This window comes from Diabrotica virgifera, chromosome 7 (genome assembly GCF_917563875.1).
Source record: "Diabrotica virgifera virgifera chromosome 7, PGI_DIABVI_V3a".
NCBI lineage: Eukaryota > Metazoa > Arthropoda > Insecta > Coleoptera > Chrysomelidae > Diabrotica > Diabrotica virgifera.
In genome coordinates this window covers 156,454,983-156,599,161 of record NC_065449.1, presented here as the reverse complement: position 1 = coordinate 156,599,161, position 144,179 = coordinate 156,454,983, and positions in this window count along the sequence as shown.

Below are 144,179 nucleotides of genomic sequence, written 5' to 3'. Positions count from 1 at the left end.
CCAGAAGGGAAAACGAAAATAGAGACAACGGAAGAGGAAATTATGAACAAAGAAATAGGCAATGGAATGAGGACAGAAATCGAGAATACCAGAATAGAAACACCACACGCTCAAATCAAGAAAACAGAAATAATGGTAGACAAAATGAACAGGGATATCGAGAAAACCGAAACAGATCCGACAGACCAAGAGAAATTAGAAGAGAAGTAAATAATACCCAGACAGATGAATATGACGGAGAGAGACATTATGACGAAAATATAAACTACGATGAGCAACCGGCGTTTTTTCACGACGGCGCTCACTAAAAACCAAAAATCAAACAGGAATCTTTTGTAACCCCAAGGAGTTTATTAAATTGGCAAGAAACAACGAAAAGAAAAATGGAATTAATTTAAAATTTGTGGATGGATTTATCAACGAGAAACCAATTAAAATTATGATAGACACTGGATCTGAAATAACATTGGTCAACAGAAAACTAATAGAAGAAGTTAACTTAACAAATTTAATTTATAAAATACCTAGGGTAAATTTAGTGGGCGCAAACAAACGGACATTGGCAACTATAAATGAAGGCATACGAGTAATGGTACGACTGGGCAAGAATATGTATGCACTACAATGTGTAATAATGCCAAACATGTCACATGACATGATAGTAGGAGTTGACGAATTGGCAGAAAAACATGTAGTGATAGATTTTAAAAATAATACGATGAATCTAACAGAAGAAAAAGAAGAAGAACAGAACAAGGAACAGGAGAAACAAAATACGGACGAATCAGGTAAAGAACAAACAGTGGAAATGAATCTGGCAACGAAGCAAGGACAAAGAAGAAAAGGGAGAAAAAGTCAGAAAAAGACAAAAGAAAATGAAACCTGTGGCTCCTCAAAAGAAGAGTTGAGCCCAGAAGAAGAAAAATTGAGAGTATCAAAAGCAAAAGAAAACTGGGATTCCTCAAAAGAAGAGATGAGCTCAGGAGAAGAAGAAATAAAGCTAACAAATGAAAGCGAAAAAGATATGATCGAAACAGTGACATTTGAAGAGGAGGCATATGAAAACGAGGATGCAGAATACACGGTAAAAGTATGTGAAAAATCTGAGGAAAAAGACAGAAGATTGATATGGGAAAAAGGGAAAGACAACATAATAGCCGACACTCTAACACAGGATGAGGACACTGAAAATAAGGAAACAATTACTCTACAGGTGGGACTAATTAGAGTAATACAAGAAGAAGGGGTATAAGACGTAGATTAAAGTAAGGAAATATACAGGGAGTTGGTTTTGCCCTCGAGAAAATTTATTTAAAAATGCAGATAAATTTTATCGAATACAAGGCGGGGATTTGTTATATTTCTATTTGATATGAAAATTAAAATTAGATAATTATAAACAGAATTCAATTTAATATAAAATATTTTCAATTTTCTCAACCACGGGCATATAAATTTAGAACAACCTGTATACAACAAATTGTTATATTTAATTTTAAGAAGTGATTAAACGATACTCGGAACAATGCGCTTAAAATAAAACTAAAGTGAAATCGATAATAGGTCATTATCGTTGTTCGCGGAAGGTTCAATCATTAGCCGATGCTAAAGAAGACTTAGTGAAAGTAGATAATAGATCATTAAATTTTGTAATTAGTAGAAAGTAATTTTAGAATGGGAATTAACTATTTTTTTTTGGAAATCCATTAAGCATATTTAGAAAGTTTAAAAATTGGTTTTGAGGAATACTGCGAATGAGAGTTGGTGGTGGAATTTTGATTTGTGAATCTGGAAGGGATATTTAGAAAGTAGGGAAATGAATGAAAATAGAGAGCAGAATGTTTTGAGCGGACGAGAAGTGAAGTCGAGTAGTAGACGGTAGTGTACGGAGAGGGAGAAAGCCGATGTAGTTCCGTGAGTGTGGAGTATCTATCGTAGAACGAGAGGTAGGCCAAGTTGAGAGTAAAAGAACCTCCTTGAGCCAAGAGTTCCCGGTAGCTGATTGCAGTTTCGAAAAAGGTAGAACACAGCATCACGACAGAAGCAGGAAACGAGAGCTATACGAGCTAGTTTCGGAGGAGAACATTACTGGAAGCCAGGACGAGGTTTTGATTGCAGCCAAGGATAGCAGGAAACGGGTCTTGTGTGAAGACATTCTCAGTGCACCAGAAAAAGGTCAGTCTCATTTGTTTGGACATGAATGTATGGGTTTTTCGTAGTAAATACCACATTTAAAATTGAAAAAACCTAATCAATAATATCAGAAAAGCTTCATCAAACTTAAATAGAATTGTTGCTGATAAATCATAATAGTTAAATGTTAATAAAAACTTTCAATTGGAAATCAAAAGAAAATAAGATTCCCATGTATAAATGTTATGTTTAAGAATAATAAGATATAGCAAATATTAAGCAGTGATTGCCATTTAAATAAAATAAACAATATTTTGATTACAATTGTAACCCATATGTGTTATTATTTTACTCTTTTCTTTCCTATCCCGATTAGGAACCATTAAGAAATACTTAGAAGCCACGTATGTAAGTAATTAATTTTATAAAAAAGCCCTGAGATTGAAAACATATTGATATGTGATCTGGTAAATTAATTAGATTATTATTAAAGCATTGATTAAATTAAATGACATATAAAATTATTATCTCATATCAATAATCAAGATCACAACAGTATATATTTCAAAAAAAATATTATTTTGTTTGGGTGGGATTTTTTCTAGATATCTTTTATATTTTTATGGTTCTCAAAATGATAATAGAAAATGTCATAGAATATGTGAAAGTATTCTCTTATTTTTTAATTAGGTGCATCAAAACTATGAAAAATTTCCCACAAAACTCGTTGGATACATTTTTTTCCATAATCAAATCTTAACCCTGTAAACGACGCGACGTTGAAAAATGTGAAGAGTGTAAAAATTCCGTGCTTATAAGCATAGACGAAAATATGACACATGCTTAGAAGTATGTGTATGTATAAGGCTGCATTTATCTGTGTGACATTTTGTGCTCTATACAAAGTTGTATTTGAAAGAACATGGTCTCTGACTTTCTGTTGGCCTCGTGTGTTAGAAATTAAAATTTATATTAACTATGGAGTGTTTTTTTGTGTCTATTTTTGACTGTGAATAGTATAAATTTTCAGCCAACAAAAAGTGAAAAATTCAAAGGAAAATTTTTGAGTAATTGTCGAACATTTTAAAAAGTTTGTAAAATAATTGGCCATCATTATTGAATGAGGTTCATTTGCCAGATAATTGTGAAAATTCTGTTAGATATCATTATTCGTGCTATAAAGCTTTTTAAGTTAAAAAGGACTTGATTGAAGAAGGGTACCTAAATATATTATTTATTAAAATTGTATATCGTAACTTTTTTCAAATTTCTACAAACGAAATATATATTTGAATATGTCACATGCCTAGAAATAATTTTCTGCCAAAATAAATCGATTAGTTTAAATTTGAAGATAGATTGTACTTTATTATGAATTATTGTCAAAAGTTAGAGTTTTTAGTCTGTATAGCTTGGACTATACAGAGAGAGTCTGTAAAGTGGAATAAATTCAATATCTCAAATACTCATTGTTTTTTTTTGGAAAATGCTCAGACCCGTCGATTAGTATTTCAAATTGTCCTTTTTGACATTCAATAAAAATGTATACAGGGTGTCCCAATTTAGAGATATGACGTCATCGTCGATTTTCTTGAATGGCAACACTGTCATTTTGATAGCTAATTTGATAGGGTTTGTAAAGTTATACATAACTGCAAAATATCAAATTTTTATTCTCTACCATTTACAAGATAAGAGAAAATAACAAAGTTATATCTGTAATTTGGAATATATTCAATAATTAAAATACTAACTGTTTTTTTGAAAAATGCTCAGACCCGTCGATTAGTATATCAAATTGTCATTTTTGACATATAATAATAATGTATACAGGGTGTCCCAATTTAGAGATATGACGTCATCGTTGATTTTCTTAAATGGCAACACTATCATTTTGATAGCTATTTTGATAGCATGTGTAAAGTTATACACATCGGAAAAATTTCAAATTTTTATTCCCTACCATTTACAAGATAATAAAAAATAACAAAGTTATGAAGAACAAAAAGTAATCAAATAATAATTGAATTTATTTATTTCAATTAAGAAAATGCTCATAACGTTGCCCATTGACAATTTGACAATAATTGAGGGCAACATTATGAGTTTTTGCTTAATTTATTGAAATAATTAAATTCAATTATTAGTTGATTACTTCTTTTTCATAACTTTGTTATTTTTTATTATCATCTAAACGGTAGAGAATACAAATTTGAAATTTTGCAGTTGTGTATAACTTTACACACCCTATCAAAATAGCTATCAAAATGACAGTGTTGCCATTTAAGAAAATCAACGATGACGCCATATCTCTAAATTGGGACACCCTGTATACATTATTATCATATGTCAAAAATGACAATTTGATATACTAATCGACGGGTCTGAGAATTTTCCAAAAAAACAGTTAGTATTTTAATTATTGAATATATTCCAAATTACAGATATAACTTTGTTATTTTCTATTATCTTGTAAATGGTAGAGAATAAAAATTTGATATTTTGCAGTTATGTATAACTTTACAAACCCTTTCAAATTAGCTATCAAAGTGACAGTGTTGCCATTTAAGAAAATCGACGATGACGTCATATCTCTAAATTGGGACACCCTGTATACATTTTTATTGAATGTCAAAAAGGACAATTTGAAATAATAATCGACGGGTCTGAGCATTTTCCAAAAAAACAATTAGTATTTGAGATATTGAATTTATTCCACTTTACAGACTCTCTCTGTATAATATATTAAGTATGGAGAACGGTAAGGGTTTTATACCGATCGAAGACAATAGTTTGGAGGAGCAGCGGAGCGACGACTCCAATTATTGTCTGAGATCGGTTACCCTTAACGTTCGACAGGCTTATAACGTTTTTTGCACGATTGATACCATTATAAATTATAAAATTAAACATTTTCGTCATATTGAATAGTTTCATTCATTTTATCAAGATAGATACTTTGGTTGTTAGGTAGTAACTAGGGTGCATAACAACAATGGAGAATTGAGTTTTTATTTAGTTGTCAATAATTTTAAGTACAATTTTGATTATTATAAATTAAAATATGAGCGAAAGTGAATTTGAAGAAATTGAACGGGCTTGGGAAGAAGGGTGTTCCGCAATTATTCTCGAAAAATCCAAAATCCGTTATCAAAATACTTACCAAAGTTTTAAAAAATGGTGCGAAGGCAAGAATTTAAGAATCGAAGAAAAGACTCTATTGGCATATTTCTCGAAGCCTCTGGGCAGATTATTCAATGATTAAATCCGCCGTTTTTCTTTATGATGGCATTGATATTTCCAAGTTTTCAACTTTGATCGCGTATTTGAAGAGAAAAAATGTTGGCTATAGGCCTAAGAAAGCGAGCATTTTTAAACGGGAGCAATTTGAAAAATTTCTGATAGAAGCACCGGATGAAGAATTTCTAGTTCATAAGGTAATATAAGCTAGTTTAGGTAAAAGAAATACTCTAATGAAGATTTTTTCATAATTTGTAGGTCGCAATGGTATTGGGAATATCTGGTGCCTGTAGAAGAGAAGAATTATATAATATTACTATGAATGACATCCAACAAACAGATGGTTTAATTATTGTAAAAGTACCCAATACAAAAACGAACATCCAGCGTACTTTTACAGTCATTAATAAACCAGACGATAAAATTCCATATTTAGAAATTCTGCAAAAGTATATAAAACTTCGTCCATTACAAGTAAAATCAAATCATTTTTTCTTAAGATACGCCAAAGGAAAATGTTGTGCTCAAGTAATAGGGAAAGGGACAATCGGGGGCTGGCCTTCTCAAATTGCCAAATTCTTAAATTTGCCTAATCCCGAGAACTATATTGGCCATTCGTTCAGGAGGACATCAGCAACGCTTTTGGCTAATACAGGTGTTGATGTCCTCGGATTAAAGCGTCATGGAGGTTGGCGTTCATCGACAGTGGCAGAAAGCTTTGTAGAAGATTCTCTTCAAAATAAAATAGATTTTGCCGAAAAAGTACTGTGCAATACTAGTAATACTACTAATGTATGCGATTCTGCAGGAGTTTCTGTTAGAAGTGAAACCACAGCCCAAACAAGTGGGATTTCATTAAATAATTTAACAAATTGTACCATAAGTTTCAATATTAATAAATAATTCGTTAGTTTTCTTTATTCTTTCAAAAAATAAATTAAAATTAAGAGATTTTTTAACTCGACGGTAAGTGAATTACTTACCGTCGTGTTGGAGTACTTACTGTCGAGTTGGATTACTTACTGTCGAGTTGCTAGTAAATGTCACCTACTGACGTAAAATCTGTCACGGTAATCAGTCAAAAATGATCAATCGTGCAAAAATAAACTTAAATGGCATTGTATTACAGTGAGGTACCTAAATGATTTTCAGATAAATCGAAAGATATCGATTGTCATCGATTGTAGGTACTTTTAACATAATAATCACCCGTTATTCAAATTTCAAAAATTATTTTTTTAAATTGTCCGACTACGAAATCTACCATTTATTTTTTTCGTACAACAGTCATTCTTTGTAAGGAATACTTTACTTAAGTAAGTGGCGTTTTTGTCGGAAAGCTATTTATCACCAGCATTTTTGTCTATATCTTACATGTTTAGAACGTCGGACTACGAAAACTTCCCATTAATTTTGTCGGACAGAACTTCCAATTGATTTTTAAACCTTTCATTAAACTCTCATGCAAAAATTAGACTGCTATTTATCACCAACATAATTTCTGTCATGTGACATGTTCTACGTTTCGGACTCGTTAAATTGGCCAACATTTTTGGGCTATTAAATAAACTTAAAAACAACTAGCTATTTTTCACAATCATAAACTTGTCAGGACGACAGGTTTATCATGTTCCAAAATTAAAGCTTCCCCTGTTCCAGTGTTCCCATAAATCGAAGTTTATCCGATTTGACACTGTTAAGCTATGAACAAATTTCTAGCTTGTTATTAATAAACTTTTCTTTGGTACGCGGGATCCAGGACTATATGCTTTAATGATATTTCGAACATGCAAAACTATTAAAAATATTTTTAATTCTGTACAACAGTGCGAACACGGGGTCCTGTCGACTAGTGATGTTGATTATAGTTACTTTCGAGAATTCGTTACCAATCGTTACTTTTGTATTCATCATTTGTATTCATCATCATTTACAGTATTCGTTACTTTGATTACTATGATTACTTTTGTATTTGAGTACCGGTAATCATATCGAGAATCGTATTTCTCAGTAGGTAGGGCTGTACAGGTATTCCGATATAACAACGACCTTCGCCGATCTGTTTAAGAGATAAGAATGATTTGATTACTATGATTACTTTTGTATTTGAGTACCGGTAATCATATCGACTAAGTACGAACAATCAGAGTAATCAAAGTAATCAAAGTAGATACAATAGTCGTCACTCGCTTTGATACGATTGGTACGAAGTATCGAAGTAATCAGAGTAATCAAAGTAACGATTGGCCTCTCTGTATAGTAATCGTTACTTCCGGTATTCGTAAGTAACGAGTACTTTGTAACGAATAGTTATTTTTTCAACATCACTACTGTCGACGGACTTAGTAGTGTTAAAATGCTTTGGGGAAGAAATATTTTGTACTAATTTTATGTTCTTGACACAGTCATATCTGCTATATTTATGTTGTAAACCTATGTTTCGTTTAATTTATCACGTGCTTTCGTGTAGTAATGCACTCGCATGAAGTTATATATATTGAATATCAGATTTTATTTATCAGATATCAAATTTTATTTATATTGTAATTGAGACTGATATTGAGATTGATAACTATTATTAAAAGGCGATTATACTATCGCAAATAATTGTTGTTTAAAAATGTGCAGGATGATGTGTCTCAGTGTTTTTTTAAACTTCCAAAATAAGCACACGAAAAATTTTAATTCATAAATGGGTTCCACACTTATAATAGTTAATTTCCTAACAAGTGCAGAAAGTCATTCTTTCCCACACGCGACTGCAGTTTGCCGAACGACGCGAAGCGGGAGTTCGGCAAGCAGTCGAGTGCGGAAAAGACACTTTCTGCAAGAGTTAGGAACAATATTTTTTCTAAGAGTCTTTAAAAAATTACCAAATCTTAATCAGTTAATTTAATTATTATGAAAATACATACACAAATTAATTCTTTGACAAGGTTGTCAAAACCAAACTTTCAATATAATTAGGTAGCATGACGACGATCTTGGTTTCCATGACGATGATTCCAAACGACCGTTATTGTCTACCGATTTGACTTTCGAATATTATGTCAAAATAATTTTATTTCATCGAATTGTCGCGTTAATTTCATTAAAAAAAAACACAATAAAATATTTAAAATAAATTAGTAAATAATATCTAAATATTAGTTTATTGCATGTATTATAATTACTTTAAGGCCATATTAACATATCTAAATTAACACGCGTGCGGAAAAGTAAAAACCGCGTGCGGAAAAATAACACGCGTGCGGAAAAGTAACACGCGTGCGGAAAAGTGAAACTTTCTAAACTAAAATGCATGCGCGAAAGTAGACATTTTTGCACGCTCGTAGAAAAAACACTTATAAACACATAATATACTGTTTCCACAGTATAATCTCCAAATTTTATCCGGTAATATTTTTAATAGACTCTACACATGGTGTTTAATTGGGAAACGGGAATACTTGAATCGTGAATAAAGATCACTGAGGCGGTACTAGATATACTATATTACATTTATTGCCCCACCCATTTTTATAACCGAGTTTCAGGATGTTTCACCGATTTTGCTCATTTCTTTCTGGATCCATAACTTTAGAATCGCCTTGTTTATTTTTTTTATATTCGGTACACATATCTCTCATTTAGAACCCAAGCCACTCAACTAAGAAGCATAAGAAAAATCCAGGTCTCGATTAACTATAAATATAATAATTATGACCTTGAAACAACACCCTGTATATTGAAATTTTCAAAATTCAAAAAACACAAATTCAACAGAAAAACTAATAGCTTCCACCTTTCGTTAAGAACTCTAAAAAAAAATTTGATATTTTATTGCCCCACCGTTTTTATAACCGGGTTACAGGGTATTTTATCGATCGGGTTACAGGGTATTTATAAGGTAATTCAATGACTTTAATTTTAAAATTATGGTGAAATTTTTAAGAAATATAAGGTTAAAAAGCAATTAATAATAATAATAAATTAACACTCATTTTAAAAATAATCAATACTTATTTTCTAAATTGGAACTACCCAATTACTAATCACAATAAAAATCAAAGTTCGGATTAACAAAAGAATATAAAGTAATTGTGACCTTGAAACAACACCCTGTATATTGAAATTTTAAAAATTTGTTTGCACATTTGAAAAGAGCACAAAAAACTAACTTTAATGGTTCGGTTCACTTTTTTGTGCAGACAATTTAATGATATAAATTTTAAAATACATAAAATGTAGTATGATATAACTGAGGCGGTTCTAGAATATACTAATCGCCTCACTCCACTGCCTTCCATTTTAGTATTAATCTATCTCTACTATTTCCTACTGGTACCGGTAATAGTTTTCGTCTGGGTGAGTAATTTTCATTTGCTCTCGACATAATATTATGTTCAGCCCATTTAAGCCTCCCTATTCTTATAAAAGACATTACATCTCTTACATTTACTATTTCTTTATACTTCTCATACCATTCGAAATTACCTCCTCCTTCTCCAAATACCATTCTCTCAGATTCTTCTTCTTCTTCTTTTTCTTCTTCTTCGCGCGACTAGGATTACTCCTGTTTGTCTGCCTCTTATTCTGTTTCAGTTGTTGTTGACTGTACATTGTCTTTCCACCTTTTCGGCGGCCTTCCAACGGGTCTTCTGCTATACGGCTTGTTGTTTTTACAGATGTTCGCTAGTCTATCTGGTTCCATCCGGTTTACATTTTCGTTCCAGTTTTTCTTTCTTTTTTTTATCCACCTGTTAATATTTTAAGTTTTGCATCGTTCTCGTACACTTTTGTTGCTTTGTCTGTCACTTAATGATATGCTTGCTATTGATCTTAATACTTTCATTTCGATATTGCTGATTTGTTGTTTCGTCTTTCTTGTATCCGTCCTTGTCTCCGCTGCATATGTTAGGATAGGTCTTACTGTTGTCTTGTATACTTTTATTTTGCTTTCCATGGTCAGGTATTTGTTTCTCCATATGGTTTCTCGGAGGCAACCACTTACTCTTGCCGCTTTTGTTGCTTGTGTTGTGGTCTCTGTTCTTATATTCCTGTCACTAGAGATCTCTTCTCCTAGGTAATTGAATTTAATTACTTGTTCTACAATTTTGCCGTCTATTTCTAACTTGCATCTACGCGGCTCTTTACTTATCACTATACATTTAGTTTTTTCTACTGATATTCTCATTATAAAGTTTATTTAATGTGATACTGAAAATGTGGAGCTGCCTTTGTAGGTCATCCTCATTATCAGCAATTAGTACTGCATCATCGGCATAGCATAGTATCGTGATTTTATGCGCTCCCATGTGGTATCCATGTCGTTTTCTTACTTCGTGAATTATTTGATTCATCACCATATTGAATAACAACGGGCTGAGCGAGTCTCCTTGGCGGATTCCTCCTTTTAGTTCTATGCATTTTGTTTCTCGTGTTGACATTATAACTCTAGTCTTGTTGTTCTTGTTAATTTCATTAATTATTTGCCTTATTACCTGGTGGTCTATTTGTTCAGCTTGTAATAAATTTAAGATATCATTTCGCCTCACCCTGTCAAAATCACTTTTAAATCTACAAAGCACATGTATGCTGGTTTTCCATATTTAATAGACTTTTCTACTATTTGCCTGATAATAAAAAATGCATCTATTGTGCTGCGGTTCTTCCGGAATCCTTGTTGTTTATCTGCCATTTTCGCTTTTTTATCGATTTTACCTTTTATGACTCCCGTCAACAATTTTAATGTGCTGTTCATCAGACTAATGCCTCTATAATTTTCAGGATTTTTCGAGTCTCTATTTTTGAGTATCGGTAGCAGGAGACTTTCCTTACATTCCGCTGGTACTAGTCCGATATTTATTATACAGACAAATAATTTTAGGAGCCATTTGAGTAGTGTTCCTCCTCCATATTTTAGCAGTTCATTATTTATCTTATCAGGACCAGGTGCTTTTCTATTTTTTAATTTTTTTATTTGTTCTTGTAGCTCTCCTTCTGATATTAGTACTCTACCGTGAGTTTCATTAATGTTTATTACTCTGTTCTCTTCTTCTTCTTCTCCATATTATTTCGTGAAATGCTCAGTCAATTGTGTCTCCGTAATGTTATCTATCCGTACAAATTCACTCATTTCTGTTTTTTGTCTCCTTATCATCTTCCACACCTTTTTCTGGGATCCATAGAGATCGTATTCCATATCTTTGGTAAATTTCTCCCAGTGTTCTTTTTTTGATGTTATCTATTTCTTGGTTTACTCTATTCCTGATTGTCACGTAGTCGTCTCGTGCCTCCGGTGTCTTCACTCTTTTGTATGTTAGGAAAGCTTGTTTCTTTTGATTTGCTAGTGCTTTTACCCTTTCGTCATACCATGGAGTTTTGTATACCCGTTTATTTCTGTTGACTTTTCTTTTACCCGAATCTTCTTCTGCTGCTTGTAAGATACTTTTTCTAATAATTTTTCAGGTTTCTTTTATATCCTTATTAGTCTCTAGGTTATGGCTCTTTAGCTTTTCTGTTAGTCTGTTTCTATACAAGTTTTGTGTCCCTTCGTCTTCTATGATTTCTATGTTTAACTATTCTACGACTTTTGTATTTCGCTTTCATTGTGTGTTGATTTCTATATTTATTTTCCCTAGTACCAGGCCATGGTCGGATCCTACATTGGCGGACGATAGAGTGCGCACATCTATTATATCCCTGGGGTGTATTTGTCCCTCAGATTGTGACCATTATTCTTCTTAGTACATATCTTCCTTTTGAATACGATCAGACGATTTTTGTCTATGCTGAAGATGGTATATATTATGTATATTACTGATGATCATAACGATGATGCTTTCTAATGTCAGTTAAACCCTGTTGACCGATTTTTTATTGCAAACCACTGAAGTAAGGTGAAACCCTCAATCAAATTACCACCTGCAAAAAAGAAATATATTTTCCAACCAAAACAAACGTGATCTATTGTAATCGAAATATAAATACGTACAAATAACAGAAAACTATACGCCACAGCTGCAAAAGGTCAATATTTAATACCAAGGAAACTATGTAGATGCAGAATTATGTGCTGCATTAAAAAGCGTACGTCTGCGTTTACAGTAATTCTAACTTACCCTTACCTGTTAGAATGTGCCTTGAGTACGATATCACTCATATAAGACAAAAAACGTGATAAGAACTATATATTATACTGTATACTGTCTAATAGTTTGTTTATCTATAATCTGACTTGCACTCCTTAAGCGCTTATAATATTTTATTTTGACATGAGTAAGGCGATGGACTACTCCAGCTAATTGAAATAATATTCGAAAATATTACCTCAATCATCCGAGATAGCCATCACTACACCCTTAGCTTAGCTCAGTCTCTCAAGGTGTGTGTCTTAGAAATGAACTATGAAAATTCGGAATGGAAGCAAACAAAACAGTATTTTTAACCAATCATGTTTATTGTTCAGTAAAGATATAATAAAAATATGACTCAGTAAATGCATTAACAAATATATTCAAATTCTTGCCAAAAACTAACAATGTGTAGATTATACTTATGGCTTTTGGTGTTGGTGCGATGGTAACTTATTGATGTCGAATGGTACTGCTGTAGACTTCTTGTAGACCTGGGCAGATGTTGTGGCCCTAGGTCCCTGCAGCTGAAGATGTTGGGTGCTGTAGTCTGGATGTCATGGTCTCATTCTTCGCCTTAAAAATGCATCACCGGTGGTGTGTGAGGCTTAGGTTCCCGAAGAGGGAAAGGTTGATTTCTTTCCAAAAACTTTAAGATAAAGACACATAATATCAAGCATCTAGAAGAAAAACCAAAAACGAGCCTTTGCCAAATAATCGTAAAAAGTAGTCATTGGCAAAGGAACAAAATAAAATTAATAGTGACAGAATAGTTAAATAATTTGATTACTAAAAGCATATCAATAGATGAAATGAAATATTCAAAATTAAGATACTAATACACGTGGTTACGTCGAGGAGAGGTAAAAAAAAGAATATAAAAAATTAAAAGTAGACTAAAAAACTTAGAATACAAAACTCACCCCAAGAGAAGATTTGATTTGTAAATAGATGGCTATTATCAGCTCTGTAATTGCCTTTTATAAGATTACCACCACCATTTTGAGAATTAAAATGACAGCGTGAACTGTAGAAAGGTAGGCATGTTCCGTATTAAGACAGATATTTACAGAGTAAGAATATACGGGGTACGCTCAGTATGTTCAGTTGATGATTTAAATATAAAGAGGTATAGTAAATAGAAGATAATATAAGGGGATAATAAAAGAGGGCGAAAACGAGTTTTTAACGAAGAAAACTGGTAAAACAAATAGAAGAACATTATTGTTATAGAAATATTAAATAAAATAAAGTAAAATAATTATTTAAAAATAAAATATCAATGATGTGACGTTTGTAACGTTACAATTTGTTAAGATCAAATTTACGTCTTTACGCGGTCAAACAATTAACAGAAAAAAGAATGGCCAACAATAGATCCGTATATCTGGCTTTTGTATACCTTAAGCAGACCTATGACTATATACCTAAAACCAAGATATAGTTTGAAAAACATCTAAGTTCCACAATTATTAATGAAAGCAGTATAAGCACTCTACAAGAATAACAAAGTAGCTGTTAAAACAGACAACAAAGATAAAGAGAGAGATGATAAAGAGGCTACGGCACGGCTGCTCCACATACCCTACTATGTTCAAAATATTCCTGAAAAACACCCTGAAAACATGGAAAAGAGAGTGCTAAGGAATTTGTTACCAGTAAGAAACGAATACCTAATGCTTATATACTAGGTCTGTCTCCAAGGGGTATAACGGCCTCCTTAATTAAGATTTCAGATGGACTTTTTCATTCTAAGCAAAAAATGTTCCTAAAAGTTTTTTCGTAGGATTCATAGTTTTCGAGATAACCGCTGTTAAAATTTCAAAAAATCGAAAAATTGCAATTTTTGAACCCGAATAACTTTTAATTTAAAAATAAAATAGCAATTCTGCTTACCGTATTTAAAAGTTCATGTCACATTATATCGGTTTTGATTATTTGCATTGCTAAAAATTTATTTTTTTATTGTTAAACAAAGCTATAAACACATAGTGTTTCCCGTACCTAATACATGCGTTTTAATACATCCTACGTAGATATTGCCTCGCTTGCACTTGTACCTGCTCTACCTACTTGTTCGATTTCAAATGAGAAATCATTGAAAACATCACTCACACACTAGGTGTTTATTACTGTTTATAGCTTTGTTTAAGAACAAAAAAATTAATTTTTAGCAATACAAATAATCAAAACCGATATAATTTAACTTGAACTTTCAAATGCGGTAAGCAGAATTGCTATTTTATTTTTTAATCAAAAGTTATTCTGGTTCAAAAATTGCAATTTTTCGATTTTTTGGAAGTTTAACCGCGCTTATCTCGAAAACTATGCATCCTACGAAAAAACTTGCCAGAACATTTTTTGCTTAGAATGACCCAAAAAATACAAAAAAATGGTTTGTTTTGCGAGAAATCGCTGTTATGTAATTCCTCAAGTTCTTTGTCTATAACAATCTTATCGAGGCGACATCCGGATCAACTGTTACCCAAAAAATTCGTATTCTACGGGTCAAAATACATGAAAAAAACTTGGGTAAGTCCATCTGAATAAAGGAGGCCGTTGTATCCCCCCTGGCGACAGGACTAGTAGAATTCATAGTTTTCGAAATAACCGCGGTTGAACTTTCAAAACATCGAAAAGTACAATTTTTGAACCCGAATAATTTTTGACTAAAAGATAAAATAGCAATTATGCTTACTGCATTTGAAAGTTCAAGTCAAGTTCTATTGGTTTTGATTATTTGCATTGCTAAAAATTCATTTTTTATTGTTAAACAAACCTATAATTACATAGTGTTTCCCGTGCCCAATGCATGCGTTTTAATGTACCGGGTGTCCCAATAAGAGGGGCGCTCGGCCATATCTCAGGAACCGTTTATAGTACAGCTTTGGGAAAAAAATTTTTATAACTAAAGTTGCCTCGAGAAAAGCCTGGAAATTATTTTCATAACTGTAAGTCCACCGCTAGAGGGCGTAATTGAATATCAAAAATTAAAAAATCGAAATTTAACAAAATTTGCCTAATGAAAGGGCACTGGAAATCCGATTATCGTATTCTTCATAAAATTCTGCGCATATTTTATTTCACAAGTTTAAGTCTACCTGTACAAATAAGAGGTGGGGGTGAGTGGGAACCTTGTTATGAAAAAATCGCTGTAAGTCCGGTTCTGCTTAATCGATTTTTGCAAACTTGGTCTTGTTGAAAACAGCTCTTTTTCGTCAATGTAATAGTTTTTGAATTTGAAAACAGCCTATTACGTAACATGCCGGCTAGGAGGCGCTATTTATTTTCTTTTTAGAAATCTAGTTTTCTTTGGAAAATATTAAATACAAGTATGTATTTTTTTCCTGTATTACAAAATTAGACCAAATTATCAATAGAATACCTAAAACCGCATGTCTATACCTTTTTTCTATCTCGAGATATCTTAAGAAACGTGTAAATTTTAAACATAACTGTTGCTGTCATATAAGTGGAAATATATAGAAGCAAGTAGTGTGCTATGGAAAAAAACAAAGAAACATTTTCCAGATGTCACCGTATATAATAAATCAAAACAAAATATGAAAAACTCTACTACTGGGGTGACGTCTTTGGGGATATTTCATTGCATATATTCTAGCCGCAACAGTTGCATTTCTTATGCATTCAAAGGATGTGGCTATCATGTCAAATGCTTCTTCGTTTGTAAGAATCATCTTGAATTTCACTCTGTATAAATTTTATATAAAATTTAATATAAACAAACCGCAACAAACCATTAATAAACAAATTTTTATGTTTTACTGATTTGACACATAATTTGACAAATGATGATTTTTGAAGTTAATACCTCTAATAGTTCTATTTTTCTCCATAGCACACTACTTGTTTCCACTTTGACTTCCTTAACTTAGTTTACCGGTGACAATAACAGTTATGTATTTATCTTAGTTGGGAATAGAATAATTGATATTAAAATATAATGAAATAAAAATTAAAAATTTGTGTAGAAAATCTGACGTTTTTACATTTTCTACGATTCATAGAGAGAAAAGCAAATGCGCGGAGGCAACAATTCATAAAAATTTACATATTAACGCTATTTTTTGGTATTATTTTAAGTATTAAAATCAGTGTAATATTTAAATAAAAATAAAATTAAACTGTTTAAAATATATTTATTTCGTTAAAATCATAATAATAGAAGTATAATTTCTTACTCGCGTACAAAGTACACAAACTCTTTTTTTGTTATAGTTTATAGTGTTATTTGTCTTATTGTTGTTTTGATTTATTATATACGGTGACATATGGACAATGTTCCTTTGTTTTTTCCATAGCACACTACGTGCTTCTATATATTTCCACTTATATGACAGCAACAGTTATGTTTAAAATTTACACGTTTCTTAAGATATCTCGAGATAGAAAAAAGGTATCGACATGCGGTTTTCGGTATTCTGTTGCTAATTTTGTCTAATTTTGTAATATAGGAAAAAAACTTGTATTTAATACTTTCCAAAGAAAACTAGATTTCTAAAAAAAAATAAATAGCGCCTTCTATCCGGCATATTACGTAATAGGCTGTTTCCAAATTATAACTATTACATTGACGAAAAAGAGCTGTTTGCAACAAGACCAAGTTTGTAAAAATCGATTAAGTAGAACCGGACTTACAGCGAATTTTTCATAACAAGTTTCCCACTCACCCCCACCTTTTATTTGCACAGGTAGACTTAAACTTGTGAAATAAAATATGCACAGAATTGTATGAAGAATACGATGATTGGATTTCCAGTGCCCTTTCATTAGGCAAATTTTGTAAAATATCGGTTTTTTAATTTTTGATATTCAATTACGCCCTCTAGCGGTGGACTTACAATTATGAAAATAATTTCCAGGCTTTTCTCGGGGCAACTTTTGTTATAAAGATTTTTTTCCCAAAGCTGTAGTATAAACGGTTCATGAGATATGGCCGAGAGCCCTTCTTATTGGGACACCCGGTACATACTATATAATCTACGTAGAAATTGTCTGTATGCGCGCCTACTCGTTCTATTCGATTTATAATGAGAAATGTATTGAAAATATCATTCAAGCACTATGTGTTTATAGCTTTGTTTGAAAATAAAAAAATTAATTTTTAGCAATGAAAATAATCAAAATCGATAGAATTTGACTTGAACTTTCAAATGCGGTAAGCAGAATTGCTATTTTATTTTTCAATCAAAAGTTGTTCTGGTTGAAATATTGCAATTTTTCGATTTTTCGAAAGTTCAACCGCGTTTATGTCGAAAACTATGCATCCTACGAAAAAACTTGTATGGTATGTTAAACAATAAATGGTTAAGTTCAATTAGCTACCACTATAAACAGCCCGGATTAACCGATAATAGTATAAAAGGCCCGGTTTCAGGTAAAATTTATTTTAGGCTTTATTATGGAAGTACCGTCTAGTCAGTGTTAATTGCAAAAAGACCAACTCTGTCTACCTCGGTGGCTTATCGCTCCAGGTGGGCTTTAAGAATGGGCCAGGTCAGATAAATTTAATAATATTTACGACCGCACTAATTGAATTCAAACCATTTACTGTTGAACAAACCATAAAAACATTTTTTGCTTAGAATGACCCAAAAAATACAAAAAAAAATTTGTTTTGCGAAAAACCGCTGTTATGTGATTCCTCAAGTTCTTTGTTTATAACAATCTTATCGACATCCGGATCAACTGTTACCCAAAAAATTCTTGTTTTACGGATCAAAATACATAAAAAGAACTTGGGTAAGTCCACCTGAATTAAGGAGGCCGTTGTACCCCCACTGGCGACAGGACTATACCGTAAATTTTGCTGACGCGCAAATAGTGATCGCACAAAACGAAGATGATCTCAGCTTTATGATAAGAAAACTGAAACAGGAACATGCAAAGAATGGAACGGAAATAAACCTAAGGAACACTGAATATATAACAACGAATAGTACAAATAAAACAGCTGGAAAGAGAGTAGAACAGTATTGGTCTCTACTCTGTTAATCTGTATAAACAGGATAGCAGAGTAGAGATCAATAGGAACAAGGAAGAAAGGCAGACCACGAAGATCTTTCAGAGGTGAAGTGAACGAAGCAACGGAAAGAAGAAATCTGCAAAAAGGGAGTGGCAAAACAAAAAGAACTGGAGAGAACAGTTGAGGGAAGGAAATTAAAAAAGTTGAGTAAAACTGTGGAAATCCTAATTTATAATACACTGGCGGGCAAAAAATTTAGGTCACTAGATGAATTATACAAGTTTGATGCCTCGAATTTCCTAAACCTGTTGTCCGATTTGAATGATTTTTTTGGATGTTATAGCTTTATTATTCAAAACTCTCAATGTGTTAATATTGTTGCTAGACAGGTAAATGTCATTTTATACCTTAACAATCATACTGTGTTTTTTCCTTAAAGTTCAGAACACTCTGTGGAATATTATAGCATAGATTATAAAATATTGAAATTACAACTCGAATGTAGCCTTAGGCTTTCTTAACATTTTCTTTTTTGATTCATTTGTTTAGCTTGGATAATAAAAAAGTTAGGTACTTTAACAACTAGCCATGTTCTTCATCAATACAGGGTGTCTCTAAATAAGTGCGACAATCTTTAAGGGGAAATTCCGCATTAAAAAATAATGACTGTTTTATAAACATATGTCCACAAATGCTTCGTTTCCGAGATACGGGATGTTGAATTTTTTCTGACAAACTGCCGGTTTATTTGTTGCTCTAAAACCGGTTGAGATATGCAACTGAAATTTGTAGGTTTTAAGAGGTAGTTATTGCGCATTTTCTGACATACAATAAAGAATTTTATATTCACCATTGGCGTGCATACGGGATGTATCTAAAATATTTATACCCGTATGCACGCCAATGGTGAATATAAAATTCTTATTTGTATGTCAAAAAATTGCGCTGAAGCGATGACATCAGAAGAGTCGCAGGACCAATGTGGAAACGCCTCACACACAACAGAGATGAATGGCGAGAAATGGGAGAGGCCTTTATTCGACATTTCGAATAGAAAAAAAGGCTATAAAAAAAATCTCTTAGATCCTACCAAATTTCCTTTGCATATCTCAACCGGTTTTAGAGCAACAAATAAACTGTCAGTTTGTAAGAAAAAATTCAACAATCCGTATCTCAGAAACGAAGCATTTGTGGACATATGTTTATAAAGCAAACAGTCATTATTTTTTCATGCAGAATTACCCCTTAAAGTTTGTCGCACTTATTTAGAAACACCCTGAATTGATGAAGAACATGGCTAGTTGTTAAAGTACCTAACTTTTTTATTATCCAACATAAGCTAATGAGTCAAAAAAGAAAATATTAAGAAAGCCTAAGGCTACAATAATTGAGTTTTATTTCCAATATTTAATCTATGCTGTAATATTCCTCAGAGTGTTCCAAACTTTAAGGAAAAAACACAGTGTGATTGTTACACCCGGTATAAAATGGCATTTACCTGTCTAGCAACAATATTAATATACTGAGATTCTTAAACAATAAAGCTATAAGATATTAAAAAAATCACCCAAATCGGACTACAGGTTTAGGAAATTTGAGGCATCAAATTTGCATAATTCATCAAGTGGCCTAAATTTTTTGCCCGCCAGTGTAGTATTCTATTATGACCCATTCTAACGATTTCTTAATAACAAAAGATCAGTAACTAATAATAACGATCTTTGTCCATAAAATATTGTGCAATAATAGTAGCCAATTGTATAAATAGCTGACAGCAAAACGTATGAGTATTATTCAGATTTTAAATTTTTTATTGAACTTATAGGTCTACTAAATTTGCCCCTATTTCCCCACATTGTTCCAATTGAGCAAATGCCGCAACCCATTCTTTAACTGTCTTTATCGGCATAACAATCCACCGTAAGTAAAGTAAAGCTACAAAATAACAAAATTGAAATAACCAATTTCCTCCCGAAATTTCGTATTCATGAAAAAAATTGCCTTATCGAGTTTGATCAAATAATAAAAATAACACACTCCGTCTGTATCATTATCGTTTTACGTGGTACATTCCAACACCTGAAATAAAATTAGAGTGATATTTTCGGTTCTTTGTTAGGATAAATGTTTCCGAATTTCGAGGTTTTTAGACGACTTAATGATACAGACGAAATTTATAATTATTAACATGTTTTTAACATGATCTATTGAATTTCCGGTAAGTATAATGAAACTATTTTTTGGGTATAAATAGTTAGAATAAAGTGTACATGGGCTATTATGAAACGAAACTAAATTATTTTAAGGTAAAATAAATTTGCACAGTGAATGCAGCAATCATATCGGCTCCTCAATTTACGATGTAGATCAAATTCCCTTTCTTTCACATCATTCGGTTTTTGGAGACAAAATACTACTTAATAGATATAATGCAGCCGATATGTGAAACAATTGTGCATTTAATGATAGAAGTATATAATTTGGACCACATATACTGCACATCTAAAGGTTCAAATTTAGATATGAGGCCATATCAGATTTTGCCTTTTACAAAAATGGCGGGTATTCAAATTGGCGACTAGACATTGTGACCAATAGCACGATAACTTGAACGAGACTTCGGATTTCAACCAAATTTGGTATATAGTTTCTTTTTTTGATGTATAAGATCGAGGTCTTGAACCGGAATAATCTATTTACCAGAAGTTGTGTTTTTCCTGGTTTTTATATAAAAATGTGCTGATTTTTTTCAATTCTTTCACCCTGTATGTATTAATTTTTCAAAAAGTTAATACCGCCGTTTAAAAGAGCGTAAAAATATTTTTTAGTTGTGTTAATTACCATTTAATAAATGCAAAACGTATCTTCACATGTACCTATATGCGGCAGATTCGTGCAAATATAATAAGAATTATTGTGCATTTAATGGTAGAAGCATATAATTTGGACTACATATACTACACGTATAAGGGTTCAAATTTAGGTACCAGGCCATCTCAGTTTTTGTTCCTTCTACAAAAATGGCGGGCATTCAAAACGGCGACTCTACATATGTGACTAATAGCGCGATAACTTTTGAAAGAAACGTCAGGTTTTAACAAAATTTGGTATATAGGTTCTTTTTTTGATGAATAATATTGAGGTCTTGAACCGGAAAAATCGGTTTACCAGAATTTGAGCTTTTACTGTTTTTTTTTTATGTAATAATATGTTGTTTCTTTTTCAATTCATTCACCCTGTATATATATATATATATATATATATATATATATATAAATTTTTCAAAAAGGTAATAACCCCATTAAAAGAGTGTAAATATATTTTTTAGGAAATATTTTGAACTTTTCAGTTGTGTTAATTACCATTTAATAAATGCATAACGTATGTTCACATGTACCTATGGGCGGCCGATTCATTTTGAATACCCGCCATTTTTGTAAAAGATTATATGCTTCTACCATTAAATACGTCCAAATTATATGCTTCTACCATTAAATGCACAATATTTCTTATATTATTATTTGCACGAATCTGCCGAACATAGGTACCTACATGTGAAGATACGTTATGCGTTATTAAATGTTATTAAATGGTAATTAATACGACTAAAGAGTTCAAAATATTTCCTAAAAAATATTTTTATATAAAAAATTTTTTAGGAAATATTTTTACGCTCTTTTCAACGCCGATATCACCTTTTTGAAAAAGAATTGAAAAAGAAACAACATATTTTTACATAAAACAAAACAGTAAAAACACAAATTCTGGTAAACCGATTCTTTCGGTTCGAGACCTCGATATTACTCATCAAAAAAAGAACCTATACACCAAATTTCTTTAAAATCTGACATCTCGCTTAAAAGTTATCGTGCTATTAATCACGTATGTATAGTCGCCATTTTGAATGCCCGCCATTTTTATAAAAGGAACAAAAACTGAGATGGCCTCGTAACTAAATTTGAACCTCAATATGTGTAGTATATGCGGTCCAAACTATATGCTTCTACCATTAAATGCACAATAATTCTTATAATATTTGCACGAATCTACCGCATATAGGTACATGTGAAGATACGTTTTGCACTTAATAAATGGTAATTAACATAACTAACAAGTTAAAAATATTTTCTAAAAAATATTTTTACGCGCTAGGGTGAAATCATTGAAAAAAGAACAACATATTTTTACATAAAAACCAGGAAAAATAAATCTTCTGGTAAACCGATTCTTCCGGTTCAAGACCTAGATCTTATACATCAAAAAAGAACCTACATACCAAATTTGGCTGAAATCTGAAGTCTCGTTCAAAAGTTATCGTGCTATTAGTCATATATGTATAGTCGTCATTTTGAATCCCCGCCATTTTTGTAAAAGGCAAAATTTGAGATGCCTCCTATCTAAATTTAAACCTTTATATGTGCAGTATATGTGGTCCAAATTATATGCTTCTATCATTACATGCACAATTTTTATAATATTGCAGTGATAGTTCGTGGAGAATTAAAATGAACTAAGAGCTGGAAGAACTATTGCCGAGCGCAGATATTGTTAGAATATTTTGTAAAGGTATATCTACTAAAGATAAATAATAAATATCCACTTAACAAAAACAAATGAATGTCTTCAGGAGGAAGTAACTTGTTGATAATTTGATCTACGGATTATAGGATTATAGGCACCACGTTTCGCAGACGATACTGTTATAGTTGATATAGGTAAATATAAACGTTTGAGTGCTGCTTAGTTTAAAGCATATGCACAGACTTGGAAAGGTATCGGTCAAAACTATCTAAGACCTCCATAGCTCCAGCCAGAGACTTGTAGGCGAACGTCCAGCATATATGTAGTTGGATCTAACAGATCTGCTAAAGTCCCAAGTAACTATACAGTATGGTGCAAATGTTTGTAATAAATTCATTATTTCGTAAACCAGCGACTTTCAAATGAAAAATCCTAAAACAGGTCAATTTTTATTTTTAAATTATAATTTTTTGACATATATATCATACTAGCGACGTCATCCATCTGGGGGTGATGATGTAATCGATGATTTTTTTAAACGAAAAGACGATCGTATGCTAGCTGATTAGAAAGGTTATTCAAATCTCTGGTAGTAGTAATATAAACATAAACATAATTATTTATACAGGATGTTCAACAAAAAAAAGCATTAATTCAATTAATTAACACAAAAATAGAAGAATGTAGGTAATTCATGTAATTTAAAATACATTCTACTGCTGTCAGAAAACAAAAAAAAATATTTTTTGATAAATAAACATTGCTTTTCGCTTAACTTCAATGTTCAAGCTGCCACCCATGTGCCTCTTGACAGTTTGAACATTTAATTTAAGCGGAAACCAATTTTAATTTGTGAAATAAACATTTTTTTTATTTTCTCACAGCAGTAGAATGTATTTTGAATTAAATAAATTACCCACATTCGTCTTATTGTGTCAAAAAAATTAATTTAAAATAAAATTTTACTGAATAGAGAATTGAATAAATACCTTTTCAAATGAGCTAGCACACGACTCCTATTCTCATTTAAAAAATCATTGATTACCTCTTTACTCCTAGGTGGATGACGTCACTAGTATGATATATATGTCAAAAAATCATAATTAAAAATAAAAATCGACCAGTCTCAGGATTTTTTCTTGACCCGGGAGCAGTCGCGCCGTTAGAAAAAATCAACATTTTATCCTTTTCCGTGATAACTTTATGAAAAATTTTCCAACATAACTTTCCACTCGTAAGTGCCTCGAGGAATATTGCAGTAATGCGTGGGAATTTTTTGAAGTTATACTTCTTTAGGCGCGATTGGGAGTGAATTTTTAATATCCTGGGCGCATGCGCACACAGACAGTATGCAGTTCGTTGCTAAATCTTTCGTTATGTATGTATCAGTGCAAAAAAGCTGTAGAAAGAATATATTTTTGTTTCTGGATTTGTCTTCCTCGGAAGTAAGGAAACAAGTATTATTAAAACGTTTTTATATTTATACTTCACTTCGTATATTTGTCACCGTGATTTGTCATTATGTCTGAGAAACCACATAAAGAGTGAGGTCGTGGGTCATTGGTAGAGCATTCGACTACAGATCGAGAGGTCCCGGGTTCAAATGCGGACAATTGCTATTTTTCTTTTATTTTTGGTATTGTTTTAATTAAAAATTTTGGAAAGTGGTAAGTATTAATATTAGTTAATTATTTAAATAAAATAAAAATAAACTGTTTCAAATATATTTATTTCGTTGAAATCATATAATAGAAGTATAACTTCTTACGCGCGTACAAAGTACAGACACATTTTTTTTTTATTTTTTTATTTTTTTTTTGGAATTTATGGCTTTGATGGGAACCAATTATCTTTTAAATTTAAATTTAAATTTGTTTTAAATTCTTATTTAAGTCCGTATTGTTAGATTTTTTCTTTACGCGCGACTGCTTACGTGACAGAAGTGAGAGCCACTGCTCCCGGGTTAAAGTCGCTGGCTTACGAAATAACGAAATTATTCCAAAAATGTGCACGGTACTGTATAATATATATGTAATAGTCAAGCGACGGATCAAAACACCTGCCGGTGATGAATTTTTTCTCCACTGATGTAAATGACAGTAAAGAGAAAGACCACAGAGGAAGAAATTATGAACGATATGATTTTTGATTCAACATACTTCCCATATGTTGAGCACACGAACAACCACTAACAAGGGATTTGGAATTTGGAACAGTTAGTGAGAGATTGTATGAAAAACTGATTATTTCCTTCCATTTTCCGCTCCCTTGATGTGATCTCCAGTATATCACGCCTATTTCTGTCCTTGCTTTACTGCTTCCAATAATTTCTTCTTTAGGCCATTATCTTTCACCCTTTTCCTACTTTTTACCTATTTCTCCCTTCTTCAGTATTGTTTTAATATTTCGGTTCTCTGGTTGGGTGCAGGAATATTCAGTATTGGTGGAAATTTAAACATATCTGTTTCACTATGACTAGTAGAATATACTTCAAAATATGCAAGATTTTTCAATCATGCCGTGTGCCAAAAAACTGAACGTGGATCTGAACTGAAGCAGGTCAATATTATGTAGGTACAGATAGCAAAGTAGCCATAGGAGCTCTCATAAGCACAAAGGTAGACTACAGAATAGCATTACACTATTGTGGGTTCCAGTTTACTGGAGAATATACGCCAATAAAAGGGCTGATACACGATGCACTAACCAGCACAGCATCAGCTACAGCAGATTTTGGTGTAGAGCCGGCCGTGAGAGGGGCCGCGAGTAGGAGTGGTAAACTGTTTTAAATCTTTTTGGGCTTCCAAAATTAACAGTCTCAGCAAAATTCAGTTTGCCCATATGATTTCGAGGTTCAGCGGCATTTTCATTTCTGACGACTGGATTAAAAAGAATGAAAGGAACAATATCTATAATTTTCAAAGAGAGCATAGTCAACAAGTTTCCCTTACTTTTTAAAATATTAAATTTTTTTAAATTATTGGTAGGTAAAGATATCTTGGAAGTCAGGCCATGGAGTTGGGGTGTTTACATTGTAAAATTGCGTGCAACCTATTCTCCGTGCTATGGCATGCTGGACGAGCTATACAGCCTGCAGTCAACACCCCGAAGTATGAGCGGGAATACAAAGTGTATTAATACTCATACGCTTATGAAACTTACCTGACGGGTCATAAGGGCCTTCACATTTTACTTCAGAAATCAAATTGACTACATCCTAATAAAGCACAGATATCGAAACTCAATTCAGGCAGTCAAGGCATATCCAGGAGCGGGCGTATCTTCTGGTCACAGTCTTCTTATTGCTAGGTTTCAACTTCAACTAAAAAGGACGCAAAAAAGCCGGAACAACAATAAATTTAACATACAGAAACTAAAGTCAGAAGAAACAAAAGAAAATCTAAAACATGAAATCAACACAAATTTAGACAGAAACCCAGGAAATAATTGCAAAGTAGAACAGCAGTGGCAATTCTTCAAAACCCCTATATTAGAGCCAAGTAAGAAAGTACTTACAACAACTAAATGTAAGAGAGAAGAATGGATAACGGAGGAAATTCTAGAGTTGATGGATGAAAGAAGAAAAAACATAACCATCAATAAGACCCGCTATAAACAGCTTCAAAACCAAATAAGAAGAAAAATTAGGGAGGCTGAAAAACCTACTTCTCTGAAAAATGTAAAGAAATAGAAGAACTGCAAAACAGATATGACAACTTCAACCTACATAAAAAAGTCAAAGAACTAGCCGGAATAGGAAATAGAAGAACCTCAAATATATTGCTCGACAAAAATGGAAATATTATAATGGAGACCGAACAAAAACTACGACGATGGAAAGAGTACATAGAGGAACTATTTCATGACCAGAGAGAAGCTAGTACATCCATAGATAGCCAAACAGAAGATGTAGGCCCAGAGATAACCAGATCAGAGGTTAGTCGGGCCATAGACTTTATGAAAACCAATAAATCTGCTGGTCCAGGTGAATTACCTAGCGAGCTGATAAAGTTGGTCAACGAGAAAACCTGGACATAATAGCAGAACTGTTCAACGCTATCTATACTACGGGAATCATCCCTAGAGAAATGTTGACATCAGCATTTGTGTGTTTGCCAAAGAAAGTGAATGCCAAAGAATGCAGTAGCTACCGAACCATAAGCTTAATGTCACATACCTTGAAAATTCTGCTGAAAATTATTCACGCCAGAATATACTATAAACTGGAGCTGGATATTAGTGACACTCAATATGGGTTCCGCAATGGTATGGGTACCAGAGAGGCATTATTCTCCTTCAACGTGCTGACACAAAGATGTTTGAATGTTAACCTTCCTCTTTACGTCTGTTTTACGGACTACAATAAAGCGTTTGATAAAGTACAACATGATCGACTCATGGAAATTCTGAAAATTAAAAAGCTAGATGAAAGAGATTTAAGACTAATAATAAACCTCTATTACAATCAGCAAACAATAGTAAGAATTGAAAAAGAAATATCTGAAGAAATGGAAATAAAGAGAGGAGTCAGGCAAGGTTGCATACTATCACCTCTATTATTTAACGCTTATTCTGCGGAGGTAATGCGAGAATCTGTGGAAGATTAAACAGTCGGTATAAGAGTAAATGGAGTCTTAGTTAACAACATCAGATATTCAGATGATAAAGTAATAATTGCCGATAGTTTACAAGACCTGCAAAGATTCATGAGTAAAATAGTTAGGTGTAGTAGGGAGTACGGACTCTCTCTCGATATCAAAAAGACGAATTTTATGAAAATTGGTAAAAACAACCATAATAATAACGAAATCTTGATAGTAGAGGGCCATCAGATCGAAAGAGTAAAAAAGTACACTTACCTAGGAACACTTACAACAGAAAATAATGACTACACTGTAGGAATCAAAGTCAGAATCGAAAAAGCACGTTCTAATTTTATGAAAATTAAAAAGGTCCTATGTAGCAAAGATTTAATATTAGCTCATAAAGTACGACTAACAAAATGTTACGTATACAGTGTACTATACTATGGAGTGGAATCATGGACGTTAAATGTAGAGACAATGAGACGACTTAACGCCTTTGAAATGTGGAACTATAAAATAATTATGAGAGTTTCCTGGATAGATAGAGTTACGAACAACGAAGTACTGAGAAGAATAGGTAAAGAAAAGGAAGTTGAAGTTACCATTAAAAAAGAAAACTACAGTATCTCGGACATGTGATGCGGGGCGAGAAGTATGGCATCCTGCGACTCATAATCCAAGGAAAGATAGATGGCAGAAGAAGAAGCATCGGAAGAAGACGAATTTCATGGCTGAAGAACCTGAGAGAATGGTTTGGATGCAGCTCGAAACAACTATTTAAAGCTACTGCCTCAAAAATTAAAATAGCTATGATGATTACCAACCTTCGTAGCGGAGATGGCACCTGAAGAAGAAGAAGAGATAACTAGCAAAATCCGAATACCTTGGGCAGCAGTAGGAAGACTCAATGATGTGTTGAAAAACAACAAGATACCAATAAATCTAAAAAAGTGTATTCAACGGTTGTATTCTACCAGTTGTGACCTATGGAATGGATACCATGACACTTAGTAACGGCGCAAATTGATCCTAAGCAGACACAACCTGGCACCGGAGAGTTGCGTAGACCGTTCTGCGCATCCTACTATCAGTTCATGCGTTCGCAGGTCGAGCTTGGGAAGGTTTGTCATCGACGTACAGTTTTCTTGGGCTTGGGACGGGTGACTCAGCGCCAGATGTTAATTTTTACGTGTTTTTGTTTTGCGAGATGGAAATATCTGAAATGAATAAGCGGCGATATATTTTACACTATTTTGAATGAATAACATTTTATTGCTCTGTTGTATCAATCAGCACTACTCTACAAGTTTTGGTTTATTCGTTTTAATATTTTATTGCAATAGTAGGGAATATAATATATCTGATTAAAACAGTGAATTTTTTACATGTTAATTATTTTTAATTTCTTGTGAAGTATCTAGTGTGGCTTTAGCCAATAAATCAAAGTTATGCGTTTACAAGAGCATATTATTTGAAAAATAAGGAGTACCATAATGTGTCATAATTATAATCTCCTTTATACAGATCAAAAAATTGTTCAGTATGTATTTTTAAATCCACACAATCATTGGAAAATGATTCATGGTAAAAAATATTTATTAATGACACTGTTATCGACAAAGTCGCTCAATTTTAAACTTGTCATCATATATTTATTAGACTTTTGTTTATCGTTAAAAATTAAATGATGGTTGGGAATTGTATTTTTTGTGTGATTTAATATTTTATCAAAAACATAATCAGCAAAAATCTTATTTAAAACATGCGAACCGTTTTTGCAACCACAATTATTGCAGTGTTTAACTTATGCTTGTTATTATAAAGGTATGTAGAAATAGAATACTCAGTGTAAGATATCTTTTTATGCACCCGCTTATGATCAAACTCGATGTTTTCGAAAGTCATACCGCTACGACTACTAGGGACATGTAAGATATTTTTAAAACGTTACTAGTTACATGTACGGAACTACCGTTTTTAAGTTGCCTACTCAATTCAGTACAAGGATCAGATCCATCAGTATTTTTTAATCAGTATTTGTACTCAGTACCACTGAGAACCGGTATCAATAGTAACCGTTACACGTTTTCACTTATTTTGCCCGTCTCTATTCGTTACGGCGACAGCCGATGGTCGGGTTAGCTTGTGTTCAATATGCGGCACGCTGGAAAAATAACTGCACATGTCACCCGTCTCACCGGCGCAGGTTGTGACTCGCTTAGATTCAATATGCGCCGGGGCTTACAGAGGTATCAGCCAATAGATTGAGAACAAGACAGAGTGCGATTGAACGAACTATGTTAGGAGTATCTCTGAGGGAGCATATACGAAATGAGGACGTGCGAAGAAGGACGAAGGTGGAAGATGTAATTGGTAGAATTTCGCAAATTAAATGTAACTGGGAAGGGCACGTGCCACGACAAAACAAGCACAGTGACTCGAGCAGAGTCATAGTAGAGGAAGACCAAAAAACGATGGCTAGACGACATCAAATCAAAAATGGGAAGAAACTGGCACAAAACAGCATAAAACAGAGAAGAATGTAGAACTTATGGGGAGGCCTTTGTCCAGGAGTGGGTGCAAATAGGCCGAAGAGGAAGAAAAAAAATTGGTTTTGTAGTAGTTTAAAGAGCTAATTTATATAAATATGAACTATTTCTTTACAAAAAGAATATGCAGTAAATTACCAACCTGAACTTTTTCTTCGTAAAGCTAGTGATTTATATTTAAATATTTTATATTCACTATTAATATTCGCATGGGTCTAAAAAGTACGAGTTTTTTAACACCATCAAAATCATTCTCGATAAAGATAATCACAGGAATTCGACAAAATAATCCAAATTATATATCCCCATATAAACATATCGTTATCGGGGATATATCAACAAGCACAGCCTGTGGTTATTATATCAAATAGGTTGATAGCTGGCTAAGAAGCAAATTACCAATTTGCTGCAATATTAATAACGTCGACATTGGAAACAGAACGGAATTTTTCATGTAGGCAAGTCAACACAAAAATGTAATTTTATTTTGATTGATCTGTAGCTGGCATGCGAACCTATACATCACAGCTTTGTACATTTTTTAGCCGGCAATTATTCGCTTTTTTATATATTTTTCACGTGACTAAATTATTTTTTTAATGTGGTGTCTCAAATTAGATCGGATATCGTGAAAGCCGCGGTTTGAACGACGATTAGGGCAATTTCATTTGAATTATATGTTCACAGTGTATAATATGTATTATAATAGAAGAATAAAAGTAATTTTAATAAAAATATTAGGTTATTCGTTTTGTATTAAATACTCGAGTGCATTTCCGTATCTAGCTTTAAGTTACCAAATTACCCGGTATTGAAAAAAATGACACTAAGACGTAGTATGTACATTATCTTTTTAATAAAGCTAAATAATTGATACCAAGAAAAAATTAAATTTGTTTCGAGTATTTTAACCTGCAAATACAATCAGGTGTAAAAAATTCGATTAATTTATTGCGAATTTTAAAATTTAGGTTAGGACTTGTTTTTTTATGACATACATGAATTTAAAGAAACGCTCGAATAAGTGCAATTATTAATTTCTGTACATTATTTTAACATTTTATGTAATTTATTATAAACAATATTAATATCTGTTTTTTTCAAAAATTTAAGTTCGCCAGGCGAACAATATAAAGGACACCGCAACACCCCTTATGGAAAAGTGACCCAGTCAAATTTAATGAAGGTTCGGTCAATGCTAGTTCTCAGTGTGTAGATAAAAAAAGTCTAGGGGACCTAGGTCTGAAAAACTATTATTACAGCCTTCTGAAGTTATTGGATTCAGGTGCTCGGTGTACGTTAATAAGGCCGCGTTCAGAGTGGACGAGCAAAGAGCAAAGAGCAAAGAGCAAAAAGTGCACGTTCAGAGTGGACGAGCAAAGAGCAAAGAGCAAAGAGCAAAGAAGTGCTAATAGCGGGTAGTTACGCTAGACGAGAGTTTAGTTCTTTTCCACTCGGCAGTATGGATAGGAGCGGTAGGATATTTGCTCTTTGCTCTCACAGTAGTCCATGTAGTGAGACCGCTCCCGTCTGAAAAAATTTCCGATTCGGTCTCTTTGTGGATTCCTATTTAAAAATATTTTAAAATTTCCTTTAAACAAATCTGAAGGGTGCCGGGCGGAATTTTTGGGCAGAAATTGTTTAAACAATTTTTTTAAACAAATACAAAAGATCACGTTTTTTGCTCTGGAACATATATTTTTAAGTTTTGTGAGTCATGCTAAACAACAAAGGTATCTTGTAAATGTTCTCAAAAATTGATAGTTTTCGAGTTATAGGCAATTTAAAATCTGAAAAATGCGAAAATACGCATTTTCGAGGCCTAAAAACTCATATTTAAATTAGTATTTTTGAGGTAGCCAGATACTTAAATTGAAGCTTAAACATTGAGCTTCAAGACTCTGAAGAGTGATCGCGTCTAACCTTAATTTATACCGTTGTTTTTAATTGTTAAATATGCGTGTTTAACCGATTTTTTTGCCGGTGCGGCGCGCTCTATTTCAAAAATCTCCTATTTTCTTCCGAAAATTATTTTTTCTAGATTTTTTGAGATTTTCTAAATAAAATAAGTTTCTTGACATTTTTCTCAAAAGTTAACAGTTTTAAAGTTATAAGCGATTTAAAATCCAAAAATGAGTTTTTTATTAACTTACAACTTTAAAACTATTAACTTTTGAGAAAAATGTCAAGAAACTTATTTTATTTAGAATGTCCCAAAAAATCTAGAAAAAATAATTTTCGGAGGAAATAGCAGATTTTTGAAATAGAGCGCGCCGCACCGGCAAAAAAATCGGATAAACACGCATATTTAACAATTAAAAAACAACGGTATAAATTAATGTTAGACGCGATCACTCTTCAGAATCGAAGCTGAATGTTTAATCATCAATTTAAGTATCTGGCAACCTCAAAAATACTAATTGAAATATAAATTTTTGAGCCTCGAAAATGCGTATTTTCGCATTTTTCAGATTTTCAATCGCCTATAACTCAAACACTATTAATTTTTGGGAAAAATTACAAGATACCTTTTTTGTTTAGAATAACCCAAAAAACCTAAAAATATATGTTCCAGAGCAAAAAAACGTGATTTTTGTATTTGCTTAAAAATAGTTATTTATGAAACAGTTCGTGAAGTATGCTTTTTGCGAACGCACGCGATATTTAGAGCACGAGCGACAGCGGAGCGAGTGCTATACATCGCGTAAGTTCGCAAAAAGTACTTCACGCACAGTTTCATACAATATTTTATCTACTCTACCATAAACAAATAAAAAAACTGTAACTCTTCGTCACTGGAATTCATTTCTATTCTACAATTTTTAGAACTTTGACATTTAAAAATTCTAACTTCTTTCAAACCACAAAACTGTAAAAACTTTTGTCGTAATTTATTGCTCATTATGTCATCACCATGACAACGCCAAAGTTAAGGATATTTGATTATATGAAAGTGTGCTAAAAAGAGTGCGAAAAAGTAAGTCCCATTTAAAATACATTGTTACTTCATGCTTACTTTAAACACTTCACGCACTGCTATCTAGAATGACAGTTTTCACAAACTAAAAACTTACACATAATATAACATAGAGTAGATAAAATTGTTAAACAATTTCTGCCCAAAAATTCCGCCGGTGCTCTTCAGATTTGTTTAAAGGGGACATTTTTGAATAAGAATTGACAAAGAAACCGAATCAAAAATTTTTTCAGACGGGAGCGGTCTCACCACATGGACCAAAGAGTGCGAGCGGAGAAATCAAACTTGTTTGGTTTCGCCGCTTTGCTCTTTGCTAGCACTCTGTGTACCTCCATTTCCCAGTATGAGTTTTCTCCGCTTTGCTCTTTGCTCTTTGCTCTTTGCTCGTCCACTCTGAACGCGGCCTTAAGTGCACTAATTTACGGTCAAGTGAACGTAAATATTTATTACTGAAAGAAGAGAGACTCATTTTCTTCATGCATATTTGCGTGTTGCATACGAATTCGTGGTCAAAGATAGATGCATCGTATTTTAGCCTTCAGAAAACCTCAGAAATGTCCTCATAAAACTGAAGAAATGCGATATAGAAAATATGCTGCTAGAGCGACATAAGAATTATCATGTTTTTACGAATGATTCATCTTATCCAATACCAGCATAGATGAAATTTCGCCTTTTTTCACAAAAATTCTGAACAGCGGCGGATCTACGGGAGGATAGGGGAAATCCCCCAAAACGATCCCAAATTAAAGAAAAAATAAATTAACATACAGATAGTTGAATTTGGCCCGATTTTGCCGTAAACGATTTAAATTCGCTTAACATGACCTTAGCTTCTTCTTCTTAGGGTGCCTATCGATTCCTAATGTTGGCAATCAGCCTAGCTATCCTAACTTTGCTTGTTGATATTTGGAATAGTCCGATTGTAGATGTATTGAACCACTTTCTTAGGTTTTGAATTCAAGATATTCTTCTTCGCCATGGTCCTCTCTTTCCAAATACCTTGCCCTGAAGAATTAGTTGTAACAAGCCACATCTCTATTCGTTTCTTATAACAAAGCCAAGGTATTGCAATTTACGCTCTTTGATTGTGTTAATAATCTGGCGTTATTTGCGCTTATTCTGCGCAGCACCGCAACATTAGACACAAGATCTACCCAGGAAATTCTTAAAATTCGTCTGTAATACCACATCTCCAAAAGCTTCGTAAAAGCTTTAGAAGTGTCCAAGACCCCTACTCCTTATAATAATACCGAAAATACACAGCATCTGATGATAGAGCTTTTGAGCGATAAGTCGTGACTTGTGAAAAGAGATTTAATGGTTACGAACGCCGATCTTGCTTTTCATATACTTTGTTTATTTCAGTTTAAGGCCCGGCGCAAATTGAACCTAAGCGAGACACAACCTGCACCGGCTAACTGCGTAAATAGTTCTAAGCATCCTACTATTAGTGAATTCGTTCGCAGGTCTCGCTTGGGAACGTTTGTCATCGGCGTACAGTTTTCTTGGGCCGTGGGACGCGTGACTTACCGCCAGATGTTTATGTTTACTTGTTTTTGTTTGCGAGATGGACTTCTCTGAAATGAAAATTTATTATGATAAATAAAAATATTAGCATAGTCAACACCCCAAGTGAAAACTGCGTTGTCTTTGTCATTAAATTCTGATAACTTTTAGTAGACTAAATCAGCGGTGATACGAAATTAATAATCAAAGTTATACCTTTACAAAAACACATTATTAGAAAAATAAGGTGAAAAATTATTCATGTTACTTAAAACTGTGATCGATAAAAATATCGTCTTACCCTCAAATTCAACTTGTCGGCATATTACATTTTTGTTTATTACATATTACATTTTTATGCTTAAAAATTAAAAACGAAATAGGCAGATAGTGTTATTTTTATGACCGATCAGTAGCGGAGGGATTATGAATTATTATGACCTGCAGTAACTGTAAATGATTGCGATCCTGCAGTAATTGTAAATGATTGTGATCCGAGCAGTAAATTGAGGAATATGAGTTATGGCTGTAATTGAGGAATATGACCGAGCAGTAGGGGAGAGATTATTTTAAATATGTAGGTATTATGTGTAGAAATAAAATACGCAGTGTAAAATATCTTTTTATGCACCCGCTTATGATCAAATTCGATGTTATCGAAAGGCATACTGCTACAACTAGGTACTAGGGACGTGTAAGATGTTTTTAAAACGTTACTAGTTACAAGTACGGAAATACCGATTTTAAGTTGCCTACTTAATTCAGTACAAGGATCAGATACATTAGTATTTTGTAATCAGTATTTGTACTCAGTGCCACTTACAACCGGTATCAAAAGTAACCGTTACATGTCCGCACTGATTTTACCCGTCTCGATTCGCCACGTCGATGGAAAATGGTTGTGTTGGCTTGTGTTCAATATGCGGTGCGCTAGAAAAATAAATGCACGGTTCACCCGCATTGACATATTAAGTCTAGACTCGGCATACTCACCAAAAAAACGTAACGCGGAAACAGCATGCAAACAGTCGATCGGTGGTCTATCTATCTCTTTTAACCAAGCGATCCCGCGCATGTGACTGACAAAGATGGCTAGACCACTCAATCCTATGTCGACGTTACACCCCGATGCATTGAGTGGCATACAGTCGTAGCCAGGTTTTAGTTTCGGAGGGGGTTCAAAAAAGTAAAACGACTAAAACTACATAAAATAACCTTTATATTCATAATAAAAATTTGAAATATATTAATATCTTCACTTTGGGGGAGGGTTGAACCCCAACCCCCCCCTGGCTACGCCCGTGGAGTGGCATATCCCTAGCCAAGTCTATTCTTGACATGTCTCTGGTCACCTGTCCCGCTGACGCAGGTTGTGTCTCGCTTAGGTTCAATTTGCGCCGGGCCTTAGGCCTTTTGTTCTCGTTCTAGAATCTGTCTAGGTTATGTCTGAGGTCAAAAAATGGTCTCCAAAGGATCTTAAGAAGAAACACTGAAAAGAAAAAGTTGCCAGATTAATCATTTATCAAATATTGGTTTTTTAAATAAAACATCATGCATAGCGTATCTTTATCCAAATATCCACTTCATTGTTAATTAATCCATAGTGTACAATACTTTCGACTTTTTGTAGGCAGTAACACCTTAAAAAGATAAAACAAAAGCCTAGAAGCTTCTAAACGTCTTAATAAACCTTTTGAATTAACTATCTGCAACTAAATTTAAAAAAATATTAAAAGTGTACTACACTGCTAAATTAATGTCTATCTAATAATGTTCAAAATGCCCTCCGTTGTTAATTTGACAGTTTCCTTAACAGTAGTAGAAGGCGTCTATTACATTTCTCCATGTTTTTCTAGAAATGAACATGAATTCATCAATAATTTTTTGTCTTAGCTCTGCAACACTTGCTGGTTTAGTTTCATACATTTTACTTTTCAATTATCCCCAATAAAAATAATATTTAGAATTAAAATCGAGTGAACAAGGAGGCCACTCAAAACTGACTCATCTACCATTCCGTCGTTAAGGAAATGTTTCATCTAAATAACGCCGAACGTGTACACCTAAATGAGCTAAAGCTTCGTCTTACTGATACCATATATTTATCTTATTAAAATTGGCTACAAACTTTTCTTCCAGAGTCGGTACAATTTCATTTCAAGTCGCATTTTATAATTATTGCTCGTCTTCGCGTACTCACGTAGTCGCTCCAGTTTGGATTTGACTCACTCCAATACCTCAAATTTTGGCTATTTAGATTTCCACTCAGCGTAACTATTGCTTCGTCGGAAAACTATAAATTTCTTGATAACTACGTTCTCGATCTACATTCATTTAGTTTTTGAATCAATTGGATTTTGTAGGGTTTAAATGAATTCTTATGTCATACACACAAGAGTAAAGAATGACCTACATCATGTATTTTTGCAGCTCTGCGTGAGGATGTATGTGTATCTTCAACAAAACTGCAATAATTCTAAAGTTTTATTTTAATTGATACCAGTTTTTGGTCTACCTGTTCGATTGTCATCTATTACTCGTCCCATTTCCTGGATATAGTATGGTATAGTTTGACCCAAACCTAGACATCCAAAGTGAAAGTTATCCTCCACCACCAAATTGTTCTATATGGTCCACATAATGTTCAGAAAAAAGTCACACCATTTTGAGCGTCGGGTTTGGGGGGGGGGAGAAATCTGCAAATTCGTAGTTTTTTAAGTTTTTCGTCAATATTTCTAAAACTAAGCGGTTTAGCTTGAACAACCCTCTACACAAAATTGTTCTACATTAAATTTGAAATAAAAAAGGCCCTATGCATATCCCTTCTAAAATGAACGGTTCCAAAGTTACGGAGGTAGTATAGTATAATTGGTCCAAAAAAAGGCCTAACCCAGACATCCAAAGTAAAAGTTTTCCTTCAACACCAAATTGTTCTATATGGTCCACATATTGTTCAGTAAAAAGTTACACCATTTTGAGCGTCCGGTTTGGAGGGGAGATGGGGGAGAAGTCGGTAAATAAGTAGTTTTTTTAGGTTTTTCTTCAATATTTCTAAAACTGTACTTTAGCATAAGGAATGTTCTATAGAAAAATGTTCTTCATAAATTTTAAAACAAAAAAGGTTCTATACATAATTGTTATAAAATCAACGGTTCCAGAGTTACGGAGGGTGAAAAGTGGAGGTTTTCGATACTTTATATATTTACCGATTTCTCCCCCCCTCTCCCCCCAAACCCGACGCTCAAAATGGTGTGACTTTTTTCTGAACATTATGTGGACCATATAGAACAATTTGGTGTTGGAGGATAACTTTCACTTTGGATGTCTGGGTTTTTGGTATAGTTTTATCATAAATATTGCCCAAAAAATATAAAAAGTATCGAAAACCTCGACTTTTCACCCTCCGTAACTCTGGAACCGTTGATTTTATAACAATTATGTATAAAATATTTTTTTTTGAATTGCATGTAGAACAATTTTGTATATAACATTGTTTACGCTAAAGCATAGTTTTAGAAATATTGACGAAAAACTTTAAAAAACTACAAATTTACCGGCTTCCCTCCCATCTCCCTCCCAAACCGGACGCTCAAAATGGTGTAACTTTTTACTGAACAATATGTGGACCATATAGAACATTTTGGCGTTGGAGGAAAACTTTTACTTTGGATGTTTGGGTTATGCCTTTTTTTGGACCAGTTATACTATACTACCTCCGTAACTTTTGAACCATTTATTTTAGAAATATGCATAGGGCCTTTTTTATTTCAAATTTCATGTAGAACAATTTTGTATAGAAGGTTGTTCATGCTAAACGGCATAGTTTTAGAAATATTGTCGAAAAACTTAAAAAACTACAAATTTACCGATTTCTCCCTACTCTCCCCCCCAAACCCGACGCTCAAAATGGTGTGATTTTTTTCTGGACATTGTGTGGACTATATAGAACAATTTGGTGTTGAAGGATAAATTTCACTTTGGATGTCTGGGTTATGCCATCTTTTGGATCAACTATACTATACTAATAGGAGAATGGTTTGGGAAAATACCGTAGAACAATTTTTTTTGGATTAAGCTGGAAAGGTTCTAAATTGCCTAGGGAGGGTGTCCCTAGTATTGTTGGAGTCGATCCGGAAAGGAACACGTGCTACATCATAGCATCCAAAATTTGGATTATATGCGTCGAATGTAGCCCTGACCAGTCGCCTACCGACTAAAACCACCCCTTCTTCGGACAAGGCACCCCCGGACGAGTTCAATCGGTCAACGAAACATTGGGATGCCTCACGCTGTCTGAAAAATTGGAGAGAATAAACTGAAAAAAAAATGTTCTTATCTAGAAGCGATAAGGACCAGTCAAAATAACGCAAGGGTAGTATTGTAAGAAACAAAATACATACAGGGATGATCGTTGAACAAGTTGGCTAGTTCACTATGAGATCTTTTTCCATCGCCGTAGCCGCTCATCATTAAAACAGTTCGCTCTTTCTTTATTTATATTATAGTTTTGTCATTGTTTTAAATTCAATAATCCTGGTTATAATTTAAAGAAATACAATTGAAGCGTTTATTTGAAAAACAACACAATTTTACACATTTCGCAAATTCGACTTTATGTATTCTTCTCGTAGAATAGTAGTTTCTTTATCTATCTGACACATTCAGTTGTGTAAAATCTAAGATGTCCGGAGTAAACTACATAGAACATTTGGATAATTTTAGAAAAACAACAGATGTCTGGGAAGTTTTTCCTGATTTGCCAAAATTTTAATTTTTAGACAAGTGTCGTTTTTCAAATAAACGCTTCAATTTTTTATGTCAAGAGGATATATTTCTCTCAAAATCGATAAAACTCTAATTGACAAAACTATTAATAATAAATTTTAAAGTTCCGTAGTAAATATAAGAACAATTCATCGAGTTCTCAAACTTTAAAACATCAAAAGTTCCTGTCAATGGTGATAAAGAACATCCTTTATTCCTCTAATCCAATCTGACAAGTGACAAATTACTCTGGTACAAGAATTAACCGAATATTAACATGGCCGTTGGTTGGATGTTCCCAAAATTTTTCATATTGTAATTTTTGATGAGACAATTAATCACGCGTATTATCCAGCCTGGCCTTGCCGTCGCCCGTGTCAAATCTCAGCCGAGATGTTATCTCGATTTTTGAACAACTTTCTGTCAACTATACACTGACCGGTTTAATGAGTCATCCTTCGAACAAACGCTTTTATGTCGTACACAAGAAAGGTCTCTTTGGTGTGGGTCATTTAGCCTCATCAGGGTTTCTAATGAAGTGCCGTATACAAGGTGATCAAACGTCTTCTGACTCGTAAGCTAGAGAAATGTGTAATGCTAGGGCCACACTAACGTTTAACGTTCATTATCGTTTCTATTTAGACACTAAAAATTTTGCGCATTAAAGGGACTGGCGACACTTACTTAAGCGTGTTTTAACGCGATAAGTGACGTACTGAAGTCCTCTGAGATGTGTCAAAGAGACCTCCACACGAGCTATCGATTAATGCTTAACGTGATTAATAATGACAATAACAAATTAGCCTAAAGGCGGTTTGACACGATCCAAGTTGGATCCAAGCGTGCTTGGTCGAAGTCAGCTTGGAAGCTGCGCGCGCTTATTTGGAAGCTACTTTAATCGTGTAAATTACTTGGACGTAAAATCAAATAACCATTACAAAGATGGCGAAAGTGATTATGGAGGGTATTCAAGTGGTTGCTGACTGCTGATATGTTAATATATGAGCTTGAAATCCAGAAAAAGAAATAAAAAAAGGAAAATTTGGACTCATAATTGGATACGTGAGGCGCTTGGAGCTTCGTCTAATTTTCTAAGTGAAGTAATAAATGAAGATTAAGATACATTTAATAACCATTTAAGACCAACTACCGAACAATTTGAACAACTATTGCAAATGGTCAATCCAAAAATTCAAAAAGTTAATACAAATATGAGAGAAAAAGTTTTTGTGTGAACATGTGCATAAATCATGAAATTATCATGTAGGTAGTGTAACTAATGTCATGTAACGTCAAGAAACGGATATTTGTACGTACATACATAACAATATACCCAAAGTATAAATATCGATTCCTCGTTGTTAGAAATGCTCCTTACTTTTGTTGTACAGAGTAAGAGAAGTCTGAATAAAACAATAAACTATTTTATATAGCGAAATAACCAGATATCCGTAATACCGAACCAAACAACGATTTGCATGTCGGTGTCTGTGAAGAGATTAAAAAATGGAAAAAAAAGGCCTGCCAAAAGTGTGGGTTTACGGTTTCTTTGATATTGCACTATTTATGGATTTATTCCTGTATGTAATAAAAAGAGAAATTTGTTTACTTTGGATGGATTACTTTACCTTTTAACTACCAAAAATGCCTAGTATAAAGCACCGGTTATTGAGATAGAAATATGTAATCAGAATATGTAAATATAAGTAATATTTTTGTTAACAGAAAAATGATAAAATGGAAAAAGTAAAATGATACCATATACCACAATCTGAATCTATTGAGATGGAAAACATTTAAGAGATTATCCTCGTGCAAAAAAATAACAAGGAAGGTTGCGTTTAAGCACCTTTGCCGTAAATGGGTTTTAACACACTAATAATATGGAAAAATATTATTACACGTAATTACTTAGCAGTTTCAAGAATCTTTTTCTGATCTTCATGACAGCATATAAAAATAGGTCTGCGATATCAAACCACGCTATATTGGGCACATAAATGTCTTCAGTTGAGGCATGTTGTAGTTGATGCTTTTATTTTTTCGGCTTCCTGTTGATATGTAGTTTTCATGACATTATTTTTTTTAATACGTCGTTTTCTGTGAAACCAGGAATATTTATGTGCATTTTTATTCTTTTAAGGGCTCACTTCTAGCATCCTTATTTTTATATTCATTTATGTTTATATTCCATAATGCTTCCTCAGCTTCTTACAGCTCCATGAATCTAACGCTCCCCCTTTCAGCCTATTTTCTATTTGTAGTTATATCCCATTTTATATTTTCCGATTGTCACGCCATTGTAACTTTACACTTTGACACTACTTGGAAGAAAGTTAGCCACCTTCCTAGTCAATATTTTGATAGAAATGTACTTAAACGAGTGAGTGACACGAAAAAAGTCGCTTCCAAGCATTGCGCGCGCAGCATCCAAAAAGACTTGCATGGACTTGGATGAAGAACACTTGAAACGAGTCCACCCGCTCACACAATCAAAGTAGCTTCCACGTGTTGCGCGCGCAGCGTCCAAGCAGACTTAGACCAATTACACTTGGACCGTGTCAACCCGCCTTAAGCCGTGGCTACCCTTCTCTTTATGCTGGGGCCACTCTAGCGCCTAGTGCCGTTAATTATCACATTATTTGACATTAAAGAGAAGTATAGCGTTAAGCATAAGGCGATAGCTCGAATGACGGTCATCACAATCACATCAAATGACTTCAGTGTGTAACTTATGGCATTAAAACGCGCTAAAATCAGTGTGGCAGTAATAAGTAGTGTGGCCTATATATTGTATTAGTGTGGCCTAATGATATAACTTGAATAAAAGCAGTATAAAAATTGTATACCAACATCCAAGCAAACATAAAAATCAACAACAGATTATCCGATAGCTTTATGGTGAATAAGGCACTATGACAGGGATGCAGCTTATCGCCAACACGGTTTAAAATCTATATATAAAAATGAGGTCTTGAGTAAGTGGCAAAAATCATGTTCTGGAATGGAGATACAGCTAAACGGCGACTCAACACTATACACACTGCATTTTGCTGACGATCAGGTGGTGATTGCCCAGGATAAAGATGATCTAATATTTTTGACAAACCGGCTGTTTCGAGAACACAAATATGGGGCCTATACGTTAATATAGAGAAAACTAGATATATGATATATTAGCACAGCCAAATTAGTTGCAACTGGAGGATGATATGGTTATCGTGCCAAGATTTGATTATGTATACCTTGTAACGAGAATCCAACAAAGTGGAAGGAGAGAATTCGAAATAGAGGAACGAATTATGAAAGGAAAGAAAGTAATAGGAGCTTTGAACTCACTACTTTGGTCAAAAACCATATCAAAAGAAAAGAAAACACAGCTATATAATAGCATCTTTAACACATTCGCGGACACGGTGTCATTTTATACACGTATTCTTATGGAGTAAATGACTTAATATGCAGTCATGACCGCGAATGTGTTAAAAGCGTGGTACTCTATGGGTGTGAAACCTAGCAACTGAATAAGCGAACAGAACAGAAATTGCTCGCATTGGAAGTGGACTTCTGGCGAAGATCGGCCTGCATCTCCAGAGTCTCACATATAACGAATGAACGATTGCGAGATATTATGAATAGAAAAAAAATAATAGAAGAAGTCCAACAAAAACAACTTTATTTATTATGCCGTAGGTACAAAAACCTGTTTTTAAATATTTATTATGCCGTTTATTCTTACAGCGATGGCTCTTATTTTCATCACTATTGGTCCGAATTTGATTATCTTAATTTAGTCCCCCCATTTTCAACCCTATTTACAGTTGCGTCATTCTTCATCTGAAACAAGGTCTAAAATGGTGCATATTTCAATAACGACGCAACTACCCTGTGGTGGCTCAGCATATAGTTACAGTTCTGCCGCTTTTGTATCATCTGTATACAGTATTTTAAAAGGTAATTACGCAATAAACAGAAATTGACAAAATTTACAGTTACGTCATTCTTATTTCGGACCGGCGATATATAGATTTTAATTCTAAACCGCTTTTCATAATAGCAATTTTCCATAAATATTCTGAATTTAAATATATACATAAATATAGTGAGAGCTACGCTACTGGTGATTGTTTACCGGGATAATACGGACTGATAAAATACGTACTAGCGATCATTGGCGAATTAAATACCCAAGAAGTGAATTGCAGGTGAGAATAGCCTAGAGAATAACTTATTAATAATTACTAAAAAGACTTGAAACACAAATTAGGTTGATAGGCAACCAGTTTTAACAAAAGTGTCTGGATAGGTAACGAACCTCTGAAGAGCGAACCTCTGTGGACGTTATCTTACGCTAGACATATAGACAGCACACATTACAGCAGTGGCGCGCTGAGATAAGGGCAAATAAATCAGGATGAACATGACTAATGAAGAAATTATGCAATTTAAGGAAATTATCAAGGAATTAATAAACGAGACTACAGCTGAAATTATGAAAGATACGAAGGAACTGATTAACGAGGTAAAAGAAATGAATAAAATATACAGAGAAGAAATAAAACAGCTAAAAGAGGAAAATTTGAAGATAAAACAGGAAATGAAAGAATTGCGAGTTAAAATGATTACAATTGAAGAAATAGAAGAAAGGCTAGAAGTAGCTGATAAGAAAGACAGAAAGAACAATATTATTATAAGCGGTCTGGAAATTCCAAATGCTACAGAAAAGGAAATGGAAGATAATGTAAAACATTTTTTCGAAAACCAGTTAAAGATAAAAATTTCTGTCCCAAAAATAAAGGAAATAAAGGAGAAGACATACCTGATTAAAGTAGAGAATTTTGCACAAAAATTGGAGATAATGAAAAACAAAGCTAAATTAACTAGGGGGAAATATAATCAAGTATTTATAAATAACGACTTGACCCAAAACGAAAGAAAAATTCAACAAAAACTGAAGGAAATTGCAAAACAAAAAATAGAAGAAAGGAATACTGTAAAAATTGGATACCAAAAACTTATAATCAATGGGCAGAAATGGACTTGGAATACAAAAAGCAGCGAATTGGAAAGGGATAATGCCAATACAAAAAACTGGACAAATTAACTGCAAGGAAAAGCAAGTGCAAGGACCATAAGGAAACGACAAGGCAAGAAATAGGTAATGACAATGGCAAACAGGATAAGAAAAATATTTGGAGACTAGCAACGTGGAATATCAGAGGACTAAATGGTAACGAAACAGAATTGAGCTACGAGTTCGATAAAAACAAAATAGAAATATTAGGTATTACAGAAACAAAAAAGAAAGGATTTGGTGAAATATACCTAGAAGGCGGTCATTTGCTTATATATAGCGGGGTTCCACCGGAAAAGAGAGCAGCTGCAGGAGTAGGTACTATAATTAAAAAAGAAAAAGTAATAAATATACAGGACTGGAAAGGCTGGTCAGAAAGAATAGTCGCTCTTGAGATGAAAGATGAACAGGGAGAGCCACAGACAATAATTACGGCATATGGACCCGATGAAAATGAGAAAAAAGAAATCAAAGAAAAATTCTGGACAGACCTAAATATAGCAATAGAAATCAGTAAAGGGCGGATTTACGTCATTGGAGACTTCAACGGAAGAGTAGGAATCAAAGATGAGACAGTAACGGATGTAATTGGAAGGTACGGTGAAGAAGTGAGAAATGATAATGGAAAACGGTTAATAGAATTCTGCGTACTAAATAATTTAATAGTAACAAACACACACTACCAACACAAAGACATACATAAATTTACTAGGCAAGGACCAAGAGAATCAGAAAAGTCAATAATTGATTACATACTAGTAGAACGCGACAATCGAAAGGTAATTCAAGACGTTAGAGTCAGAAGAGGACCAGAAATAAGTAGTGACCATTATTTGCTGGAAGCTAGAATAAAGAATAAAAACAAAAAACCCCAGGAACATACAAAAGAAAACAAAAGAAAAATTGAATACGAATCAATCAGAACTTACAAGCTCAGAAACAAAGAGATTGCCCTAAGATACAAAGAAATGGTTGATTTAGAAATAGCAGCTCTGGAAAATGCAAATGATAGTAACAACCTAGAACAAAAATGGCAATCATTTAAAAATATATTACTGGAAGCGGCGAAAAAAGTATGTGGCATTAGTAAAAGGAATGACAAGGTGAAACAAACAAACTGGTGGAATGCCGAAATAAAACAACAAGTGAAAACTAAGAAAAAACTTTGGAATAATTATTTAGCAAACAAAACAGTAAACAATTACAACAAATACAAAGAGGCAAGAACTGCAGTAAGAGATATGATAAAAACAGAAAAGGAAAAGAGTTGGCATCAATTTGGACAACAGATGGAACACAATAGCGAAGAAAATCAAAAACTTTTTTATAGAACATTAAAATCTCTGAGAACAGACAAACCTAGTAAGGATATGAGAATTAAAAACAAAGAAGGAAAAATAATCACAGAAGAAAAAGAAATTATTGAAAGATGGCGACAACACTTCCAAGAATTATTAACTACCACAAAAGAGGATAGGAATAAAGAAAACAGTAACGCGACAGGTAGTGAAGAACAGAGAACAAGCATCGAGATAACAATCGAAGATACAATAGAAGCAATAGGCAAACTTAAAAACGGAAAGGCACCTGGACACGACCATATACCACCGGAAATGCTGAAGTACATGGGAATGAAAGGCGTAAAACAATTAGCTGAAATATTCAAAGAAGCAAGCAAAAAAGAAACAATACCGAAGGACTGGGAGTTAGGAGTAATAGTACCGATATATAAGGAAGGAGACCACAAAGATTGTAACAACTATCGAGGAATTACACTGTTATGTTCTTCTCTCAAAGTCTATGAAACAGTACTAGAAAAAAAGCTGAGAAACATTACAGAAACTACTTTAAATGAAGCACAGAGCGGCTTTAGAAAGGGACGAGGAGTACAAGACCATATTTTCACGGTAAAACAAATAATTGAAAAAACGTTACTGTCTAAAAAGGAAGCATATATGGCCTTCATAGACCTGGAAAAGGCATTCGACAGGGTGAAACGACAAACTGTGTGGGACAGCTTGATAAGAAGAGGAATTGACGATAAACTAGTTGAAATCATCAAAAGTCTTTATAAGAGAAATAGAAACTACATAATACATAAAAACATGAAATCAACAGAATTCGAAACAACTGAAGGACTAAGGCAAGGAGGGGTCATGAGCCCAACCCTCTTCAACATATTTATGGACGAAATCATGATAGAGTGCACACCACAACTAAAGAAATTGCATGTAGGGTACAGGAATCTCCATAGCGTAACCATTTCGGAATGTGCATTCGCAGATGATGTAGTAGTTATCTCAGAAAAAGAAGAAGACCTGCAAAATAACCTGCAAGCATGGAATCACGCATTATGTAAACAGGGTATGAAGATAAATACACATAAGACGAAGACCATGGTAATATCGCAAGAACCAGTCGTAATAAATATGCAAATTAATGAGGAGGCAATAGAACAAGTTAACCATTTCCAATACTTGTGCGTTACAATCGAAAATAATGGAAGGCAGGACAAAGATGTTGAAGAGAGGATAAGTAAAACATCAAAACTATTTCATGCAATAAAAAATAGCTTCTTAAACAAAAAGGAAATCACAAGAAAAACCAAACTAACTGTATTTAACACCATATATAGACCAGTGCATACATATGGCTGTGAATCATGGATACTAACTAGAAAACTAAAAAGCAAGATACAAGCCCTAGAAATGAAGTATTTACGAAGAGTTAGAGGAGTGACAATGAGAGACAGAATAAGAAGCACAGATATACGCACAGATCTTAAGACGAAATCTGTACTTGAGTATATTGAAGAAAAACAACTAAGTTGGTGGGGACACATGAAAAGAATGAAAGACAACATACCGGTGAAGAAAATATGGGAAGCCAGGATACAAAAGAAAAGAAGTAGAGGAAGACCTAGAGAAGATTGGGATACAGTAGTCGCTAACATCATCCAAAGGAAGGGGAAAACAATAGCAGAAGCAAGCCGATTAGCATACAATAAGAAACAATGGTTAACATTTGTACACACGTGAAAGGATGTGCCAGTCCCGACACTGAAAAGTAAAAGGGACTCAAAAGACTATATATATATATATATATATATATATATATATATATATATATATATATATATATATATATATATATATATATATATAAAACACTTGATTTTGCTTAGACGTTTCGGCTCTTTGCCATTTTCAATAAGCACTTTTAATTATTAAACATTACACTGTTAACAAACATATTTTATATACAATACACGTAATATTTTGAAAATTTAAAAAAATGCACATCGTGTTTCTCTAAGATGTTATGAGAGAATGCCAGGCATGGGCATTGGGCATATGGTAAAAGCACTTCACAACGGTTTTGGATGGTGGTCGTAAAACCAAAACGATAATATACAGGAGATCAAGTTACATAATATACGAAAGAAATAAATCTGACTAATGTTTAACTTTTAATAATGGGAGCAAGATTTTTTGTAGTTGTGATCTGAGTATGTAACTCGAAATATGAATACTGAGGTGCGTATTTTTTTTTTGTATTTTATATGGAACAGAGGCTTGAACGCTAAAACAAGGATATTCATTAATGATAGAACATTATAATAGAACAGAGTATTTGATATGTGGGCATATAGAAGATTTTTAAAAATAACCTTGGTTCAAAAGATTAAGAGACAACCACGTTTTGTAACCGAATGAAATAAAGAAAAATGAGATATTAAATACAATTAAAATAAGAAATTTACATTATTTGGAAACATGTTATGAGAAATGAGATATGTGTTTATGTAGATCGTTATATAGGAAAAGATACTGGACAGAAGAAGCTTAGGACGCTGACATATATCCTGGCTAAACAAAATTGATGTAATGATACAAACTGCAACTCTGTGGAGTTGCTATAAGAGGTAGCACGTAACAAAAAAAAATAAAAATGCCGTATTTAAAGTGTTTACCAATGGTGTGCTTACAACCACACTTAATTTATCAAATTGTGATATATATTGGAGAGATCTTTAATATCAGTTTTATTATTGATACAATTTTGGTCTTTCTTTATGTGGATCATCTCCAATATACATCTTTTGTTATAATTTTGCTCTTTTTCCAGAATCTGTACATTTTCAAAATCAAAACTATGGTTATTTTCTACTGAATGTTTGGCTAAGGCTGTGGTAGTTATTTTGTTTGTTTGTACACTATGTTTGTGTGCAACAATCCTTCTGTGTAGATATTGATGTGTTTGCCCAATATATGTTGAATTGCAGTCTTTACAATTTACTTTATACACAACATCCGACTGCTGATCTTTAGTAACTTTGGGTTTAAATTTTGAGAAATATTTTCCGGATGTTTTAGATGATTTATGTCCAACGTTGATGTCATATCTTGCCAACATTTTCGAGATTTGTTCGGAGAATCCATTAATGTATGGTAGGGATATGTAGTGTTTGTTTGGATTGGTGACATTACTATTATTATTGTTAGGTATGGTTTGAGTTTGTTTTAGATTGGCATTGGAGTTAGATTGATTTTTGATAATGTGAATTCTTTTTTGAATTAGACGGTTGTAAAAATCTGGTGGATAATTATTTTTTTCTAAAATGTCAGTAACTTTTCTCAGATTTTCAGAATGATATTGTGGGCTAGATAGTTTAATTGCTCTGTCTGTAAGACTGAAAATAACACTTCGTTTGTGACTTACAGGTGCGTTGGTGTTGAAATTTAAATATCTTCCGGACCAGACATCTTTTGTAAACCAGTTTGTAGTTATCAGTCGGTTACTGTTGTTATGCTCTAAACTTATATCAAGAAAGTTAATTTTGTTGTTTTCCTCTAATTCGGATGTAAACTGAATTTTATTATGAAAGCTGTTAAACATGTGGAGAGTATAATCGATTTCATGCTCCGGAAGGCATAGTAGGATGTCATCGACATATCGTTTGTAGAAATGTATCTGATATTTTAATTTAGAAATGACTGTTGCCTCTAATATTTCCATGACCAAGTTTGCTATTGGTGCTGAAATAGGCGAACCCATGGCCACCCCAGAAATCTGAGAATAGTATTCGTTTTCATGTTGAAAAAATGTAGAGCTGAGGCAGAATTTTACGCCTTCTAGGAAATCTTGAAGAGGAAGAGAAGTATGTGCTTGGATGTTACTCCATCTGGTTTTGACACACTCTAAAGCTATTTCAATTGGAATGTTAGTATAAAGTGATTTTACGTCGAAAGATATAAGTTTGTGATTAACTGGTACGGATTGTTTTGAAATAAAACTGTGAAAATCCCATGAGTCCTGTATATGATAGTGGGTCTTACCGATTATATTTCCCAAAATGTCTGCAAAATACTTAGAGAGATTGTATGTTGGACTTCCAATGTTACTAACAATTGGGCGAAGCGGAATGTTGTGTTTATGCACTTTTGGAAGCCCGTATATATATGAGGATGTGCCATTGTGAGATATTAATTTATTTTTTAAGTTTAAGTCTATATATTTTTTATTATACCATCTGTTAATAAGTGAATTTAAACCTGTTTGTATCTTATTTGTAAGATTTGTTTTTTCTTTTTTGTATACTGTTTCGTCATTTAAAAGTAATTTAAGTTTGTTTAAATATTCGGATTTTAACATTATTACTGTTTTGTTACATTTATCTGCTGTTAAGATTAGTAGGTTTGCATTTTCTTCTAAAAAAGTTTTGGTTTGTTTTAAATAATAATTATATTGACTTTTCTGGTGACCTGCATATCTTTGTATCTTTTGAGCATAATTTGTGATTATGTTAACTGCTTTACTTCTAATTTCATTTATATTTGAATTATTAATGTATGTTAGACCATTTTCGATTCCAGCAATAATGTTAAATGTAGGAAATTTTTGTATAGGTAAAGAAAAATTAGGACCTAAACTTAAAAAATATTCTACATTTGGAGGTATGTTGCATTGAGTTAAGTTCATTAGCCAACCATTTTCCGAATTTGAATTCATTTTTAAGTGATTTTGTTTTTCTGATAACTGTTTAATTTTATTTTGATTACGGATTTTAATTTTATTAAAAGTATTTTCATATATTACTTTTTCTTTATTAAAAAATGATTGTGTGAAATTACTATCATATTTATTCATTATGTGGTTCTTGTTGGTTTCTATTTGTTGTTCTATGGATTTAAGATTATGGCATGAATCACAAAACCAGATGGAGTAACATCCAAACACATACTTCTCTTCCTCTTCAAGATTTCCTAGAAGGCGTAAAATTCTGCCTCAGCTCTACATTTTTTCAACATGAAAACGAATACTATTCTCAGATTTCTGGGGTGGCCATGGGTTCGCCTATTTCAGCACCAATAGCAAACTTGGTCATGGAAATATTAGAGGCAACAGTCATTTCTAAATTAAAATATCAGATACATTTCTACAAACGATATGTCGATGACATCCTACTATGCCTTCCGGAGCATGAAATCGATTATACTCTCCACATGTTTAACAGCTTTCATAATAAAATTCAGTTTACATCCGAATTAGAGGAAAACAACAAAATTAACTTTCTTGATATAAGTTTAGAGTATAACAACAGTAACCGACTGATAACTACAAACTGGTTTACAAAAGATGTCTGGTCCGGAAGATATTTAAATTTCAACACCAACGCACCTGTAAGTCACAAACGAAGTGTTATTTTCAGTCTTACAGACAGAGCAATTAAACTATCTAGCCCACAATATCATTCTGAAAATCTGAGAAAAGTTACTGACATTTTAGAAAAAAATAATTATCCACCAGATTTTTACAACCGTCTAATTCAAAAAAGAATTCACATTATCAAAAATCAATCTAACTCCAATGCCAATCTAAAACAAACTCAAACCATACCTAACAATAATAATAGTAATGTCACCAATCCAAACAAACACTACATATCCCTACCATACATTAATGGATTCTCCGAACAAATCTCGAAAATGTTGGCAAGATATGACATCAACGTTGGACATAAATCATCTAAAACATCCGGAAAATATTTCTCAAAATTTAAACCCAAAGTTACTAAAGATCAGCAGTCGGATGTTGTGTATAAAGTAAATTGTAAAGACTGCAATTCAACATATATTGGGCAAACACATCAATATCTACACAGAAGGATTGTTGCACACAAACATAGTGTACAAACAAACAAAATAACTACCACAGCCTTAGCCAAACATTCAGTAGAAAATAACCATAGTTTTGATTTTGAAAATGTACAGATTCTGGAAAAAGAGCAAAATTATAACAAAAGATGTATATTGGAGATGATCCACATAAAGAAAGACCAAAATTGTATCAATAATAAAACTGATATTAAAGATCTCTCCAATATATATCACAATTTGATAAATTAAGTGTGGTTGTAAGCACACCATTGGTAAACACTTTAAATACGGCATTTTTATTTTTTTTTGTTACGTGCTACCTCTTATAGCAACTCCACAGAGTTGCAGTTTGTATCATTACATCAATTTTGTTTAGCCAGGATATATGTCAGCGTCCTAAGCTTCTTCTGTCCAGTATCTTTTCCTATATAACGATTTACATAAACACATATCTCATTTCTCATAACATGTTTCCAAATAATGTAAATTTCTTATTTTAATTGTATTTAATATCTCATTTTTCTTTATTTCATTCGGTTACAAAACGTGGTTGTCTCTTAATCTTTTGAACCAAGGTTATTTTTAAAAATCTTCTATATGCCCACATATCAAATACTCTGTTCTATTATAATGTTCTATCATTAATGAATATCCTTGTTTTAGCGTTCAAGCCTCTGTTCCATATACAATACAAAAAAAAATACGCACCTCAGTATTCATATTTCGAGTTACATACTCAGATCACAACTACAAAAAATCTTGCTCCCATTATTAAAAGTTAAACATTAGTCAGATTTATTTCTTTCGTATATTATGTAACTTGATCTCCTGTATATTATCGTTTTGGTTTTACGACCACCATCCAAAACCGTTGTGAAGTGCTTTTACCATAGGCCCAATGCCCATGCCTGGCATTCTCTCATAACATCTTAGAGAAACACGATGTGCATTTTTTTAAATTTTCAAAATATTACGTGTATTGTATATAAAATATGTTTGTTAACAGTGTAATGTTTAATAATTAAAAGTGCTTATTGAAAATGGCAAAGAGCCGAAACGTCTAAGCAAAATCAAGTGTTTTATTTATAACAGACCGCAAACCCAGGAATTAAAAACCAACTGTTTAAAAATTCGCGGTCAGGAAATAAGCAATATATATATATATATATATATATACATCCCGCTATTAAATTGGCATCTTTTCACGTTGCAGTCATTTGGCATCACCTAGAAATGCTATCATTTTCTAGGTATAATCCGTGAATGTTCGCTTAGTACACTTCTTTAAGCTTGGCACCGTTGTCGGATTTTCAGTAATCCGATTTATTTATATATTTTATTCCTTACACTATAACGACAATTTGACCCCCGTAGGTCAAAAACATTGCTTAAACATCACTTTGGCAACAACAGGATGTTGCCAAGATATACATTTTTACGGAAAAGACAGTACCTAGTTAGATACATAATATCGATCGCTTCACGTTACAAGTCTTCCACTCGCACTCAGGTAAAAGCCAGTTGTAGGCTCTTTTGTCTGAACGGGTCCCTGAATGAGTTTAATAATTCACTTTTATTGTGTATTTTGTTTCGTTTAGTTGAAATATCAGATTTTGTTTGTAACGAATTTCATAATAGATATTTAAATTATTTTTTTGTTAACAAAAACAAATTTTAAAGTTTGACATTTGAAAAATTAATTTTATATTGCCATTTTCATGACATGGTCAATGGTTAATTGCATTTATAATAATTTAATGGGTCATTGCGAAACAATATACAGTGCGTCCATAAAGTAACGCATAAATTCATTATTTCACAAACCGGACACTTTCAGGAAAAATACCGAAACAGGTCGATTTTTATTTTTAAATTACAATTTATTGGCATACATATCATACTAGTGACGTCATCCATCTGGGCGTGATGACGTAATCGTTGATTTTTTTAAATAAGAATAAAGGGCATGTAATAGCTCATTTGAAAGGGTATGTAATTCTCTATTCAATAATATAATTGTTAATATAATTATTTATACAGGGTGTCCAAAAAATGTTATTTAAATTAAATTAATTGGTATAAAAAGATGAATGTATGTAATTTGTTTAATTCTAAATATATTTTATTGGTGCCAGCAAACATAAAAATGTTTTATTTAAAACCTAAATATTGATTTTCGCTTAAGCGTAATCTTAAACTTCCAAGAGGCAGGTGGATGGCAGCTCTAACATTTAATTTTCTGACAAAAGTAAAACGAATTTTGAATTAAATAAGTTACATACATTTTTCTTTTTGTCTCAATTAATTTAATTAAAGAATTCTTTTGGACACCCTGTATATATAATTATGTTATTGTTTGTATTAGTAAATAGAGAATTAAATACCCTTTCAAATGAGCTATCACATGACCCCTATTCTCATTTAAAAAATTCATCGATTACGTTATCAAGCCCAGATGGATGACATCACTAGTATGATATGTAATATGCCAAAAAATTGTAATTTAAAAATAAAAATCGACCTGTTTCGAAAATTTTCCTTAAAGTCGCCGGTTTACGAAATAATGAAATTATGCGTTACTTTATGGAAGCACTGTATGTTACAATGTGTAAATTTTTCAGGAAACGTAAAAATCTTTCCATTAGTAGTTAGAGATTCTGATAGTAATACTATATTTTATATAAGTATTATGGGTTATAAATGCATCTATTAGGTCTGGATCCCGCGTATGAAAAAAAAGTTGATTAATAGCAAGCTGAAAATTTGTTAATAGCTTAAGGGTGTTTAGTCGGATAAACTTTTATATATGGGAACACTGGAACAGGGGCAGTTTTAATTGTGAAACAGGTTGAAAATTTGGAACGGTCACACCACGAAAACGGCACATTTATTTTGTCCGACATAACAGACTTAAACTCTCCGAATAGAGATTAAACTCTCATGCAAAAATTAGACTGCTATTTATCACCTGTCATAATTCCTGTCATTTGACTTATTCTACATGCTCTACTCATTAAAAGGCCCATTTGGTGATAAATAGCAGTCTAATTTTTGCATGAGAGTTTAATCTCTGTTCGAAGAGTTTAAGTCTGTTCTGTCGGACAAAATACATGTGCCGTTTTCGTGGTGTGACCGTTTCAAATTTTTAACCTGTTCCAAAATTAAAACTGCCCCTGTTCCAGTGTTCCCATATATCAAAGTTTATCCGACTAGACACCCTTAAGCTATTAACAAATTTTCAGCTTGCTATTAATCAACTTTTTTTTCATACGCGGGATCCAGACCTATATCTGAAAGACCAAAAAAGTTTAAATGTTGCTTATTTTTTTGATATTATGTTTTAAAGTTTGTGGACTTATGTTGTTTTCGAAATGAAACCATAATTGGTAAAGTTTTTTCTTTATTCTCAACAAGAAACAGTCATAATACGGACAACTTACACATCTTATGGAAAATATAATGTCACTCAAATTCAATAAAATTTATACGAATAGATCCGTTTTAATTTACCGATCAAATCTTATCATTGCGCCAACTCTTAATTATGATTAATTACGGCGCAAATTGCAATTAAAGTTTATCGAAATCACATTTTTGGAGTCCATAAAGTGTTAAAAGTGTTAAAGTTACAATCATTATTGCTCCGAGTGCTATTCATAAGAGCTTAAATCCCGCTGGGCCTAAGCGGATTAGTGAAATTAATCCGCTGATTTATGGAGTACCGAAAATCTGGGTAGTTTAAAATATTTTTTCTCTCTCTAACTTATGTACCTACCCATTTGATTTCAGATTTATTTGTATCAATTTCTGCTCTTATTTTTGAAAATAGAGAGTTGGCGCAATGATAAGATTTGATCGGTAAATTAAAACGGATCTATTCGTATAAATTTTATTGAATTTGGGTGACATTATATTTTCCATAAGATGTGTGCGTTGTTTTCGAAATGAAACCATAATTGGTGAAGTTTTTTCTTTATTCTCAACAAGAAACAGTCATAATACGTAGAAATTTATACTAAATTTAAAATCCAGATTCAGTAGAAATAAACAAACCAAGACACGTTAAATGCTACTAGGAGCACTCCCGAATCATAATTATTTACAATGTATTGTTATATTTCTATTTGATATGAAAATTAAATTTTGATGGTTGTAAACAGGATTCAATTTAATATAAAATATTTTCAATTTTCTCAACCACGGGCATATAAATTTAGAACACCCTGTATACAACAAATTGTTATATTTAATTTTAAGAAGTGATTAGACGGAACTCGGGACAGTGCGCTTAAAATAAACAAAGTGAATGACGCGTACCATTATCGTTCTTCTCGGAAGGTCGATCATTAGCCTATGCTAAATAAAACTCAGTGAAATAGATGATAGTTCATTATCGTTTTTCGCGGAAGGTTTCGATCATTAGCCTATGCTAAATAAGACTCATTTGAAAGAGAGAATAGGTCATTAAAATTTGTAAATAGTAGAAAGTGATTTTAGAATGGGAATTAAATATTTTCTTTTGAAATCCATTAAGCATATTTAGAAAGATTAAAAATTGGTTTTTGAGGAATACTGAGAATGAGAGTTGGTGGTGGAAGGTTGATTTGTGAATCTGGAAGGGATATTGAGAAAGTAGGTGAATGAATGACAAAGTGGGATCAGAATGTTTTGAGCTGTCGAGAAGTGAAGTCGAGTAGTAGACGGTAGTGTTCGAGGAGTGAGAAAGCCGGTAGTTCCGTGAGTGTGGAGTATCTATCGTGGAACGAGAAGTAGGCCAGGTCGAGAGTAAAAGAACCTCCTTGAGCCCAGAGTGTCCCGGTAGCTGATAGCAGTTTCGAAAAAGGTAGAACACAGCATCACGACAAAAGCAGGAACGAGAGCTATTCGAGCTAGTTTTTCAAAGGAGAACATCACTGGAAGCCAGGACGAGGTTTGATCGCAGCCAAGGATAGCAGGAAAGGGTTTTGTGTGAGGACATTTTCAGTTCACCAGGAAAAGGTCAGTCTCATTTGTTTGGACATGAATGTATGGGTTTTTCGTATTAAATTCCACATAAAAAATTGAATAACATAATCAATAATATCAGAAAAGCTTCATCAAACTTAAATAGAGTTGTCCCTAATAACTCCTAATAGTTAAATGTTAATAAAAACTTTCAATAGAAAACCAAAAGGAAATAAAATTCCCAGTTGTAAATGTTATGTTTAAGAATAATAAGAAATAGCAAATATTAAGCATTGATTGCCTTTTGAATAAAATAAAAAATATTTTGATTATAATTGTAACCCATATTTGTATTTTTTTTTACTCTTTTCTTTTCTATCCCGATTAGGAACCATTAAGAAATATTCAGAAGCCACGAAAATAAGTAATTAATTTATAATTCGCCCTGAGATTGAAAACATATTGATATGTGATCTGGTTAATTAATTAGATTAGTATTAATACATTGATTAAATTAAGTGACATATAAGAATATTATCTCATATCAATAATCAAGATCACATCAGTATATACATTGTAAATTCCAAGTCATGATTTCCAAAGTTTACACATTGTAAATTATGATTCGGGAGTGCTCCTAGCATCATTTAACGTGTCTTGGTTTGTTTATTTCTACTGCATCTTTACTGTTTCTGTTAACTAATCTAAACGTAGAGATATTTTTTGAGATTCTTTAACTCTTTCAATGCTGGGGTTTGTCACATCCCACCTGTCTGTTAGTGGCAAAAAAGTTCACCTGTCGGATGCCGGGTTAAAACATGACAAATTAGATGTGGAATGAAAGCTTATAACCCAAAGATGGTACTAAAGGTGAGAAATTTGGCCTCCGACTTCAGGATAAAGAGTTGCAACCCGAAGTATTGTTCTAAATTCGCAGAAATAGTACAAACTATGTATTACTCGACGCGCCTTAGAAAGACGAGAACAAATATTTATGCCTGTCCGGTTTTATGCCTGTCTGTCCGTCCGTCTGTCAGATATAATCACAGAGGTTGAATGAAAGATTATAACCCATAGATGGTACTAGCGATTAGAAATTTGACGCGCATTAGAAAAATGAGAACAAAGAAATACTTTTTTTAGTTTTACACCACTTCCGGTTAAAATGGTGTACCCGGAAGTGACACACATAGTCACAGAAAAATATACTTGATCAATTTACGTGTATTAAGAGGTCGAAACCGAATTTTTTTAATTCTGGTTTTGATGTCATATGCGGTTAAAAAATTGTCTGGAAGTGGAAGAAACCAGTTTAACAGTTGTCCCCTTCGAGTAGCGAAAAATAAACAATACTTTGTAAAAACATTCAACATTGGTTGATATTCCGCTGTTTTCATATTATTTATTGACCTAAGTTTTTGTAAAATGCACTAGTCTTTTTTAAAGATATCATTGGACAATTTACTCACTGTTTTTGGATTTTACAAAATCGCTTGGATTGGCATGAAATTTGACATAAGCATAGCTAACATGTCAAAGAAAAAAGTGATATTGTGCCAGTGTGTGCTTTTTTCTGGGGATGAGTAACACCCCCTTCTCGAGTGTGAAAAAATATAGGTAAAAATATGTCCGTAAGTGGATAAACTAATTAAATTCCTTGTATTTTTTGTTTTTAGATGGTTTTTCGTAAATAAATCAAAAAGTAAGTATTTGATCGAAAAAACTATTCTTAGCAAATATAAAGCTTATAAAACAGTAAAAAAAATTATGTATGTATGAAGTCTGGACACACAATAAAAACAGAGTTGGAGCTGAACAACAGTTGGTTCTTATTCGTCGAATTCCAAATCGACTAGTTCAACGTAAAATATCCAAAAAATAACGCACTTTTCGGGGAAAACTCGCCACAAATTTTTTAAAGTGTTTAAAAAAGTTTTATTTTTGTTATTTAAAAAGTATCTATTCTATCACCATCAGCATCAAAAGTAAGTTACGCTTTAAATAAAATATGTCCCTTTTTTTGCTAAAAGAAATCGTGAAAATCACCACCTAATTAGCATTCCATATGAAATTAATAGTTACCGCCCTAGTTAATTTACTTGTATTATACTGTTTATATGATCTATAAGATTTATTGGCAAGAAATGCTTATTAAAAAAAATTGGTTTTAAAATAAAAAAATTTTAATTTTGAAAAAAAATGCCTTGGTTTAAAATAACTTAAACATTAGTGATACTAAATATCTCAAAGAGTAAAAAATGTACATATCACATAAACAATACATAAGTAAATTAGGCGGTGATTTTTACATTTTTTTAACAAAAAAGAGACTTCATTTTGATGCTAACTAACTTTTGATGCTAGAAACGTTTATAAAAATACAAATAAAACTTTTTAGACATTTTATAACAGTTGTAAGTCATGAGTTTTTCCCGAAAAGTGCTTCGTTTTATGGTTATTTCATGTTAAAATATTCGATTTGTATTTTGACGAAGTAGAACCTGCTTTTCATTAAGGTGATACAGTAGCGATCAACAGGTAGCCAAAACGCGTTCCAAGATTGCGGCTGTAATTTTGAATATTTTTTCGAGATATTTGGCACACGTATTCGTAATATAATAAAGAATGGCGGTACAGAGCCGAATTTGAAAAATATATTAATATGTGGAAATTACTCTGTAATTAAATATAATATTAAAAAAACGAGCCTGTACCGCCATTAAGAAGAACAAAAAAATACACTTTCTTCAAATAAACTTTTTATCCGATGCCTAGATTTTGTGTCATTTTGGAACTACTAATGAAATACAAAATTTTAGTAGTTCCAAAATGACACAAAATCTAGGCATCGGATAAAAAAGTTCATTTGAAGAAAGTGTATTTTTTTGTTCTTCTTAATGGCGGTACAGGCTCGTTTTTTAAATATTGTATTTAATTACAGAGTAATTTCCACATATTCATATATTTTTCAAATTGGGCTCTGTACCGCCATTCTTTATTATATTACGAATACGTGTGCCAAATATCTCGAAAAAATATTCAAAATTACAGCCGCAATCTTGGAACGCGTTTTCGCTACCTGTTGATCGCTACTGTTTCCTCTTAACTACAACTCTACTTTTACAGGGTCTACAGACTTCATACATACACCATTGTTTTCACTTTTTTATACGCTATATTTTTGCTAAGAATATTTTTCGTTAAAATACTTTTTGAGTTTTTTTCTAAAACCGTCTAAAAACGTGACTTTTTTGTTGAAAAACGAACATAATATATTCACTTGCAAATAACTCAAACAGTATGTTAAGAAAAAATCTATAGAACAAAAACTAGCTTAGAATTACTCAGTTTATCCACTTTAGGACTTATTTTGAATGTATGTCTTTTCACATTATAAAAGTGGTTGTACTAACTCCCAAGGCAAAAGCACACGTCGGCACAATATCACTTTTTCTTTGACCTGTCAGCTATGTGCATACCCAATTTCATGTCAATCCAAGCGGTTGTTTAAAATTCGGAGGTTTTGCAATATTTACCGTGAGTGGATGGACTACAGATATATGTATATTAGATAAAAATTATAGTCTCAGCGAATCTTTGAAATATCTCCATTCCTTTGAAATGTTACATTTTTTAAGCCTTGAGGGAGTAGGCGCAAAATTATGACCAATGCTATTTAAATGCATTCAGTTTATTCGAATCCTGAGAAAACTAATAAGAATTTTGGAAAAATTTAAACGCAGAATGAAAGATTACATTATAACCGAGGGCGAAACTCTCTAAAAACTTTTATGTTTATATTGATAAGTGAAAGGGTGAAAAAAAAAAGAAAATTTAGTGTGATTTTTTATTTCAAATATTTAATTCAAAAGAAATTTTTGTTTATTCTATTCTTTTTGACATGAGGCTGTATTTGATTTCTCTATGTCATTGTATGCTATTGGTTAGTTCCTATCATTTCAGCCGACGTACGTCACGATTGGATCAATAGGGCCGAACATACATAACTAAGGCCCTTTTGGCATGATGCTGTATTATTTTGAAGTCGATACAGCCTGAATATTTTTTTTTATTTTTTTACGTTCTATGTGATTAAAAAAATTAAGAATCACCGCAATTTTAGCCCACCACCCCCTTCCCCTTTCCCCACATCAAAAAATGTCAATTTTTCGATTTTATTTTTTTTTAAGTTGGTTTGCAATTAAATTATAAATTACAAAAAATTCACACGCACAGCTGAGGCTTTTACAAAACATATATTTTTATGGACCCGAAGGTCGAGTGTACATAACCTCAATGTTTTTTGTTTTTTTAATAGGTACGTATAACTTTTTTTGGCGATGGCTGCATGTCTAATTTTTTTGCGTTTTGTGAATTTTATCAAAATCTGTATTTCTGACTTTTTTCAGATTTATTCGTAAGGTGCGCCATCTTCAAAAATCCGGAAAACTGGTTTTTTCGGTAGTTTTTTGGGATTTTCTCCATTTTATATACTTCAAAATAGACTAACTCAAGGTTTTTTATAGGTTACGTATATATAATTTGAAATAACTGAGTTTTTAGGGATATTCAAAAATTGTGTAAAACACCTAAACCCCCCAAAAACTATGTTTTTTCAAATTCTTAAAAGTTTCTTAATTCTTTCGTACCCCATGAAGTTAAATTACAAAGCCATTAAAATATAACTAGAGGTGATTCATACCTACTTACCATCTCAATTGAATGCAATCATCGGCAAAGCCATCTTTTAGTGTCATTGTGTCATCCCCAAAAATCTACCTGGGTCTTAAAATGCAGGTATGCATACTTGTTCCGTTATAACATAACTCTTATCTTTTAAAATTTTGTAGTAAAAGCATTTCTATAGCTATAGTGAGTTTATTGCCCTACCTCTTTATGTGGCTTAATGATTTGGATTGTAAACACAGATAAGAAAGGGTGTGATAGACCAGAGAAATTAGCAAATAAATGGCCTCTTTCGTGACATCCGTTGATACAGGTATCTAAGAACTGCTTATGGCATTAGGGTAAATTTAGTTACAACAGTATCCAATGGAAAAATTATGCAAAAAATCAAACGTACTTTTTAACTTATAAACAATATATAAACAGTTAAAGATCGCTATTTGATTGTAAATATTAAAGGTGGAGACCGGTATGCTGTATGGAAAGGTGATACAATTTTACTGAAGAGCATAGAAAATTCTTTAAAATGAGTGTTTGGAAAGTTCTTTTTGTTAATTTGTTGCTTAGTTATTGGGAAAATAGCTTCAAAAGTCGATTTTTTGAAAATAATTAATAACTTTTCTAAAAATACACTAAAAGCTTTATTTTCGCGTAAGTAAAGGAACAATATTAGAAGTATTCAGCCGTTAAAATTTCAAGAAGTTTTACCTAATAGTTATTGCAAAATTGAAATTGTTTATCCCAAAAAGCTTCTATCTACAGCGTTATTATGCATAAACTATTAGGTCAACATAAATTCTAAAGACATCAAACCAAAGAGAAAGGTTCAATTTATCAAATTAGATCAAGTCTTGAATAAAAAGTTTATAATAAATATTATAAATAATTATAAAATAATTTTGAAAAAGTAGTGTTATTTTAAGCTTATTCGCGAACTCAAGCGAGGGTGCTGCCGCTTATTTTGAACTAGAGGAATTGGGATGAAGATTTAAACAAAACATCCGTTAACCTATATATCAATGTCGATTGAATGCTTGTCTGGTGTGTTCATTTAATGAATGATTTATTTATATTAATTAATTACATCAATAAAAATATTAATTATATCAAAATGCATTATCCCAATTACATCGGCCATTTTCATGCAACTGCACTGCCACCTATAGTCGATTGAGTTCGCGAATAAACAATTAAAATAACAACCGCATTAACATGTGGGAATTAACTAATTTTGATGGGAAATAAGCCACAATTTTACTAAAAAAAATGGTTTTATTTTGACAACGACACCCGATTTGAGCGTCGAAACGTTAATAAAATCAGTTTTTTTAGTAAAATTGTGGCTTATTTCCCATCAAAACTAGTTAATTCCAAAAATGCCACAAGAAAATAGCTTCAGAACAACAACACGTAGGAAGTTAATTTTTTTTATTCGACATGTTGGTATTCTTATAGAAACTGAAACAAAAATTTAATGCCCTACAACCCTTAAAACCCGAGTTAGCCACTTTTTTCAAAAATTCACCGGGGCTTTGTTTATAAATATTAGAAAATTTGAAAAGCAACATTTAAACGAATGAAAGAGCATGTTTATACAAAAAAAAATTAAAACGATTCTTTTAAAAACGAGCCGTCCATGATGCGCCAAAAGTGAAGAGTTTAAAAGTAAAGCGATTCTTACCCTCTTGATTTTATTATCAAAAACTTAATTCACAACTACACATTTATAAAAGGCGCAATACCTCCGGTAAGATTTAGGTACAAAATTAACAAAACCCAAAAAAAAATATATAATACAATATTCCAGTTACCCGTCGTTTGTCACCATTAATCCCTTTATCCTAAAGATAAATAACAGTTTGTCGACGAAAATTCCATTCGATCAAATGTTCGTCGATGAATTGTCCATTCGATGAATTGTGCATTCGACCAACTGTTTGTCGACCAACTGTTGTCGACCAATTTTCCGTCGACGAAGTGTTCTCGACCAGCTTTCCGACACCGGATTTGGGTGTCATTGTATTCTGTTGGTTAATTCCTACCATTTTAGCCACCGTACGTCATGATTGGAAAAATAGCAGCGAATATACGTAACTAAGGCCCTTTCAATATTTTACTGTAATTGATTTTTCTGTGTCATTGTATTCTGTTGACTGATTCCTATCATTTGAGCCGCCGTACGACACGTTTGGACCAATGGGAGTGAAGATACGTAACTAATACCTAACAAGAGGTTTACTCAAACTTCTTTTTTGTACTTATACCACTCGGTAAAAGTACAAAAAAAAGTTTGGGTAAACTTTTGCACAACTGTGTAAATACTAACGAAAAATCTAAAATATTAAAAAAAATTAGTGGAATCCGTTAATCTGTTCTCGAAAAAATTAGCTATGAAAATGAGCATAATTTTCTATATCCCTAACTTTTGACGAGCAGTTTAGCTTAAATGGGGAAAAGCGGTAAGCTTAGACCAAACACCAGTAGGAGGCATTCAATTAATTGAGGAAAAAAATTAAATGGATAACAATATTTATTTCAGTTACACAAAAGGCATTGTCCCGCTAGAATGTTTGAAATCACAATTAATAGTCCTACAAAAAAGACAGGCGTTTAAAAGTGATAAGACCATTGAACAATAAGCCTGTGAGCTACCTTTTAAACACATTCTTAAAAATAATCCATAACACAATTAAAAAAAGGTTTGTTAAGAAATTCTTTTATAGACTTCAGAAATTCAACAACTTCTCCTGATTATGTTTAAAAAACGTACGGAATGCACTAAATGAAAAAAAAAAAGAAAAAGATTTATCATACCGTTATACTATAATATATCCTTACGTTGAATATTTGATGCTTCCCTGTGGAGTATAAAACGGACAGTTGTGTTTTTCCCGTGATCTGCCTTGTTTAGTCTTCTTTGTCGTTTTATTCGTTAAATCCTATCCTCTTAAGTCACAGCGTCAGAAAGCAGTGGGTATATGCAGTGAACGGGAGGCCTATGTCGAACAGTGAACGTTGGGGCCCTTTCGCGTTTATCATATGTAGAGAAGTCGCTTGTCAAAAACTGGACGTATGTAATCGTATTCTATTTGTTAAATACTCTCACATAATATGTCATACCATGTGCGTTAATCCATTTTATTTCTACAATTTTAAAGTGTTATTACATGCCGTCATTTTCATTTGTCTACACCATCGTATTCTGCCAGTTAAATCCCATCGTTTCAGGCGCTGTACGTCACGATTGAACCAATAGGACCGAAGATACATAACTAAGGCCCTTTTGACCTGCTGCTTGTTTGATTTTTCTGTGTCATTGTCTTCTATGATGCCTAAGGCATATTTATGACATGTCTTATTTTTAAAGAAAACAAGTAATTGGACTTCGTAAGTCCTAGGTTTTCACCCAAAGTAATCGAAAGTAGAATTGGAAGTCGATATTTGAATTCTTCGTGTAACTTTGCGTGGATTGATATACAAATTTACTAATTTTGAGTCATTTTTACTAAACTGTTTACACAGAAATAACCCTAAAGATTCAAACCTTTCAATACGCTTCGATTTATGTGTTCGTATACTATTTCTGAGTCTATTGGGACCGTGCAAGTTCGGCAAAACGACACCTGGTTTCTACGCTCTGCAACTTTATTCGCACTTTTAATTATATTGGCCAATTATATTAGTCCTGGTTACTGGATAATTGTCAAGGCCATAATCCAAAAAAATAATAAGAAGAAAAAATAAGATTCAGGTTATGTTATTAAAACGTAAACAATTGTATGTAGTAAATAAAATTAGTTATTAAAATGCAGTACTGCAAGCAAAATACAATTAATTTAATTTGCCTTCATATAATAATTGCATATAATATCAATATTGCAGAGCAACATATAATTTTTCTTCTTCAATGACAGTAGGTATGAAATGTACGTCAATTTGACAATTTCAATGGACAATATGAATTATTTAAGAAAGTTGCAATATTTCTCCGCTATTCGCGCACGATCGTTTCTCGTATCCGTTCCAAGTACTTGCACACCGCGAATAATGGCATTTCCGGTTATAACTTTTTAAGCGGAAATTACGTAAAAACCAAAATTTTACATTTGTTCTCATCTTGCTAAGCCACGTTGAATAATATATCACTTATTCTCTTTCGGCAACTTTAAAATAGTAAATACTTACGGTTGCAACTCTAAAACCGGAACTCCGACGTCAAATTTCTCATCTTTAATAATACCATCCTTAAGTTAAAAGCTTTCATTCGACACCCGATTTGTCATTCTATCTGTATTAATAACGGAGGAGTTGTATTCGCGGATGGACAGACATACGGACAGACAGCCTAGGTAAAATTTTTCATCTTTAATACCATGCTTGAACTATAAGCTATCATTTGGCACCTCATTTGCCATTATACCTGGTATAATGACGGAGGATTTATACTCGCGGTCGGAGGGATCGACGGACAGACAGCCTAGGTCAAATTTTTCACCTTTAGTATCATCCTTGGATTATAAGCTTTCATTTGACACCTCATTTGTCATTCTACCTGGTATATTGACGGAGGAGCTATATTCGCGGTCGGACGGACCGACGGTCAGACAGCGTAAGTCAAATTTCTCACCTTTAGTACCATCCTTGGATTATAAGCTTTCATTTGACACCTCTTTTGTCATTCTACCTGGTATAGTAGAGGAGTTATATTCGCGGTCGGACGGACCGACGGACAGACAGCCCAAGTCAAATTTCTCACCTTTAATACCATCCTTGGATTATAAGCTTTCATTTGACATCTCATTTGTCATTCTACCTGGTATAATGACGGAGGAGCTATATTCGCGGTCGGACGGACAAACGGACAGACAGCCTAAGTCAAATTTCTCACTTTTAGTACCATCCTTGGATTATAAGCTTTCTTTTGACACCTCATTTTTCATTCTACCTGGTATAATGACGGAGGAGTTATATTCGCGGTCGGACGGACCGACGTCTCACCTTTAGTACCATACTTCGATTATAAGCTTTCATTTGACATCTCATTTGTCATTCTACCTGGTATAATGACGGAGGAGCTATATTCGGGGTCGGACTGACCGACGCGACGGACAGACAGCCTAAGTCAAATTTCTCACCTTTAGTACCATCTTTGGATTATAAGCTTTCATTTGACACCTCATTTGTCATTCTACCTGGTATATTGACGGAGGAGCTATATTCGCGGTCGGACGGACCGACGGTCAGACAGCGTAAGTCAAATTTCTCACCTTTAGTACCATCCTTGGATTATAAGCTTTCATTTGACACCTCTTTTGTCATTCTACCTGGTATAGTAGAGGAGTTATATTCGCGGTCGGACGGACCGACGGACAGACAGCCCAAGTTAAATTTCTCACCTTTAATACCATCCTTGGATTATAAGCTTTCATTTGACATCTCATTTGTCATTCTACCTGGTATAATGACGGAGGAGCTATATTCGCGGTCGGACGGACAGACGGACAGACAGCCTAAGTCAAATTTCTCACTTTTAGTACCATCCTTGGATTATAAGCTTGCTTTTGACACCTCATTTTTCATTCTACCTGGTATAATGACGGAGGAGTTATATTCGCGGTCGGACGGACCGACGTCTCACCTTTAGTACCATACTTCGATTATAAGCTTTCATTTGACATCTCATTTGTCATTCTACCTGGTATAATGACGGAGGAGCTATATTCGGGGTCGGACTGACCGACGCGACGGACAGACAGCCTAAGTCAAATTTCTCACCTTTAGTACCATCTTTGGTTATAAGCTTTCATTTGACACCTCATTTGTCATTCTACCTGGTATAATGACGGAGGAGTTATATTCGCGGTCGGACGGACCGACAGCCTAAGTCAAATGTCTCACCTTTAGTACCATCCTTGGATTATAAGCTTCTATTTGACACCTCATTTGTCATTCTACCTGGTATAATGACGGAGGAGTTATATTTGCGGTCGGACAGACCGAAGGACAGAAAGTTTAAGTCAAATATCTCACCTTTAGTACCATCCTTGGATTATACGCTTTCATTTGACACCTCATTTGTCATTCTACCTGGTATAATGACGTAAGAGTTATATTCGCGGTCGGACAGACCGACGGACAGATAGTTTAGGTCAAATTTCTCACCTTTAGTACCATCCTTGGATTATAAGCTTTCACATTTTTTCAAAATTGGGTGAAAACAACTTGATGCCAGAATGATTTGTTGATGAAAATAATATATACATTCTCAAATTGCCTATTTTTCGTTGTGGATAATATTGTATTCAACAGTGATGCCAAATTTCTGATGCCAAAATGATTGATAATGAAAGTGGGATATACGTTTTCATGTATATAGCGGCAGCGACAAAACGGTAAAACACTGAACTAAATGTATATAATATTTTCACTGTGCCATCATTTTGAACTCAAACATTTTATGGAATAAACTTATATAAGTCAGTAAGGAATAAACAAAGAAAGCTGATATATTAAAGTAACATCAAGGAATCAAATCTCTAACTACAGAGTTGATTAGACTTCTGCTAACAAGTACAGGAAAAAAGTTATTAAGGTAGTGTAAAGTGGCATCGATATACAGATGCCACTTTGCAAGACGATGCCAAATTGATGGTAAATGCATAATGTATCGATGCCAAATTGATAGTAGGATTTATATATATATATATATATATATATATATATATATATATATATATATATATATATATATATATATATATATATATATACATCCCGCTATCATTATGTCATCTTTTCATGTTGCAGTCATTTGGCATCACTAAGAAATACTATCATTTTCGAATTTTAATTCGTGTATGTTTGTTGAGCGCATTTTTTAATGCCCTGTATCGTTCTCAGTTTTCTAAAATTTTGATTTTAAAAATTTAAATTATATACAAAAATTTTTACACTTCACAGCCATTTTGACTTCCACCACATAAAAATGTGTATTTGCGATCTATTTGCCGTCAATCGAGGTTGCCACGAGTTAAAAATATCGAGCGTTTGAGGCCAGGTAGAAAAGGTATATTAGAAACTATATAAAAGGTGGGTTCTTTACCTGTTCGGCTGGTAAGGGTCCAAATATTTTACGAGTTGAATTGTGTTTATTTTATTTCATCTGTTAAATTATAATTTTCTCATAACGACTTAAAATTATTGTTTGAAAAATTAATTTTGTGTCATTCCATTTCAAATCACTCAATTTTGGAGCAAAAAAAATTTGGACCTCCGATTTGTCTGAAAATTGGTATATAGCTTCTGCGGGACGTAAAAATAAGATATTTAAGGTCAAAAAATCTTCTTCTTCTTTTTTTCTCAAAATGTTATTTTATTCGATTTTACAGTGATTTGGTGTTTATTTATACAAATTTCCATTTTCTCTCGTAAAGTATCAATGGAAAACATAATATTTTAATAGAAGGGACTCAAAAATGTCATTATATGGCATTATAACAAGTTACTTTGATTCAAAACAAGCTTTTGATCAAATTTTATAGTGTAGAAAACGTTAAAATACCGTTTTTTACATTTTTCTCCATTCCCAAAATGCATCATAATCGATTTGGCTGAAAATTTGCCCACAGATAGACAAAACATAGGACTTTAAGTGGTCATAAGGATTTGAATTATATTACAATACCCAAAAAGTTACATGCAATATTATAGTCAAAAATATAGGCGTCTACTGTAAGTAAAATTAACTCGAAAATATCGACCTCACGACAAAAATTGTTTAAAATAAATTGTAATAATTGTAAATACGATTTATTTGGAACAATTTCAGTTCCTTCCATTTTTGTGGAAAAGTTAAAAATGGCGGAGATATTGAGCAAAACAGGTTCTCCTTTAAAATCAAGATGGCCGCTAACGTAACGGAGGAATTCATTCGCGATTTTAAATTTAGGCTACTATTGACTCCCCTAAAGATCAGAAAAATAAATTTTTGTGCAGCTTGGCATTCAAGGTCAAATGCTATCCCGACTGGACTAATATATACTTTTGAGTATGATATTACTGCATGTAACTTTTTTGGTATTGTAATATAATTCAAATCCTTCTAACCACTTAAAGTCCTGTCTTTTAGCTATCTGCGGGCAAATTTTTAGCCAAATCGATGATGATGTATTTTGGGAATGGAGGAATATGTAAAAAACGGTATTTTAACGTTTTTTACACTATAAAATTTGATCAAAATCTTGTTTTGATTCAAAACAACTTGTTATAATGCCATATAATGACATTTTTGAGTCATTTCTATTAAAATATTATGTTTTTCATTGATACTTTACGACAGAAAATGTAAATTTGTTTAAATAAACACCAAATCACTGTAAAATCGCATAAAATAACATTTTGAGAAAAAAAGAAGAAGATTTTTTGACCTTAAATATCTTCTTTTTACGTCCCGCAGAAGCTATATACCAATTTTCAGACAAATCGGAGATCCAAATTTTTTTGCCTGAGTGATTTGACATGGAATGTACCTTTTACATTTTCATTTAATTTACTTACGGTTTTTGTTCAGAATTTTGAAGAAACGCTTGGTTTGACATAAAATTTGGGACACGCATAGCTAATATGTTAAAGAAAAAAAGTGATATTGTGCCGATATGTGCTTTTGATCTGGAGGTGAGTTTCGTCCGTTATCGGGGATGAAAACAAATACGTTCAAATAAGTCCGGAATTGGATAAACTGACTAATTCTAAGCAACTTCTATTTTATAGAGTTTTTCACTAAGTCAATACTTTTAGAGATATTTGCGAGTGAATATGTTCATTTTTCAACAAAAAAAAAACATGTTTTTAGACGGTTTTTCGCAAATAACTCAAAAAGTAGGTACCTACTTTATTGAAAAAAAAAATTAGCAAATAGAAAATATAGCTTATAGAAAAGTGAAAAAATGGTATATGTGTCAGGTCTGTAGACCCAGTAGAAGCAGAGTTATTGCTAAGCTTTGTTTTAAAACCAAGAGGAGTAGGTAAACTAACCCTAATAGCACAAGACGTCGTCTGGACGTCGAAAATAGGTCCATTTTTGATCCTAACGTCCATGGACTATAAATGGACGTCCTTTGGACGTCCGGCGTTGGACGTCCTTCGGTGGACTAAATATGTACGTCCTTCGGACGTCCGACGTTGGACGTCCTTCGGTGGACTAAATATGTACGTCCTTCGGACGTCCGATGTTGGACGTCCTTAGGGTGGAATAAATATGAACGTCCTTTGGACGCCCGTACTGGACGAAATACGGACGTTTGCTGATCGTCCATATTCGACATATTATACGAATTACGGGATAAAATAGCAAAATAATTCAATAAAATATTAACTTAGTTATGTTAATAAAATAGTTTACATCGAAAAGATAATTATATTTAATTCAAAATTGCACAGTTTAATATTCTAAACATGTTTTTGTTTTTTTTTTGTAAAGTGTGAAAATCTTATTTGTAAATTATTTGTTACAATGTTTTATTATTCTAGTTACCAAGATGACATAAGTTTGCTAATTAATTCTAGTAAGCAAAAATACAATTTTTATCAATGTATCTGTACTAAAAATGAATCTTAAGAGCATCTTTTTGAAGTTGAATATACGTGGCCGTGCCCAAAATAGGTCCAGTCTTAGTCCTAATGTCTATGGACTATAAATGGATGTCCTTTGGACGTCCGACGTTGGACGTACTTCGGGTGGAATAAATATGAATACGGTGGACTAAATATGTACGTCCTTCGGACTTCCGATGGTGGACGTCCGATGGTGGAATAAATACGAACGTCCTTTGGACGTCCGTACTGGACGAAATACGGACTTTTTGTGGACGTCTGAAAATCACCCCCACTACTTGGTTCCTCTGTTCACAAAACTATAACGATAGGCGATAGATTTTCGATTCACCCACCGATATCAGTTCGAAGTTGGAGAGTTGATCTCTCAGTCGTTGTCGTCGTTAGGACTCCTGCGTAGAGTTTTATTCATTAACCACTGATTTTCATAATGTAAGAAATTATATTATATACGAATTAAAGTATAATATACTTATACATATACTATATATTACGTAAAACTATGAAGACGCTATTTCACAACATAACACAGAGTCCGACCGCCTCATCGGGCCATTTAGAGCATCAATGCATAAGCCCATCCAATGGATTATTATGTGCCGCTTTGACATAGGCGCACAACATTTTAATCTACCACCCTGAGGATTCCTGCTCCTGGAGTTTTTCTGAAGTGCCGAAACAGTCTATGTTCCTGATTCCTCGATCAGATGAGGAGTTTTCGGAGCCATCAACCCCAGACAGCTACTGGAGCTCCACGTTGCAGCCAGTCACTTCTTGGTAAGTGAACGCCAAAGAGGAAGCGTTCAGACTCTGCTGCTACCACCGTCTGGACATAGCCTATCGATCCCTGATGGCCTAGAGGACAAACTCACCGAGAATGATGGAAAAAACCACCAGCCAGGACAACTGGTATCCAAACATTGGTATTATTTACGTTTTTTATTACATTTACATATTTTTTCATGCTCTTTGATATATATTTCTTATTCTTTCTGGTATATTTTTCATACATTTTTCAATCTTATGGGTGTTTGGTAAAAAATAGGCCATAGCTTAACCTTGGATTACTGAGCTTAAAATAGGTCGATTTAAGCTAACTTACTTTAGTACGAAAGATGATAATAACCGAAATACAGGGTGTCAAATTTAAACTTTTATTTTATGCTTGATTATTTCCTGGGCAATACATCAATTTTGGTGTTGAATTTAGATTTCTTGTCCCAAAAAAACCCCGCTTACCAAATTTCGTGATATTATCCCATGCTTGTTAGGAAATCTTCAAGAATAAATAAAATAAAAGTTTAAATTTGACACCTTGTATTTCGGTTATTATCAACTTTAGTACTAACGTAAGTTAACTTAAATCGACCTATTTTACCCTCCGAAATCTAAGGTTAATCTATGGCCTATTCTTTACCAAACACTCTGTATAAGTACCTATTTGTATTCTAGCCAATCTTTTTGATTTTCTATAAAGTATAGACTTCCTTGAATTTTGAATTACAATTGTTAAAGGAAAGTTTCGCTACCGCGGTCGCCTTTTGTTCGTCTTAACTTATTACCTTTACCCATAACGGTTCTTTTGTCAAACAGATTGGGTTGGTTATTGTACCTAGTAAGCAAAAAGTATTTATCTCAGTATTTTATAATCTATTTATAATATTGAATTATCTAAAGACAGAAAGCGAAGGCGGATGAAAAAAAATTAGACAAAAGTTGAATGATTATTATAATATTATAATATAATATTACACTATACAGTGAGCACGTAAAGGTTGGAATAAATTCATTTTCTCGAGAATGGACTATTTTGGAAAAAAATCCTGAAACATGTCAATTTTTATTTTTAAATTACGACTTTTTGGCATATATATTATACTAGTGACGTCACCCATCTGGGCGTGATGACGTCATCGATGAATTTTTTAAATGAAAATAGGGATCGTATAATAGCTCATTTGAAAGGTAATTCAATTCTCTATTCAGTAATATAAACATTAACATAATTATTTATACAGGGTGTCCAAAAAAATTTTTTTGAATTAATTTAATTGACATAAAAAGAAGAATGTGCGTAATTTATTTAATTCAAAATACATTTTACTGCTATCAGAAGACAACAAAAAATGTTTATTTGGCAAATAAATATTGTTTTTTGCTTAAATTCAATATTAAAGCAGCCACCCACCAGCCTCGTGACAGTTTGAATATTTAATTTAAGCGAAAAGCCATGAATATTTTTCAAATAAACATTTTTTTGTTTTCTGAGAGCAGTAAAATGTATTTTGAATTAAATAAATTACATACATTCTTCTTTCCATGTCAATTAATTTAATCAAAAAAAAATTTTTGGACACCCTGTATAAATAATTATGTTAATGTTTATATTAGTGAATAGAGAATTGAATTACCTTTCAAATAAGCTATCACACGACTCCTATTCTCATTTAAAAAAGTCATTGATGACGTCATAACGCCCAGATGGGTGACGTCACTAGTATGATATATATGCCAAAAAGTCGTAATTTAAAAACAAAAATTGACCTGTTTCGGGATTTTTCTCCAAAATCCTCCATTCTCAAAAAAAATGAATTTATTCCAACCTTTACGTGCTCTCTGTATAATAAGTATACATAGATAGAATATCTTCTTTTTAAGAAATTGTTCATTATCTCCAAATGAGCAAGGTGTCGATTTGAAATAATATGTATATGTATAATATACAGCCCATTACGCACCACCTTAAAAATTGAGCATTTTTGATGTCTCGAATTTCCTAAACCAGTTGTCCCATCTAAGTGATTTTTTTTATAATATTATAGCCTAGGCTATAGGTTACCTCCTTAAGCTTGTCATGCACGGGGAGCTATATACTGTAATATATATTATATCACATAGCTCTCTATAGTAATGAGTGAGCCTGCACACACGGAACCATTAGTTCCGTGTCTCCAGGCTCACTCATTACTATAGGGAGTGATATGATATAATATACATAATATATTACAGTATAGCTCCCCGTTCATGACAAGCTTAAGGAGGTAACCTTGTAGCCTAGGCTATAATATTATAAAAAAAATCACTGAGATTGGACAACAGGTTTAGGAAATTCGAGACATCAAAAATGCATCATTTTAAGGTGGTGCGTTAATTTCTTGGAGAAGTGTAATTGTAATTTAATGTAAATAATGTAATATCCAATAATTGTAATTTAATATAAGATGTAATATAAGTTCCTTAAAAAATGTATTTTTTATTTCCCACAATACATTCTCCACAGGTCTAAATATCGTCGCTAGACGTCCACCGAACGTCCTCTCAGGACGTTAGATGGACGTTCGGCAGCACGACATTGGACCAAACTGGGACGTCCTATGAAGGTCCAATTGACGTCCACCGAACGTCCCCTCGGACTTTAGGTGGACGTTCATTGGACGTTAGATGGACGTCCATTGGACGTTTGGCAACGAGGCATTTGAACCAAACTAGGACGTCCTGTTAAGGTCCAATTTACGTCCCCTAGGACGTCCGATTAAGGTCCAATTTACGTCCGATTAAGGTCCAATTTACGTTCGATTAACGTCCAATTTACATCCGATTAAGGTCCAATTTAGGTCCCCTCGGACGTTAGGTGGACGTCCATTGGACATTTGGCAATGTGGCTTTGGACCAAACTAGGACGTCCTGTTAAGGTCCAATTTACGTCCCCTAGGACGTCCGATTAAGGTCCAATTTACGTCCGATTAAAGTCCAATTTACGTCCCCTCGGACCTTAGATGGACGTCCAATGGACGTTCGGTAGCGCGACATTTGGACCAAAATAGGACGTATAAAGGACGTTCCTCGGACGTAAACGGACGTCCTTAAACTCCGTGAAGGACGTCCTATGGACGTCCATTGGACGTCCTTGTGCTATTAGGGTAAAAAGACAGATTCACACCCAAGAAAGTCACTAGAAATATCTTCAGGTACATCTTCTTTTTTGGTTGATCATATCGGCCTTTGACGGTAATATTGACTAAAAATCTAAAAATAAAAGGAATAACGCAGAAAATGCAAAAATCGCTGATAAAATAAATAAACTAACCTATGAAATGCCAATAGTGTTAAAATTTTATAAATGTCATTATTGTCAAAATTTGATATGAGTAAAATTGCCTGAGGTTGTACCAATTACAAACAAGGTTTACGGCGCGGGAAATTTGAATTACTCCTCTTGGTTTAAAAACAGACTATAGTGAAAAATAAGCTCTTATATGTCAAATTCCAAATCGAATATTTTAACGTGAAATAAAAAAAATGAAACACTTTTCTGGGAAAACTTATTACAACTTTTTTAAAGTGTTTAAGAAAACGTTTATTTTTATTTTTTTAAAAAGTTTCTAGCAGCAAGAGTAAGCAAGTTACGCTCAAAATACAGTTGTTCCTTATTTTTTGGTTAAAAATATCGTAAAAATCTCCCTCTAATTAACAGCCCAAATGGAATTAATCGTTACCACTTCACAAGTAACTTTATGTATTGTTTGTGTTTGTAAGTTTCATCAGTTCAAAGTGCTTATTTGTGAAAAAATTTGGTTTTAAAGTAAATTTTAAATCATTAATTTTGAAAAAAAAAGACTTTTTTCAAAATAACTTATAAATTATTAGTGATACCAAATATCTTAAAGAGTAAAAAATGTAGGTTTTGCTTTTTTAAATATTTGGGATTTTTTGATTTTCTGGAAGACAAAAATTGGTTAAGATATGGCTGTTTAAAATTTGCATCTACATACTCGTGACTAGTGATTCGTTAGAGCCCTTTCAACAAAACCCCTTTCAAAAATAAGCATTTTTAACCAATGCAACTTACAGATCATATACAGGGTGTCCCCGAAAATAGTGCGTTCCTTAAAGGTATAGATAGAAAGCACAATGTAGAGCAAAAAATTCTTATAATATTTTCAGCCGTTTAAAACTTTTATAGAACAAAATTTGCTTAGAATTAGAATTAGTCAGTTTATCCACTCCCGGACTTATTTTGAACGTATGTTTTTTCACCCCCAAGAAGGGGTGAAAGTCACATCCAGGGCAAGAGAACATATCGGCATAATCTCATTTTTTTCTTTGGCATCTTAGCTACGTGTGTGCCAAATTTCATGTCAATCCAAGCGGTTCTTTAAAATCTGGAGGTTTTGCGATATTTTACCGTGAGTGAATGGAATGATTGCCGTTGTCACTTTTAGATAAGAAGTCATTATCACAATGACATAGTCAGGTTAACTGAATTATATAATTATTGTTTTTATTATTAAATGTGAAAACCTAGAATTATCCATGTCTGTCCGTCAATAAACACAACTCCTCTGTTAGTAGGACAGAAAGAATGACAAATAAGGTGTCAAATGAAAGCCTATAACCAAAATATGATATTTTATGTGAGAAGTTTGACCTCGGACTGGCTGTTCCAGAGTTGCAACCGAAAGTACTGTTTTAAATTCGTCGAAATAGTACAAACTATTATTCAACGCGACTAAGAAAGACCAGAACAAATACATACTTCCGGTTTCATGCCTGTCTGTTCGTCCATGTCTGTCGGTGAACAAAATTCATCCGTCATATCAACTGACAAAAAGTTACACGAAGAGTTCAAATATCGACTGCCGGTTCAACTTCCGGTCACCTTGGGTGAAAAATTAGAACTTACGATGTCCAATTGCTTGTTACAATTTTTTTATAAGTGTTCTACTCTATCTATTCTGACTTTTTCTATAACTTACTTAGATCACATATAATTTAATACAGTTTTGATGTCAGGGTCTTCAAAATTTATGTGGTGAGTTCCGGTATGTGATGAATGAAAAACGACTCCATAAGCAGAAGAAAAAAGTGTTCTTTAAAGTGTTCTCAAGACCTAAGACAATACATCGACTCACAAGAGCGTTGTGACAGTAGCAAAAATTCGAGTTGGGGTTCAAATTACTTTCTCATGCGGCTTAGTCTCCTGACTTGGCCCCCTCCGATTATTAAGTGTTCCCAAATCTGAAGAAATGACTCGTAAATAAAAAAATCAGCTGAGATAATTGAAGAAAAAAATAACTAAAAAAACCTATACAGAAGTAAAAACTTCAAATTGTATTTTGGTATAAAATAGTTTATTTAAAACTTCTAAAAGTCATCCACATGGATTGCAAAACGTTTTCGTTCTGAACAGAACATCTTCAGTGCATTCCGCAAAGTAGTTGTAACTAGCACACCAATGAAGGTGGTAACTTCAAAATATATGGCTTACATTATACCTTATGATAAAATATTATGACTACAAGTCGATGTTACTAGATTAAAATATGTATGTGCCTAAAGAGCAACATGCTTCCCTGCTCGAAAAAACTAGGTACTTGCCATTTGAATTAGCACAGGCCAACATAGGTTGGTCTGTGCTAATTCAAATGGCAAGTACCTAGTTTTTTCGAGCAGGGAAGCATGTTGCTCTTTAGGCACATACATATTTTAATCTAGTAACATCGACTTGTAGTCATAATATTTTATCATAAGGTATAATGTAAGCCATATATTTTGAAGTTACCACCTTCATTGGTGTGCTAGTTACAACTACTTTGCGGAATGCACTGAAGATGTTCTGTTCAGAACGAAAACGTTTTGCAATCCATGTGGATGACTTTTAGAAGTTTTAAATAAACTATTTTATACCAAAATACAATTTGAAGTTTTTACTTCTGTATAGGTTTTTTTAAACTATGGTATACAGCCAACTATTGGGATTTTTCCATTGATTTTAAAAAAATAACTATTTTTCAGAGCTTTCAGAATCGTATTATGCGCACGGCATCGACATAAAAAATTTGTAAAACCGTTAAAATCGCTGTATTGAACATATTGAATAAAATTAAAGAATTTTCATGAAAACATGTTTTTCATGAAAATATGTCTACTTTTATAGGACGCACTTCAGCAGTTCACAAAAAAAGCTTACAGACTTTCTAATGCTTTATGCTAAGTAGCAAAAATAACAAAAATTTTATTACTCATGAAGAAGATCAAGCAGCTAAATTTAAAGTAAAATCATTAGATGGCATATAAATAGATATGGAATAATGGAATAGAAGTTGATATCCACTTCTGAACCCACCTCAGAAGAAGTGGACGAAATAGAGTAATTGGGAGTCCTTCAAAGGTCACCTGAGCACTCAGAACCTAGTACCAGTGCATGCAGCTGCGATAATATTAAAGAGAAATCCGACAAAAGAATTGAGAGGGAACTCTGGACCAAATATCAAAAACCAGTGTAACCTAACACTTCCAGCTTCATATTAATAATAGAAAATCACCGAAAGACAAATATGTAATGTAAAGAATTAATATCTCAATATTCCAGTCTACTAAACAATAACGACTGGAAAAACATTAAAGTCTTTATTCAAGTCGTATATGCAAAAAATAAGACAAGTAGAGTAATAAATGGATAATTAAAAATTGCGAGAAACAGTGCAAGAAAATTATTTAATAGACCCGAAGACAAAACAAAAATTAATGTGCTAAATAAAAGTATTGATTCGTTACTGCAGAACTAGAACTGTTATATGGAGCTATACTAGTCTGGATCGGTGTAAATTAAATGGGAAAAAAAATAATATAATAAACACACTTTAAGAGCAGATAGAGAAAATATATGGATTATCAGAAGGTTCAAACGGCAGAATTATCAACGATAAACAAGAAACAGTCAACGAGATAATGATTCTGGACCAACTGTTTTATTATAATTAGGGGTACGGAATTTTCGTTTTTACGAAATAGATGCGAATTTCGGCGAAATTTTGAACATAAATGCGATAAATGTGAAATATGGAGTTTTTGTTTATTTCCGCGAAATACCTGCAGGTGCCCAACTCGCCCGTAAATAAGTAGGTAGTTACGTAGTAAATAAGGCATGGAAAGATTTTACGGAAAGTTTTCTATTGTACATAATTTTTGAAAGGTTGTTTATTTTTCTAACACGTGTTGAAACAGAAGGAACTTTCATTGTTCATCATTAAATAGATAAAGATAAGATAAGGAATTGATATTTTTCAATGTTGATTCTTTTGAGAAATATAAATAATCTGACTGTTGTTATCTGCATTTCGGTCTTTTGTATTGGTAAAAATCTAAGTAGGAATAAAAGTCGGCTAATTCTTATTTTCTAAACATATAAATTAGTCAAACAGGACAATCAGTGCTCATTCCGTCAATTTTTATTAAGAACATGGTCTATCAAAAAAGTTTTCATAGTAACATAAAGTTACTTAAAGTATCCCCTAAAATGGGACTCCCTAAAACAATTTTGAGTGATCGAGTCAAAGAATTTGCAACAGATGACCTATATCTGTGTGACACAAGACACAATTGCTACACAGTGCAGTTTTCCGTCATTTGCTAAAGCAGCATTACAGAGCATTTGGAGTCCAACGAACAGCGTAGACGCAGAACGATTCTTCAGCACATATAATATTGTAGTGACAGATCGAAGAACAGCTCTTAAAGAGTCGAATGTCGAAATTACAACGATGCTAGCTTTTACTTAATGTTTTCTGTTGTTTTACTCGTAGTTAAAAATAAATGCGAAATTTTGTAATTATAAAAAAGTAAATGCGAAATTCATGTTTTTGTTTGCGAAAATTCCGTACCCCTAATTATAATTAGTTATAAAATAGCTTCAATGGGGAAAAGCTGTAAGCTTAGACCAAACACCAGTAGGGGGCATCCAATTAATTGAGGAAAAAAATTAAATGTATAACAATATTCACTTCATTTACTGAAAAGGCATTGTCCCGCAAGAATGGTTGAAATCACAATTAATAGCCCTACAAAAAGACAAGCGCTTAAAACTGATAAGACCATTGAACAATAAGCATGTAAGCTACCTTTTAAACACATTCTCAAAAATAATCCATAACACAAGGATTGTTAGGAAATTCTTTTATAGACTTCAGGCAACAAATTCTCCTGATCATGTTTAAAAAACGTACGGAATGTACTAAATAAAAAAATATATTTATCATTTAAAAATATATACCCTTATACTATAACATAATTCTAACGTTGAATATATAATGATTTCCTGTGGAGTATACAAAGGATGGTCCTGTTTTTCCCGCACGCTGCCTTGTTTAGTCTTCTTTGTCGTTTAATTCGTTAAATTCTATCCTCTTATGTCACGGCTTCAGGAAGCAGTGGATATATGCAGTGAACGGGAGGCCTATGTCGAACAGTGAACGAACGGAGCCTTTTCGCGTTTATCATGTAGAGAAGTCACTTGTCAAAAACTGGACATATGTAATCGTATTCAATTTGTTAAATACTGTCACATAATATGTCATACACCTCTGTGCGTTAATCCATTTTATTTCTACAATTTTAAGGTGCTATTACATGCCGCCATTTTGATTTGTCTACAGCCGCATTCTGCCCGTTAAATCCCATCGTTTGAGGCGCTGTACGTCACGATTGGATCAATTGTAGCGAAGCTGCATGACTAAGGCCCTTTTAACATGTTGCTGTATTTGATTTTTCTGTGCCATTTTATATTATTTGTCAAATACTATTATTTGAGGTGCTGAACATCACGATTGGACCAATAGGACCGTAGATACAAGACTAAGGCCCTTTTGACATGCTGCTGTATTTGATTTTTCTATGTCATTGTATTCTATTTGACAAATCCAGTTATTTGAGGTGCTGTACTCCACGACTGGACCAATAGGAGCGAAGATACGTAAATAAGGCCCTTTTGGCATGTTGCTGTAATTGATTATTCTGTGTCATTGTATTCTGTTCGTTTAACCCTATCATTTGAGTTGCTGTATGTCACGATTGGACCAATAGGACCGAAGATACATAACAAAGGCCCTTTTGACTTGTTGCTGTATTTGATTGGTTTGTGTCAAATTTGATTCTATTTATGAAGTCCTATTATTTAAGATGCTGTACGTCACGATTGGACTAATAGGACCGAATATACGCTACTAAGGCCCTTTTGACATGCTGTTGTATTTGATTTTTCTATGTCATTGTATTCTGTTTGTCAAATCCTATCATTTGAGGTGCTATACATCACGATTGGACTAACAGGACCGAAGATACATAACTAAGGCCTTTTTGACATGCTGCTGTGTTTTGATTTTTCTGTGTCATTGTCTTCTATGATGCCTAAGGCATGTCTATGATATGCCTTATTTTTAAACAAAACAAGTAATTGGACTTCGTAAGTCCTAGGTTTTCACCCAAAGTAATCGAAAGTAGAACTGGAAGACGATATTTGAATTTTACGTGAAACTTTGCGTGGATTGATATACGAATTTACTAATTTTGAGTCATTTTTACTAAACTTTGACATTTGTCACCTCATTTGTAATTCTACCCGGTATAATGGCGGAGGAGTTATATTGGCGGTCGTACGAACCGACAGAAAGATTGCCTAGGTCAAATATCTCACCTTTAGTACCATCCTTGGATTATAAGCTTTCATTTGACACCTCATTTATCACTCGAGCTGGTATAATGATGGAGGAGTTATATTCGCGGTCGTACGAACCGACGGAAAGATAGCCTAGGTCAAATATCTCACCTTTAGTACCATCCTTGGATTATAAGCTTTCATTTGACACCTCATTTGTCATTCTACCTGGTATAATGATCGAGGAGTTATATTCGCGGTCGGACAGACCGACGGACAGACCGCCAAGGTCAAATATCTCACCTTTAGTACCATCCTTGGATTATTAGCTTTCATTTGACACCTCATTTGTCATTCTACCTGGTATAATGACGGAGGAGTTATATTCCCGGTCGTACGGACCGACGGAAGGACAGCCTGGGTCAAATATTTCACCTTTAGTACCATCTTTGGATTATAATCTTTTATTTGACACCTCATTTATCATTCAAGCTGGTATAATAATAGAGGAGTTATATTCGCGGTCGGAGGGGCCGACGCACAGACCGCCTAAGTCAAATATGTCACCTTTAGTACCATCCTTGGATTATAAGCTTTCATTTGACACCTCATTTGTAATTCTACCTGGTATAATGATCGAGGAGTTATATTCGCGGTCGGACAGACCGACGGACAGACCGCCAAGGTCAAATATCTCACCTTTAATACCATCCTTGGATTATCAGCTTTCATTTGACACCTCATTTGTCATTCTACCTGGTATAATGATCGAGGAGTTATATTCGCGGTCGGACAGACCGCCAAGGTCAAATATCTCACCTTTAGTACCATCCTTGGATTATCAGCTTTCATTTGACACCTGATTTGTCATTCTACCTGGTATAATGACGGAGGAGTTATATTCCCGGTCGTACGGACCGACGGACAGACCGCCTAGGTCAAATATCACACCTTTAGTACCATCCTTGGATTATCAGCTTTCATTTGACACCTCATTTGTCATTCTACCTGGTATAATGACAAAGAAGTTATATTCGCGGTCGTACGGACCGAAGGAAAGACAGCCTAGGTCAAATATCTCACCTTTAGTACCATCCTTGGATCATAAGCTTTCATCTGACACCTCATTTATCATTCAAGCTGGTATAATGATGGAGGAGTTATATTCGCGGTCGTACGAACCGACGGAAAGACAGCCTAGGTCAAATATCTCACCTTTAGTACCATCCTTGGATTATAAGCTTTCACTTGACACCTCATTTGTCATTCTACCTGGTATAATGATCGAGGAGTTATATTCGCGGTCGGACAGACCGACGGACAGACAGCCAAGGTCAAATATCTCACCTTTAGTACCATCCTTGGATTATCAGCTTTCATTTGACACCTCATTTGTCATTCTACCTGGTATAATGACGGAGTAGTTATATTCCCGGTCGTACGGACCGACGGAAGGACAGCCTGGGTCAAATATCTCACCTTTAGTACCATCGTTGGATTATCAGCTTTCATTTGACACCTCATTTGTCATTCTGTCTGGTATAATGACGGAGAAGTTATATTCGCGGTCGTACGGACCGAGGGAAAGACAGCCTAGGTCAAATATCTCACCTTTAGTACCATCCTTGGATTATAATCTTTTATTTGACACCTCATTTATCATTCAAGCTTGTAGTTATATTCGCGGTCGGAGGGGCCGACGCACAGACCGCCCAAGTCAAATATGTCAACTTTAGTGCCATCCTTGGATTATAAGCTTTCATTTGACACCTCATTTGTCATTCTACCTGGTATAATGACGGAGGAGTTATATTCGCGGTCGTACGAACCGACGGAAAGACAGCCTAGGTCAAATATCTCACCTTTAGTACCATCCTTGGATTATAAGCTTTCATTTGACACCTCATTTGTCATTCTACCTGGTATAATGACGGAGAAGTTATATTCGCGGTCGTACGGACCGACGGAAAGACAGCCTAGGTCAAATATCTCACCTTTAGTACCATCCTTGGATTATAAGCATTTATTTGACACCTCATTTATCATTCAAGCTTGTATAATAATGGAGGAGTTATATTCGCGGTCAGAGGGACCGACGCACAGACCGCATAAGTCAAACATGTCAACTTTAGTACCATCCTTGGATTATAAGCTTTCATTTTACACCTTATTTGTCATTCTACCTGGTATAATGACGAAGGAGTTATATTCGCGGTCGTACGGACCGACGGAAAGACAGCCTAGGTCAAATATCTCACCTTTAGTACCATCCTTTGATTATAAGCTTTCATTTGACACCTCATTTGTCATTCTACCTGGTATAATGATGGAGGAATTATATTCGCGGTCGGACAGACCGACAAACAGACCGCCAAGGTCAAATATCTCACCTTTAGTACCATCCTTGGATTATCAGCTTTCAGTTGACACCTCATTTGTCATTCTAGCTGGTATGTTGACGGAGGAGTTGTGATTACAGACAGACGGACGTGGATAATACAAAGTTTTCACATTTTTTCAAAATTGGGTGAAAACAACATGATGCCAGAATGATTTGTTGATGAAAATAATATATACATTCTCAAATTGCCTATTTTTCGGTGTGGATAATATTATATTCAACAGTGATGCCAAATTTCTGATGCCAAAATGATTGATAATGAAAGTGGGATATACGTTTTCATGTATATAGCGGCAGCGACAAAACGGTAAAACACTGAACTAAATGTATATAATATTTTCACTGTACCATCATTTTGGACTCAAACATTTTATGGAATAAACTTATATAACTTAGTAAGGGATAAACAAAGAAAGCTGATATATTAAAGTAACATCAAGAAATCAAATCTCTAACTACCGAGTTGATTAGACTTCTGGTAACAAGTGCAGAAAAAAAGTTATTAAGGTAGTTTAAAGTGGCATCGATATACAGATGCCACTTTGCAAGACGATGCCAAATCGATGGTAAATGCATAATGTATCGATGCCAAATTGATAGTAGGATGTATATATATATATATATATATATATATATATATATATATATATATATATATATATATATATATATATAAATATAGTGCAGTATCTGAAGGTTTTCACCTCCGATTTCGTTGAACCTCCAACGCTTTTCATGAAAATTGGTCAGTGTTTAGAAGATACCTCAAGAAACACATGTGACATGGTGCAAACTTGTGATTTTTCCGTGGAGGTGGATACCACACCCTCTGGTGGGGGGGGGGGGTAGAAATTATTTTCCTAAAAATATCCCCAGAAATCGGTAGGAGTAATTCTAAGTAAAATTTATTATACATATAAAGTTATTCAAATAAATCAATAGTTTTTGAGGTATTAAAAATCAAAGATGTTGATTTTTCGTGAAATAAAAATGTATAATTTTAAAGCGAATTTTCATAAGTAACTCAAAAATAGTAAGCTTTTTTAAAAAAAGTTGTTATTATTAAAAATAAAGCTAATAAAAAATGCAATAATTTTTTTATTTCAAAAGCCTTTTATTATTCATTCAAAGTGAGTTATAGGTAATTGAATATGTATTGCTTTTCGGTGAGTACTCAAATCTAAGCATTCAAACTTAAATAACAGGAAAACGATACAATTTAGTAAATATACATACCAAACATTTTTTAAAGTACTCAGAAATACCTGTCAAAAAAGCTACAAAATAAGTCAATATCGTCAAAAAAAAGGAAGTTATAATGAAAATAAGAAGAACCTTTCGAATTTTTTAGGAAAAAGGGGAAAATAAAACATACGTCATTTCCACAACAATTAAAATTTATAGTAGTCCCTATAAAAATTATTTATTTATTTTAACAGAAGTAATGACCTCGAAAATTTTGACCGGTTTAGAATGCATATTTTTGGAAAAAAAATATGTTAAAATGTCACAATTTTTCAAATTTTCATAAATTTCATTTTCTTTTGATAATAACTCCAAATATACGCGATACACGTAAGAAATGGTACATAATAAAATGTTATTTTCGTTTTAGCAAAGCTTTTACTGTTTTTTTTGTACCTATGATAAAAAAAACGAGATAAAACGTTTAAAACCTAAATTTTACTGCGAGGACCATGTAACCGGGGCCCTTTAACCTTTTGCCTTTAAAAAAATAAGGGATTTAGAAAATTAAATTTAATACGATGTTGTATTTCTTGCAATTACATTTGATATGGTTGTCAGAAAAACCTGATTTCATAAAAATTAACGGAGTTATTGCTAAAACCAATAACATTAAAAAAAATTTGTAGCAGATATTTTGTATGTATACAGGATGTGGGGAAGTCCAATTACTCGTTTGTCATAAGAGATACGAAAAAAATATGTTTAGGTAAGATTGGGGTGCAGATAGGATCAGAATTTTTAAAATATTTCCTCATATACATGACCATCCGTATTGAAAGGGTGAAACAAACTTACCTTTTTTTAATGGAACACCTTGTATATTTTTTCATTTTTGAATTCTCCTCGGCGTTTTTTTAACATAAGGTTCTGTAATGATATACGAAGTAATTTAAAAGATAATTACGTTTCTTTATTAATTTCATAGTAATATTCACACCCTGTATAATTGTAGTGATTTGACATCAAAAAATATATTTATGTTCAAGTGATTTCAATATAGTCTAATAACTGTTATAGTAGGGGAGGAAAGTATGCTAAATGTGCAGTTACTCGAGCGCTTTGGGAACCTATTTGGTTGTGAAGAGTAGGTTCTAAAATCAAAAAAAGTTAAGTAGTTTTCCATTTTAGTGGGGAATTTTCATTTTTTATTTAATTTTCCGTTTCCAATAACTTTTTTTAGATTATAGCGCCATCTATCCATAATTCCAAAAATATTTTAACCCTTATCCGGGCAAGGTGGGTCCAACGGGCCCGAGACGGCAATTCTTTTATCATAAACTGATCAAAAAAATTTTATTGAATTTTATGCATCACTGAATTTGTTTAGAAGTATGTTTCCTTCAACATAGTCATGAGCTATTCAAAATATTCATTATCATTTTTGAAATTATTGCGTCGAAAGAATTTTGTCACGTAAAGGGACAACACGGGCCCGTCGGACCCTATTTCTATTTATACCTTAAGTCTAAATCTTTGTTACAGAAGTTAATCTGGCAGTCAGGTTATGTTTTTGTGGATTATCTAAACGACTTTTATGATTCTGGAAATTCAATAATAGAGTCTAAAGGTGTAAGAAACTATTTAAACATCTCTTTGATGTGGACATCAAAGAGATGCTTACAATAGGTGTTATAATATCTATTATAAATGAATTTTAATTGATAATCATTATTAGAATGCAATAATATTGTTAGGTAGGACCTATACATATTTTGAAATAAATAATGCATCTGCTATCAGTCGTTCGATATCGATGTTAGTGTCGACAACTAAGCTCCTAAAAATAAATAAAAGAAAAATAAATTACTAATCTATGGTTTTTTTTAAATTGTATTGATTTTAAACTAATACCTAATAATAATTTAATTTGTCATATTAATTTGCTATTCTAGTTGGAAATAAGCTAATCATGTGGCTTAGTGCCAACTAAAATAGTAAATTGATATGACAAAGTATTAATTTGTAAAAGTAAAATAATAATATTCTCCTGACTTATGCGTTTTATTCATTTTGTAAAAATTTTTGTTGTCGGTATTTTATACATGAGCTGCTAATTACCATAATATTTTCTCAGATGGGTTTTCACACAATAATGAAAGGCAACAACACCGTAATATTTTTCCAGGGTATGTTAAATGGCCTGTTATATTTACAAAAGTTTTTATTTATTTATTAATTAAGTCTTTATTTGGCTCCAAATGTTTATTACTTGTGAATAAATATTTTTCCTCCAAAAGTCTTTTTGCATTTCATTATTTTGTGCAAATCCTTCAGGTAGATCGCACCCTCGAGGTATACCGTATACTATATATAGTAGCACTTTTTTTTAATCTAGACAATTTAAATTTAACTTTAATAAAAAGTAAAAAAAGAATATTAGAAATATATGAGTAAATATGAATAGTACATTCGAGAACAGTGGTGGGCCCAAAGGACCTGAGTTGCCCGGTTACGTAAGTAAAATGTGTTGCACGGATAAGAAATAAAAGTTACTTATTTTTACGTAAGGAATCCCAATCTGCAATAAAAATGGGAGCTCCTATTTAAAATTTTAAAATTAGCCCCCACCCCACATCCGTGGGGGGTCGTGTTTGGTGCATTTCGATATATTTTTCAAACATATTGAATAAGTGTATTTTTCAGTTTTTCGATCTGATGTTCATTTCGCGAAATATCGCGGGATTCGTATTTCAAATTTTAAATTTACCCCCCACCCCCTTCCGTGAGGAGTCGTGTTGGGTATCATTCGATACATTTTTGACAAATATTGAGCACGTATTTTTAGTTTTTAGATCTATCGTTCATTTCGCGAAATATTCGCTTTTTCTTGTGATACTTTGTGACTCACCCATTTCCTTACGCCCCGACCAAATCTTCAGATTTTTGAAATATACACTGTTTTGCATGTACCTAACTTACCTTATCTTAATCTGACGATTTCGAGTTTTCCTAAGGATATATTTTTTTCCGGCTCCCCCTTAACGAACTCCCCTGTGTTTAGAGCCAATATATGGAGAGGTACATCTACAGGGTATCAGGTTTCTCTCCATATGATAATCTGACGCGCTCTAGTTACTGCAAAAATCCCTGTTTGGGCTCCCCTACCATTATAAATTATTAATATAGCTAAATGTTTAATTTTAGTATACAGGGTTGGTCGAAACTGAATTAGTATTTTCTGAGTTTTCTCAAATGGAGCTCCCTGAACATTGTAATTAAAGGCTATTTTATGGTACTTTATTCTTTCCTACGCATTCCATACTGTTTTTATTTGAGAGTTATTGGTGATTATTGCACAACATTAATTGCAACAACAATTACATGGAAGTTTATTGCGTTGGTCGCGAAAATATTTAATAAAAATAATTTTTCTATTATTATTTTTTATTTAAGGGATGGTTGCTAAAAGGGTTGAAAAATTAATTAAAGTCATAAATTATTATGCACAGAAACGTTAAGGGAACAAAGCCTCTATAAAATTTTTATAGGGTGCACAAATATCACTCAAATGTCATTTTTTTAAGATGTTCCTGCATGTTCATTTGTTCATATAGTCTAGGGCGCATCTGTTTTGAGATAGACGTTGAGAGGTGACTGAAATTTTTTTGTAGAAATTTCTTGAAAATAATTTAAATAATAATATTTGAGTTGTCCTCCCGCTCAAAATGGTCAGGAACATTGTTTAAATAATCAAAATGTCAAAATATGAAGGAAAAATCCCATTTTTTTATTGGTTTTTTGATTATAACTTTAAAACTATTTATTTCTGAGAAAAGTTGCACTGACATAAAAGTTGCATAATTAAATTTCCTATAGAATTGGTTAAAAATTTAAAAAATAGTCACCCTTGTTGCAAAAGAGCAATAATTGTGAAAGAACCATACAAAAACAAGTATTCGCATTTTACGTCTTTCACCATTTACGCCACACTTAGGACTTTCATATTTTACCCAGAAAAACTTTATGATATAATAAAACAACACTGTAAATTTCATTAAGATCGGTTTAGTAGATTTTGCAAAATAAATTTTGCAATCCAGCTTTCGCAAAAAAATTCATTTTTTTTAAATGTTGCAGGACTGAAAATAAAGCAGATATCAAGTTGAATTTTTTTTTGCTTATTGAAGTGTACTGTACCTTTCATTTGCAATTTGCAAAATGAAAATCGATTAATTACCACGGCGTCAGGAAATTTTTTAAATAAACATTAATTTTTGGTGCTACGAGCAGCACAGCGGTGTTCGATTCACACAAGTTGATTTCCACCCAAATTTCTTCCAATCTTTATCTAATATATTATTTTCTTACTCTATATTTTGTTGTATTTTAATATTTTAATTCAACAAAAATCAAACTAATTTTATTATTGTTTGTGAAATATTGTTTAAACAATTGCATATGTTTAAAAATATTAAACTTTTATTCTCTAAGTTAAAATATATGAACAAAGAAAGTTTTTGCTAAAAAAAGTGTTATTTCAAAAGATAGAGTATGTGTTTTTATATTACAATAAACAAATTTATTTGTTTATATCGAAATGTAATAAAAATTAAAATGTATCAAGCATTATCAAAGGTCATTGGAATGCCCAATCAGAGCAAACTATCCGGTGTCCTGCGCGTAGCACCAATAATTAATGTTTATTTAAAAAAAATCCTGACGTCGTCGTGGTAGTTAATCGATTTTAATTTTGCAAATTGAAAATGAAAGGTACAATACACTTCTATATGCACAAAAAATGTCAACTTGCTATCTGCTTTATATTCAGTCCTGTTACATTTTGAAAAAATGAATTTTTTTTGCGAAATCTGGATTTCAAAATTTATTTTGCAAAATCTATTGAACCGATCTTAATGAAATTTACAATACTATTTTACTGTATCATATAGTTTTTCTGGGTGAAATATAAAGGTCCTAAGTGTAGCATAAATGGTTTGAAAAACGTAAAATGCGAATACTTGTTTTTGTATGGTTTTTTCGCAATTATTGCTATTTTGCAACAAGGGTGACTATTTTTTAAATCTTTAGCCAATTCTGTATTGTAGGAAATTTAATTATGCAACTTTTATGTTAGTACAACTTTTCTCGAAAATGAATACTTTTAAAGTTATAATAAAAAAACGAAGAAAAAAATCGAATTTTTCCTTCATTTTTTGACATTTTAATTATTTAAACAATGTTCCGGACCTTTTTGAGAGGGAGGATAACTCAAATATTATTATTTAAGTTATTTTCAAGCAAATTCTGCAAAAAAATTTCAGTCACCTCTCAACGTCCAAATGTACTAATATTTTTACAGATGCGCCATGGTCTAATATTCAATACAAAATCTATAATAGTTTTCGATATATTATATTGGAAACAATCGATTTTCATTTTGTTACTTCAAAGGGTTGTAATTATTTTTAAGTGCATATTTGTAGTAAGGTAATTTAGGTTCAATCAAACTATGTTTGGTCCCAGAATATGTGATTTAATTTATGACCTGCCTTTTTGTTATACCTTATATACAGTAGGAAAAATGAAAGAATACCAATGAACGAACATATAAAACACGCTGTATTTTCCTGTCACCGTGTCACACAAAAAATTGGCCAGCGCAAGTACATGTAACAATTATTGTTACATGTATTTCCACTGGACAATTTTCTTTGTGACACGGTGACGGGAGAATACAGCGTGTTTTATATGTTCGTTCATGGGTGTTCTTTCATTTTTCCGACTGTATTAGTTTTCTATATAATTAGCCATAATTGCTGGTATATACTGATATATTTTGCTATCAACTTGGCTAGTTAATTTTTTAGTTCGTACAGAGTAATAAATTAGATTAACAAGAACGATATTTTTACTTTTTTCTATTATTGATAACATCTAGAAAAGTAATAAGTGGTACTTTTGACGATTTCGTTTCCGTGACAAACCAAAAACGTATTAGGGTGTTATTACAATCTAGTTACATGTTTATAACAAGGTAAGGGTACTAATTACTTCAAAAATTTGGTGTGTAACATTATTATCCAAATTACACATAAAAAAGTTTACCGAAAATTAGGCTCCACAAGCATATCGAATCGAACTTAATCTTATCTGCAGATCGATCTTTCCACATAAGTATATAGACGGATATAATAATTACAATGTGTGTCATATAATGACACGGTCTAATCAACATAACCATCTTACACAGTTGCTGCTGACATGTAAGAAAAAGTCCGATCAGATATGAACGAAAAGAAGTTTGCGATGGTCAAAATATGAATTATTGTTATATATATATTAGTACATACCGGCCAAAAAGATTAAAAATTGACAAATCATATTGTTCTACAACTATTTCCTTCTACCACGTCAACTTTAATGAAACTTCTTGATCTTGAGAATAGACTATATAAATAAAATAATTGAGTTTTACTTTAGTAGCGTTTTGAAACTGTTTTTTTGTGACATTCCTAAGTTATACATATTGTGTTTATATGGGACTAGCGACAGTGTAATTGAATGACAATAACATTTTTACCTAAAAAAATTTAAGTCTAAAAAGATCTAAAAAGATTTTGATTTTTACCTAGAAAGAGGATACAGGGCAGAGGGTCTAGAAACTATCCCGACAAACGGAGATTCCAGTTCATCTAGTCCGATAATGCTGTCTAAGGGAAGCCGCACACCAAAGAAACATGATAGGGGAGTGCAATTAGAACGAAAACATGCATTGTTTCGGAAAAATTCAAACAAGCTTATATTTTTCTAAAACTGTTTTTGTTAGTTTATTATACTTGTTAAAGTAAAAAGTTCTACTGGCAGATTCGGCCGCTAATTGTTTATTAAATGTTTAAACAATAACAATTGTTTTGGATAAATAATTTTAAAAATATCGTTAAATTCATCATTTTACTTTGATCAAATATGTTTCTATTTTGTTTTTGATTATACTAAATCCGAATATGGTATTGCAATTTGAAAATTCTTATACAGAAGCACTTGTACAATATGTATGCGTAGCTAGGAACCACATGGAAAACTTTTTTATTATCAATTTTACGAAAAAAAGTTATTCTTCATAAAATTCTCTGGATAGTCCAAAAACTAAAACTTAACCATCAGATATCAAATTTATCAATTTTATACGAGTTATGTCAAAAATATGAATTACGTTAAAGAGTAAAGTACCTTTATATTCCAGAATATCAAAAAATGATATTATGAAAGGTTGTTTGAAATTAAAAACTATTTTTAAATATACAATTACACCATTGTAATTGAAAAAAAAAATCAATTTTTTGTCAAATTACGGATACTCATCATCATTTAATTACAAATATGATAACTATTTTATTATCACTTTTACGAAAAACAGTTATTCTTCATAAAATGCTCTCCCTGGTTTAAAATCTAAGATACAACCATCAGATATCAAACTTTTTTAATTTTATACGAGGTATGTAAAAAATATGAATTTTTCATAAGAGTTGAGTGCCTTTATTATTCACAATATTTTAATTAGAAGGATGTAATTGAACACTAAAACAAATTTTTTAATTCCAAACAACTTTTCTTAATAACACTTTTCCATATTGTGAAATATAAAGGTACTTTACTCCTGAGTGAAATTCATATTTTTTGGCATACCTCGTATAAAATTAATTAAAATTGATATTTGATGATTGAATTTAAAAAAATATACGATGCAGAGTATTTTATAAAGAATAATTTTTTTCGTTAAACTGATAATAAAAAAGTTATCAATAAGTTCCAAGTTACGTAGACATACTGTATAACAGCTAAAAAAAATTTTTTTACTGAACATTTATTATTGTTGAAGCTTATTGTTAAATGTATTTTAGGTATGTTTTACAGAAAAAAGTTTTGATCACTTTGTATAAACATTTTTTTAGCTGGTAATTTTCGGTTTTTGTTTTATATTTTTGTTATCTTTCTTAATTTCCTCAAAAAGAAATAGGTTATTTCATTTTGAAAGTAAATTAATTCAGTGCATTTTAAAGACTACATAATAAGCTTTAAAAATATATAGAAAAACTTATAAAACTGTAATAGATCTGTTCAAACTTGAGTAATACCGTCTTAAAATGGTGATAATTCTATAAAACTACGAAGTTTTCATAAATTACATTTTTGAGACGTCATATCATTTGAATTAAATTTTTGAGATTTTTTTGAATGAAACATCATTTATTAAGATTCTTGAAAGGTAAGTTGTGCAAAATTGAGAGTTTTATAAGAAAAATTTTATTAGTTCCATATTTTTAAATCATTTTTAAACAAAATTCCTGTAAGGCTCATTTTCCGCCCACACCGCACTTATGACCATACATATTATTTATTTATAGTATAACCATAAGATAGCTTAATTATTCTTCTTTCATGTTCAATTTGTAAAATTTTGTTTGATCCATTAGTTAAAGAATTACATTAAAATAACTCAACCATGCACTTCGCCGTACGCTAGTTTACAGTGCGCCAATGTTTGTGAGAAGGGTGACTTTAGCGTTATAAATAAAAAATTATAGAAGATACAGATTTAATTTTAGAAAATTCTTTATATAAGTTTTTTTTGTAAAATTTTCTGAATTTTTCAATGGTCAAGTCAGTTTTTTTCTAAGGTTTATATTTTCGGAGTTATTTAAAAAACATCTAATTTCGTAGTTCATTTGTTTAATAAAAAATGAAGCACCCACTTCTCGACTAGAACTATTTGATATATTGTTTATTAAACATTTCTTAATGAAATTACAAAAGCTCTATCTTGCTTGATTTTTTCCGAAGTGAAAAGCTATATGCACTCTACTATGAAATGTAAAACATGAAATATGAAACGTGAAATACGTTTCATGAAAATTAAACACTGCTAAACAAATAGAAGTCCGCATACCAACGAAACGAATTTGATGCATGCGCGTAAAACATTTTTATCTTAGGAAAGCCGCACACCAAAGAAACATGAAACTTGAAACATGAAACATAAAAGATGAAACATGAAACACGTTTTTTAGAAATAGAACATTGCTAAACAAATAGACGTCCATCTATGAAACGAGTGTGATTCATTCCCATGAAACATTTTTATATTCTTGAAACTTGTTTCATGAAATAGGTCGTGTTATATTTTTTCGATTTCAGATTCATTGTTTTGAATAAATAATTACGTGCGTTACGAGCATACAGTAGTGCGTCATAAATATAACTTAGGGAGATAGTATCATACCTTTTTTCGTAAGGTCTGCGAAACTTTGGCAACCCTGCTTCGAGATTGTTTGACAAAACTTGAATGTGACACTAACTCATAGGCGCACTAAATGGAAGATAGAAAACAATTTTGTTATTAGTAAATAAATATTTATCAAAATAAACCAAAATGGGTGAAAATTTTATGTTAACATAGGTATTTGCACAAAATAATAATAATAATAAAAATGATAATTTCTATTTAGCTCATAGAGTGCCAAAAGCACTCTAACTTTATATACTCGCATCAGAATTCGAAATATGTTTACCTAAAATATACTTACCTACCTACTTTTAACTAAAACTCACAAGTAACAATAATCTATTTTTTTCAAATAGGCCAACAACTTAGTTCTATTACACAAAAATATAATAAATTAACTATAAATAAACACTACTTTCCTATGAAACAACAATAACGAATTCTTAAAATAATACACTACTGCACTGAACAGTTATCGAAAAAAATAACAGAACAGATAAGAGAAAATCTGACGCAGGTTTTTCACTATGTTGCCTAATTAGTTATTAGTTATATGTTCGATTTCTTGTTAGAAATAAAAAATTTTAGTAGGTCCAAAATGACACAAAATCTAGGCATGGGAAAAAAGTTTATTTGAAGAAAGTGTACTTTTTTGTTCTTCTTAATGGCAGTACAGGCTCGTTTTTTTAATATTGTATTTAATTACAGAGTAATTTCCACATACTATAGTATATTGTACAACAAGAGAGAAAAAAGACATATTTCTCACGAGCGCAGAAATTTGTTGGCACGAGCTGAGGCACGAGGTGAGTGCCGCAAATCAAGCGAGAGAGAAATATGTCATTTTCTCTCGTGTTGTACACTATACTATTTCTGTGGATGCGTTTTTGTCAAGAGTTCAAACTTCAAAATTAAATAATTTATGTGCTTTTAGTTATATTATGTGCCTAAATTGAAATTTATTTTTATTTAGCGTATGGCTTAAGTATATCACAGAATATATTTAGATTTATGCATTATACAATGCATCACAAACAGATGTCCAATTTTTTTATATATTCGATTGACCCTTCGGTTGCCATTACAAAGTCTATAGGGTCGCCTGTGTATGCTCTGCGTGGGCAGTCCTGAACAATGTGACTGATCGTCTGTCTTGCAGCGCCGCAGTCACAAGAAGGCGAGGGGAGTTTACCCCATCTGTGGAGGGAGTCGGCGCATCTTCCACAGTTTGTTCGAATTCGATTAAGGGCTGCCCAAATCTTACGGGGACGTTCAAATTCGCCAGGTTTCCCTATGATGTCCGGTAGACTATGGTAATGCGGATCTGTCCTACTTTCCCAATCTTCTCTCCATCGGGTATTTAAGTCAAAGTTGGATTGCTGCAGCGCTTGAGCAGATTGTAGAGGGGGTAACCTGGATCGGAGACGGTTTCCAAGAATATCGGGGATGTCGTTGTGGACTAGAAGCTGGCGACTGTCAATTATTTTGTTATATTCTTTAACCAATGCATGTTCGCGGCGTAGGTTGGGTGGTGCTATATTACTAAGGGTAGGTAGCCACATTGTAGGGGTGGGCTTAATTGTGCCTGTTATCATACGCATAGTACGGTTTAGTTGGGTGTCGACCAGGTGGGTATGCCTGCTATTTAGCCACACTGGAGCACAGTATTCTGCCACCGGATATATCAGGCCAAGAGCAGAGGATCTTAATGTTGATGCTGTGGACCCCCATGTAGTGCCGCAGAGTTTCTGTATTATATTGTTGCGTGTTTTCAATTTTGCTGCTGTTTTCGTCAGGTGTTCTCTGAATGTGAGCGTTTTGTCTAGAGTAGCCCCAAGGTATTTCGGGTATTTATTGTGTTTTAACAGCTTGTTATTAAAATACACTCGTAATTCTCTGTTTGCCAACTTGTTGTTTAGATGAAAAGCTGATACTTCAGTTTTTGTAGTACTTGGCTGTAGTCTCCATTTCTTAAGGTATTCGCTGAGGATAGATAAGTCATTCGTGAGAGTGATTTCTGTAGTTTCTAAAGATTGGTGGCTTGTTGCAAGGGTCCAGTCGTCAGCATATCCAAACTTCCGAGATTCGGTTTCAGGCATGTCAGCAATATAGAGGCTGAAAAGTAAAGGGGCAAGGAGAGAACCCTGTGGAAGACCATTGTTAAGTTTCATCTGTCTACTCGTCTCCTTTCCCATTATAACCTGGAAGGCTCTGTTGGTCAGCATGTTGTCAATGAGGTTAATTATCTTTCTGCAGGGGATAATGCGGGCCAGTTTATATATTAATCCCTGTCTCCAAACAGTATCATATGCTGCTGTTAGATCTATAAATACTGTTGCTGTCTTTTGTATCTTTTGAAAACTAGCTTCTAAAAAACTAAATTGAAATAAAATACATATATACACAAAGGTGTTTAATATTCTTAATATTTATATACTTTATTTATTTAAAATTACAAGTCACAGTTGAACTGTCTTAAAAGGTAATTTTTGATAAGTTTTGACAAGTTTGAACACATTTTATTTGACAAAAATAATTGTGTTTGTATTGTGCATGTTACCATGGAAATGGCGATCATATGTATGTAAACCGGCGGTGAACCCGTGAGAAAAAATATTTCTCACTGCAATGGCCGACTTTTCTCACTGCCTGAGAAATTGTTCATTTTGCATGTATGTAAGTAGTGAGAGAAGTTGCACATTGTATAACGTCCATAGAAAAATATATTTCTCAAATCTGTATCGCCATTCTCTATTATATTACGAATATGTGTGCCAAATATCTCGAAAAAATATTCAAAATTACAGCCACAATCTTGGACCGCGAATGTTGCTACCTGTTGATCGCTACTGTAGCCTCTTAATGAATTCCGACCAAGAATTTAATATCGTATTTGTTTCTGTGGTGGAGCAGAACGAAGAGTTTTTCCATTTTTGGGAACCACCCAAAAAGGAGAATTAATAAAAAAAAGTATTTTTCTTCGAATCTCTCACACACCATTCCCCTTATTAAAATGCTTCATATATTATTTTGTGCACGTTCTTATTACCCATGGATGGATACCAAAAGCGATTTCCTGGTGCAACCGCTGTAGCCAAAAAATAAAAATAAAACGGGGGGTTTTAAAAAAAAATTTCTTTGCTTTTTGACTCATATGGGCCTATACTCCATCAATAAGGTTTTTCATAAATATATATGGTAATTGCAATATCCCATCCAAAGCTACCCCTATCCCTGAAAATAAGTTTGGCGAGCATGTTTTTACGATTTTCTTATTACCTCTATATTTTTTTGAAATAAAACTTATACAGAATTAAAGACCACTATTTGCTCTACAAATAAGGTCCTATTGTAGCCTGAGTACAGATTATAAAAACATTAATTATTATTATATAGAAATTTAGCCAATCGGCCCCCTCTCTTAACGATGCTGGATCCGCCGCTGGATGGATCGTCATCTATACAACCACAAAGCTTCGTTTGCCCTGTTGTGTATTGCTTATTTATATTAAAAAAAAACCTTTTTACCACATAGTGGTGTAAGGCTATGTATTGCTTATTTGCTGTGCTTTAACGCATGGCTACGACTTCCACCATTGACGCCGAACCAAAGAGGACAAGGATTGTTTCATTTTCCAAGATATGACTAATGACTATCGTGAGGAGTTTCTACCGCTACTCCCGGTATAAAACGGTATAAAACACATATACTAGACAAGTTAATAAATTATTACTGTTAACCTGTAGAAGTTTATCAGTTGGCTCTGTTTGTCACTATTTTCACACTAGAGTGACTTGGCCTAGACCTTGTAGTCAAACAGCCTTATTTTGAGTGAAATTCTGAGTGATGTTTTACCCTCGACTCTCGACATATGGAAGATGTCCCCTGGTGATTTGTCCACCTTCCTGGGAGGATGCACAATGGGTCAATTGGCGACTAAGTGCTGTGGGAACATAAATAAAATAAAACAATTTTATCAACTGCACGTGTTGTTGTTTAGTCATTTACAATGATTTTTGCAGAACAGACTGAATAAATGAGAGAAGATTTGACACCTTTAGATTCAATATTATGGCCGCTAATATCTGTCAAAGTTGAGAAGATTCTATTGGGAGTCTCTACTGTATCACGAGAATTAAGTGACATTCAACTTTGTAAGTGATTGTTCCACTTGTTATAACGCTTCTCTTTTATTGGTACAAAAATATGGTTTGTTTTGAGTTTTATGGTACTTAAGTAACGTTAACATAAAATTTAACAAATAAACGATAATATTAATCAAATCCTAGCTGCGATTTACTATAAAATTTGAATCGTGTCTTCCTAATGAAGCCTTATGTTCGCTGCTATATTCGAGCTCGTGATTAAGACCGGGAAAATAGTCTACTCAACAAAAAATATTCACGTCCTAACGATAAATCAAACCTTTAATTAAACTATAAAAATCTCGAATTGATATCCGCTGTGTACCATACCTGCTCCATTCATCGGCCCGACTGGGTTTCGTTTGATTTCCTGTTACCGGTTGGTATTGTTTTCTTCTTTCTGTTTTGTTTTGGAGGGCAGGGGCTCGTAGGCAATTTACGGAATCGTCGAGATAGTAGAGCGAGATTGTGATTGCGTTGTTTGATACGTTGCTTTTGTGAGTGATAGTCGAAAATGACTTCCTTTCACGGTTTACTTGAAAGATCGTTCTCGACAGGGGTCACGCGAACTATTTTAATTGTGTTAACCTAAAACAATTCTAGCATGAAATGTTTCGGTAACCGAAAACCAGCAATGTAGCTATGGAGAGATGCTGTACTGTATATATTTTTTCTGTCATTTTCATAAAAGTAAAACTAAACTAATGTATACCCTGTCTTCAAACACACAAAAACCATAATTTTAAAATTCTTTTCAACTTCAAGCTAAAAATAAAAATATGTAAATAACATTTATTTGTTTGTGTAACTCACGAGATTTTGATAAAAAACTTAATTTCTACGGAATTTGAGCTATTTCTTTGAATTTGTTCCAATCCTACTTGGATAATAGGAAACAACTGGTTAGAGCCAATGATTCTCAATCTAGTCTCAAAAACATTGTATTTGGTGTACCACAAGGTTCAGTATTGGGTCCTCTACATTTCCTTATCTCCGTAAATGACATCACTAATTTAAAAATCGATGGAACTTTTGTTCTTTTTTCTGACGATACCAGTATCATTTGGAGCAACTCAACTATTGCAACTCTTCATGCAACTATAACTTTGGATCTACTTACGATAAAAACCTGGTCTGACTCTAATTTACTCTCTTTTAAATTGGATAAAGCAGTAGCATTATCCTATAAAGAAGCGCTTCAACCATTGCTTCTAAATAACAGCCAGATCAGTACCGTTTATTCTGTAAAATTTCTTGGTATCTTTTAGACAGCAACCTCAAATGGTCCCTTCATATCAATTTGTTAAGTAAGAAAATCGCCTCAGCTTGCTATGCAATAAGATCTGTATCAAGGGAAATCAATTCAGCATCTTCTAAAATAACATATTTTTCATTGTTCGTCTTTTTTTTGGGGTTCTAATACAGCTGCTCAATATGATGTTATTTTTAAATTGCAAAAAGAGCAATAATATATCTGTTTGGTCTCAGAAGGACTACACCTTGCAGAAGTTACTTCAGAGATCACGGAATTTTAACACTTTCATCTTTATATATTTTAGAAACCGTTTGCTTAATTCGTAAACACCTTCATGTCTTTCTAGTAAGGCCTAATAATCTCCACTCCACCAGAAATTTAACCTTTATTTATTTAACGATACCGTCTACTAAGTTAGCAAAGAGATATTATATTCCGCAAGAAAAACTATATAACTATCTCCCTTTACAACTTAAATCTGCAACATCTTTCCCAAAGTTCCGTAAAATGACTAAAGCTTATCTATCTTAAAGACCATATTATTCAATAGAAGAATTTCTTAATTAATGACTAAAAAAATTGGGTTTCATATGCAACAGCTTAAACTTATTATTAGTTCCTAATGTTTAATTTTATTTGTTGTATGTCCAATTAGTAATTTATATAAATTTTAAAATAATTTGTTTTTGATTTGTCTGAAGTTTTTTTGAAATATTTGTCAATGTTATTTTTTTGACTGTATGTAAGCTTTGTCCACAAAATCTTAAAAATTTTCAGTGATAATAAAGCATATTTCTATTCTATTCTATAAAACGAGACTAAAAATGCTACAACTTTTACTGTGTGGTATAGTATGCAACCAAATTTGTGTAAAATTACTAAAGAAAAAAGGAAAATAATTACAGAGCAACAAATGTCAGAGACATGGATGATAGGTCTGATAATTCCAATACAGAAAACCGAAGACATTTTTCTTCTTAAGGAGCTGTGGATTTGTACGTAGGCCTTCACCGTGCATTGTCTCGTCAGGTGAGATATTGGAAACTCAGGATTAAATTTTTCAATTTTTAGCAGTATTTTTGAGCATTTTATACCTGCGTATTCCTGTCCATTGGAGAATATTGTGCAGCCATGACAACTTTTTGCTTCCTAGGTCCCTTACTCCCTATGTTTCCTTCAACTACTAGTTTCTGAAAAGTGTATCGTTTTCCTCGTAATACGTACTCTAAGTATGCAGTGTGCTGCAAGATATATCATACTACAATAGTTATAGATGTATCTGCATGCTTAATGTGGCGTAAACTACTACATTGAGAGAAATCTTTCAAGCCCATAAAAAATTTAAACCGTTTAGCAACAAGCAGCAGTAAGGAAAGTCTATTGTTAATTCAATACATATATATTTTAAAGCAAATATTATCAAAATTATCTGACATTGAAGAGCATATAGTTTTTATACATTTTAAACAGATTTCTAACCAGCTTAAAATAAATATTAATTATTATTAATAAATCTCCTGAATATATGAAATTACCAAATACAAAAAATATCACCAAATTCATGTTGAAACAATCGACTGCAATAATAGATTAAATAATGTCATACTTCGGATTAAACTACAAATTTTATTCATTGTCAATATTTTTTAATGAAAAATTGAGTAATCGTGTAACAAAAAATAAATATGCCATTGGAGCTTAAAGGTCAGATAATAGAACAAGTGATGGAGTTTAAATACCTAGGCATCACACTATCTAGCTACGGAAGGCTCAAACCAGAAGTGGAAGATCAAGTAAATAGAGCAAACAGAGCCGCAGGTTGCCTGAATGACACAATATGGAGACACAAAAATATCAGAAAAGAAATGAAAGGCAGAATTTACAAAACAGTCTTCAGACCAATAATGACATAAGCGGCAGAAACACGACACGACACAGACAGGACAAAAAGATTGCTCGAAACAGTGGAGATGAAAACCCTTCGAAAAATCAATGGTTAGACTCTCTGACACAGATCTAGAAGTACAGATATACGACGGAGATGCAAGGTGTATAAGATTAATAACTGGATAAGAAACAGAAGAATAGAACGGAATGACCACATAAGCCGAATGGCAACAAATAGGATAGTCTGGACAGCGAGAGACGGTTCTTCAATAGGAAGACGATCAGTGGGAAGACCACTAAAACGATGGAACGACAACTTAATAGAGGCACATTGAAGAAACAGACAGAGTCATGTCTATACAAAAAGAAGAACAAGAAAAAGAAGAGAATTACCTACTCTACATTAAATTTGAAATAAAAAAGGTCCTATGCATAATCCTTCTAAAATGAACGGTTTCAAAGTTACTGAGGTAGTATAGTATAATTGGTCCAGAAAAAGGCCTAACTTAAACATTTAAAGTAGAAGTTTTCCTCCAACACCAAATTGTTCTATATGGTCCACATATTGTTCAGTAAAAAGTTACACCATTTTCAGAGTCCGGTTTGGGGGGGAGATGGGGGAGAAATCGGTAAATTAGTAGTTTTTTAGGTTTTTCGTCAATATTTCTAAAACTATGCTTTAGCGCGTAACCAATGTTCTATACAAAAATGGTCTACATAAAATTTAAAACAAAAAAGGTCGTGTACATAATTGTTACAAAAACAACAGTTCCAGAGTTACGGAGGGTGAAAAGTGGAGGCTTCCGATACTTTTTATATTTTTTGGGCAATTTCCTACTAATTTTCTTCAACAGGATTGTGTTTTATAAATCAAATTTGCTATTTCAGTGGCCGATGGTATGTTAGTGATAAGCCCTTGAAGAAACGTCAACCTCACCACCCAAAATCATCTTCAATTGCCAAAAAAATATAAAAAGTATCGAAAACCTCCACTTTTCACCCCCCGTAACTCTGGAACCGTTGATTTTATAACAAATATGTATAGGACCTTTTTTGTTTTAAATTTTATGTGGAACATTTTTGTATAGAACATTGTTTACGCCAAAGTATAGTTTTAGAAATATTGATGAAAAACGTAAAAAAAACTACTAATTTACCGACTTCTCTCCCATCTCCCCCCCCCCCCAAACCGGACGCTCAAAATGGTGTAACTTTTTACTGAACCATATGTGGACCATATAGGAGGAAAACTTTTATTTTGGATGTCTGGGTTAGGCCTTTTTTTGGACCAATTATACTATACAACCTCCGTAACGTTGGAACCGTTCATTTTAGAAGGATTATGCATGGACCTTTTTTATTTCAAATTTAATGTAGAATATTTTTGTATAGAAGGTTGTTCATGCTAAACCGCACAGTTTTAGAAATATTGACGAAAAACGTAAAAAACTACGAATTTACCGATTTCTCCCCACTCTCTCCCACCCCCAAACCCAACGCTAAAAATGGTGACTTTTTTCTGAACATTATGTGGACCATATAGAACAATTTGGTGTTGGAGGATAACTTTCACTTTGGATGTCTGGGTTGTGCCATCTTTTGGACCAATTCTATCATACTAACTATGTAATGGCCATTTATCATTCCCCATAGCGATCTCCACACGAGGTATAAGTATGGATAGTTCCTCATGACTCACCCTGTAAATATGTACCTTTGACGATACACACTATAGATATTGATATGTAGGAAATCGGAGTAGGTATACCTAAATTGAGTGTTGCACCACAATATTAACAGATGATAGTTTTAAATGTAGTAACTACGAAGAAATGAATTATCTTCTTACAGAGCTTTATTTCAAATTTTTAGGTTTTTAAGCATAGCATTTTCCGGCAAAAATGGAGATGGGCGCGACCTGTTCCAAGAATGAAAGAGGACTTCTTATTCTGATGTGCTTATCCGCGAAGAATGTTGGAGATCATCATGGCAATTTTTATTTTATCTGCAGCAGCGCGGAAAAGCTGTACAGATGTTGTGTTAAAGTAGATTCTGAGGTTCTTTAACTAGGATGTTCTTCTTCTTCGTGGACCTCGCTTTTCAAATATTTTTCCTTGCAGAATGGGCTGTAGGAGGGCATATCTGAATTAATTTTGCATAATGTCGAAAGTATTCTAACTTACGAGGTTTGATGGTGGTTAGTAAATATCGGTTCTTCTTCAGTTTTCTGAGGACATTTTCATTATTGACCCGGTCAGTCCAGATGATTTTAGGAATTTTCTATATAGCCATATCTCAAATGCTTCCAATTTTCTGCACATATCTTCGTTCAAGGTCCACGATTCAACACCATAAAAAAGGACAGAGAAAACGTAGCACTGCAACATTCTTACTTTTATATCGAGAGAAAGGTTATAGCTCATGAAAAAGGCGTCCATACCGTTGACGGTGGATCTAGCTTTTCCGATGAGCGCTCTTGGTTGTTGGTCTTTCTTCTTCTTATTCTATCGTCCACGTTTGGCCATAGGCCTCTCCCAACTCCTTTCATCGGTCTCTATCCTGAGCAACATATTTCCAATTTGTTCGGGCTACTCTTTAACCTTCTGCTACCGGAGGGGGGTACAGATTGTACCCCAAATTCGATTTTTCATGAATAATTTTTAAAAATGTTGGAATTTTGTTTAACTGTTCTAGTTACTTCTTCATTGGGATGTGTAAAAGCATATCCAACCATTTGTTTTCAATTTGACATATTTTTACCTATGAAAAGTGCAGCACTGTGCTTGGGGTACAAGTTGTACCCCCTCCGTCAACCGCGGTACAGTTCATTGCGGTCGACGCCACTGACTAAACCAGACGTTTTGCGCACGGCACCAAACCTGTTGTTTGCAATAACACACAAATCAGTTCTGTGGATGACTTAGTGCTAACATACCGTTTTAGTTTATCCATTTGTGATTACACGATTTACCGATATGTCGAAAAAAATAAAGTTAGACCTTCGGAAAGAACAGGATCGTGAAACTGCAGTGCAGTGGTTACAGGAAAGTGATGATGATTACCTTTCTGAAAGAGATAGTTTATCGGATGATTCAGAATTAGATGATAATTTAGAAGTAGCGGAATATGAGCCTGAAATTCTGCAGGTAATTTTTATTTTTGTTTTATGTACGATATTCCTATCTTGAGTTTATTATATTTTAGCCATCTGAGAGCGACAGTAACGATTCTGATAAACCAGTTTTGGGGGCAGTAGATTCCACATTTATTTCCAAGAATGGTACAGGTTGGAAAAATCGTCCTTTATGAAAAACTAGATGTCGCACAAAAAACTTGCTCGAAAAACCAGGGCTTACAGAAAAATCTAAAAATGTCGCTAAAATTAGTGATTTCTTCAAATTATTTGTAGATGAGAAAATTGTAGAGATCATCGTCAAATGTACAAACCAGAAAGCGGAGAAATACATTCAGGTTTGGAATGGGAAAAATCCTAATAAAACAAGAACCTGGTTGCCCACTGATTCGGTGGAAATTTATGCGGTCTTGGGACTCTTGATTACGGCGGGTGCGTTAAAAGCCAATAGGGAACCAGTGCACTTTTTGTGGTGTCGGAACCCTTTGTACAGTCGATCTATTTTTCCGGCTGCCATGTCACGCGACCGATTTCTAGATATAATTTAACTTATGCGATTCGATGATTTGAACACTAGAGAAGAACGTAGAAGTTCTGACAAACTAGCAGCTTTTAGGGAAGTGTTTACAAAGTTTGTAGAACACTGTAAAGAAAGTTTTAAGTGCCACTCTCATCTAACTGTTGATGAACAACTTGTAAGTTTTAGAGGTAAGTGTCCATTTAGAGTCTACATGAAATCAAAACCAGCCAAGTATGGCATCAAAATATGGGCTCTAGTTGATGCAACAATCACCTATGCTGCTAACCTTCAGATTAATACTGGAAAAGATGGTAACAAACCAGAAAAAGACCAGGGCAAAAGAGTAGTACTTGATTTGGTCTCATTTCTAAAAACTGGTTATGGCATCACTACTGATAACTTCTTTACCAGTGTTCCCTTGGCAAAACAACTCCTAGATCGACAAATAACATTATGTGGAACACTTCGAAAAAACAAGCAGGATATCCCTCCAGCCCTACTACCCAATATTTCTAGACAAGAAAAGTCCTCAATTTTTGCCTTCACTGAGGAAATAACACTGGCGTCTTACGTTCCTAAAAAGAATAAGGCAGTAATTTTATTGCGTACAGAACATAACGACGATAAAATTAACGGAGAAGAGACGGACTATAAGCCAGACATAATCTTGCATTACAATTCTACAAAAGGTGCCGTAGATACTATGGATAAGATGGTAAATGAATATTCTTGTAAAAGAGCCTCTAAGAGATGGCCATTTGTTTTGTTTCAAAATCTTCTAGACATTGCAGGTCTGAATGCATACGTACTATGAACGACAAAGAATTCCATTCGTGCGTATGAAGCTTCTCACAGACGCAGAGAATTTTTACTAAACCTGTGTCAAGAACTTATAAAGCCCCATGTCGATAGGCGACTACAAAGTCCACAAAAATTCCATAAGAGAATTATAAACGCGATGTACGAATTATGCCCACCGCCACCAAGGGAGAATCGCGAAAACGACGCCACCATCTTGAAATCCTCAGGGCGATGTTTACTTTGTCCACGCAAGAAGGACCGCAAAAGCAGAAAAACGTGCAATTCTTGTAAATTCTTTGTTTGTGCTGAACATAAAACAACCACAACAATTCAAACAATGATATGTACAAAATGTAAAGCTAATCAAAAAAACGATAATTAATTTTTTCAAGACACCATATATTTTTTTATTGGTACTTATATTCAATAAACAATACTTGCATTTGTTTTAATTATGTTTTAACTAAAATTATTGCATTATGTTAATATTTAATCTATAAAAATGCATGGGGTACATAATGTACCCCCTCCGTCAACTACAAAACAACTTGACCCTTTGGTAGCGAAAGGTTAAATATCATGAACCCACCTCATCTGTGGTGTTCCTCTCGGTCGTTTAATTTCGTAAGGTCTCCAGTGTTGTATTGTTGCATGCCATCGTTGGTATTTTTGTTTAGCAGTGTGGTCTGCGAAGCTCCATTTAATTTGGCAACTTTTGTTGTTATGTCCTCGACTCTTGTTTTTGATCTTATCCAGTTGTTTCTCTTTTTATCTGACTTTCGTATACCTAACATTGTTCTTTCCATTGGTTGTTGGTCCATTCCTCATTTATTATGGTGCCCAGGTGGTTGTAGTCTGTCACTCTTTATACAGGGGTTTGGTTGATATAGAGTTGACCTTCTGTTATCTTTTTCTTGCTAATGATCATAAGCTTTGTTTCCTTTACTTACAATATTGAGTACGTATTGTTGACTGGAATACGTGACTTTGTTCATAAAAACTTGTAGGTCTTTTAGGTTGTTCGTAAATACTATGGTGTCATTTGCATACCTGATTTTATTTAGCCTGTACCCGGTTAGTAGAATACTTTTTTCAGTTTCGTGCAAAGCTTCGATAAATTTTCTTTCAGAGACCAGACTGAAAATTAGAGGGGACAAAATACAGCCTTGGCTCACTTCACGCATAATTTTAACAAATTCGGTGTATTCACCTTTAACTGTCATGTGTTCTCGATTTTGGCGTGCTGTACTCGATCAAACGCTTTCTCGTAATTAACCAGACATGTGTATAAGTCGCAATTGACGTCTCTGCATCTCTGGCATAAGACTTGTATTGAAAACAAAGCCTCTCTCGTACCAACAGCATTTATGAACCCAAAATGGTTTGGGGAAATTTGACTTTCACATAGCTTGTAAATTCTTGTATGGGTTATCTTTAGGAACAATTTTAGAAGATGAATCATCAGGCTTATCGTACGGTATTCGTTGTAGGTATTCCTCGCATTTTTTGGCTCCTGGTTTTTTCGGAAATGCAATAAACTCAGACTTCAGCCATTCTGTTGGAATTTCTCTAGAGTTGTATATTGACTTTTTCAAGGTTGTCAAGGTCAAGGTCTCCAGAGTTGTCTTGACTGAGGTCAAGACTTTTCTTGACCTCTTATCTCGTCCATGATTGGTCTTCTCTAAGTTTGTGCTGGGTGACCTCTGTTTCTGTATCCTTGGGGATTTCCTTGAAACATCAAGTTCTGGGAACTTGATGTTTCACAGAAATTTGGTAGCTATTATTATCTTTGTTTTGGAAAGGGACTCGCAAAAAGTAAGCAAATTTATGTTTTGCTGGTTTTCAACAATTTCATTTGCAAATGATGAACACGCTGCTGATATGAGCACATTGTAGAAATGTTAGGGTATAGGAAGTCTAAAGCTCACAATCTTATTGAAGGTTTTTATTATAACAGTTTTCTGGCGACCGGTTTCGGCGTTTACAGTTTATACGCCATCATCAGGCCTATTAAGAAACTGAATAAGCTAAAATAAATAAGCTGTTAAAAATACAGTTGCGCTAGGTTAAGTTTTAGGTTTAAGTCTTACAACAAGTTAATAGAAAGTTTCACAATTTTGTTCCAACAGACCAGTACTACTCTGATGTTAACTGTTTTAGTCAGTATATGATATATAAAATATTAATAATGATATTATTGGTACTTACATATCAGTACAAGAAATTTACAGTGTACAATCTGATGTTTGATTGTAACATTAGGGACCCAAGTGTCTTCCTTGATTTCAAACTCGCATCAGTAATAGAATGATGTGACTTTGTTGCCTAGGTGTTCAGCTTAATAGGCCTGATGATGGCGTATAAACTGTAAGCGCCGGAACCGGTCGCCAGAAAACTGTTATAATAAAAACCTTCAATAAGATTGTGAGCTTTAGATTTCCTATACCCTAATATTTCAATTTCATTTGCATTATTCTTGGACACATTTAATATCTTCTAAAAATTCTCTCTCCATCTTTCTTCTTGGTCATATGTTGTAGTAAGTAGTTCACCTGTCCTGGATCTTACAATATTCGAACTTTTGGGCCCATTTTTTGTTAGTTGTCAAGAAATTTGGTATATCTCTTTAGTACTACATATTGTGTTTTGCAGCTGTTACTGCTTGTTTTGCCAGTTCTTCAGCCGACCTTTATTTTTCAGGACTTTATTTCGTAAATTAGCATAAAAAACACAAATGACCTGATAACGGTGGTTCTAAATTCACTAATGAGAAAAATTATATACGATGAAGGAATGAATCATCTTCTTAGAGAGCTATATTTCAAATTTTTTGGGTTTTACGCATAGCATTTGTTATGGCCGAGGATTTTACTTCGTAGAGTAGCATATAAAATAGACATACACAATACAAATACAAACTACTACCTATAGTCGAGGAAATGAAACTAAAAAATGGCAAAACCTCGCAATTTTTTCGTCCAGCATCGATTTATACAAAAATTTAAGATTAGTTCTAGTTCATTTTCTATATTGAGCCGTTGTACGCTTTTGGTTTTTTAAGGGTGAAATCTACCCATAAAAAAAGTACTTGTAGAAAATTATAAAACAACATTTTAAACTATAATATTGTCAACATTTAGTTCTTATTAGTTACATAATGATTGTTTTATGCTTTAAGATATACTATCATAATATTTCAACCCTTAAAACCACTCTTGTTGGAGCTATATAAAAAACTACTTATCCTAAAAGAATAATTTCGGCTTGAATCGATTAACATAAAAATTTGGGATTAGAATCATCTCACCCTGTAATTCATATTCTATAACATGCCCAAGGGCGACGATTATTTTTAGGGGTGTAAACTACCCCTTATTTTCAAAAATTATATAAAAACATTGTAAATTTTCATATGGGCAAAATTTGGTTTTAATTGTCTAAAAATAATGATTGTTTTATGCTTTAGGATATAATATCATAATATTTCAACCCTTAAAAACCACCCTTAAGAACATTACAATTTTTATAAGTAGATAATTTAATAGATCTATACAGAAAAAAAAGTAGAATGAAAGAATTACAAAAACATTTATTTACACAAAAATACGAATTTACAAATATGTAGAAGTACAAATACAAGTAGTTTTTAAGTCATCTTCCAGTATACGAACCAGTTCTGTGGTAGACACATGAATTGAAAATGTTCCATAAGCGGACTATTCCAATATTTCGAAAAAGAAATTGTTTTATAAACATAGCTCCTTCATTTTTGGCGAAAAAAAGTTTTTTTAAAAATTATTCTGTAGGATTTTTGAAGAACTATAAGACTATGTAAATTAAATTCCGTTTCATCCCTTACTTTTTAATTGGGGTGGGTTTAAAGGGCTCGAATAAGGGGGCGTTTCCTCGAAAATAGAGGTTTTAAATAGCTATATATCGCTAACTATGCACAATATCATTTTCGTTATTAAAAAAGCTACAATTTATTAGTTTATCATTTTTTTCGTATCTCCAGTATTTTCGGAAATATTTTGAAGTAAAAGGTGAAAAATACGAAATTGCAAAAAATCAATTTTTCTTTAAACTCCAATTTTTCTAAAATTAGGCCTTATCAATGGGTCAAGCTTCTTGGGTGTATTGACAATACAAATATACAAGGAATTACAGAAAGGTAAAGACCAATTTTTAATTACGAGGGTAGTTAGGGGGTTATTTCCACTGATTTTTTCGCCGAGAAAAGCAACCCAAGTAGCACAATAAAAACATTTTAGTTTTATTTAAGGTTTATAAAGGTTTTATTGTGGTAAATAAGAAGATAATGGCTTTAAAGTTACCTCATAGACATACTGCCAGAACTTTAAAACTGTAAAGCATTTGTCACTAGTTTTAAAGTATCTTATAAGAGTATCAAATAAGACTAATTAATCTTAATAAATAATTTGTCTTATTGTAGTTTTAAAATGGTTTATTCTCAGATCACTTTAAAACTAACCAGTTTTATGAAGATCTTCGAGACTGTTTGGTTTTATTAGATTCTAATTTGTAACATTTTAGTTTTATTGCGGTTTTAAAGATTCTCCTAATATAACTAATAAAACCTACTATTAAAAATATTTGGTCTCAAGACTATTATGTCAGTAAAACATATGCCTTAAAACTATTTTTTTAGTTTTCTGCTTTTTTTTTGCTTTTTTAAAAGCAACTAGTAGGCTATATTAAAACCAAACGCTCTCAACTGAATCAATTTGGTTATCGTAAAGACTAAACTATGCTTCTTGTTAGAAACAATAAAACTAAACTCATCCTCCCTTATTTTCTGTCCAGAATGGTCGACCATTTGTTTTAGAGCGAAACAGTGGTATAGTGTGTTGTAAAAAGTGGAAGTACAGTTAGTACGGAAGAAATAACACGCAAGTACTTAAAATATGTGGTAGCGCGTAGATATTTCTCTGCGATCCCGGTAGGGAATAGATCTACTTCAGGAATAGCACCCCTGCCCTACGCGAGCTCATGGATTTCCCCAACATCCCTTTACCGGGGAAACCATGTCCAAACCCAAAGCATTCCCATCTCCACCATTTCCTCCTTCCACATCCTAACCAACTCGCCAACACGCACTAGCCAAGCGTGGCGTTTTAATGGCTAAAACCCCAAAGGCAAATTTCCATAAAAGACGAAACTACTGAACGGCCCTCAGTCTCCGGCGGCTCCAACACCCCCAGCCAAGGTAGCGGGTGGAAAAGGGTTGGAGCAGAGGGTGCTAAGAATCCCCGGAAAAGATTAGGCTACCACAAAGAACGACAAATGCATATCACCTCATATAATGTTAGAACTCTTTTATCGGACCAGAAGATGATGGAACTGGAGGAAGAACTGAAAACAATAAAATGGGACATCATCGGCCTCAGTGAAATCAGACGAAGAGGAGAAGCTCAAATTACCCTTAAATCGGGGCACTTATTTCATTTTAGAGGAGAAGAAGACACTTCAAATGGTGGAGTAGGATTCATTATACATAGAAAGCACGCCCAAAATATAACTAAAATTAACAGCATAAGTCCCAGGATTGTGTACCTCATCTTCAAACTAAATGCAAGGTATAACCTTAAGATAATCCAGACATATGCTCCAACGACTAGCCACTCGGATGAAGAAACTGAAATATTTTATGACGACCTACAAACAGCATTACATACTACACCAGCATACTACACAATAGTTATGGGCGACTTTAACGCGAAAATGGGCTTTAAACAAGATGATGCAGAAGTAGCAATGGGCAAGTATGGCTACGGCGAAAGAAATGAACGAGGGCAAAGACTACTTAACTTCTTACACCAGGAAAATTTATCTGTGATGGACTCTTTTTTCGATAAAAAGCCTCAGCGTAAATGGACATGGATAAGCCCAGATGGCAGTGTCAAAAATGAGATAGATTTTATCATAACGAACAGAAAAGAAATAATTAAAGATATTGAAGTACTTAACAAATTTTCGATAGGAAGCGACCACAGATTAATCCGAGTAAGGATACAATTAAATGTCAACTTGGAAAGAACAAAGATGATCTTCAAAACACGAAAGAAGAAATGGATTCCCCCAGAAAACAACGACCTCTATGAAGATATACTAACCAGACGTATACAAGACTTAGAAAACGAAATAGAAGACATCGAACTAGCAAATAATCTCATAACGGAGGCACTTAAAGAAACCGAAAGGGAGTGCTGCCCGACGGTCGTGACACTTAAAGAAAAATTAAGCCAAAATACCAAAAAATTAATAAGTAAAAGAAGGCAACTGACGGAAAAATACGACTCCAACTACACAACACTGAAGAAATTAAATAAAGATATCCACCGGTCAATCCGAAAAGACATAAGAGAAAACAATACAAGAGAAATAACTCAAATAATTCAAGAAAACAAAAGTTTAAAAGTTTTGCGGCGAAATACGAATAAGATTGGCAACAAAAATATGTACAGAATAAGAAATAAAGACAACAGCATTGCTACGGATAGAGCCGAAATCCTTAAGGTTGTCGAATCGTTTTATCGCGAAATGTATGAGAGCACCAACGCAAGGCAAGATCAGCTCCTGTCCAAAATCACCAACCAGGGATCAGAATTAATGCCAGAAGTAACACCATACGAACTTAAAAAGACACTTTCAGAAACGAAAAATACTAAATCCCCTGGCGATGATGGAGTAGTGATCGAGGCAATCAAACAAGGTGGAAATAAAATTATCCAGGTTTTGGCCAAACTTTTCACCGAATACATTTACCAAGGAAAAACGCCTTCTCAATGGAACAATGCAGTCATTGTTTTATTGCACAAGAAAGGTGACATAACAGATCTAAAAAACTACCGTCCTATCAGTCTGCTATCACACATATATAAACTTTTCACAAAAATGATCAAAAAGAGACTGGAGGCTAAGTTAGACTTCTATCAGCCTAGAGAACAAGCTGGCTTTAGATCCGGATACAGCACTAACGACCACTTACTGGTAATAAAAAATTTGATCGAGAAGTCTGCGGAATACAACAAACCATTGGCACTGATATTCGTGGACTACGAGAAAGCCTTCGATACCATAAACCAGCAGAAAACGTTAAAAGCATTGACAGAATGCCGAATAGATTATCGCTATACTAACATGATAAAATATATCTACCACAACGCAACGGCTAGCGTAAGACTATCTGATCAACAAACAAATAAATTCTGTATACAGCGAGGAGTACGGCAAGGAAACACCATCTCACCAAAGCTGTTCACAACCCTTTTAGAACACAGTTTTAAGAAGGCAGATCTGAACGAATATGGTATCAACATAAATGGAGAGAAGCTCAGTCATTTGAGATTCGCAGATGACATCGTCCTTATAGCCGATCGTATGGATGATGCAATAATAATGTTGAACAAGTTATATCACGCTTCCTTACAGGTCGGACTAAAGATTAACATCAACAAGACGCAAATAATGACTAATCTGGTGCTAAATCTTAATATTGTTCTTGATGGAATGAATATTGAGCAGACTGCATCTTATAAGTACTTGGGACATGAAATTCGATTGGGAAGAGATAACCAGACGTGCGAGCTCCCACGTCGCATAGGATTAGCCTGGCCAGCGTTTGGTAAACTGAGCTATGTATTTAAATCGGACTTACCCATATGCCTGAAAAGGAAAATCTTTGACCAGTGTGTATTGCATGTACTCACTTATGGAGCGGAAACATTAACACTCACAAAAAAGTTAGTGAACAAGATTCGCATAACTCAAAGGGCTATGTAGCGCCAGATGTTGGGTGTCTCCCTGAGGGACCGAATCCCAAACGAAGAAATACGTCGTAGAACAAAAACAGCGGAAGCCGTCGAAAGAATCGCGTCGCTCAAGTGGAATTGGGCAGGACACGTCGCCAGATTGTCAGACAACCGATGGACAAAACGTATTGTCGAGTGGAGGCCACGAGAAGAAGCACTACGGAGCAGAGGACGACCACCAACCAGATGGGCTGACGATCTGAAACGTATTTATCGTAACAATATATTTATCGTAACAATATGAAACGTAACAATAAAGTATTCTATTCTATTCTATTCTATTCTATTGTCGGCAACTGGATGCAAGCCGCACAAAACAGAGAAAGATGGAAAGAGCTGAGGGAGACCTATGTCCAGCAGTGGACGCGTACGGGTTGATGATGATGATGACTTAAAATATAAACGGACTGGTCATTTTAAAAGAAAAATACAACACACACAGCACTACGACGCCTTGATTTTAGGTTAGATTCACATTAAAACCGAGTGGCATTATTGACAGCAGCATTAAAATTAAACGGTTTTAATTCCCAGGCAGCCTTGCTTTTATGTAGGATATTATGCTCCTGAAAAGGTATAAAATAAAACCGTTTGATCTTAACAATTATATGTCGATATACCAAATATTTTTATTTGGATTTCGGCCATAATGCTCTCTGGAGATGCTGAAACCCATGATATAAAAGGCTTATATAAAAGTATAAGGCTTATATAAAAATCATAAATAAACGATTAAATAACGATAAAATAACGATTAAATAACGATAAATAAACATAAATTCGATTTATTTTAACATTAAAACATTAAAATTGTAGATAAAATTATTTTTCTTTCAAATTAATATTTTTTGGATTTAAATTTTTTTATTATTTTTATTTTTTTAATCGCCAAAAGTCAGAAATTTTAGGGCGCGTGAGTTATTTAGACCTATTTTTGTTAACATTATCAATAAAGTTGGGTGCGCAAGTGTTTTTCTACCTTGACTGTCCGAAATAACCAAGTACTTTTTATTATTTTATGGTTACAAATACGTATCTATCTATCATAACATATGTAAAAATCTGTTGGCCTATTTAGAGTATATGGGTTTAAAGAATCATTTAGTATGGTAAATTGTCTTTAAAAGTCTCCATTTAAGAAACCTTTTTAAGTTTGCTATAAAACTGCCTGCACTTAAAGTGTCTTTTAACATGGTTTTAAAAGCACCTTCACAGCAGTTTTAAAACCAGTTGCTTAAGAAAACAAAGTTTTAAGAAGGTTTTTATTTTTGGTTTTATTGACCTCTTTCAGAGTGGGCCCTTTTATGTTGAAAGCAGTTTTATTGCAACCTTAAGGTTTACTTAAAAACCAAATGGTTTTAATGTTAGTTTTTTTCTACAGTTTTAAAACATCCTTAAAAGACTTAATAAACCCGTTCGGTGTTACGTGGGAAGTACCGACCGTTTTTTTGATCATAAGTCGCTCTATTTTCATGCTAGGAATTTTTTATTGTTGTTCTTTGAAAGTTTTAATTGCATTATTAAAAAAGATAATTTAAGATTTCTTCGAAAAATGCAAAGTTTTCCCATTATTTGACTTTGAATATTTCAAATTATGCATTTGACGAGAAAAGCTAACCTTTAACATGCCGTACCTCGGTTTTTATTTGCCTTAAAGATATTATAGAAAAATAATTTAGTTTGTGTTACTAAACGATACAATTTTCTTATCTGCAGTTTTTTGGATTGAATGCATATTTTTCGAGGTATCCTCAAAAAACCCTCTAAAAAAGTCGATTTTTTCGACAAAAAACTTACTTTCAAGCACGAATAACTCGAAAAATATTAGTCTTACGAAGAAAATGTAAAAACATTTTTTTCTTATAATTATTTTCTACATCGATTTACATGGTTAAAATGTAATAAAAAATTCCTACCGCCAAGGTGGGGTGGCAACCACCCCCAAGGTTTTAGCGTACATTGGCATGATATAGAAAATGATCCTTGGACTATTCCTTACCTTCTGTGAAAATTTCAAGTAAATCCATGCTGGACGAAAAAATTGCGAGCTAAAATGCTTCATTTCCTCGACTACTATTAATTACTTTAATCAACGCTATTCCCAAAAATGGTGGCCACTCAAAAGTATTTTAAATTATTTAATTAGGTACATTTTGAGTAATAACGAATTTGATATTAATAATATGGTATTTTTGGTATAGCAACAAAAAGTCCAATGTCATACAAATTTAACTATTCATTTGTAAGCGGTGCTGGATGAAATAAACTATCTTTTGGTTTTTAATAGAATGCGTTCCTCCGGCTAACGAAGTCCTCTTTTAATTAAATCTTGTATGTCTCGTTTAGATCCAAACGCAAATGAATTCACTTCTGCATACCGGAGCAATATCCGCTCCCGGGAAAACGTTGCGTATTCGTATATTTTAAAACATGATATTTTATTCACTTTAAATTACTATATGTATAAAAAAGATACATCGTTAAAACATGCTTTAGTAGCTACAAAGCAAACAATAAATAATTCATAAATTATATAGAAAAAGCCGACGGATGTACGGGAAAAGAGTATTTAGTCAAATGGGAAATGAAAATGTTACGGTGGTGCCTTCAATTATCCAAGGGGTCTCGGTCTTGAAGAAACTACAGATTGTATTATGAATGAATGCATTCGTACCGCAGTGAATGCGTCGGTTAACACTCGTTAGCAGTCAAATTTTATAATACAAACCTTTTTGTGAACTGTTTTTATCAATAATAAATAAATAAATAAGTAAATAAATAAATAAATAAATAAATAAATAAATAAATAAATAAATAAATAAATAAATAAATAAATAAATAAATAAATAAATAAACAATAAATAACACTATTTATTATATCTGCGGGGAAATATTTCCCCGCAGAGGCTGTCGTATCTATTAATTCGAGAACTACCTGAAGAGAGGCGGATCATTCACTGCCTTTTCGTTTTTTCTTAGAAAATACCCTATCTTTACACAAAGTACTTATAGTGCTTATAGTACGCCGTTATAAAATGATTGTATGATGTTAAAATGATGAAGGATGGTGGTTTACCTGGAAATCCGAATTTCATTTACTTTTATTATATTTCGTAGGTACCTATAATTCTGGTGATTCTTCTAAATCCCCTATTGTTAAGAGAATTTACACCTTTAACCATAGTTTTACAATTTTCTAACGAAAATTGAAATATTCATGCTTTAGATCAGATCCCGTAAATCAGTAAAATTATTTACCTTTAGTTGGCCAATGCGAATATTTAAATTTTGTTTAATACTTCTGTTTGTGAATAGTGCAATATGCCGAAAGAATCTAGCCTGATTTATTACTGGATCAGAACCTATCTCGAGCTTCATTACAGCAATGGAAACTTATTCTGCAAAGCATGTAGTAAAATGGTGAGTTTTAAGATTGCTTTCTTCCTCTTTTTTTCTTTAATAAATGCCTAATATTTGGCTGCTTCCTGATTAAAGTTTACTTACTTACTTACTTAGTCCTAACCCTTTCTATCTTTAAGGCTGGTGGAGTTGAATTTGGCATTGTAGCCTCCATGTTAACCGATCTTTTGTTTTTCCCCTGCACTCTCGTTTCGAATATTCGTTTTGTTAGTCTCACGTTCGACATTCTACACACGTGCCCGAACTATCTAAGTTGTCCATCTACTATTATTTCATTGATTGGTTCTAGTTTTGAGTTTTTGTCTAATTGTTTCGTTTTGTACTTTGTCTGTCCTCTTTCTCTTTGCTATTTTTCTCAGGAATCTCATTTCCATAGCATTGACTCTGGATTTTTGTCTCCCCGTCAATGTCCATGTCTCGCTGCTATACATGATTGTTGGTCTAACTACTGATCTAACGACTACCGTTTTAACTTTCTCCGGTATCTCTTTTTTCCCCAAAAATTTGTAAAAACACATTGTAGGGAATTATAATTATAAAAAAAGATATGTGTAGTGATATTGTTGATTTATTTTAAATAGGTAACTACTGGTATCAGTTTTTGTAAAAAATGTGAATAAATTGAATATATAAAAAATAATGATTTTATTTGAAAGATAATAAGATTGCCCCCCTATAAAAGAACCCCCTAGAATAGAATAAAACAGAAAATTTGTGGTTTCTCGAAATGCGCATTTTTTGAATTTTTGTGCATATCTTGCGCATATTTCGTAATTTTTTACTGCATATATATGCGCATATTTCATCAAAATTGATCGCATATAAATCCGCTCCCTAATAATCATAAATATGAGAACTTGCACAATTATTATGGTTTCAAGTTTATTTTTCGGGTGTAACTGCAATTAATATTATGCAGAAAATTATGTTGCATCGCAGATTTAAAATGCGGTTATTTTAAAATGCGGTTATTTCGAAAACGGTTGAGTTTAGCGAGATGAATGTAGTATACCTTTTTTAAGTAAAAATATTAAGAGAATAAACGGTTTTATACAAAAAGTATGTAGAGTGGGGGATACAAAAATTGAACGTATTAAATTAGCGCTGAAATACGTATGTGGCGCCCTCTGAATAATACATTATTTTTGAAGGCGAATTTAGATTTCTCGTCCCAAAACACCTCCGCTTACCAAATTTTGTGTTGTTAGCCCATGCCTGTCAGGAAATATTCAAGAATAAATAAAATAAAAGTTTAACTTTGACACCCTGTATTTCGGTTATAATCAACTTTCGTACAAAGTAAGTTAGCTTAAATCGACCTATTTTAAGCTTAGGAATCTAAGGTATGTATCTATAGCCCATTCTTTACCAAACACCCTGTTGATTATATTGTGTATATAAAGTCTGAGAACTCGAGAAGTGCATTTACTTTTAGTCGATTTAACAAAAGCATATGACACCGTGCCTGTTGGGAAGTTGTGGAAGGTATTGGAGAAAACCAGTATTAGCGTTACACTAATCGATTATATTAAAGAGCTATATAAGAACACAATAGCAAAAGTTAAAATAGGAAAAGAGGTGTCTAATGGTTTTCAGGTAACAAAAGGACTGAAGCAAGGTTGTTGTTTATCTCCCATACTGTTCAACATATTATATTGATGAAGCACTCAGGCACTGGAAGAAGAAGTGTAAAGGGATGGGGCTATCTATTGGGGACGAAACGAAATATACGTTGCACTATGCAGATGACCAGGTAGTTATTGCCCAAGACAAAGAAGACCTGGAGTCGTCATCCTCATCATCACACAGCCAAATTTGTCCACTGTCGGACATAGGCCTCCTCAAGATATCTCCACCCTTCTCTGTCCTGGGCAGCTGCAATCCAGTTTGTCGCTATTCTAATATCGTCGGTCCATCTGGTAGGTGGTATTCCACGACTTCGTTTTTCCGCCCTTGGCCGCCACTCTAAGATCTTCCTTGTCCATCTGTTGTCTCTCTGTCTTGGCACGTGTCCTGACCATTTCCACTTCAACTTCTTAATGCGCTTTATGATGTCTTCCACTCCAGTTCTTCGCCGTAACCTGGAGTATGTGGCTAGAAAACTAATGGCAGAGTACAAAAAATGGGGCCTCGAAGTAAATGTCCAAAAAACACAATATCCTTGCGTAGGAGGAGAAAATACTGCAAATGACCTCGACTTAGAAGATGAAACTATTAAGAAATGTGACCAATGTACATATTTGGGGGTAAAACTGACAGAGACAGGGAGAAGTGCTGAAGCAATTAAAGACAGAATGACCAAAGTAAAACAAGTTAAAGGTGCGTTGAATTCAGTATTATGGCAAAAAATATAAGACCGGAAACGAAAAAAACAATATAATATAATACCATATTAAAACCAGTAATCGTCTATGGCTCAGAAGTGTGGCAGTTATCACAAAAACTTAAAGGTAACCTATTGGCAGTTGAAAGGGGTTTTTGGAGGAGAGCAGCGGGAAAGGCTAGATTAGAACATGTGAAAAATGAGGACATCAAAAGACAAATGAAAGTACAAAGATCAATTATAGAAGATATTGAAAAACAACAACTAATATGGTACGGACATGTTAGACCTATGGGGGAAGAAAGACTACCCAAAAAGGTATTAGAATTGGTACCACCAGAGAAAAGAAAACGAGGACGACCACCAACAACAAGGATCAAAGGAATCTCAAAAGCAATGTCAGCAAGAAATCTATCTGAAGAAGACTGGCAGAATGGACAGGCTTGGCGAACGGGAACCCAAAGGCGTATTACGCTGTGAACGGAAAATATATATGTTAAGTCTTTGGATGTACATTAATAAGTAAGTGGATTAGCTTGTCCCGTTACATCAATGTGAAAATTCCACACAAATTTATTGTTTGTGTATCTATTTAATGTGTATCTTCCTGAGTGCCTTTTGCAAGGCAATATTAAAGGGAAGGAACTAACGAACATTAGTGCGTCTCCCTCTCTTACGTTGTTGTAAATACCTCTCTTAGACCCTCTCTTAGACCGTTGTTAATATAAAATAAGGTAGATTTCTCTCCTTGACTTCTAACGAACGAGGTTAGTTTTTTCAATTTAACTATCTTAAGCGAGATTCCAAAGTTATCCTTACATTATAGAGTACAGTTCTTTTAATGCCTCCTCTACAAATCGGCAGACGCGTCCACGGACGGCATCTGCGTATGCATTGGCAATTGTGTAGATGGGGTAATTTGATCGTTTGTTGTTTATATATCACGTCGGCGGACGCGTCTGCAATATATCCGATTTTTTTCGGTTTTCCCTAGCACAGATCAAAGGGTTTCGGTGCGAACACCAGATGCCTCTCCACATATTTGATCTCTGACCTCAACGACGCATTAGTTTTCGCAGTGAATTCAAAGTAGATACTGCGTCACCCGAGAATTAACACAGACTGAACGATTTACAGACGTGTAGCTACAGATGCATCCGCAGAAGCGTCTGCCGATGTGTAGAGGAGGCATAAGACTACTGTCGTAGGCTGCTTTTTGAAGTCGACGAAGATAGTGAGAGAGAGAGAAAACGAAGAAAAGACGTATTCATCGATATTTATATGTACCATCGTACCATGGTAAGAATCATTTTGATGAAATTATCTTAACATAGAATGCTTGATGCGTTATGCTGTCAAAGCAGCCAATACAAAGAGGTTCTACTTTAAAAATGCGTAGAAAAACCATACCTACATACATAATTGATGTCGCTCTTATACCGGAAGATGTCGAGGTGTCTTCTTTACTCGTTATTCTTTGCTAACTTACGCAACTTTTTCCTGTCCCTAGCTAATTCTTTGGCTTCCTGCCACGATTTGTCTCTATTCTTCAATATTTTCTATCACCCTTGTATTCCGGGTTTTCCTTGGTCGGCTTCTCCTGTTTTCCCTATCTACCTCGCTTCCCATCCCATTTTAACTTGTCTGTTGTCATCCATTCTAAATAAGTGTCCAGTCCATTTTAATTTCTTTTCACGAATTTTTTCCGTTAGTGTTTTTATTTTTAACTCTCTTCTAATATCTTCGCTACGTCTTTTATCAGTTTTCCTAGCTAGCACGACTTTTCTTAAATACCTCATTTCCGCGGCTTGCAATCTCTTTTCTTGTTTGCCGTTCAATACCCAATTCTCTGCTGCATATGTAGTGATAGGTTCGTAAATTGTTTTAAATCCACAGAGAACGGCAGTTCTCACCAGTGGAACACCCCTACATGCGACACTATATATACACGAAATTTTCGATTTTCTAAACCTGACTGAATTTAAACTTGGGCCAAACCCCATCTTAAAGTTTAGGAAAAGACTCGTCCATTCATATGTCAACCATCAATTTTGGTGCAAGGGTGTGGATTTTACGGCCCTTCCCATTTAATGCCTGTTTTTCGTTCTCGTCCCCAAAACTCCCAAAAATTTCAAAAATTTAAGCCCGACCTTTGCGGCTTCTGATAGCACAGATAATTATCTTTCCAACGCATGTTAAATTTTGAAAATCGGGTATACCATTCAAAAGTTATCGAGCTCAGAAGTATGACTCAATTTTTATTTAAAAAATGGAAAATGTTTGTGGATATGTATGTATGTATGTATGTGTGTGGAAAAGTTACACCGATCTGAATAATTTTTTCTGTGTTTCAAGAATGTGTGAGGGTCGATTCAGAACCGGTCTAATTTTTGACTTCTGACTACCCTTAAGCCAGCTAGAGGGCTAGGTAGATACAAAATAGCATATTTTTTGGGCGTATATATCTTAGGTTTAACAAAAGACAGGAACACAGCAAATACACCAAATCAATAGGGTTGAGTTAAGCTTTTAAATGGCGCATAAGCGATCAAGCTGAGACATACACACTGCTCACCATAGCCAAAAAACTGAAAAATTAAACTTTGAAAATTTTGGTTTTTCGACAATTACTCAAAATTTCAACCTACGAATTGCGCCAATAACTGAGCGTTTGTAGAAGGACTCAGGACGCGTCTAACGGTGTATACCTCATATCTGGAAAAATTCGAGTTTTTAAGTTATAGGCTTCATAAGTATGATCAAATCTATTTCTTATGGGAAAAACGGGTTTTCAAGCTCAATAATTCCTGTAATACGTTCAGTTATCACACTCGATCTTGGATGCATCAGATACTACTTGTCAATACGTTTCAAATTCATGTTTGGTGATCAACATCAGGTAAGCCGTTCAGAAGTTGTAGAGCTCCAAATGTATAATTAGTCCAGGAACTGTAATTTTTCACTTAGCAATTTTTACAGAATGGATAGATTTGTTTGAAAATTTGACAATAAGTAGTGGATAGTCCAAGGATCAAAATCTATATGATGCAGAAATACGCTTTTACCATGGGGTGTGACAACCAACCTCATCTCGAGGGTGGAAATTTTTTATTATATTTTGACCGCAAATGCTGGTAAAAATATTAATTATAAGCAAAAAATGTTCATTATACATTTTTTTCATAAAATTAATAGTTTTCGATTTAGTGGTTATCGAAGCTGTTAGTTTTATATCGAATAAATTACCAGAGACCGGCAGTTCCCGCCAGTGGCTCAGAAATACACCCCCCTACACGCGACACTATTATTTGCACGAAATTTTCAATTTTATAAATCTGACTGAATTGAAAATTGTGCCAACTCCCATCTTCAAGTTAAGAAAAAGACTCACCCATTCATATGTCAACCATCCATTTTATTCCAAGGGTGTCGATTTTACGGCCCTTCCTATTTAGGGTCTGTTTTTCGTTCTGGTCCCCAAAACTCCCAAAAACTTCGAAAATTTAAGTCCGACCTTTGCGGCTTCTAACAATACTGATCATTACCTTTCCAACTCATGTCTAATTTTGAACATTACCAGAGAACGGCAGTTCTCGCCAGTGGCGCACACCCACACCCCCCTACACGCGACACTATATTATACACGAAATTTTCGATTTTCTAAATCTGACTGAATTGAAAATTGGGCCAACTCCCATCTTAAAGTTCAGAAAAAGACTCACCGATTTATATGTCAATAATCGATTTTGGTCCAAGGGTGTAGATTTTACGGCCCTTCCTATTTAGGGTCTGTTTTTCGTTCTCGTCCCCAAAATTCCCAAAAATTTTAAAAATTAAGTCCAACCTTTGCGGCTTCTAATAGAACTCATCATTACCTTTCCAACGCATGTCTAATTTTGAAAATCGGTTATACCATTCAAAAGTTATAGAGCTTAGAAATGTGACTCAATTTTTATTTAAAAAAGAGAAAATGTTTGTGGATATGTATGTATGTGTGTTTAAAAGTAAACTCATTTGATATTTTTTCTCTGTGTTTGAAGAGGGGGTCAGGGCCGATTTAGAACCGGTGTAGTTTGTGACTTTTGACCACCCATAAGCCAGCTATAGGACTTGGTAGGTACAAAACAGCATATTTTTTTGGGGTATATATCTTCGGTTCAAGAAGAGGCAGGAAAACCGCAAATACACCAAATCCATAGAGTTGAGTTAAGCTTTTAAATGGTGTCTAAGCTGTCAGGATCAGACATACGCACGGCTCAGTATCGCCGAAAAACTGAAAAACTAAACTTTGAAAATTTTGGTTTTTCGACAATTACTCAACATTTCAACCTACGAATTGCGCCAATAACTTAGCGTTTGTAGAAGGACTCAAGACGAATCTAACGGTGTATACCTTATATCCGGGAAAGTTCGAATTTTTAGGTTATAGGCTTCATAAGTATGATAAAATCTATTTCCTGTGGGAAAAACGGTTTCTTAAGATCAATAATTCCTGTAATAGCTTCAGTTATCATACTTGACCTTAGATCCATCAGATACTACTGGTCAATACGTTTCAAACTCATGTTTACTGATCAAAATCGGTTAAGCCGTTTAGAAGTTATTAAGCTATAAAAGTATAATCCAATTAACGATTATTCCCGAAATGGTTTATGTAGTTGTAGTGGTTACGACGCTAAATTTGATCTGGCAACGGGCAATCCGATTTCATTTACCGGCCATCTCAATATTTTTGTTTCAATCTATTTCGAATAGAAAAAAATCTAGTGTACATTCGATAGATACTAGATTATTTGGGATATAATGCAACAAAGGTGACCATTTATAAAGCTTGACGTGTAATAGGTAGTGTGACCAACTCCAATTCAGTCGAACTCGGGACAAAGCTGAAAAAAATACTTAAAATCCGGGACTTTTCAATGAAAATCGGGCCATGTTTTTCAAATATAGAACTTTAATATCATCATTTTATTGATAATTTAACATTTTTATGTTGACAATGATATTTTTGTTGGGATTAAGCAACAATTGATTGTAATTATAACTACATTTTTCTTAGTTTTTGACGTTTCGACTCCCAATCCGGAAATCGTTCTTAAAAAAGGAAATTTTTTATGTTGTACTAGTATTACAAAGAGCACTGAACGCTAGAATGCTGGAAAAAAGACCGGTTGGAAAGCCAAGAAAGGGCTGGGAAGACACAGTAAACAGCGACGCACAAGCACTTTTAGGAGTCCGTGTATGGAGAAGAGCAGCCACATACAAACAACAAGGGTGGAGGCAAAAAATAAAGGAGGCCAAGGCTCAATTTGGGCTGTAGCGTCGTAGAAGAAAAAAAATTAGTACATATTACATTCCAGACATTGTCGACTTTTTTGCGTCCCACCAATTCAATTTAATGTGAATTCTTAAAAGAATAACGTATTCAAAATTTCAAAATAAAATTTTACCAAAACGTTGAAAATTCGGATGGCCCAGAAGCCTTGTCCGGGACAGCGGGACACGACTTCGTAATTCAACACTAGTAATAGGGGAACATTGCATTCAACTTCATACATTTAATTTATAAATAACTTTGAAAAACTCCTGATACAAGAATAAAAAACCGCTAAACGCCGTAAAAATGAGTGGCGCATAAAATATTCCAGCTACAAAAGATCTGATATGAATATTACGTGGCGCGAAAATGGATTTTCATTTGATGCAAAACAAAATTCTAGTTTTATTTTAAAAGATTTTTCCATAATATTTGCTAAATTTGAAGTAAACGCGCCACAAAAGAGTTTTAAAATGCAAACTGTATCAAAGTTACTCTTATGTGGCGCGTTTACTTCAAATTTAGCAAATATTATGGAAAAATCTTTTAAAATAAAACTAGAATTTTGTTTTGCATCAAATGAAAATCCATTTTCGCGCCACGTAATATTCATATCAGATCTTTTGTAGCTGGAATATTTTATGCGCCACTCATTTTTACGGCGTTTAGCGGTTTTTTATTCTTGTATTAGTAGACAAACCAATTGACAACAAAATATAAATATAGGTTCAAATGATTAAATTAAATAAAATTTATTTGTACTCAAATTTGTGGTTAATTCCTATTAATTAATATGAAAATGCCACAAGAAAATTGTTCTTCCTATCTTTTGTTAATGTTGGCGTCCACATAGATCAGTTGACATTAGAACAGTAGTTCATTTCCTAAGGTTGGCCAGCCAGAATATACGTCTACGTCTAGGCTCTCTTGCCCTCAATCTGGCTTTGTAGAAACAACCATCGATGTAAATATTTACTATTAAGCATAAGAGGAAACAGTAGCGATCAACAGGTAGCCAAAACGCGTTCCCAGATTGCGGCTGCAATTTTGAATATTTTTTCGAGATATTTGGCACACGTATTCGTAATATAATAGAGAATGGCGGTACAGAGCCCAATTTGAAAAATATATTAATATGTTGAAATTACTATGTAATTAAATACAATATTAAAAAAACGAGCCTGTACCGCCATTAAGAAGAACAAAAAAATACACTTTCTTCAAATAAAGTTTTTTATCCGATGCCTAGATTTTGTGTCATTTTGGAACTACTAAAATTTTTTATTTCATTAGTAGTTCCAAAATGACACAAAATCTAGGCATCGGATAAAAAAGTTTATTTGAAGAAAGTGTATTTTTTTGTTCTCCTTAATGGCGGTACAGGCTCGTTTTTTTAATATTGTATTTAATTACAGAGTAATTTCCACATATTAATATATTTTTCAAATTGGGCTCTGTACCGCCATTCTTCATTATATTACGAATACGTGTGCCAAATATCTCGAACAAATATTCAAAATTACAGCCGTAATCTTGGAACGCGTTTTGGCTACCTGTTGATCGCTACTGTATCACCTTAACGAGAAAGTCAATTTTCTATATTTTTACGGTGTTAATATTTTCTTTGTCTTTTCTTAACCTCTAGAGCAGTGGTTCCCAACCTTTTATGTCTGGCGACCCACCCCTCACCCATGATATATTATCTGTCCGTATAATATGTATATATTATCCGTTAATCAGCTACTGTATGAGCCACGCCGCGACCCACCTGAAATCCGCACGCGACCCACCAGTGGTTCGCGACCCACCGGTTGGGAAACGCTGCTCTAGAGAATAGTTGTTATTTGTGTTGGTGTATATGAAACCCTTAACATACGTTAGTGATCTGCAGCTATCTTCTTAAGACCGTTAAAATAACTTCTGGCTTTTTCAATACCAGTTTTTTTTTCATAGCTATAATTCCAGGTATTCTTAATATTGCAGCCCAAATAGAATATTTCCCCCACTCTTTCTAATGGTTAATCGTTTAGCCCTTATCGCTTACCCTTCCTGACTCTTCCATAGGCCGATCAGACACCTGTTTATTCTAGACCAAGTCGCAGATTCTACAGAATTTTATACTACGACGTTGTCTTGACGCCTTTTTATTTTCCAATGACCGGGCCGGGACTCGAACCTCGATCGTAAATCCGCTAGATTTGTCGATCGAGCACCTCAGTCCACTGAGTCATCTGACCGACGGGTGTTGTTACTAATGATCATTATTTTGGTCTTCTTACAACTTAGTTTTGGAGCGTGTTTGTTACATATTTCTACAACATTATTCATAATCCTTTGGAGCCTCTGCACAGTATTTACCACCAATACTCTATCGGCTGCATAATATTGTTTCTTCTTCTCAAAGTTCCCTCTCCTATGGGAGGTTGGATATCATAATAGCTATGGTCACTTTGTTGGCTGCTGCTCTGAATAGTTGTAATGAACTACAGTTAAACCATTCTCTAAGGTTCCTCAGCCAGGAGATGCGTCTTCTTCCTATGCCTCTTCTTCCTTGGATCTAATATTGTTTATAAGTTGGCAATGTAATAATTTGTAATGGGCAATATCTGCAATACTATCTTCTGATTCGTCCAAGGCTTCTCTATAGATGTTTTCGAGTATATGTTAAATAATGCTGGTGCGTGTATGCAACCCTGTCTAACTCCTTTTTCCGACTGTGAAGATATGAAATCGTACTGTTACTTTTTGTTGGAGATATAAATTTGTGATCAGTCTTATACCCTTACCATCGAGTTCTGATGTTTTAGGATATCGCTTAGTTTCCCATGTCGCAATCGCTTTGTCAAATACCTTCTTAAAATCAATGAAATATTCATATACATCGCAGCTGATATCCCTGGTTCTCTAAGGATTTGCACACTGAAAAGTGCATTCCTGGTTCTGACCCCTTTTCTGACTTCAAATTGAACTTCACTTAGTAGATGAAGCAATAAAGCACTAAAATTGGCCTTACCTACGAAAAAAAGGACAAGACTGACTTTAATAATCCTCTTTGCATTCGATTCGTGAATGCGCCAGGAAACTTTGTGAACCAGAGCCATAATATTTAAATACTGCATACAAAAAATGCATTCTTAAAGTTGCATCTCAAACAGACAATAAAAAAATTCAGAACTCGTCCGGCGGAATTTTTTTTTCCCATAATCATCGCTACGATGATGATTATTACAATTACAAGCTGGTCATACTTGACCAATGAGCAATTTTAATCTAACCTAAATTATTACTGTTCCTTAAAATTAAGAGCTTGCCCCATAGCGTCTCTTATCTAACCTAACAAGATAGTGCACTATTCTAGCATACACACTAACGCGCACAAGCACTATGCTCTGCTTTTCACTATCACCTATCACTTAAACTAGTTCATAAGGTTTTGTCCTCTTCAGTCTTCTAACTTGCCCAGTAGTATCGAGGAGCTGGATTGCCTCAATATTCTCGTGCATGTGAAGTCGTTGCTCGTGACTTCCTGCCATCTTCTTGATGATTATATCCACAGTTTCCATTCCTAGGTCCTTATGGAGATCACTGTTTGTAACATACCAAGGAGCATCTACAATATTTCTTAGTATTTTGTTCTGGAATTTTTGTATTACTGTTATATTACTTGGTCTAGTACACCCCCATAGTGGGCATCCATAAGTCCATACAGGTCTCAATATTTGTTTGTAAATTAGTAACTTATTATGCATCGACAGTGTGGAGTTTCTTCCAATTAGCCAATACATTTTTTTATATCTTATATTTAGTTCTTCCCTTTTTTTCTTAACGTGCACCTTCCAGCGTAGTTTTGCATCTAATGTTATACCCAAATACTTAGCAGTATCTGCATACGGTACTTGGATATTGTTGATTATAACTGGTATATATTGTATTTTTTTGTTGGTGAAATTAACATGGACAGATTTAGCTTCATTTAGCCTGATTCTCCATTTTTGTGTCCACTTATAGATTTGGTTAACTGCTATTTGGACCTTGTTGGTCGCCTCTTCACTTGTCGTCCCTACTGCTTGAATAGCTGTATCATCAGCAAAGGTGGCAACTGTGTTGTTTTCCAGTACAGGTATATCACACGTGTATAGTAGGTATAGGACCGGACCCAACACACTGCCTTGTGGAACACCTGCTCTAATTTCTTTTAAGTCTGAAAAACAGTCTTCTTGCTTAATTCTAAAATGTCGTTCTTTTATGTATGACTGTAAAAGTTTTGAGTACTGTATAGGTAAAAAACATTTTAGTTTGTATGTTAAACCTTCATGCCAGACTTTATCAAAAGCCTGTGCAGCATCAAGGAATACAGTTTAACAGACTTTCTTTTCTTCTAGGGATCTTTCGATAATATTTGTGATTCTGTGCACCTGGTCAATTGTTGAATGCTTATTTCTAAATCCGAATTGATGTGTCGGTATCAAATTCCTTGCTTCGATAATTGGTTTTATTCGCTTAAGAAGCAGTTTCTCAAACAGCTTCGATATTACAGGAAGCAGAGATATCGGTCTGTATGACGAAACCTCATGTGCTGGTTTTCCTGGTTTAGGAATCATAATGACTTCCGCCATCTTCCATATCATTGGTACATATTTTAATCTGAATGCACCGTTAAAGAGGTTTGTTAATTTTACGATAGCTCTTCGGGGAAGATTTTTCAACAGCTCACCCGTAATAAGATCATAGCCCGGAGCTTTCATCGGATTAATATTTTCCCTTATTTCTTCAAGGACTTCTTTTGGTGTAGTTAGCCAAATTTCTTCCTCTAATTGAAAAGGTTCCTCCCATCTTTCTTCATCCCCTTGAGGTTCATTTGGTTTGAATGTATTTTCAAGATATATGGCAAATAGCTCTGCTTTTTGTGCACTACTTCTGGCCCAGTTACCATTTTCTAGTTTAATAGGAGGAGAGTGCATAATAGGTCTTTTCAGTCTTTTAGTAGCTTTCCATAAGGAATAATCTGTACTACCGTCATCTGTTAGCTCCTGTAAGTAAGAATTAATCGAGTCATTCTTTAATTGTAGGATAGTTCTTTTGAGTTGTTGACTTGCACGATTTAGTTTAGTCTTATCTTGAGGAGACCTTGTTTGTTGCCAGATTCTTCTCAGTTTTCTTTTTTCAATTATCATGTTCCTTATTTCCTTTGGATAATTATTTCCTTTTAGCCTAGGTTTCAGCGTAGGAGTGTTTTCCCATGCTGCTTGCTGGATATTGTTCACCAACAATTCTGCTTCTTTATCTAATTGCTCTGCGTTTTGTATTGGTACACTTAGATTTATTCTCTCTTCAAGGCTTAGCTTAAAACTATCCCAATCCGTCCATTTATTTGTTAATGTGGGGTTACTTTGTTTTTTAATAATCCTGTCACTCATGGTTAGTACTATAGGGGAATGATCAGAATTTAAGTCCCAACAGTCATCAATGTCTATGAAATTAGTTGAAATATTCTTAATAATAAAGAAGTCTATTAAATCAGGGGTCTTGTTTATATCCGTAGGCCAGTAGGTTGGTCTACCAGTTGATAGTGCTTCACACCTCTGTCCTTTAATGGCTAACAAAAGCTCCTTTCCCTTAGTAGTAGTGATTCTAGAGCCCCAGTGTGTGTTCTTTGCATTGAAGTCACCTCCAATAATGAACCTTTCCCCTAAGCTTTTCAAGAATTCATTATACTGCTCTTTTTTAATGGAATGTTTAGGTGGGCAGTATATTGAACTTATATTTATTTTAAAAGTTTTAGTTTTTATGTGTACTGTAGTGGCTTGAATATGTTCAGTTTTATATTCCAACTCTTCATGATGACATATATTATCCTTTATGATGATTGCACTGCCTCCTTTGGCCGCATTGTCAGGGTGTATTGTATGATATACCTTATATCCTTTAAATTTGATGTAGGATTGATTTGTGAAATTCGTTTCAGAGACAAGAAACAAATCAATTTTTTCGATGTCAAGGATTGCTTGTAGTTCTTGTTGATGATTAAGCAACCCGTTGGCATTCCATGCGACAATTCTAAGATCATTAGCCATTTCTTACCTTTGGAATAGCACCTTGAGCTCTATATTCCAGGGAAGTGACCCTTTCATTTAATTTTTTCAACTCCTGTAATATCATTTGTAGGGTTTGTTTTGTTTCTTTTTCAATCTCTGTTGTTTTTTGGTATTTATCATTCTGATAATTTTCATTGTGACCTTTTGTTACCGCACTATATGTCTTATTACTAGTAACTTTCTGTGCTTGTTTTCTTTCACCAGCATTTGACTTGGTTTCAGTTGACCTTCTGTCTGGAGGGTGTGGCAAATTCGTCTTTTTCAGACCTCTGTTTTTTATTTTCTGCATTTCCTTTGCGACGATACATCCTCGGTAGTTGGCAGGATGGTTTTCGCCACAATGGACACATTTTGGTTTAACATTTTCAGGTTTGTCGCAATCTTTAGTAAGATGTTTTTTTGTGCATTTAACACACCTTGGCCCTCTAGCACAGAACTTCCATGTGTGACCATATGCTTGACATCGTTTGCATTGCGGTATTAGTTTGGAATTTTTAAAAGGCTGAATTTCAACTTTTGTTCCTAGGATGTCAGTTATCCCATATATTTTGTTGATATCTTCGTCTGGTTTGAAGGTTAACATAAACATGTCTAATGGCTGTTTGGTTTGCCACTTTAGCTTTTTAACTGCGTCTATGGCTTTATAGCCTCTTTTTTGCAGATTTTCAACAATTTTTTGGGACGAGCAAGTGTGATGTAATCTCTTTACTATAACTTTTATCGGTCTTTCTTGTTTGTTTTCGTATGAGTGATATTGGATATTTTGCTCTCTTAAAGCTTTTATTAATTTTCTGTACTCTTCACCGTCTTGTACATTAACTTTTATCACTTCACTATTCACCAGTTTAGTAGTAAAGTTTGTTATCTTCGATTTAAGGAAGTTATATAGGACTTCATATTCTTTGAAGCCTTCCACTACCACAGGTGGAGGCATTTTGGCTTTCCTAACTGCAGTTTCTTTGGAGCTATGTTTTTGTGGTGAGATGTATGGTGAAGTATCCATCTTACGTTTCTTACTGGCTCTTGATTGAACCCTAATCCACTCTGTCTCCTTAGCGAGCTCTTCTTCATCTGTTAAATATTCTATTTCATTTTCTTTTTCAGTTAAATTAACTTTTGTTGCCAACTCTGTATATTGATATTTTAACTGTGCTAGTTCTCTTTCAAGTATGCTTACTGTATCACACAATTTGGTTTTGTGGCTCTCGGCAGCTTTCCAAGCATTAAATAGAGTCTGTTCGTTTTGCGAACTTTTATAATTTTCTTCAAAAAGCGCCTGGTTCACTTGCATAATCATATTTTGTTTGGCTTCTGCCATTGGTTCCTGTGTGTCAAGCACAGCCTGCTGGTTGTAAGCCATATTTACAATAATTCATATAAATAACAATTTGACTAATTTAATAATTATTGTTTGAAGGACTGGCCTATTTTATTTTTATTTATAACACATGCGATAAAAAAGATAAAAACATACATAGCGATAGCAGGCCTGTCCAGTCCCACTCTGCGGAGACAAGACCTGCTCTCAACTTTTGTTGTTATTGTTTTTCTATTGTATACTAATTACAGATAAATACTAATAAATTATATTCAAATAAAAGAACGGCTTACCGCTTTTATACTGATTTCGTTTCACTACAGCCGGCGGAATGAGTTCAATTTTGTTACTCGGGGGTTTTTGGGGCCGTTGAAAACGAATATGATGTCAAAAGTGATCTCTGGAGTACCTGGTGCCCAGGGTACCTACTGTTTACCTCGCCTTGTGAAGTTTTAGGAAAATTCATTAAAAATTTGTCAAAAATCATTACTCGGGGTTTTTGGGGCCGCTAACGACGAATAAAACATCGGAATTGATTTTTGGAAGTACCTGGTGCCCAGGGTACCTACTGTTTACCTCTCTTGTGGAGCTTTCGGCAAAAAAATTATTAAAAAATTAGTCAAAAATAATTACTCGCGGGTTTTTGGAGTCGCTAACGACGAAAATGATATCGGAAGCGATCTCCGGAATATCTGGTGCCCAGGGTACCTACTTATTATGAAGTTTTCGGCAAATTCATTAAAAAATTAGCCAAAAATCACTACTCGGGGATTTTTGGGGCGCTGACGACGAATAAGACATCGGAAGTGATCGACGGAGTACCTGGTACCCAGGGTACCTACTGTTTACTTCGTTTTCTGGAGTTCTTGGCAAGATCATTAAAAAATTAGTAAAAAATCATTAGTTACGAGATAAACAGTAGGTACCCTGGGCACCAGAGGTCACTTCCCATGTCATATTCGTCGTCAAATACCCCAAAAATCCCTGAGTAATGAATTTTGACTAATTTTTTAATGAATTTGCCAAAAACTACAGTAGGTATCCTGGGTACCAAGTACTCCGTAGAGCACTTCCGATGTCATATTCGTCGTCAGCGACCCAAAAACCCCTGAGTAAATATTTTTGGCTATTTTTTTAATTAATTTGCCGAAAACTCCATAAGAAGTAAATACCCTGGTCACCAGGTATTCCGGAGATCGCTTCTGATGTCATATTCGTCGTTATCGATTCCAAAATCTTCCTAGTAAATATTTTGACTAATTTTTTAGTAAATTTTTTGCCAAAAACTCCACAAGACGAGGTAAACAGTTGGTACCCTGGGCACCAGGTGCTCCGGAAATTACTTCTAATGTAATATTCGTCGTTAGCGGCACCAAAAGCCCCCGAGTAATGATTTTTGACTAATTTTTAATGAATTTGCCGAAAATTCCACAAGACGAGGTACACAGTAGGTACCCTGGGCACCAGGTACTCCGGAGATCACTTTTGGCATTATATTTGTTTTCAGCGACCCCAAAAACCCCCGATTAATAAAATTAAACTCATTTCCGCCGATAATTGACGAGTTCTGAATATTTCTTATTGTCTGTTTGAGATGCACTTTACGAATGCATTTTTTGTATACATTTTTTCAATATTATATCATGGCTCCGGTACACAAAAGTTCCTAACGCATTCACGAATCAAATGCAAAAAGAATTATTAAGATCCGTCTTGTCCTTTTTTTTTTCGGAGGTTCAGAGCTTTATTGCTTCGACTATAGGTGTTCTTCTAATTTGGTGTATATGAGTCAGATAGGTCTGGCTCCCGCGTATGAAAAAAAGTTGATTAATAGCAAGCTAAAAATTTGTTAATAGCTTAAATTAAGGGTATTTAGTCGGATACACCTTGATATATGGGAACACTGGAACAGGGGCCGTTTTTATTGTGGAACAGGTTAAAAATTTGGAACGATCACACCACGAAAACAGCACATTTATTTTGTCCGACAGAACAGACTTAAACTTCCGAACAGAAATTAAACTCTCATGCAAAAATCAGACTGCTATTTATCACCTGTCATAATTTCTGTCAATTGATATATTCTACATGTTCCATTCATTAAAACGCCCATTTGGTGATAAATAGCAGTCTGCTTTTTGCATGAGAGTTTAATCTCTGTTCGAAGTGTTTAAGTCTGTTCTGTCGGACAAAATACATGTGCCGTTTTCGTGGTCTGGCCGTTCCAAATTTTTAACCTGTTCCACAATTCAAACTTCCCCTGTTCAAGTGTTCCCATATATCAAAGTTTGTCCGACTAGACACCCTTAAGCTATTAACAAAGTTTCATCTTGCTATTAATCAATTTTTTTTTTCATACGCGGGATCCAGATCTAAGAACTAAATTGCGTTAAAATTGAACGGCATGTTATTTACAAATATGCGAATATCGTTAAAATCTATAATAAAATAGAAACATCACAATATATTATTATATTGGATAGTATGTAAAATCTTTAGATGTATATTATAGATAAGAGATAAGTAAGTGGATTAGTTTTTCCTGTTGCGTCAATGTGAAAATTCCACACAAATTTCTTATCCCGAAAGGTTATATTTACCAAAATTGTTTATTATAATCTCTAATAGTATCTCCCGCAATAAATTTTATGTGTTATGCTCTGCGTGAGGTAATGTTCTGATAAAAACTTGGCATTAATTTTTACTATGATGAATAATTATGTCCAATTTAGGTGTATAACAGGGCTCATTTTATTAATGTCCACCTCTTGATAACTTTATTTAATAAATTATTTACCACGAAAAAGGCATTAACAACAGTTTGTGGCTTTCAATTTTTTATCAGATGCCACTTCTCAAAGCCCTTAACGAAATTTATTGTCAATATAAAAATCACACCCAGATATTTGGCGGTTTTATTATACCATTTAGGGCAAATTATATCAAAAAATAGTCCAATCAATAAAATCTGTTTTGTTATATACTTTAGGATAAGGTTTTTCGTAGTGTTGTATATTTTTTATGTCATAATAATAGTTCATTATTGTGTTTGTATTGGTTAGGTAACTACCAACCACGTAATAGTATAGTTTATGGCCCGCGCAGGTATTAACACAAAAAAATTAATTTTAATTTGTGAACTATTAACATTTTTATTAAATTCTTATAATTATTGTTACGAAAACGTATGATTTAAAATTGAGAGCAAAATATTAGCGGGCCAGATAAAAGAATTGCCAATTCATTAGTCAACCAAGACAATTTACGAAGGCATCATAGGACCTACATTTATGTATTTATTTATTTATTGTTTATACATATGACCTGGCTTCTAGTGACTAATCCAGGTCGTTTTTTTCTGATGGGATTACAGATATTTTTTTATATTTTTACATTTTTTACTAAACTACTAAATCTATTTTTACAATTTATTAATTAATCTGCCATAATCTATTAATTACATTTAACAAATACCTTTAACAAATTAAAATAAACAATAAGATATTTTTGGTACCATCAACTTCCTTCTAAGTTATAAAGACAGTCCCTCTATTTTCAGAAGAGAGTTGGTAGTCTTTTTATTTCAATTTAATGAATTATTTATTGAATTACATATTATTTTTATTTATTTATTTTATATTGAATTATTATTATTATAATTGTAAATATCTATTTTTGAATTTATATTTTATTTTATTTATTTTAACTTTATCTTACTCAACTTCATCAGGGTTGGATTATTTGTTGTCTTCTTCTATTATTATAGATTTCTTGTTGTTTTTTAGATATTATTCCTGTTAGATTGTTTAATATTCCAAAATATTCTTCATTTTGTAATAGGTATATCTCTTATTTCAATTCTTTCTAATCTTCTTCTCATTTCTCTATATTCTTCATTTTCTATAGTATTTTCACAATTTAACACTATGTTCTGGTGTACCTAGTTCTCCACATTCACAATATGCATCATCTTTTAAGTTAAATGTTTCGAAATATGTTGGGTACGGTCCATGTCCTGTTAAAAAGTGTACTAAACCTTGTTTTGGATTAAAATAATTTGGAATGTTTTCTAATATTGGTATAAAATTGTATAAACATCTAGATTTTGTTGAATTTGCCATTCATTTTGTCTTTTTCTATTTAATATTTCTTTTAATTCTCTTTTATTTCTTATATCTAATCCTATTATTTGTATTATTTTTTCATATTTTTCTTTTTTTAGCCAATAATTACATGCTCTTTTTTGTGTTTCTAAATGCATTGGCATTATTCCAGTTAAAACTGTGAGTGCCTGTGTTGCAGTTGTTCCAAATGCTCCCGTCATTCTTATAAGAAATCCTCTCTGAGCTCTATTTAATTTTTCTGCATTTTTTTATTTATTAATCTATGTGCCCATACACTTGAACCGTACCCTACAATTGATGCAAGTATTGTACTTAGGTATATTCTCATCTGTCGGAACGAAATTCTATATTCCTTCTGTGCTAGACTAGCAATGCTATGCATGATCTTTGTTGCCTTTTCACAGACACAGCTCATGTGTTTTGTAAATAATTTTTTTTCGTCTATTATAATACCTGAATATCTTGTTTCCATTTTTCTTTTTATTGCTTTCCCTCTAATTTTTATAATTAGATCTCTTTCTAAATTTCATTTTATTAAACTATATGTTGTTTTTGAATCTGATATTGTTAATTTTACTTTATTCATCCAATTATTTACTCTTATTAATACTTCATTTGATTTATTTTCTAATTCTCTTCGTGAGTTTGCATCTATGATCAACAACAAATCATCTGCATATGCTATGCTTCCAAGCACTTCAGGATCTATAGTCAATTGTTCCAACAGTTCCTCTAGCATTACATCCCAGAACATAGATCCACATACTGACCCTTGTGGACATCCTTTTTTGATATGTTTTCTCTTTTTTCCTACATATATCGTAGGACCTACAATATACCTTCTGTTTACAGCAGACATACCAACTCCAGATTGTACAACAATGGCATTATATGTTGATTATACTGTCCTAATGGCTTGCCACGAAAATACTACCCTAGCCTCTCAGATACTACTACAGATACAAGAAGAAGAAGAAGAAGAAGAGGCAACTGTCTCTCCCAATCTTCATGCTCCTAAAATCATATCCAGATAAAACTTGGAAAGGCCCTCACTACTCTTGACTCTAAGGAAGTGTATTTGGACCTACACTGTCGCTTCTGTTTACAGCAGACACACCAACACCAGATTGTACAACAATGGCATCATATTCTGATTATCAGAGCCGGCAATAACGAGCCTGCAAGGGATGCACTGCAGGCGGGCGCCCCTGTTTGGGGGGCGCCAGAATGAGCTTTTTTTCTGCTGGTGTTATGCAAAATACTAAAATAGAAAAATTCATTTTTTTTTAATGTGGTTTAAATTCGTCATAATGCCCTAATCAGTGTTTGTTAGTTTTACATATCACACATGTAAAATATACAAAAATATGCAATGCCGCATAGAATTCTTACCATGTAGTAACAACCAAACAACTTTGCTCTAAAAGAGAATGCTTTGTTTATTTTCTTCAAATTTCTTGCAAGTTGTTAAGTTTTGTATCAGCAGTTATGAGAGGAAATGAATGATTTCTAGTAAAATAAACACGATTGTGATACTGTTTTCTTGCCGCCTGTGTAATTTAAGTATTTTGTACTTATTAATATGTATCCAGTATTAATCCCATAAAAACATAATATTTAAAATAAACATTTTACACAAAGTTTAGTTTAGAGGCTTTTAGATTTATATTTAGTATGATTTCATGTGATTATACCTATTATATTAATATATAGGGTGTCCCAAAAGTAGTGGAACGGTCGAATATTTCGCGAATTAAACATCGGATCGAAAAACTGAAAAATACGTGTTCAATCATTTTCAAAAATCTATCCAATGACACCAAACACCAACCCCCACTACACCCCCTGGAGGTGGGGTGGGGGGTAACTTTAAAATCTCAAATGGAAACCCCTAGTTTTTCTTACAGATTTGGATTAGTTACGTAAAAGTAGGCAACTTTTATCCAAGACATTTTTTCGAACTGTGGATAGATGGCGCTACAATTGGAGAAAACGATTTATCCTGATACCATAGGTAAATTATAGAAACGGTCTAATATCTCGAGAAATACACTGCCAAATGAGAAACCAAAAAACAGGTTTTTAATATTTTTCGAAAACCTATCGACAAACACCAAACATGACCCTCTAACCCACCCCGTGGAGATGGGGTCGGGGGTAAATTTAAAATCTTAAATAGCAACCCCCACTTTTTATGGCAGATTCGAATTCGTCATGAAAAATTAAACAACATTTATTTGAAACATTTTTTAAAATTGCTGATAGATGGCGCTAATAAATCGTATTTTTCCAATTAAAGCGCCATCTATCAACAATTCTAAAAAATGTTTCGAATAAATGTTGCTTAATTTTTCATAACGAATCCGAATCTGTAATAAAAAGTGGGGGTTGCTATTTAAGATTTTAAAGTTACCCCCACCCCACCTCCAGGGGGTGGGTTGGAGGGTCATGTTTAGTGTTATTCGATAGGTTTTCAAAAAGTATTAAAAACCTTTTTTGTTTTGTTTCTCATTTGGAAGTGTATTTCTCGAGATATTAGACCGTTTCTATAATTTACCTATGGTATCAGGATAAATCGTTTTTCCAAATTATAGCGCCATCTATCCACAGTTCGAAAAAATGTCTTGAATAAAAGTTACTTACTTTTACGTAACGAATCCAAATCTGCAAGAAAAACTAGGGGTTTCCATTTGAGATTTTAAAGTTACCCCCCACCCCACCTCCAAGGGGTGTAGTGGGGGTTGGTGTTTGGTGTCATTGGATACATTTTTGAAAATGATTGAACATGTATTTTTCAGTTTCTCGATCCGATGTTTAGTTCGCGATATATTCGACCGTTCCACTACTTTTGGGACACTCTGTATAATAGATTGTCAGTTGCACTGTGCAGTTAAGGAATCTAGTGTTGCATTCAATTAATATAAAATTATATTTGTTAAGTACTCAGTACTATTATTAAATTACGGTTTCACATTACTGCAGAAACATAATCTTGAGGTTTTAAAGTTGTTATTTTTATTTAGTTAAATAAAAGTGGATTCAAAAAAATATCTGGGGCACGAACCGAAGAAGAAAAGCCGAAAAAGAAGAAATGACACGAACAATCTTAGTTCTCTTAGCCAATTTCTTAAAAAAATTAAAATGAAGTTATTCTGTCAGATCATGGATCCAATAAAACTGTAACCGAACTTTATTTACCGGGGACATTTGCGGATAGGGGAACACCGACTAAGTCGATGCCTCGCTGCCTGGAACACACATTTTTAGGACAAAAGTCCAAAATCAAGTCATTAATATGGAGAAAAGCTTTTCTAGCCACCCCTAAAATGAGGTGGTTTAACCACATAAAGTAATACAGAGGACGTCCCATTACCCAGGGCATCCAAGGAAACGTTCAGTATAAAGCCTCCTCATTCGTTATGTACTGCGATGGGGTGGGGTGGTGTTATAGCTTGGGGGTCAGATAGAGACCACTCCAGGTTATGGGCGGTCAGATAGGTAGGTCAGTGACCGGTTTGATCTTTGAAATGTGGGTCTCACTGTTTCATTAAAACACACATAATGTCCCCAAGGCTGGGGTTGTACGAGTATCTGCATGGGCGCCCATGCAGACACGCTGTCAGGGAGGCCGTGCCTAGCTTTTCGGGTGCTTTAAACTATATATTGTCATCCACAGTATACAAAATGTAATGTGCAACATCTTCACGTCTGGCCCCAACCTAAAAATTTTTATATGGGCGCCCATAAGAATGTGTGCGTGGGGGGGGGGCGCCTGTGCTAGTTTTGCAGGCGGGCACCTTATACCCTGGCCTAGCGCCGGCACTGCTGATTATACTGTCCTAATGGCTTGCCATGAAAATATTACGCTAGCCTCTCAGATACTACAAATTCACCTTAATAGACTTAAAATATTGTTCAAACTGTGGAGAGTTAAATAGCTCCAGATCTCACACATTACGTTTACACTAAGAAAGGCAATCAATCCAGCAGTAATCACAACAGCTGTTAACAACACTCCACTGCCAATAAAATTTTACGTCAAATACTTGGGGATTACCTAGATAACCGGCTAACATGGCATAATCAATAATAATCATATTTGGAACAAACGACTACAACTGACACTGATATTCAGAAATATATGTACTGGTTCATGAATCAAAAATAACGCCTACCTCTATACAACAATCTAAAAATATGTACTGAAACCTTTCTGGACATATGGCATCTAAATCTGGGGAACTTCCAGCGAAACAAACCTATACAAAATTCAGCGCTTTTAACTAAATGTTCTAAGGCAATTCTGTTAAGCTCCTTTGTACATTTCCAAAAATACTATACTTAGGGATCTCTACTCCCTAAGTAGAAGTCCAAAAGGTCAAAGAAGAAATTATTTCTCCGTTTATATTTATTTTTGATTGCAGGATCACCCAAACATGTTTATCGCTAATCTCCTAACATCCCTACAGACAAAAAGACCAAAAAAGGCAGACACTATTGAACCTTCACACTAGAAACTAAACTAATTCTTTTAACGACGTTCTACACCTTCGTTGCGGTGTATGCCTCTCAGAGGAGAGGAGGGGAAACTTATATGCAAGCGAAACAGTATTTTCGAAACAGTATTTTCACTTTTATTTAATAATGGTACGGTAAACAATCCTCATTTTTAATATGTTATTCCTTACAAAAAAAAACCTTTAATCTAAGCACAAATAATTAAAAATTGTAAATTTGGGTCAAAAGTTATTAACTTTTTAAAAATTCCCTAAGAGCCCATGTTAAAACTTAACTTTGAACCTTAATAGTAATTAAACGGCACGGTAAAACAATTTTTAAAAAATCTAGTCTTAGTTTTTTAAAATAAACTATAACATACTAAAATTTCATGTAAATTCTTAATTCTTTGCCGAAGGTGTAAAACGTCGTTAAGTATTCACCACTAAGTGAACACTGATCGTGTCACTCTCTTAACGCTAACGGTAAATTGTTAACTGTTTTGTGTAAAATAGATCGCAACAAATCAAGACTCTCAAGAACTATCAAGAATCTATCCAAAACTGATAGGAGTACCTAATCCATAATGTATATATTTTGTAGCAAAAATAAAATACTTTGTAGTTCCCCTTATAAAAGGAGACGGCAAAGAAGTTATATCTTTTAAATCGTTGACTGTGAGATATTATATCAGGTCCTGAGGGCGTAATATCAGCGTGACTTGCACTTCGTAGAGCAGCTCTGCTCGCATCGTGAAGTGATGCTCGAAGTGACAAAGGTTAATACCTTCTCTGAACATCTTCACACAGTTTTCCAATTTCACAACAGTGATATTCTAGAGAAGCAAGAGAAATTTATTAGAGATTTAGCAGATAAACCCTTACACATGTGTCTTCCTATCAGAAAAGTCAAAATTACCGAAATCGAAAAAGTAATCAAAAGCCTAAATACAAAAAAATATCCTGAATACGATCTTATAACAGCACCAGTACTTAAAGGACTACCTGGAAGACTAATAAAGCTACTAATGTACATATTCAATGCTGTCCTAAAATTACGCCACTTCATTGTCCAACAGAAGGTAGCTCAAATCATCCTAATCCATAAATCCAACAAAGACTCAACCCAACCTTCATTTCTACCGCTCTATTTGTCTACTGACTTTACCCTGCAAAGTTTTTGAGCGGCTTTTCCTGGAAAGAATATAATTACTGTTATAGAAAAAAGCTAATACCACATTACCTATTCGGTCTTCGACAGCAACATTGCACAATCGAACAGGTTCATATGGTAGTCACAGTCAGAACTCCAAGAGATGCTCTGTAGAACAAGATATATTGTACAGCAGCCTTCACTGATCTCCATCAAGCCTTCCAGAAGTTTGGCAAAAAAATCTAATATCAAAACTTAAGAGAGAATTGTCTCATCCAATCTGCATGCTCCTACAACCATATCCATATAAAACTTGGAGAGGACCTCACTACCTTACATCCTATCTAGTCTGGCGTACCCCAGGGAATTATCCTTGGACCCACACTGTACCCCCTGTTTACAACAGACATACCAACTCCAGATTGTACAACAATTGCAACATATTTTGCTGACGAAACTCTTCTAATCGCTTGCCACAAGAATCCTACCCTAGCTTATCAGATACTACAAAGTCACCTATATTGACATACAATATGGTTCAAATAGTGTGAAGAGTTCAACTTAATAGGTCCAAGTCTACACATATTAGGTTTACACTAAGAAAGGGAATCAATCCAACTGTAACATTTAACACCACTCTACTGTTAAAAAAAGTGACGTCAAGTACTTGAGGATTTACCTAGATAGTCGCATAATAGACATAATAAAGCATATTTACAATAAACGACTGCAACTGGGACTCATATACATAAAGATGTACTGGTTCATGAATCAAAAAGCACGCCTAAGTCTAGGCAGCAAACTACAACTGTGTACTGAAACTGCCAGCAAGAAATAAACATACACAAGATTCAGCATTTTCAATCAAAAGTTCTAAGATAACCCTGCAAAGCTCCTTGGTACATTTTTAACAAAATTATACATAGGGATCTCCAAGTCCAATCCGTCAAAGAATAAATTATTTCTCTGTGCTCCAAGTACTACAATAGGCTGCAGGGTCACCCAAATATATTGGTCGTCAATCTACTGAAACTCCTACAGGACAGAAGAATAAAAAGAGCAAGCACTCTTGACCTCAACATAAGAAACTAAACTAAAACACACAATTAATTTAATTATAATTGTACTCTTTTAGGTATTAACCACTGAGTGAATACTTACTGTGACACTCTTTTGACACTCACATTGTATTGTTTATTATTTTGTGTAAAACAGGTCGCAATAAGATGGATTAAAAATGGTTAAAAAGGGATAGGAATAATTCATAAAATATATGTTACGGAAAATAATGTAAATCGGACATTGACGTTACAAACCGGAAATTGTCGTGAATGTCCATTTTCCTTGGTTATTAGCTACTAAGGTCGGCCTTTTACGACAATAACATTATCCTTGGCTAATGTAATAAAAGAATTACTCAAAATTGGAATTTTTATACATAACCGGTCAATAACGACAGTGACCAGAAACAAATGACCAATGTTGATAAATAAAGAAAATTATTCATGATGAATAATTTTTTTATTATTTAAAACAACCTTTGAAGGCTCATCATTTTTATTTTGGCAAGACAGTGAACCATGGCATTTAAATTAGAAATTTATTGTTTGCACAACATGCATGCCATTATTATTTTTACAACCACCTTTGCATTTGCAACGCTTGTAACCTTGGCTCCGTAATATGCTATTTTCCGCAGCAGCTGATCTTAAGCGAGCACCACACTCTCGCGAATTTACTTCGGGAAAGTTGACCGAAGTCCGAAGTACCGTCACTACACACTCGTTCAACTTCGCGAGAAACACATTCACGCGGGACCATATCTACTTCGATTCCTTTCGACTCGATAGAAAAACTGTCACGGAATGGAAGTAGGCCGAGGCGCAGCGAAGTCACATGAGGTTCCTGTCTACACTCTCGTACTCGCTGAACTTTGATCGATTCGCGGGAAGTATATTACTACTACTCGCGAAGTCGATCGAAGTTCAGCGAGTACGAGAGTGTAGACATAGACAGGCACCTCATGCAACTTGGCTGCACCTCGGTCTACTTCCATTCGGTGGCGGTTTTTGCTATCAAGTCAAAGTAACCGAAGTCGATATCACCCTATCAACCTCTCACGAAGTTGAATGAGTATGTAGTGAGAGGACTTTGGACTTCGGTCAACTTTCCCGAAGTAACTTCGCGAGAGTGTGG